The sequence below is a fragment of the Mesoplodon densirostris genome, chromosome 3 (genome assembly GCF_025265405.1).
Source record: "Mesoplodon densirostris isolate mMesDen1 chromosome 3, mMesDen1 primary haplotype, whole genome shotgun sequence".
Taxonomy (NCBI): Eukaryota; Metazoa; Chordata; class Mammalia; order Artiodactyla; family Ziphiidae; genus Mesoplodon; species Mesoplodon densirostris.
The window spans coordinates 64,802,219-64,946,397 of NC_082663.1; the positions used below are offsets into that span (position 1 = coordinate 64,802,219).

Below are 144,179 nucleotides of genomic sequence, written 5' to 3' on the forward strand. Positions count from 1 at the left end.
GAAGCAGTGGGGGCTGTGTGCCTTTCCTCCTCCCAACTCCCGGATGCAGCGGGAGCCTGCGCCCCTCGGAGTGGTGCTCTCCAGTTGCCCAAAGGGCCCGCCAGGGACCCGCCTAAATTGGGGCGGGGAGGCCTGGGGGGAAGTTAGACGCGCGGGGAAGAGGAGACGCCGAGCCCGGGCCCCAGAAGCTCGGTGGTGAAACTTTCTGACGCCTTCTATTTAAAGTCGCGGGTATCACCCGCCCCCGGGAGGGAACCCGAGCCGTCCCGCCGGGACAGGTCAGGGCCGGACCGGGCCGGAGGCGCCGTCAGAGGGAGAACACCAGGCGCTGCGCGGGCGGTTCCGGCTCCAGCTCCGGCCCGGGAGAGGCGCGATGGCTAGCAGCGAGAGCAGCCACGCCGCGGACAGCGCCCTGGGCTCCGACGCGGACGAGGAGGTGACCCTGGGGCCAGACACTGAGGAGGAGTCGGGGGGCGAGGAGGACGAGACGGCCGCGGAGTCGGAGTCGGAGCCGGAACCGGAGCCGGACGCCAGGTAGCGTGGGCCCCTCGCTCCGGGCCCTCAGCCAGACGCGCGCCGCCCGGGCCGGGAGGGCGGCAGCGGGGCTGGGCGGGTGCTGCGCGGGGGTGGGGACGCCGCACCCTTCCTTTCCCTCTTTTTAAGCGCTGGGTTCATTTCCCTCGAGCTAAGCACTTTCTCTCTGGGGGCGCTGCCTTGTGAAGAACTTGAAGGTGAAGGTGCTTTCTGTCAGCTGGAGTGACAGGCCCGGCTGGAGCAGCAAAGTTTATCCCTCCCCATCCCCGCTTCTGCCCTCATTACCACCCCCTCCCCCCAGCCGGCTCCTTGTGACTTGCTGCTGCTCTTGTTTATTCCTGGGGATTTACTTCGGGTCCTGCCGAACTGCAGATTTGCGCAGAAATGCTTATATTTGGCCCAAAGCCTAGGAAGAATCTTGAAAGCCCGAGATAGAGGAGAAGAGGGTATGGGGTGGGGTGGAGGCCGAGAAGCCGCTCTGGAAACTTCAGAGGACTGAAAGTCTCCTGGATGCCCAGCACTGGCCTAGGTTGCTAGAAGAGGGCTTCATTTTGATACAAACGCCCATACATTCTTTGGAGAAAAGAAGCATGAATTTCAGTCACCCCTGTTATTAAAATTCTGCTTTTTTTTTCCTTTGGTCTCAAACATCAACATTACATGTGGACAATTAGGTAATAACTATACACAAATGTGGGTCTCCCCGCCTGCCTTCTTTCTTGTAGGCCCTAAAATGAGAATAGCAGGAATCATCTCCTCTCGATTTGGATTTGTTTTTACCTTTCCTTGTTCTCTTTGAGTATGGGGATGGGGGTAGGGTGTTTGTTTTTAGTTTTAGGTTTTTTGTTTGTTTTTCGGTTTGTGAGTCAGTTGTGTCCCTTCCTACATCTATTAATATCAGTAGAAAGGCTTTGTAGTGACAGATGGTTGTGCAGCACTGCAGAGCGCCCATCTTACCCAAAGTTAAAAGTGCCGCCCAACCAAAGACAGCAGAGCTGAAGCTGAAACAGCCCACAGAGGGGCATTGATTAGGGTGAACTGTCAGTCAGATAAGAAGTCTGGAATATCAGTCACATATTTACCAAGTGGGGAGCAGCCACAGTCACTGCCCTCAAAGACTTTATGGAAGAAGTTAGGAAGCAATATGGGGACCATGAGACAATGTGCTGAATACACGAGAGGGGAGGGAAGGACAGACCATGGTACCATGGAAGGTCAGAAGAGTGTGTAGATCTGCGGCTGCCTTCGAAAGTAGTGGGCATGACTTAGGCCCTGGAGAATGCGCAAGAATTGCAGAAAGGAGACGCAGAAGAGAAGGCACCTGTGGGAGATGGAACAGGAGTAGGGACCTGTGATTCCTGGGCATTACTGAGAAGGGGAAGTCTGTCAATCCAGCCTTTTCCCTTAATGGCATCCAGGATCCTCATATCCTTTTGCCCAAGCAAAATTTGCACCCCTGCCACCCAAGAATCTGAAAACTCGTTTACTCTAAAATGTGAGCAGCTGACAGAGATTCAAAGTACCACTTTGGGGTTGTGTTGCCCTTTGCCAAAGGTCAAGATCTTCAGGTAAAGGCATGATTTATCTGCAGTAAATGTCAGCCTGCTCTGACCACAGATGATAAGGTGGACACCAGGCCAAGCGTCGGAATGTAGAGTGGAGGGAAACATGGGGGAAGAGGTAAACGGTGGTGGTGGAGGCCTTGAAAGCCATCCCATTTAAAAAATTTTGGATTTGATGACATGGGTACCAGGAAATCAGTAAACTTCTGGAGAGGATTTAGGAGAACAGATTGGTGCCATTGAGAAAGGAGACTGACAGGCAGATTGGAAATTGTGTTTGGGGAGGGCTCAGAGCAGAGAGAAGGAAGGGAGATATGTAGGGATTGCTCCATGGTGGGGCAAGGGGAAGGGAGGTGGCAGCTGTAGGCTCTTTCAGGAGAGAGGTTTCTGTTGGCAGGAGCTCCTCTGGGAACTGGGAGTTCTTGAATGTCTTCTAACCTCAAAGTGTGATCAGAAACCAAACCATTTTGGTGGGCGTGAGTTTACAAATATGGCCTAAAGTTCTTCTTTCTTCTGAGGCTAGAGGTGAGAGCTTCGACTGTTCTCTAATTTATGGGAAGGAAGAATGATGAGACATTCTTCCTCTTAGATCCTCTGTCCAAGTTTTACAGTTAAAGAGGGCTCACTCCGTGACAGGCTCAGTTCTCGTTTTAAACCCTCCCAGCAGCGCTGTGAGGTAACTGTCCTGTTATACCTGAGGAAACCGAGGCTTTACGTAATTTACTGAGGGTATAAGGCAAGTAAATGTAAGAACCGAGATGTGAGCCTCGGTCTGTTTACTCCCAGCCACTGCTAGACTTCCACACCTCCCTTCTTTTGGAGGAAAGACCCTTTCTTACTGTAGGGGAAACTTGAAGGGCTCCAACTAACTTATATATGGAAAGGTTATTGGAGGAAAGGGAAAGACCTTTTATTCACTATTCTGAATGGGAGTTTTCCCCTTCTTGAATGGAAAAGTTGTCTCTGTGTTTCCTCAAAGATCAGAACTATTTGCCGAAGTTGAATTACAGACTGATTTTTTTTAAATTGAGAGGCATGAAAGTAACATGAAAGTAACTGAATGGAAATAGCTTAAGTAATAATAACAGAATGATTGATTAGGGCATCTCTTTTGGTAGTATTAAACCATTATTAAAATGTTATTTATGAAGATTTCTAACATTATGGGAAGTGCATATATTGTATTTGAAAAAAGTTCATTTTATAATTTAGAATGATCTCACTATAAAATAAAGTATGTATTGGAAAAAGGCTTAAAAGGTTAATAAAGCTTAGCATAATAAAGGTTATAGTAACTTTTATTAACCTTAAGGTTAAAAAAAGGTTAATAGTCATTGTCTCTGAGTGATGGGATAATGGTCGACTAAACTTTTTTCTTTAACTATATTTTTTGGTTTTTCTATAATGAACAGACAGTGCACTTTATTATCAGAAAAAAACTTCACTTTTAAAAACTCAAAAGGTACAAAGCGTCATCTGCTTGTGCATCTTTTTTTTTGGTCTTCCAGCAATAATATGTAGAATTATCTATAGCTACCTTTCTGAATCAAGGAAAAAAATCACCTTTAATTGTAAAGTGCAGGGAAGCTCACTATTATACATGCCAGTATTAATATTAGATTAGAGAACTACCCTTCTGATGTATCATTCAGTGATATGAATATCATTGGCATGAAGAGTCCTGAGTGGCAACCCTGTCTGCCATTCCATCATGGGCAAATTCCCCATCCTCTCTGAGCTCCATATTTCTCATCTCTAAATCAGGATAATTTTACAGGTTTATAAAAAGGGATAATTAGTGATAATTCCTAATTCATAGGTTGTCATAGGATTAAATAAACTATGTGAATATGTGTAAGAGTGCTTGGCCTTTAGTAGGTTACCGGTAAGTTTTAATTTCTTAACATCCCTTCAGATGAATCATTACTAGCAGCCAAGCTACCTTCTGCCCACCATTCATCAATGAGGGGAGAGTGATGTCTCCATTTTCAGTATGAGAAATGGTCCTATTCCACTTTGGCTTTCCTGTATTCCTTCATTCACTAAACATTCATGGAATGCCTACTAATTGCCAAGGACCATGCTGGGGATACAAACATTACTAAGACTCCATTACTGCCCTCAAGATAGTCACATTCTAGGTGGAGAAACAGAAAAATGTAATTATGTCATTAACTGTTATAAGAGATAGAAGGAAGAAAAGTCTGTATGAAACACCTCAAAGTAGGCAGGAAGTCCTGGGGTCTATCCTGCCTGGAAGGATGGGGGAAGACTTCATCCAGGGCCTTTGGAGCAGGGTCTTCAATCATACCGAAGTGCCCAGAGGGCTCATTGTTTGTGGATGTAAGAAAAAGATTTTCATGTTGCTAAAACTTCATACAAGAGTTGTATGTAAAAAGCATCTCTATAAAACCTGCAGGATTTGAGAGCTGGGAGAGGCTATAGAAACATCTTTTCCCAACCAATCCTTTTACAGATTCAGCAACTGAGTTTCAGGGGACGTTTGTTCAAAGTCACACAACTTTTTAGCGGTAGAATTAGGACTAGATCCCGGTGTCTGGACTCCAATCTATGTTCATTTGTTTATTCATTCAACAACTACTTATTGAACTCCTACTCTGTGTCAGGCACTTTCTAGGCACAAAGGATACAGCAGTGAACAAAATGAACCAGGTCCCTGCCCTCCTGGGAGTGGGTTTCCAGGTTGGGGAGACAAATAAACAAACAAATATGTAGTATGTCAGGTGGCAATCAGTGATATGAGGACAAGTACAGCAGATAAGGGTTATACGTTTTGGATCAGGTGGTGAAGAAAGCCTCTGTGATGAGGTGACATTTGAGCAGAGACTGAAGGAATGAGTATTGTAGGCAAAGAGGAGAGCTGGTGCAAGGGCACTGAGGCAGGACTGTGTGTGGCTTATTTGAGGAACACAAGGAGGTCAGGTTTCGAGAGCAGAGTAAATAAGGGGAGAGTGATGGGAAACGAGTCTAAGAGGTGGTTGGGTTGCAAATCATGTAGGACTTTGCAGGCCGTGGTAAGGGCTTCCGAATGTATTCAGAGTAAAATAAGAAGTTGGGTGCTGCCTACCATACCACTCAGGGTTAAAAAAAGAAAAGAAAACCATGTGATTTCATTATCCCATTAAATAGTAAGCGCCTATACTCTCATATACTCATTGAACACCTGTTGTGTGCCCAACACTGTACTAAATGTTTCAAGCTTATGGTCTCCTGTATGGAGGAAGATACGTAAATAGACATCCATGATTTTTGTATTTTTCTGACTGTAGTCCAACGAAGCCTGATTCTTTTGGTCTTTCCCACAGATCACTTGGAAATTTTTCAGAATTTTTGCTTTGGATCTTTTCTGTTGGTCAATTTTAATTTCTCTGCTTAAGCACAGAGGTTTTTGCTGCAACAGTGCCCAGATCTTAAAAATCATGTTCATTTGCAGCTTTGCCAGTGCCTGTGTAAAAAAGGTCTGTCTAAGCTGATAGAATTAAACTTATTAGTGACATTTACATTTAATCATTGTAAGAAAGAAACCTATTGGAAGGTGAGGGGAGTTTGTAAATGGTTTTTGTTATCAGTATGTTGCACTCTGTTGCCATATGTCTATTTATATGATGTCTCCCACTTCTGTGCTTACCTAGGTGTTTTGACAAGGGTGTTATTTGAGACAGCCCTCTTTTGAGGTCAGTGGAAAAAGCTGAGATGGGAAGGGTGACTGCTTAGGATGCCAGAGACTGAGGGAGGAGAGAAGATAAAGCAGAGGCTCTTGGAGCCAGGAATTGAAGAGCTATTTAAGTGTTGGCTGCATGGGTATTACATGCCCTTGGTGAGACTTTGACTCCATATAGGGGACTACAGCAAGAGTTGGATTTTTTTTCTTTAAAACAGCAAACCTACCAAAATGTGGGACATATTAACTGATAGAATTTTGCCAAAAAAAAAAAAAGTGCCTTATATTCCCTGGATATTCTGAACCTAGGCTCAAGGACAGCCTTGACTCAATTCGGACAATGTAACCAAATTCCCCTTCCTTCCTACCAAAAGAGAGAATCAGGTATAAGAGACTGGGTTTGGTTTGTACCTGAAATAGTAATCTTTGATGTAGCCCAGTATTATCCAATGTTTCTATTGGATAATAAAATAATTACAATGTGAACCACATATATAATTTATAATTTTCTAACAGCTACATTAAAAAAGTAAAAAGAAACAGGTGAAATTAATTTTAATAATATGTTTATTTAACTCAATATCCAAAGTATTATCATTTCAACATATGATCAATATAAAAACTATTAGTGGGATATTTTACATTTTTGTGTGCAAAGTCTTTGAAATTTGATGTGTGTTTTACATTTACAGTACATCTCAATTCTTCTTCCCCACCTCCAGGCTACATTTCAAGTGCTCAGTAGCCACATGTGGCTAGTGGCTACCATATTGGACAATACAGGCCTGATAATACCTAGAAATCCATTAACTTCACTGGAATGCAGAGAAGTGTTCCACTGATAATGAGTTCTATATGCTTGGCCCTATGCAAGGCACCAGAGACATAGGGGTGGTTGGATGGCACAGTTCCTTCTTAAGGAGCTCACAGCCTGGTGAGGGGAAGCAGTTAACTCCAACATAATGTCATAGCACTACACTAAGGATATTAACAAGGGAACAGAGAAAAGAAGTATATTCTTCTTAAAATGAAATTTAGAAAGATTTTGCAGAGGTGATACTCCAGCTGGGCAGAAAGATATTCCAGACACAGTATGTGATTAGATATTCTTTAGTTCCTGGTTCCAGCTCTTGTGCTAATTACTGCTCTGTTTAAGCTTTCTTTTTCTCACTCAGAATCACTCAGGATTTCCAGGACTGGGAATATTTGTTGAATTAATAAGAGAATGGCATGAATAACTGAGTGAATGAATGAGCAGGTGAATGTCAAGTCATCCAGATTCCCTTGAGAAGCAAATTTAGTTGGGATGTTGAACCTGTTAGATTAGGTAGAATTTCATTAGTTGCTCACCATTCGTTTTCCAGGGATTGACAATAGCCAGGGACTCTGGAAACACAATAGCTTGGAGGGGACAGTGATAAGTACTGAGGGGTTGTTCAATTAGGATGTCTGTGGTTATCATTCCCACCTTCTGTGACTCATTGGGAAGCCTCCCCTAGACTGACCCTTGAGCCAGGATCATAGATGGACAGATAAGAATAGGCTTTGCATTTTGCCCAGAGAAAAGTCCTCTGTTAAGGCAACTGGAGTGTATTCAGTTCCAAAACTCTACACCCTAGTCTGATAAAGTCCAAGATATGTGGGAGGGTTAATTGATGCTACCAAACTCTAAATGCTCAAAGCCCTCTCATGGAGCCATTACTATGCTTTCTTAGTTTAGGTACACTTCTCTTAAAAAAAAATCCACAGCTAAACAGAAATTTTCATCACAAATTTCCTCTTATTGGCTGAGTTCACTGGGGCACTTAAAATTGTTGATTTGTAAATAAAATGAATTTCCTCCTGTTATGACTTCATTAAATTAACATTTATTAAGTGGAACATAGGGTGCCGGATGGTGAGCGTGAGCAGCAGTTCAACAAAAGACCACAAGAGAAATTGAACTAGAGAAGTTTACTACTCACAAGTCCTGGAGGAAATGCACGGTGTACCTCAAGGGGCCATACAGGGAGGTCAAGGCAGAGTGAGCACAGGCAAAGGGAGAGGCAAAACCTGGCACACATGCCTTTATTAGGGTCTATGTGTGGAATTCTTGGGGGTTCTTGGGCTAAGGCTGGATCAGTCAATTCAAACCAAAATGCATGGGATTTTGGTAAATTTCACAGGGGTCTTATTAAGGGGCGCACAGGGGAAGACGATGGAAGGTGAGGGAGACTATTGATCACAAAAACTGCTAGGGAAGTCATATCAGGAGCTTACTATGAGGACTGTCTCCGGGACATGTTCTTGCATGAGGAGGCTGGTGTCAGTTTAAGGTCCCTGCAGGCCACTTGGTCCAACAAAATGAATGCCAGAGCAGCAGTGCCACCATGTTGCTTAGCTAAATTCGAGACACCTCCAATTTCAGAAATGTACCTACTAAAAGAAAAGAGGCTCATTCATTCAACAAATATTTGTTGAGGGCCTACTGTGTGCGAAACAAAGTAAATTAAATCTAGAATGAGTGAAGAAAACAGAGTTCCTAATCTTCAGAGTTTAGTCTCTGGAGAGGGCAGGCATTAAACAAATAATCTCACAAGTAATTAGTTGAAGCAAATGCATTGGTAAAATGAATTGGGCCTGGGGAGCAGAGGCAGGGTTCTGCTAGGATCCCGGTCCTTCAAGTCCCAGTCTCTGAGGCCTCCTTGCTCCTTCCTCTGGGAGTTTTCTGTCAGTCTCCCTGTCATCTTGCTAGTAACTTCTCTATCTGCCTACAACAGGAGGTTTCACTGCCCTGTGGTCCAAATAATTGCTGGAAGGCCTGGCTGCTGATGACACTTATCCTAGACAGGACTTTAGCATCATCTCCCTGACCTGTTTATGCTTCTGATGAGTAAACAGAGACCCAGAGAAGGAAGGGAAACCGACATCAACTCAAGGAATAGCTAGTCTTTTCCAAGCATGGTCACTTGTTAGTTTGGTCTATTTTCACAATAGCTCTATGATATATGCATTGTTTTCATTCCCATTTTATGGAAGAGAAAATGGAGACTTAGCAATCTTGAGTAATTTACCTAATGTCAGATGGCTAGTAAGTTTGCTAGGATTCTAACCCTAGTCTAATGGCAGAACCAGTCCTGGAACACTCATGAGTTCAGTGCTCATCACCAGATCTAACACACATCTGGTGTTTATTAGCCAATTTCTTTCTTTTTTTGAGCATACATTTACTTTTAAAAAACAATTATTTTGATTTATTTCTGATTTTAAAAGCAAACCATAAAAGCCCCAGACAATCTACATAGTAGCTAATCCTGACCAGCACCTCAGCTATATTAAGTTTCCTAATGTGTAATAGGGAGAGTAGGTCTTATGTTTAAAAATAGATGTTAGAAAAAAAAAAAAAGATGTTAGGCAATCCTGTGTGCTTGAGTTTTAATAAGGTCAAACATAGCAACACCAAAATAACTTCTCTGCATGCTCTGTGGGATCATATGATAAATGTTCAATAGATATTTACTTATAATATCTATAAAATTCAGATCCTCTGTTTAAAAGACAGAATTTGTATGGTTTAGCATGGAACACTCTGAAGTCTTCACATCTAGTATTTTTTTTTTTTTTAAGAGAGAATGAAGAGAAGAGAGTGAGACAACAGTGTGTCTCTTCTTAGAGCTTTGGAAAGTCCAGTAAAGTCTCTCTTCATCTAGCACCATTTGGGGCATAAACCAGATTACAACGCAAAAACACTTGATAGGATTGGAAAGACCTGGGTTATCATCCTGGCTCTGCCATTTACCAACTGTGTGACTTGGGGCAAGATAGCCTCTCTGCATCTTTACCATGGCTTCCAAGGCCCTACCTGACCTGATTACTTCTCAGCTCATCTCTTACCCTTCCTCTACTACATTCCAGCCACACTGGCTTTTTTCTGAACCTCCTGTGTGCTGTGCTAAGCCTGTCCCTGCATCCAGGTCTTCGCTCTTGCTGTTTTCTCTCCCTGGAACACTTTTTCCCTAAATCCACCCTTCACGTTTCGGTGGAAATGCCACTTTCTTAAAGAGGCTTTCTGCAACCATCCTGCCTAATGGGCTTTCTTCACATCTTTCTCTATCACATTGTTCACTGTTTCACATTCCTCTTCATGACACCTATCACTGTCTGAAATGGTATCTTTTTGTGTATTTATTTATTGCCACCACTAGAGTGGAAGCTGCATGAGGGTGGGGGCCTTGCTTCTCTTCTCTGCTACATCTCCAGCAGCTAGAACACAGTGTCAGGCACACAGTAGGTGCTTAAGAAATGGTTAAGTGTGTAAGTGGTTGGATTGCAACACAAAATGTTTCATTCTAGGATCTCAGGTTTCCTTCTCTCAGATCAATACCACTCTTCAACACCTTGTTCTTAGGTGCCAAAGCAAGGACATGGAGAATGAGAACTGAGAGTGGTCTTTGAATTTGGAAAATGCAAGTCAACAGAGAGAGATTAATGACATTGAAATGTAAATGCCTTTGAGAAGGTTAATAGCTTAAACCTATCAGCATCTGTTTTAGGTCGAATTCCCTTTGGAACAAATCCCTTCAAATATAGGATCTAAGAGACTCTCCTGGGAGAAGAGGGGACCTGGAAGGGGAAATGAGTGCTTAGAAGAGGAGTGAGAGGGCACTAAGGCCAGACTCGCACTATAGCTGCACCCCTATATATGCTGCACAGAGAAGGGAGCTAAGGGTATTACCTAGGAAACTGCAGAAAACAACTTTCTCCAAACCCTTGGCCTCAGATCACTAACAGCCCTGGGAGGCAGTGATATTCTTATTTCCTTGACTTCTTAGAGAATCCAGGATACAAAAGAGGCATGGGGGTGGGGAGAAAGCATACACAAAGTTAACAGTGTTGATATCAGAACTAAAATTGCCTGAATGTGTAGTTCAGTTGGCCTGAAACTGCACAACTCACACTGGGACTTGAACCCACAGGCTGGGACTCAAACCCAGCCAAAACTCAGATTGGGACTTGAACCCACTGTCTTTTATTTATTTATTTATTTTGGCTGCATTGGGTCTTCACTGCTGCGCTCGGGCTTTCTCTAGTTGCAGTGAGCGGGGGCTACTCTTCGTTGTGGTGCATGGGCTTCTCATTGTGGTGGCTTCTCTTGTTGCGGAGCATGGGCTCTAGGCACGTGGGCTTCAGTAGTTGCGGCACGTGGGCTCAGTAGTTGCACCACGTGGGCTTCAGTAGTGGTGGCTCGTGGTCTCTAGAGCGCAGGCTCAGTAGTTGAGGCGCACGGGCTTAGTTGCTCTGCATGTGGGATCTTCCCAGACCCGGGATCGAACCTGTGTCCCCTGCATTGGCAGGCAGATTCTTAACCACTGCACCACCAGGGAAATCCCCCACAGTCTTTTAGTTGAGATTGCACACCTGGTCTCAGGACTCGCTGAAGTTCAGGTTCTTTATGTCTCAGTGCAGAAGGAATTCAGCCAGAGGCAAAGTTATAGGTAAGAAGTAGATTCATTGAGAGAGATACACACTCCATAGACAGAATGCAGTCCATCTCAAAAGGTGAGAGTGACCCCAAAATATGGGGTGGTTAGTTTTTATGGGCTGGGTAATTTCATAGGCTAAAGAATGGGAGGATTAGTCTGCCTATTTTGGAGAAAGGGCGGAGATTTCCAGGATTTGGCCACTGCCCACTTTTTGGCCTTTTTGTTTTGTTTTTTAAAAATTTTTATTAGAGTATAGTTGCTTTACAATGTTGTGTTAGTTTCTGCTGTACAGCAAAGTGAACCAGCTAGATGTATACATATATCCCCTCTTTTATGGATTTCCTTCCCATTTAGGTCACCACAGAGCACTGAATAGAGTTCCCTGTGCTAGTAGGTTCTTATTAGTTATCTATTTTATACATAGTATCAAGTATCAATAGTGTGCATATGTCAATCCCAATCTCCCAATTCATTCCACCCTCTCCTTCCCCCTTGGTATCCATACATTTGTTCTCTACGTCTGTGTCTCTATTTCTGCTTTGTAATAAGATTGTCTGTACCAGTTTTTTCAGATTCCACATATACCCGTTAATATACAATATTTGTTTTTCTCTTTCTGACTTACTTCACTCTGTATGACAGTCTCTAGGTCCATCCATGTCTCTACAAATGATGCAGTTTTGTTCCTTTTTATGCCTGAGTAATATTCCATTGTATATATGTATCACATCTTCTTTATCCATTCCTCTGTTGAGGGACAGATGGACATGATGGACATGTCCTGGCTATTGTAAATAGCGCTGCAGTGAACACTGGGGTGCATGTGTCTTTTTGAATTATGGTTTTCTCTGGGTATATGCCCAGTATGGTCAGCCTTGGAACTGTGAGGGCACTGGTGAGTGTGTCATTTAGCATGCTAATGTAGTACAGTGAACATATAGTGAGGCTCAAGGTCTACTGGGAGTCGAATCTTCTGCCATCTTGGACCTAGTTGGTTCTAACCAGTTTATGTCGCATCCTCAAGGGTTGTGTCATCCTTTTAAAGATTGTGCCCTGCCCGCTTCCCTCCTGTTTCAGGCGGATAGAATTAGGACTCTTACTTTATTTACATATTTGACCATTTGGAAGAAAATCCTAGTGGAGTCCCTGGATGGCAACCTAGGTTAGCAGGGAGATAGAGGACCACGGCAGAGAGAGGACTGCCAGCATCAGTCAGCACCTTATCATCTGAATAACAAGAATCAATGACCTACTTTATCTTGAAGGAAAATGGCAAGAAATGGCAACCACTTCCTAAGAGTTTTCTATTTCTCTCTGCTCCAGTTCCTACTTGCTGCTCAACCTGCCAAAGTTTCCACTTGTCAATTCCATAAGTTTCCATGGGCTGAGTTTGCATAGATTAAGAGTTTAGAATCATGAATTCAGAAACCCAAGCTTTAGTAACAATACTGACATTGAACAGGTTTCTAGTTGCCAGTAGAGCCATACGTAAGTGATTTTCTCTAGGTGAGGGGTGCTGCCTTGGGTTCCAGAGTCTGTGTCAGTCAGTGTTTTGAGTTGCAATAGAAAATGTGACCGATTTAAGCAGAAAATGACTTTATTCAAAAGATGTTGATAGCTCACAAAGTTGTGAGAATTGTTGAAAAGTAGGTTTATTGTAGCCAGGAACAACTCTTAAAACCATGCCTCAAAACTGGTCTGGTGGACTATACAACACAATTATAAAAAGACAGATAACCCAATTTAAAAATGAGTAAACAGGCTTCCCTGGTGGTGCAGTGGTTGAGAGTCCGCCTGCCGATGCAGGGGACACGGGTTTGTGCCCCGGTCCGGGAAGATCCCACATGCCGTGGAGCGGCTAGGCCCATGAGCCATGGCTGCTGGGCCTGCACGTCTGGAGCCTGTGCTCCGCAATGGGAGAGGCCACAACAGTGAGAGGCCCGTGTACCGCAAAAAAAAAAAAGAGAACAAAGGATCTGAATCAACAGTTCTCCAAGGAAGATATACAAATGTCCAATGAGCACATGAAAAGATGCTCACCACCATTAGCTATCAGGGAAATGCAAATCAGAGCCACAATAAGATACCACTTTACACCTGCTAGGGTGACTATAATCAAAAAGACAAATAATAACAAGTGTTGATGAGGATATGGAAAAATCAGAATCCCCATACACTGCTGGTGGGAATGTAAAATGGTGCAACTGCTTTGAAAAACAACCTGGCAGTTCCTCAGACAGTTAAACAAAGTTACCATATGACCCAGCAATTCCACTCCTAGGTATATCCTGGAGAGAAGTGAACATGTATGTCCACATAAAAACTTGTACACAAGTGTTCCTAGCAGCATTATTCGTAATAGCCAAAAAGTGGAAACAACGGAAATGTCCATCAACTATTGAATGGATAAAAAAATGTATATTCATACAATGGAATATTATTCAGCCATAAAAGGGAATGAAATACTGATTCTTGCTACAACATGGATGAGCCCTGAAAACAGTATGCTATGTCAAAGAAGGCAGACACAAAGGATCACATTGTATATTTCCATTTATATAAAATGTCCAGAAATAGGCAAATCTTTAGAGACAGAAAGTAGATTAGTGGTTACCTAGAGCTGGGAGGGAGATAGGGGGAGGAATTAGGGGATGTTGCTTAAGGTGTGTGGGGTTAATTTTGGGGTGATGAAAATGTTTTAAACTTGATTGTGGTGATGGTTGGCCAACTCTGTGAATATACTAAAAGCCAGTGAATTATACACTTTAAGTGGGTGAATTGTATGGTATGTGAATTATATCGCAATAAAGCTGTTTTTTTTTTTTTAAAGTTCTCTGGTAAGGAAACAGTTGTCATTACTGTTGGGTGCTAGATGTCATAGTTTATACTATTTCCACTTCCATACCAGCAGCTCAACATGGCATCAGCTGTAACCTCCGCTACCTTCAGAGAGTGAGGAACCCCACCTCCACTTCCTCCGTCACTAGCTCTCAAGTCAGTCTGTAATGGGTGTGAAGGTCATCACGAGTATCTGGCACTGTCAGATCTACCTCCTCCAGGACCCCCAAGGTGGGGAATGTACCAAATGTCAGATGCTGGACAGTCAAAAAGGATGTCAGATGTCCACTAGGACAGTATGGGGCACTGGGCTAGGCTTTCGCCAGGTGTTACCTGACCCTCAGGACTTTTAACATATGATGCGGTAGATTTTGCTTTTTCTATGGATATACAACACTTTATTTAAACAATGGAGCAAATCAACTAGTTAACATTTCCATAAGGAATTTAATTGAAAATACAACACAGAGCAATGACCAAATATACAACCGTATAAGGTTGAAGCACCTTTTCCCATTAAATATCTGCTGAATCTCATTATCCCTATTTATTCTAGCTTTGACTTTACTTTTTTTTTTTTTTTTTTTTTTTTGCGGTACACGGGCCTCTCACTGTTGTGGCCTCTCCCGTTGTGGAGCACAGGCTCCGGACGCACAGGCTCAGCGGCCATGGCTCACGGGCCCAGCCACTCCGCAGCATATGGGATCTTCCCGGACCGGGGCCCAAACCTGTGTCCCCTGCATCGGCAGGCGGACCCTCAACCACTGCACCACCAGGGAAGCCCTTGACTTTACATTTTATGATAAAAACAAACAAGTCTTTCATTTAGGCCTCAGCATGGCCTATCTTACATACCTTGGTATCTCTGCTTTGGGGTTTCAAAGCCCATTAAAATCTGTTAACTACCTGTTTGCTATTATCAGGAAATTAATTGCCTTCTAATCCTTTTAGTCTGTATAGCTAGGTCAATCATCCTGTGGAGAATTGTGCTGCAACTCACAAGGTGGGCTGCTCTGACCCTGGTCACGGGGAGAATTGAGACTCAAGTAGTGTCAGATTCTCTTTTCTGGTAACTTAGAAATGGAGACACGAATTCTGTTTAGCTAGTTTTAGAAGAGAAGGGTTTGAGGACAGGTCTCGACTTTTTGGAGATCTATTCAATGTTATTTTGATCTTTTTAATAATATTTTATCATAGAATATTGGTTGTCATGTTTTCGAAAATTATTAGTTTATTTTTCTGTTAGTCAAAAAAAGATTTTAAATTTACATCTGTCCAAGAAGAACATTAGCTAAAATCGCTGAGCATAATTTGGTATCTGGGATGGTATCCAGAAAAAATTGCTATTTAATGCTAAATAAAAGCTATCTGTCAGGGCAGGGAGCCCAGAGTACAGTAGTTCCCTCTTATACACAGTGGATATTTTCCAAGACCCCCAGTGGATGCATGAAACCACAGGTCGTACTGAACCCTTAGGAACAGTAAGAGATTAACAACAATAACTAATAACAAAATAGAACAGTTATAACTATATATTATAATAAGTTATGTGAATGTGGTCTCTCTCTCAAAATATCTTATTGTATTTCATTTATTCTTCTTGTGGTTCTTTGAGATGGTAACGTGCCTATGTGATGAGATAAAGGGATGTGAATAATGTAAGCATTATGATGTAGGGTTAGGCTGCTACTGACCTGACAGTATGTCAGTAGGAGGATCATCAGCTTTGGGTGATCTGGATCATGGAGCCCCTGTGATGTCAATGGTTGGATGTCAGGAGCAGACGATGTCCATGTGGGGTGGGATGGAGCGGGATGGTGCAAGATTTGATCACGCTGCTCTGAATGGCACACAATTGAAAACTTATGAATTGTTTATTTCTGGAATTTTCTATTTGATATTTTTGGACCATCATTGACTGTGGGTAACTGAAACCATAGAAAGTGAAACTGTGAAGAAGGGAGGACTTTTGTATAGAAGACGGGTTTTGAGGAGACCCTATACAGAGGGAAAGGCTAAGACTCTGAATGCAGGATCACCCATATGAGTTTCTAAAACCTTAAAACAATCCACCCAAAACAGAGCACCTACAAGGAATGACTGGCTCAGAATTCTGTGAGTACACCTTACTGTCTACCCATCTGTAAGAGAGAGAAAGCTGTTTGAACCTGTCCTGTCACCCACAAGGGCTCCATCCTTCATCAAGGCAGGTTAGGCCAACAGCCAGAGGTGAGGTTGTGTCGCTTTTCCCATCCCTTTCTCTTTGTTCTCTGGAATCTAGAGGTGGAAAGAGGGAGAAGCAATAAAACACCTTTTCAGAAAGCCAGGTGCCTCTGCTTTTGTTTTTGATGCGTCGTTTAATCTCCTTGGGAACAAATTGTTACAAAAAAAAACCCCTAAGAACGCCAAGACAATTTTGTAGACTCTGGGACTGAAGGTGTCATTTGGTGGCAGCTGTGTTGAGCCATGTGCAAGAGAAACAGAGGTAGCTGTGTTAGAGGAGAGAGAGACACATACACAGAGACAGAGAGACACATCCCTTGATTCCTGGTGGTTTTTCTTTTTTCTCTTCCCTGTGAGGCCTGGATACCCCTCCTGCCTGCCCTTGGATTTCATGAGACATCTCTATTTCCTTAAGATAAATCCCTTCTATTTAAGCTAGCTTGAGGGCATTTGCTTCTTAATACCAGGAGTCCCTCACCTCTTCTTAACATTTCTAACATTCTTGTTCCCCTACAGACCTTGGCTACACGTGTGCCCTTCCTCAGGGCTAGTCAAAAGAACCCCCTAAAGCTGGAGTCCTGCCCCACATTTCAAGAAATACTTTTTTCCCCACCATCAGGAATCTTTTGAACATCCATAGCCACACTATCAAAACCCAAAGCTGCCATTGGTATATCTTGACCACAACATGCCACCAGCATATTTTTTAAAACCTGTCTCAGATCTGAAGGAACTAATCCTTCCCATCCACATGCCTCCCCATTGCCAATATTTTAAGGTCTACTGAACATAGAGTTATAGACCTGAAGAGAAGTTTCTGATGAACCAACACCAACTTTAGCATATACCGTTCAGGTGATGGTAGCAAAAAGTTCTTGATCAATCTCAGTTTGACCTCAAGCATCAGAGTCCCAGAGTTTCTTTACATCTCTCCTGGAGTTGTTAAAGCCTGAGCACTCACAGTTCTCCAGAATATACCTCTGAGAACCATTTGACCTCTTTGAGCCTCAGACTCTGAAAGATGTAGGTGTCAGTGGGGTGGGGTAAATAAGAATATGAATGCTCAAGGAAATCACGTGTGCCTGGAACAGAGTAGAGCATGAATGAGTGTCAGGTCCCCCTCCCTTCCTTCAGTATAAATACCCTGGCTTGAGTATTTTTGTGGGTTCATACTGCCAGCTCTAGCAATGCTATTCCCCAGAGAACACTCCACACCCTACACCTTTGTTGGGGTGTACTCCCAGATGCACAGATAACTCTTCTTGATTTGTGCTTTGTTTAAATTTTGAGGTAAAACCAGGAGTGAACTTCAACCTGGACTGCACCTATCTCACTAGTGTCTTTTCTCTAATTTCCTTGGTTGGGTTATCAGAAAATGTCAAAGCCTTCTTGTTCATATCTGGATATATTTCAGGGTCACATTAAAATATTCTAGTCCTAAAGCCCCACTGCAATAAGTGTCAGCTTTGAACCAGAATAGGGCCCGCGGTGATGTTCCTGCAGCCACAGAGATGTACAATTAGAACAGCTCTCTCAGCATAACTTTCTGAATGGCTTCTCTTTGAATTCAGGTTTCAGTGTGATCAGAGAATTAGCATTCTGGCACTAAAAAGGATTTCATTTTACATTTCTGTTTTGTTTAGGGACTGGGTGTAATCTGTCTTTGGAACCCACGGTACACACTCATAGATATTGACTGACTGAGAGACTGAGTAACGATTGAGTGATGCAAGGAAGAACCATTAGAACGCTTGTCAACTTTGCTTAGTTACACTTCCCAGAGGTAATCATTGTTAAAGAGATGCCTTCTGCCTTCATTAATTATAGCCTTATTCGTAAATCAAAGTGAATTTGTAGAGCCTCAGAGTTTGGATTTCACAAGGTTAGTTCAACACTGGAGAGGAAAAGGGAGAGAACAAACACATGGAACATTTGTTATTTGCCTAGTATGGTATGATGCATTTTACACACAGCATTTCAACACAGCTGTCTTAAGAAGTAAGTATTAGTCTCCCTGTTACCATGATGACCTTCAAGCTCAGGGAAGGAAGGGGAAGTAATTCGCCCAAGCTTGCACAGCTAGTAAGTGGGAAGCGACGATTTAAACCCAGGTCTCTCACTGAGGTGAAAAGTTCTCTTTCCACTACTACCCAGTGCAGTCTCTGTCCCATGGGCTCAGCACTGTGGTATATTCTGTGATAATGAGGCACGGTTTCTGTCTCAAGAAACTTATTGTCAAGTGGAAAACACATGGTAATACTAATGTAATAATTCGAAGTAGCAGTAAATAAACACTCTGGTAGAATTATCAGAGAAGTACTCGGCAAGCAGAGAATTCCAGTAAATCTCAAGTATTGTGGTTCATCTAAGAGACAGAGTTCACTAACCTCCAGCTCAGTCACATTTCGATTTTCTAAAAACATCTCTCGGGACAGGGCTCACATGGTACCTGGTGTTGATAGGCATGTGGGTAAGGATGGAAGGCACTTGCACAGGCCACTGATAGGAATGCAAATTAATAAACCTTTCTGGAGGGAAAATTGGCAGTGTGTATAAAAAGCCTGACAAAATAACTTTGTCTTTGACTCTCAAATTCTACTTCCTAAGGTGTTAATTCTAAGGAAACAAATGTGCAGAAAGAGTTATCTCTAAGGATGTTTGTTGTAGCTTTTTCTATAATGGCAAAAACCTGGAAACAGTCTAAATGTTCGACAACGTGGTGTTGGATAACGTGTTATATCCTGTAGTAGAATGCTAGGCTAACCATTAAATAGGAGGTTGTAGGACAGTGGTTCTCAAATTGTGGTCCCATTTCAGGGCATCCTCCAGGGCAAAACTGTTTTCATTGTAATACTAAGATTTGCATTTTCCACTTTCATTCTCTTGTGTGAGTTTAGAATACGTATCAACAGGAATTTTATTTAATATCTTTGTTTCTTTTTCCCTCTGGAATTTGAGATACTTCCTTTTATGGTGTTGGTTTTGCTGTCTGCATTTTGTTGTAGGTCAAATATTCCTTGTTTCCTCCTATCGGTGGTGTTTGAGCCTGATGAAGAGACTATCAGATAGGTCTTCCGGAGTTTCTCACCTGCTGGCTCTAGCCAGGATGCTGCTGATGTGCTTTCAACTTTTTGGGAATCAGGTACCCCTGCGCCAACCTAACATGACAGAGTTTGATTAAAGTGTAATGACCACTAAAGGTAGAATGAGTATAAGAATGTAAGATACCCAGACAATTGCTTGGAAAGTTGAAAAGGAGAGATACAAAATTTAGTTATCAATGTAGATTTTATGACCAGACTTTGTAAACTGTGTTCTTGAGAGATGAATCTTTCAGGTTGCAATTCTCCCGTATTAAGGCTGCATTGGAGAGGGAAATAAAAAATGCATTTTTAGAAAAGATGAAGTGTCCCACACAACCTTTATAGATCATTGATTTGAGACTAAAGAAAAAAATGGAGATTGGAAAATTTTCTAAACATTTTACGTGTGCACAAAAGAACACACTTCCTAATACCGCACTTGCAGAAACCATACAGTTAATGATGTTAATGAGTTATTGTCCAGAGCTGATGTAGCAAAACGTGTCTGAGGATTTGTCAGTAACTGTAACGTTATGATTAATTTTCCTTGAGGGATTGTTGGCAGCATTAGTTTGGGGACTGGATCAAAAGTCCCTGGAGGAGCACTTGGGAATTAAAGAGAAGGTGTGTGGTTGTCACTCAGTCAGAATGTTCTGGTTTAACTCCTCTCCCCAGTACATCTTGTACTCCCCTATATGTAGCACACAAGAGTCTCAAGGATGTTCTCTCCATAGCTGGAGGGCGCCCTCATTGTGCATCCAGTGGTATAGCTCTGTGAGGTTGATCCAGAAAGCCCCGGGACAGCCAACCCACTGGCCCCAAAGCCTCTCTGCTGACACAGGCAGAAGTGTCCTCCCTCTGGAAGCTTCAGGGCTGGGAGGATTTTCACCCAGCCTTGCTCATTTCTCTAGTATCTGCTGGAGTGAGGCTGCGGGTGTGTGTGTGTGTGTGTGTGTGTGTGTGTGTGTGTGTGTGTGTGTTTTAATATTTATTTCTTTATTTATTTGGCTGCACTGGGTCTTAGTTGCTGCATGCAGGATATTTGTTGCGGTATGCGGGATCTTTAGTTGTGTTTTATTACTATTATTTCCTTTAAAAAAATAACAGAAAAAAGAACAACTGTTGCCATTATATACTAAGCATGTGGGCAAACCCCCGTTTCATCTAATCTAATAGAGGAGCTGAGCTTCATTTTTAAATGTATTATTTTTATTTTCAAGGTCACAGTTTAATGGTTCTTTCTCTGTTGCAAACTTAAGAAAAATTGCAGGAGGGTCACTAAGGAAATGAGGGAACTTGATCAAATTTCTCCTACTTTTTGGATCAATTGGTCCTAATCCTCTGTGCTTTTATGGAATTATAATTGTAGTAAAGAAAAAAAAAAAGTCTGTGGAACAGCAGGGGAGAAGTCTGCCCTGACTCACTGATTTATTTTAAAAGATCCCAGCCTGACACATTCTATTCAGATGAAGTACTCTGTCTCTTAGTAACCACCACTCAACTTTCACAGGAATTTGACAGCAGTGGCTGGTGGGGTACCGTTTCTGTTCTGTGCTAATACTCAGGAGCTGTTGAAGAATTCTAGTGCTAAAGAGCTAAGCCTGTATTTAACTCATCAGCTGGGAATCCCAGAACATGGAATGTTCTTATCCTCCGTAGTTTTTCCTTATATCCTCAGCCAAGGTTAATGTTGCCCGTGGTTGATTATTTATTTACTTACTTACTTACTTATTTGTCTGTTCATTTGCTCTTTCACTCTTGGGTATATCTATACCAGTGGTTCTCAGCTAGTATAATTCTGAGGACACATTTTTGGTTGTCAGAACTAGGGATAGGCTACTGTTGGCATCTGGTAGGTAGAGGTCAGGGTGCCACTGAGCACACAGGCTAGCTCCCACAGCAAGGAATTTATGTAGCCCAAAATGTCGATAGTGACACTGAGGAACTCCCACCATCGAGGAGCTCCCAAGACCACAAATAATTGACTTACCCATGTTTTGCTTTGTAGTAGGCACTAAGCTATGAACTAGCCCTGTCACACCGTACGTAGGTCATTTATTTTGGTTCCCTAGACCTGACATCTTTTTCCCTTAGTTTTCTACAATAGTGGAGAATTTAGTGGATGAGTTTTATACTTCTCTTTGGTGCATTCAGACGTCTGCCTGCAATTTATTCAATTGAGACATAGCCCCCAGCTCATGCAGGCCCTGAATGGATAGATACTCCCTAACTATTTTCTTTTTAAAATAAATTTATTTATTTATTTATTTATTTTTGGCTGTGCTGGGTCTTTGTTGCTGTGTGCGGGCTTTCTTTAGTTGCGGCGAGCGAGGGCTACTCTTCGTTGCAGTGCGCGGGCTTCTCATTGTCGTGGCTTCTCTTGTTGCAGAGCATGGGCTCTAGGCACGTGGGCTTCAGTAGTTGTGGCACGTGGGCTCAGTAGTTGTGGCTCGCGGGCTCTAGAGTGCAGGCTCAGTAGTTGTGGCGCACGGGCTTAGTTGCTCCACAGCATGTGGGATCTTCCCGGACCAGGGCTTGAACCCGTGTCCCCTGCATTGGCAGGTGGATTCTTAAACACTGTGTCACCAGAAAAATCCACTCCCTAAGGTATTTATAAATTGATTACTCAGTCCAAAATTCAAAGTACTCTTTTTAACTCTGGGCAGATAAGTAACTCCTATAATTTCACTGTTCTTATGGGTCATATAACACCTTTATCCACTAGCAGGTAGACATTTCTTACTTGAAGTAAATGGAAAAGCTTAGGCATGTGGTCCACATGCAATAATTTGGTTGGGGAGGGGTGGGAGTAAGAAAGAAGGAAGATAGTCACTATTCTGAAACCTTGTACTTTCAAATGGATCACTTCTTCATCTAGTCCTGGTTGTAAGGTCAAGCACATGTCTTAGGCACTCAATGACTCAAGTTATCTCAGCTGCTAATAGCAAATATATGTGCAGCCCATCATTAACTAATTATCAGGACTGTTCTAAAGCCCTGGGAAAGACAGGGTGATGGGTATTTCCCAATCTGCTTGGGGTTGGAGTAGCATTGGAAGCATCTACCTAATACTAACATATGTGCCACTGAGTCTTTTGATTTTTAAGGAGATTACAGACGTTTTTGAAGGTGCCCCAAAGTACCCCCAGACATACCGTATGGTGTCACACCTCCCTCCTTTCACCTACGTTGTTCCTTTTACCTGAATTACCCCCAACCTGTTCCTCCTGGGAAACTAATTTTCATCTTGCAAAACCTTACATCAGCCTTTTAAACTCTGTATTATATTCCAGACCCCTCCTTTCACACGTGTATTCACACAGCCTGCCTGAATTCACTCCAAAATTTAAAAAATTTCCGTCTCTGTACATCCATGTCTGATGCGTTTTGCACATTCTTTCTATTCTCACATGCGTCACACTGTATTATAATGATCTGTTTGCAAATATTCCTACATGCTGGCTCTAAGCTCCTGGAGGGCCGGCACTGTGTTTATTCTTCTTAGATTCCCGTTAGTTTGCACATGGTGAGTACTTGTTAGAATTTAAAAGTGGAATTTCCATTATTTATTTTACTAGGCTCAGTTTTTGTTTTGTTTTTTATTTTGCAAAATATCGATTAACTGCATTATCTCTGGTTATGGGGCTGAAATGGGGGTTGTGGTAGTTATGGGAGATTTTGCCTATCAATGTTAGATTAATTTTTTACAACAAGAATATTCTCATTTACTTGTGTAATCAGAGTTAACATTATATTTATATATATCTCAAAAAAATGTTTTCTGTGTCAAGGAGTACAGATGTTTAATGTTGGAGTGAGATGTTTAATGATGACTGAGAGGTGTAGTTAGGGTTTAAATGAAAGGTATTAGATAAGATAGCCCTAGGGACTTGCCTGGTGGCGCAGTGGTTAAGAATCTGCCTCCCAATGCAGGGGACGTGGGTTCGAGCCCTGGTCCGGGAAGATCCCACATGCCGCGGAGCAACTAAGCCCGTGCGCCACAACTACTGAGCCTGCACTCTAGAGCCCTCGAGCCACAACTACTGAGCCCATGTGCTGCAACTACTGAAGCCTGCACGCCTAGAGCCCATGCTCCGCAATGAGAGAAGCCACCGCAATGAGAAGCATGCCCACCGCAACGAAGAGTAGCCCCCGCTCACTGCAACCACAGAAAGCCCACGTGCAGCAACGAAGACCCAACACAGCCAAAAATAAATAAATAAATATATTAAAAAAAAAAAAAGATAGCCCTAGCTGCTGTAGCAAACCAAATATCAGTAACTTAGTATAATAAAAGTTTCTCTTGAGCTTGATTAAAAGTCCTATGCAGGTATTCCTCATTAGGCAGGCCTCCTCCAAGTAGTGACTGAGGCACCTTAGCTGTTGTGGCTCTACCCTCTTCAGTATGTGGCATTTAAGGTTGCCATGCTTCAAGCTATGCATGGGAAAAAGTACAGAGGATCGTGTCTGGGAGATCTTAGTGATCCATGCCTCGAAATGCCTAGAAACATTACTAGTGCTCACCTTCCATTGGCTGGAACTCCATCACTTGACTGCCACCTGGCCACACCTAACTCAAGGGAGGCTGGGAAATGGAGAGTATCCGGAAGCCCCCGAAGACGAGAAATAAGCAGTGGTAAGTTAGCCATCTCTAATAGAGAGCAAAGAAACAACTCTTTATATACCAAACAGAAAATGGAATCTATTAGAAGAACTTTTAAAAGCTCACAGGTAGACTGGAGAACCAGGCAGGAACCAGCGGAGTGCTGGGTGGGGTCCAGGGAACAAGAAGGACTGATTATCTGGCCTGAGTGCCATGGATTTTCAGCCTTCTTGTCACTCTGCTTAAGATTCAAATTCCTGATTGAGGTAGGGCAGGGGGGTAACCAGCTTAGACTGAGTAGCCACCAATCTCTGAGCTCCTCGAAGATGGCAGGGCTGACAGTCCAGTGGCTTACCATCTTATTTGGAGTGAAATCCAAACCCTTCCTGTGGCCTATAAGCCCAAGTGAACTGGCTCCTGGCTACTTTTCTGACCTCACCTTTCTCTCTCATTATACTCCAATACACTGCCATCTTTGCTGTTTGTGTTTGCCAAGCAGTCTCACGTCAGCGACTTTAATACTATTGTTTGCTATACTTTCTCCTAATATTTGCATGCTCATTCCCTTCAAATCTCTGCTCAAATATCTCTTTAATTGTGAGCTCTTCCTTGACTACCTTATGTAATATAGCGCCCCAAATCATAACCGTTGCCCTCTATCCCATTTATCCTGTTTCATTTTCTTCATAGCACTTATCACCACCCAACATTTATTCATTCTCTGTCTTCCCCTCTAATAAAATTTAAGCAACATGAGAGCATAGACTTTGTTTTGTTTACATGCTGAAAACCAGACAGTGGGTAAGCATCAGAGCAAGCACTAGAATCCAGGTTGCCTTCTTCCTGTTAGCTGGTGGCAGAAGAATCAGCCTTAGAGCTAGCATGGCCCTAAGCCAAAGTAACCTGAGGCATTTAAGAATACCAACTTTTGGGCTTCCCTGGTGGTGCAGTGGCTGGGAGTCCGCCTGCCGATGCAGGGGACACGGGTTCGTGCCCCGGTCCGGGAAGATCCCACATACCGCACACGGAGCGGCTACGCCCGTGAGCCATGGCCGCTGAGCCTGTGCATCCGGAGCCTGTGCTCCGCAACAGGAGAGGCCACAACAGTGAGAGGCCCGCGTACCTACCGCAAAAAAAAAAAAAAAAAAAAAAAAAGAATACCAACTTTTATCTTTTTTGCATATTTTGACTCAAATTGTCAACCCTTATTCTTGACAGCTCATGGACATTTTTGCCATGGATATACTATTATTTATCACTGACCATGGGTAGTACACTTTTAAAATTGGTCTATGTTGCTTATAAAGCATTATTTCAACCATTGTAGTTATGGGGTTCTTAAAGCTTGTGCATATAAAGAGACACATGCCTGTGTGTTTGTGAAGGAGACCCCTATGTCATCAGGGCATTACTGAGTCTGACTGGCGAATTTCTCTTGGTCTGATTGGTCCACATATCAGTTTATGGTGGATAATCACAAGCATGTAGGTTAGCTATCATATCTGTTCTTGCTGTCAAGGGATGTCGTTTGGGCTTTACCAACTGCTATACGTGTGTCCATTTACTTATATTGGGCTTTGGCAAGTATAATTACCTCTTTTCCCTGCCTAAGTTCTGAAACAATTGATAGATAATCAAAGGAATAGCAGATAGAGATCAAAACATCAATTATTACTGATAAACCTAATATCAAAGAATGTGGCTCAGGTATAGGACCACAATGTGCTTTCTCATACCAAATCTCAGAAACAGACAGATTTATATACCCAGTCATGATCTCTGAAGACCTACAGGCCTCTCCACATGAGAGCATACCTGTGTACTTAACAGTAGAAGGAACAGAGTAGAATGGGGAAGAGATAGAGGGAAGCTAGCCAGGAAGGAGTGTTACACTAATAGATGTCCTTCCACATGGAAAGAAACACCTGGAATGAGAAATTAATGTCCCAGCTAATAATTTTAAATTAATTGCTATCATGTATTTTAAAATATTTTACAGATTAAAAAAGTCCTTTAAAAAGGCTAAAAAGATGTGAATGGAGTTTCTTCATACACCCTTATATGGATGAAGCAGGAAAATGTTCACACACTGAGTGTTCTCAAGCTAGGCTGGGAGAATGCTGACTGTATCTAGTGATGCTCTTATATGGGTGAGGGCTGAGGCAAGCACCTAATTTGCTTTACTGTTGAGCTGCCTCTAGTGGCAGCATTAAAATCACCTTAGATTTCAAAAGAACAAAATAAGGAAAAGTTAATTTACAGTTCTACCATAAATCTATAGCTCAGACCAAATTGGTTAATCTAAAGTGACTGTAAAGATCTTCTAGAAAATTTGCAGCAAATGGCTGTCTTGCTGTAAAAAATCATGTCTAACATAGTACTTAGTACATAATTGGAACTCAATAAATACTTGTTGGATGAATGAATCTTGACCTTGGGCTTCAATGTGAAGTCAGTTGAAAGTCAATGATGGTTGAAGTTTCATAGTTTTGAAATTATCTGAAACAAATTTTATGGGTATAAATGCTAATGAATGGAAACTAGAAATGAAAGAGAAAGGAATATAAGCTTTTTAAAATTACTTTCCACTAAACCTAATTGACTGGTGTAACCAAAGCTCCCCATTTTCTCTGTAAAACAGACTGATGCCTAAGGCAAGTTAACCACTCCTCATAGCAGGCTCCTATCTAATAATACCCATCATTTTGAGTTGCATTTTTACTAAGGGTCAGTTGTGATTATTCTAAACCTTTTTATCCTGGTTGCACTTGTTATTACATGATATAATTAAATATTACCAAAGCTGATGAAATGAGTGCAAAAATAAAAGAGTTGTTCCTCTGAAAATGAAGGTGAATGTTTTGGAAAGACTTCGTAAGAGGAAAGCCCCTAAAAGAAGCGCTAAAAGGTATAGGGCTTCCCTGGTGGCGCAGTGGTTGAGAGTCCGCCTGCCGATGCAGGGGACACGGGTTCGTGCCCCGGTTTGGGAGGATCCCACATGCCGCGGAGCGGCTGGGTCCGTGCGCCATGGCCGCTGAGCCTGCGCGTCCGGAGCCTGTGCTCCGCAACGGGAGAGGCCGCAGCAGTGAGAAGGCCGCGTACCACCAAAAAATAAAAAAATAAAAATAAAAAAAAATAAAAGGTATGAACCCTGCTCACAGGTAGTTTACAGCCTTGTAGACTAGCTAAGATATATGACAAAGTAACTCTAATGTATGGTGCTAAATGCCATAGGAGAAGATTACATGAGGATTCTAGAATTTCAGAGGAAGAAAATTACTTTTGGCTTGAAGAGTCATTGACAGCTACATGGAGAAGTTGATATATGAGCTGGTCTCTGAAGGCTGTAAAGTTAGAATGTGCAGAGATGATTCATTCCTAGTGAAGAGAAGTATGTAAGCAAAGCATGAGGGGTAAGGCCAATGTTTGGCTGGAGCACAGGATTCATGAAAGGGAAGAGCAGAAGGTAAAGCTAGAAAGATAACTGGGTTTCAAATAGTATGGGGCCCTAACTTCCAGGCTTATGAAATGTCTGGTCACTGTGACAATAAGACGCTTATTCTTCTCATCCACAGTGAACTTGAGTGGTCTTTATTATACCCACAAAAGGAGCACTTTATATTAGGGCATGATAATCCATATAATAATTTTTTCATTCATAGTTTCATGTTTTTTTTCATGGCTTATAAGCTCCTTTTAACCCAAGCTATTTTATAATACTTTTGTTCAGCAATGCATATGATTAATTTTCTGTGAAGGACATGGTTATTCAATTAATTCTTGGTGAAATATTAATTGTAGAATCAGTGATTATGCTTTTAAGACCTCTTGGTTCTTTTTTTAGGGCCCACATAAAATACTAACAAATCATATTATAAAATCACAAGCTTGCTTAACATTTTATGCTTTAAAAACATGTTTTCAAAGTTTGCAACATAAGCAAGATTATATATGACTTCACTTCTGTGTTATAATAGATATTAAACGCATTTTGGCAGATTTAGTAGGAAAAAATTCTACCCATTACCTTCCTTTTTTTGATATACTTCCCGTTAGTGCACTGTGGTTGCTTGAGAGTAGAATAAGACAGCATAAAAAGCTAAGGTATTGTTCATAGTTATATTCCTATAAGAAACTTTAATGTCACTTTAACTGCTAGTCAGAGGACAGGACTACCAGTTCCTGAAATACAAATCTTTAGCCTAAGAAAAATAAAATGTAATAGTTATAAATCTTAGCTTTCAGATAAAAATAGTTTGAGGACCTGTTTCACTTCTTCAGAAGTGTAGTTTTTTTTTTCTTTAAGTAAAAAATCAAAGTGCCAATTTGAAACAAAGATGATGATAAAATAAGAGAAATTATTATTTTGGTAGCCATTTTCTTCTTTAAAAATTTCAATTTGGATATATATGTATTACCTTTCTTTGGTTCCCTTACTTATAAAATAAGAAATATTATAAAACCACAAGGCTCTTTCCATTCATGATCAATTACTTAATTTTCAACAAGTTACTAGTTTCAGTTTCAGCTAAAGTGAAAGTGCTTAAAAAGGAAACAGGGACTTTATCCTCCATTCTGGAACTTCAGAAGTTAGGTATTTCCAGCACATTTAACGAAATTCGTCTTTTGAGAAATGATTTATACTAGTACAACTCAAAATAAATTTAGAAAATATAATGTCAATTTAACAGTAGGATATAAGGATATTATCAGCAAGCATACCAAAACACCATTAAGGAGTTATCACATTCCAGCCTTACTATACAAAGGGGCATGGACATATACACACTACTATGTGTGTAGTGTAAATATAGGCTTATTAAGGGGAAGTTTAGAAATGAAGAAAGAGCATAGCACACAATTCCTTCAAGTTCTTATCTCACAAAGAGTCATACTTATTAGGGCATAGCTGGACTGTTATGGAAAGGGAAGGGCTCCTGGAGGGGGACTGTGCTTATGTAATGCTTAAGTTATTTGTAGGGACATGGATATCAAAGGCAAGATTGAGAACTGTCAGAGAACTGGAAACAATTAGTAGAATAGAAATCCTAGAAATGAAAAATACAATAACAAAAAGTAACATATTTGATGATTTTAGTAGCAGTTTAGACACAGTTGAAAAGAGAATTAGTGTACCGGATGGTAGATTGGAAGAAACATCAAAATGAAGCATGGATAAGACGCTGTGAGAAGTTCTAATTTATGAAAAATTAGAATCTCAGAACAAGAGAAGATAAAAATGGGACAGAAGTAATATTTGAACAGAGTATGACTGAGAATTTCTCAAAAATGATGAAAGACATCAATGTGTAGATTGAAGAAGCCATACAAACTCCAAGCAGGATAAGATTCCTAAGCACATGTTAGTAAAAGTTTTGAAAACTAAAGACAACAACAAGATCCTAAAAACAGCTGGGAGGTGGTGATGGGGAAACAACCCAGATTACCTTCAGGAAAGCAATAACACACAGCTGATTTAGGTGAAACAATGGAAGTAGAAAACAGTGGAATGACATTTTTTTTGAATTTTATTTTATTTTTTTATACAGCAGGTTCTTATCAGTCATAAATTTTATACACATCGTTGTATACATGTCAATCCCAATCGCCCAGTTCATCACACCACCACCCCCACCACCCTGCCACTTTCCCCACTTGGTGTCCATATGTTTGTTCTCTACATCTGTGTCTCAATTTCTACACTGCAAACTGGTTCATCTGTACCATTTTTCTAGGTTCCACATATATATGTGTTAATATGCAATATTTGTTTTTCTCTTTCTGACTTACTTCACTCTGTATGACAGCCTCTAGATCCATCCACGTCTCAAGAAGTGACCCAATTTTGTTCCTTTTTATGACTGAGTAATATTCCACTGTATATATGTACCACATCTTCCTTATCCATTCGTCTATCAATGGGCATGAAGTTGCTTCCATGACCTGGCTATTATAAATAGTGCTTCAGTGAACATTGGGGTGCACGTCTCTTTTTGAATTATGATTTGCTCTGGGTATATGGCCAGTAGTGGGATTGCAGGGTCATATGGTAATTCTATTTTTAGTTTATTAATGAACCTCCATACTATTCTCCATAGTGGCTGTATCCATTTTCATTCCCACCAACAGTGCAAGAGGGTACCCTTTTCTCCACACCCTCCCCAGCATTTGTTTTTTGTAGATTTTCTGATGATGCCCATTCTAACTGGTGTGAGGTGATACCTCACTGTAGTTTTGATTTGCATTTCTCTAATAATTATTGATGTTGAGCAGCTTTTCATGTGCTTCTTGGCCATCTGTATGTCTTCTTTGGAGAAATGTCTATTTAGGTCTTCTGCCCATTTTTGGATTGGGTTGTTTGTTTTTTTCATATTGAGCTGCATGAGCTGTTTGTATATTTTGGAGATTAATCCTTTGTCCGTTGATTCATTTGCAAATATTTTCTCCCATTCTGAGGGTTGTCTTCTCGTCTTGTTTATGGTTTCCTTTGCTGTGCAAAAGCTTTTAAGTTTCATTAGGTCCCATTTGTTTATTTTTGTTTTTAATTCCATTACTCTAGGAGGCGGATCAAAAAAGACCTTGCTGTGATTTATGTCAAAGAGTGTTCTTCTTATGTTTTCCTCTAAGAGTTTTATAGTGTCCAGTCTTACATTTAGGTCTCTAATCCATTTTGAGCTTATTTTTGTGTATGGTGTTAGGGAGTGTTCTAATTTCATTCTTTTACATGTAGTTGTCCAGTTTTCCCTGCACAACTTATTGAAGAGACTGTCTTTTCTCCGTTGTATGCCCTTGCCTCCTTTGTCATAGGTTAATTGACCATAGGTGCATGGGTTTATCTCTGGGCTTTCTATCTTGTTCCATTGATCTATGTTTCTGTTTTTGTGCCAGTACCATATTGTCTTGATTACTGTAGCTTTGTAGTATAGTCTGAAGTCAGGGAGTCTGATTCCTCCAGCTCCGTTTTTTCCCTCAGGATTTCTTTGGCTATTTGGGATCTTTTGTGTCTCCATACAATTTTAAGATGATTTGTTCTAGTTCTGTAAAAAATGCCATTTGTAATTTGATAGGGATTGCATTGAATCTGTAGATTGCTTTGGGTAGTATAGTCATTTTCACAATATTGATTCTTCCAATCCAAGAATATGGTATATCTCTCCATCTGTTGGTATCATCTTTAATTTCTTTCAACAGTGTCTTATAGTTTTCTGCATACAGGTCTTTTGTCTCCCTAGGTAGGTTTATTCCTAGGTATTTTATTCTTTTTGTTGCAATGGTAAATGGGAGTGTTTCCATAATTTCTCTTTCAGATTTTTCATCATTAGTGTATAGGAATGCCAGAGATTTCTGTGCATTAATTTTGTGTCCTGCAACTTTACCAAATTCATTGATTAGCTCTAGTAGTTTTCTGGTGGCATCTTTAGGATTCTCTATGTATAGTATCATGGCATCTGCAAACATTGACGGTTTTACTTCTTCTTTTCCAATTTGGATTCCTTTTATTTCTTTTTCTTCTCTGATTGCCATGGCTAGGACTTCCAAAACTATGTTGAATAATAGTGGTGAGAGAGGATATCCTTGTCTCATTCCTGATCTTAGAGGAAATGCTTTCAGTTTTTCACCATTGAGAATGATGTTTGCTGTGGGTTTGTCGTATATGGCCTTCATTATGTTGAGGTAGGTTCCCTCTATGCCCACTTTCTGGAGAGTTTTTGTCATAAATGGGTGTTGAATTTTGTCAAAAGCTTTTTCTACATCATTGAGATGATCATATGGTTTTTATTCTTCAATTTGTTAATATGGTGTATCACATTGATTGATTTGCATATATTGAAGAATCCTTGCATCCCTGGGATAAATCCCACTTGATCATGGTGTATGATCCTTTTAATGTGTTGTTGGATTCTCTTTGCTGGGAGTTTGTTGAGGATTTTTGCATCTATATTCATCAGTGATATTGGTCTGCAATTTTCTTTTTTTATAGTATCTTTTTCTGGTTTTGGTATCAGGGTGATGGTGGCCTCATAGAATGAGTTTGGGAGTGCTCCTCCCTCTGCAATTTTTTGGAAGAGTTTGAGAAGGATAGGTGTTAGCTCTTCTCTAAATGTTTGATAGAATTCACCTGTGAAGCCATCTGGTCCTGGACTTTTGTTTGTTGGAAGATTTTTAATCACAGTTTCAATGTCATTACTTGTGATTGGTCTATTCACATTTTCTGTTTCTTCCTGGTTCAGTCTTGGAAGGTTATACCTTTCTATGAATTTGTCCATTTCTTCCAGGTTGTCCATTTTATTGGCATAGAGTTGCTTGTAGTAGTCTCTTAGGATTCTTTGTATTTCTGTGGTGTCTGTTGTAACTTCTCCTTTTTCATTTCTAATTTTATTGATTTGAGTCCTCTCCCTCTTTTTCTTAATGAGTCTGGCTAATGGTTTATCGATTGTGTTTATCTTCTCAAAGAACCAGCTTTTAGTTTTATTGATCTTTGCTATTGTTTTCTTTGTTTCTATTTCATTTATTTCTGCTCTGATCCTTTTGATTTCTTTCCTTCTGCTAACTTTGGGTTTTGTTTGTTCTTCTTTCTCTAAGTCCTTTAGGTGTAAGGTTAGATTGTTTACTTGAGATTTTTCTTGTTTCTTGAGGTAGGATTGTATACCTATAAACTTCCCTCTTGGAACTGCTTTTGCTGCATCTCATAGGTTTTGGATCGTCGCGTTTTCATTGTCATTTGTCTCTAGGTAGTTTTTGATTTCCTCTTTGAGTTCTTCAGTGATCTCTTGGTTATTTAGTAACGTATTGTTTAGCCTCCATGTGTTTGTGGTTTTTACATTTTTTTCCCTGTAATTCATTTCTAGTCTCATAGCGTTATGGTCAGAAAAGATGGTTGATATGATTTCAGTTTTCTTAAATTTACTGAGGCTTGATTTGTGACCCAAGATGTGATCTATCCTGGGGAATGTTCTGTGCTCACTTGAGAAGAAAGTGTAGTCTGCTGTTTTTGGATGGAATGTCCTATAAATATCAATTAAATCAACTGGTCTGTTGTGTCATTTGAAGCTTCTGTTTCCTTATTAATTTTCTGTTTGGATGATCTGTCCATTGGTGTAACTGAGGTGTTAAAGTCCCCCACTATTGTGTTACTGTCGATTTCCTCTTTTATAGCTGTTAGCAGTTGCCTTATGTATTGAGGTGCTCCTATGTTGTGTGCATATATATTTATAATTGTTATATCTTCTTCTTGGATTGATCCCTTGATCATTATGTAGTGTCCTTGTTCTTGTAACATTCTTTATTTTAAAGTCTCTTTTATCTGATACGAGTATAGCTACTCCAGCTTTCTTTTGATTTCCATTTGCATGGAATATCTTTTTCCATTCCCTCACTTTCAGTCTGTATGTGTCCCTAGGTCTGAATTGGGTCTCTTGTGGACAGCATATATATGGGTCTTGTTTTTGTATCCATTCAACAAGCCTGTGTCTTTTGGTTGGAGCATTTAATCCATTCACGTTTAAGGTAATTATCGATATGTATGTTCCTATGACCATTTTCTTAATGGGTTTGGGTTTGTTTTTGTAGGTCCTTTTCTTCTCTTGTGTTTCCCACTTAGAGAAGTTTCTTTAGCATTTGTTGTGGAGCTTGTTTGGTGGTGCTGAATTCTCTTAGCTTTTGTTTGTCTGTAAAGCTTTTGATTTCTCCATCAAATCTGAATGAGATCCTTGCTGGGTAGGGTAATATTGGTTGTAGTTTCTTCCCTTTTATCACTTTCAGTATATCATGCCACTCCCTTCTGGCTTGTAGAGTTTCTGTTGAGAAATCAGCTGTTAACCTTATGGGAGTTCCCTTGTATGTTATTTGTCATTTTCCCCTTGCTGCTTTCAATAATTTTTCTTTGTCTTTAATTTTTGCCAATTTGATTACTATGTGTCTCAGCGTGTTTCTTCTTGGGTTTATCCAGTATGGGACTCGCTGCGCTTCCTGGACTTGGGTGGCTATTTCCTTTCCCATGTTAGGGAAGTGTTCACCTATAATCTATTCAAGTATTTTTTCTAGTCCTTTTTCTCTCTCTTCTCCTTCTGCTACCCCTATAATGCGAATGTTGTTGCATTTAATGTTGTCCCAGAGGTCTCTGAAACTGTCATCAGTTCTTTTCATTCTTTTTTCTTTATTCTGTTCCACAGCAGTGAATTTCACCATTCTGTCTTCCTGGTCACTTATCCGTTCTTCTGCCTCAGTTATTCTGCTATTGATTCCTTCTAGTGTAGTTTTCATTTCAGTTATTGTATTGTTCATCTCTTTTTGTTTGTTCTTTAGTTCTTGTAGGTCTTTGTTAAACATTTCTTGCATCTTCTCAATCTTTGCCTCCATTCTTTTTCTGAGGTCCTGGATCATCTTCACTATCATTATTCTGAATTCTTTTTCTGGAAGGTTGCCTATCTCCACTTCACTTAGTTGTTTTTTGGGGGTTTTATCTTGTTCCTTCATCTGGTACATAGCCCTCTGCCTTTTCTTCTTGTCTCTCTCTCTCTGTGAATGTGGCTTTTGTTCCAAGGCTGCAGGATTGTAGTTCTTCTTGCTTCTGCTGTCTGTCCTCTTGGAATGACATTTTTAATGGAACATTACTCAGCCATAAACAGGAACAAAATTGGGTCATTTGTAGAGTCGTGGATGGACCTAGAGACTGTCATAAAGAGTGAAGTAAGTCATAAAGAGAAAAACAAATATTGTATATTAATGCATATATATGGAATCTGAAAAAATTTGTATAGACGATCTTATTTCAAAGCAGAAATAGAGACACAGACAGAGAGAACAAGCGTATGGATATCTAGGGGGAAAGGGGGTATGTGATGAATTGGGAGATTGGGATTGACATATATACAGTATTAACACTTAGTACTATGTATAAAATAGATAACTAATGAGAACCTAGTGTGTAGCTCAGAGAACTCTACTCAATGCTCTCTGGTTATCTAAATGGGAAGGAAATCCAAAAGAAAGGGGATATATGTACACACACAGCTGATTCACTTTGCTGTACAGTAGCAACTAACACAATATTGTAAAGCAACTCTACTTGAATAAAAATTTAAAAAACAAAGTATTGAGAGAAAATACTGGTTAAACATGGTGGAATCAAGTCTTCAGAGAAAAATACCTGCCAATATAGAATTTTATACCCTGAAAAAAGACTCTTAGAATGGATGTGTAAAAATGCTTTTAAAGGAATAAGTAGGGTGAATTTACCAGCAGAAAATTCACAGTAAAGGAAATACTAAAGCGAGTTTTTTAGGGAGGAGGAAAATGATTCCAGATGGAATGTTGGAGGTGGAGGAAGGAATGAAACACAATTTTTAAAAATTCAGTATATAGGGAAATCTAAATGAATATTGGAAGTTTAAAAGAATAATAAAATTATGGCTATGAGATTTTAAAACATTTACAGAATTAAAATGTACAATTATAGCATAAGTTGAAATTATAATTTATGGTCTTTGTGTTGTCTTGGAAGAGATAAAAATACCAATTTCTGTTAGACATTAATGATTCAAGGGTGCATGTTGAAATCTCTAGGATAATCACTAAAAGAATAGTAAAATATAACTGCCAAGCTAATAAAGGGGGTAAAGAAAATAATAATAAATGCTCAATCTAAAACAAGGCAGGAAAGGAGAGAAAAAGGAACATAGATTAGGTAGTATAAATAGAAAGTGCATAATAAGATGGAAGATTTAACCCCAAATATATGGTAATTGTATTGGTCATTATATTAAGCTTAAATGGACTAACTGCTCCATTTAAATTGGCAGAGTTGATTTTAAAAATCTTTGTGGGAGTTCCCTGGTGGTCCAGTGGTTAGGACTCAGTACCTTCACTGCTGTGGGCCAAGGGAACTAAGATCCCATAATATCATTAAAGATAAAAAGACTTGATTTGCAAAAAATACTTAGTCCCCCAGGCCTGTTTCCTCATCTGGTAAATTAATATATCTACTATGGAATTGTTGTTTGAGAATTATATAACACATAGTAAAGCACATAGTAATATTAAAAAGAAAATAATAAAAAGATTTGAATAACACAACTAATAAATCTGACCTACCTGACATACATAGAACATTACTGAAAAACAGCAGGACACATATTCTTTTCCAGAACACATAAATATTTAAACAAACAAACAAACAAAATTTGGCCATATAGCCATAAAGCAAATCTCAATAAATTTCAAAGTATAACTTCTATAAAATAAATTCTTTTTTTTTTTTTTTTTTTTTTTTTTTTTTTTTTGCTGTACGCGGGCCTCTCACTGCTGTGGCCTCTCCCGTTGCGGAGCACAGGCTCCGGACACACAGGCTCCGCGGCCATGGCTCGCGGGCCCAGCCGCTCCGCGGCATGTGGGATCTTCCGGGATCGGGGCACGAACCCGTGTCCCCTGCATCGGCAGGCGGACTCTCAACCACTGCGCCACCATGGAAGCCCTACACAGGAGGTTTTAAAACTAAGCCTTGAAGAGTAGATAGAATTTAAATATGCAGGAAAGGTAGATTAAGGTGGGGGATAAGAATTGTAAGTGGAAGAATGGCATGAGCACAGGGGAGGAGAAAGTGTAAGAAAATTCCAGGGAAGAGTGCTGCAGAGTCTGAGACAAAGGCCCAATGGCAATTGAAAGGGACAGCCAAAGCCAGCCATCTCTTGAGGGCATATGAGAGCAGTCCAAGGAGACCATCTTTCCAAACCTCTTTAGCCATTGAAAATGACCATGCCCAGACTCCTTTGATCTCTAGTTCAAGGATTATACGGAGGACCTGATTACAGATCATGTTTATTGAGTGTTAATTACATGCCAGGCACATTTTCTAAGCATTTCATGTGTATTAGCTAATTTAACCCTCACAGCACTCCCATGAAGTAGGTTCTATTATGATCCCGGGTTTACAGATGAGTTAAGTACAGCACAGTAGGCTGCTGGGTTTTTTTTGTGATCTCTCTATAGTCACTACTTCCCCTTCATGGCCCTGACTCAGAGTTTCCATGATATATTTACTGAACACAGAATTATCTAGTTAAAACAGAAATGTACCATGTAGGGGTAGGGTGGAAGTGGGTACTTGGAAAGAAGGTCAGCTAGGGATCAGAGAATTAAGTATTTTGAATTTACTTTTCTATAGTATAAAATTTACTGACGTTTTTGAGCAGGACGTGGCATGATGAAAATTTTTAGTAAACTTGGTCTGGAAAGATAGGCAGGATGGATTGAGGGTCGGGGGAGGGCAGGAGGTAGACATGATACTAGCTGACCAGTTAGGAAGCTAATGAAATAATCAAGGGGTGATGTGATAAAAAGCTAGGTCAAGGTAGTGATAGCAGTAACAGGGAAGGCACAGATGCAAGGGCCATTATGAAGGTCCTGGTGACTAGATAGTGAGCCTGAGGGACTGGGTGAGCCACAGGAGGTCTGGGGGCAATCCTGATAGGGGAAGGTGGGGAATTTCACTTTAGCTTTTTTTTTTGACTTCGCAGGATATTGATTTATTCCAGCCTGGGATGTGTTATTGTATTTGGTATCCTGACTTCAATTTTTATACTTTATTTTGTATACATTCCTATTTTTGATCTGGATGGCACTATTTATCTGTATGTTTTAATTTTACATTAATCCTTTACCTAGTAAGAATAGGACATTGACTTATTATTAGAATATGTAATTACTGTTATTTTTATTATTAATATATATAGAATTATTAATAATATCATTATTTACTCTAGGTTATCAGACCAGAATGAAGAGGGCAAGACCAAGCAGAAGTGTATCATATCTGACCCCTCCTTTTCCATGGTAACAGTTCAACGGGAAGATAGTGGAATAACCTGGGAGACCAATTCAAGTAGGTCTTCCACTCCTTGGGCCTTGGAAGAAAGTCAGACCTCTGGTGTGTGTAGTCTGGAAGGGTCGACTCTGAAGTCTCCTCCAGGGAATATTTCCTTTATTGTGGATGAAGTTAAAAAAGTTCGGAAAAGAAAGCCTAAGTCAAAGCATGGCTCACCATCACTGCGTCGGAAAGGCAACAAAAAAAGAAATTCTTTTGAATCCCAAGATGTTCCAGCAAACAAAACAAGTCATCCTTTAATTTCAGAAAGTCAGGAACTAAAGACCCAGAAAGAGAAGTCGTCTACTGGCATTTACGATAAGATGAGAAAAAAGAAGACCACCTCAACTACACCTCCTGTTACTGGAGCGATATACAAAGAACACAAACCATTAGTGTTAAGGCCAGTCTACATAGGAACAGTACAATATAAAATTAAGATGTTTAATTCTGTTAAAGAAGAATTAATCCCTTTACAATTTTATGGAACATTGCCAAAGGGTTATGTAATTAAAGAAATACATTATAGGAAGGGGAAAGATGCGTCCATTAGTCTAGAGCCAGATTTGGGCAATCATGGTTCTAATGTAGTTTCTAAAACAGGCAAATCAGTACCCCAAGGCATAGACAATGATGAAGTAAAAGAGCTTGCTGCACCCTGGAGAGGTGCAGTTTCCAAAGGATCAAAGTCCCTGACCTCATTCAGTCATGAAGATCAAAAGAAAATTTACGTTGATTCTCCCTTAAGGGCTGCATCTACTACCAAGCACACACCTTCCTCTTATACAAGTAATGACACAGCAGAACAAGAAACACAGCTCAGCGCTCCACAGTCAGTGCCACAGCTGCCAGCTGGTGAAGCAAAACCCCGTGAGATAGAACCTTCCTCTCTTACACCCAACACATCTGCACCTGCGTTCCTGGAAACGGCAAAGGAAGAATCTGAGGCTGATTCACGAGAAACGGTAAATGCAGAGCATGACTCTTCAGTCTCACTGCCGTTAGTGGATGAGGTAAAGAGGGAAGATGAGGCAGAGAAGGGTTCTCTGGAAACACTTTCACCAGTTCTGACAGCCTCTATCCAGGAAGATTTTGGCCCAGAGAGAGAAGAACTGGATCTGACTTCACCAGAAAGGGCAAAACCAGTCTCTGAACGACTGAACCCTCCTCATCTCACTGTCAAAGGGGAGAAGGATGAAAACATGCCCGAGCCATCCATTTCTCTTTCTGAACCTCTAGTGTTACAGGAGCCAGAGAAAGAAGAAATAGAAACGCCTCTACCAATATATGCTACCCCTGAACCTGAAGATTCTAATTTAGTGGAAGAAGAGATCATAGAACTTGATTACCCAGAAAGTCCATCAGTTTCTGAGGAGCCCTTCCCACCACGCTTGGCCCCTGAAGTGGAGCAGAAAGAAGAGGAGACCATTCTGCCATTACTGACGACATCAACACCTGAACATGTCACCTTGTCTGAGGAAGAAAGAGAGGAAAATGAGTCTGTTTCTACTGATTCTGCTTTCATATCGGAGTATTCAGTCCCACAGGATTTGAACTATGAACAAGAGGAGCAAGAAGTTGAGCTAGTTTCTTCACCTAATGTAAAACCTGTATCTGAACATGCAGTTTTGTCAGAAGAGGAGAATGATGAATTTGAGCCTTATTCCCCAGCTTCAGCCTCTGCATCTGTCTCACCATCCACAACTGAGAAGACTCCTGAATGCCAGTCCCCACTGTTTTCAACAGCTACAGCAGAGCACATCGTCCTGTCCAGAGAAGAGGCTTTAGAAAATGGGCGTTACCCACCACATTCCACATCTGCTTCTGAATATTCAGTTCCCTCACAGGCAACAAAAGAGTCACCAAAGAAAACAACTGACCATAAGTCCCCATTAACACCAAAAGGTGTGTCTGAGCCCCTGATTCCGTCAGAAGAAGAGAAGGAAGACACTAGGCTGTATTCCCCAGAGGTGGCCTCTGTATCTGAACATTCTCTCTCACCATACACAACTGAGGAGACTTCTGAATGCCAGTCACCACTGCTTTCAACTGCTACATCTGAACACATGGTCCTATCAGAAGAAGAGAACCTAGGAAATGAGCATTTCACACCAGATTCAACACTGGCCTCCCAATATGTAGTCCCACCAAATGTAACACAGGAATCCCCAAAGAAAATAATTGGTGATGTCTCCCTGTTGAAATCACAAGGTATTTCTGAGCAAAAGACTCTGTTAGAAGAAGAGAAGGAGGACACCAGATTCTATCCCCCAGAGGTGGCCTCTGTATCTGAATGCTCTCTGCCACCATTCACAACTGAGGTGACTCCTGAATGCCAGGCCCCACCACTTTCAGCCAACCCATCTGAACATGTGGTCCTCTCAGAAGAAGAGACAGTAGATATGGAGTGGTACACACCCTCTTCCACCTCTGCGTCTGAATTTTCAGTACCACCATATGCAACACTGGAGTCACAGGAGGAAGAAATTGTCCACAGATCCCCTTTAAATCTAAAAGGTGCCTCCTCACCCATGAATTTCTCAGAAGAAGAGCAAGAAGACATTGGACCTTTTTCTCCAGACTCTGCATTTGTGTCAGAATTCTCATTTCCACCCTATGGAACTCAGGAGACAGAGAAAAGAGAATTTGAGTGTGATTCTCCAATATGTTTAACATCACCATCTGAACACACAATTTTGTCAGATGAAGAGAAGGAAGACACTAGGCTGTATTCCCCAGAGGTGGCCTCTGTATCTGAACATTCTCTCTCGCCATACACAACTGAGGGGACTTCTGAATGCCAGTCACCACTGCTTTCAACTGCTACATCTGAACACATGGTCCTATCAGAAGAAGAGAACCTAGGAAATGAGCATTTCACACCAGATTCAACACTGGCCTCCCAATATGCAGTCCCACCAAATGTAACACAGGAATCCCCAAAGAAAATAATTGGTGATGTCTCCCTGTTGAAATCACAAGGTATTTCTGAGCAAAAGACTCTGTTAGAAGAAGAGAAGGAGGACACCAGATTCTACCCCCCAGAGGTGGCCTCTGTATCTGAATGCTCTCTGCCACCATACACAACTGAGGGGACTCCTGAATGCCAGGCCCCACCACTTTCAGCCACCCCATCTGAACATGTGGTCCTCTCAGAAAAAGAGGCAGTAGAGATGGAGTGGTACACACCCCCTTCCACCTCTGCGTCTGAATTTTCAGTACCACCATATGCAACACTGGAGTCACAGGAGGAAGAAATTGTCCACAGATCCCCTTTAAATCTAAAAGGTGCCTCCTCACCCATGAATTTCTCAGAAGAAGAGCAAGAAGACATTGGATCTTTTTCTCCAGACTCTGCATTTGTGTCAGAATTCTCATTTCCACCCTATGGAACTCAGGAGACAGAGAACAGAGAATTTGAGTGTGATTCTCCAATATGTTTAACATCACCATCAGAACACACGATTTTGTCAGGTGAAGAGAAGGAAGACACTAGGCTGTATTCCCCAGAGGTGGCCTCTGTATCTGAACATTCTCTCTCGCCATACACAACTGAGGGGACTTCTGAATGCCAGTCACCACTGCTTTCAACTGCTACATCTGAACACATGGTTCTATCAGAAGAAGAGAACCTAGGAAATGAACATTTCACAACAGATTCAACACTGACCTCCCAATATGCAGTCCCACCAAATGTAACACAGGAATCCCCAAAGAAAATAATTGGTGATGTCTCCCTATTGAAATCACAAGATATTTCTGAGGAGAAGACTCTGTTAGAAGAAGAGAAGGAGGACACCAGATTCTACCCCCCAGAGGTGGCCTCTGTATCTGAATGCTCTCTGCCACCATACACAACTGAGGGGACTCCTGAATGCCAGGCCCCACCACTTTCAGCCACCCCATCTGAACATGTGGTCCTCTCAGAAAAAGAGGCAGTAGAGATGGAGTGGTACACACCCTCTTCCACCTCTGCGTCTGAATTTTCAGTACCACCATATGCAACACTGGAGTCACAGGAGGAAGAAATTGTCCACAGATCCCCTTTAAATCTAAAAGGTGCCTCCTCACCCATGAATTTCTCAGAAGAAGAGCAAGAAGACATTAGACCTTTTTCTCCAGACTCTGCATTTGTGTCAGAATTCTCATTTCCACCCTATGGAACTCAGGAGACAGAGAACAGAGAATTTGAGTGTGATTCTCCAATATGTTTAACATCACCATCAGAACACACGATTTTGTCAGGTGAAGAGAAGGAAGACACTAGGCTGTATTCCCCAGAGGTGGCCTCTGTATCTGAACATTCTCTCTCACCATACACAACTGAGGGGACTTCTGAATGCCAGTCACCACTGCTTTCAACTGCTACATCTGAACACATGGTCCTATCAGAAGAAGAGAACCTAGGAAATGAACATTTCACACCAGATTCAACACTGACCTCCCAATATGCAGTCCCACCAAATGTAACACAGGAATCTCCAAAGAAAATAATTGGTGATGTCTCCCTGTTGAAATCACAAGGTATTTCTGAGCAAAAGACTCTGTTAGAAGAAGAGAAGGAGGACACCAGATTCTATCCCCCAGAGGTGGCCTCTGTATCTGAATGCTCTCTGCCACCATACACAACTGAGGGGACTCCTGAATGCCAGGCCCCACCACTTTCAGCCACCCCATCTGAACATGTGGTCCTCTCAGAAAAAGAGGCAGTAGAGATGGAGTGGTACACACCCCCTTCCACCTCTGCGTCTGAATTTTCAGTACCACCATATGCAACACTGGAGTCACAGGAGGAAGAAATTGTCCACAGATCCCCTTTAAATCTAAAAGGTGCCTCCTCACCCATGAATTTCTCAGAAGAAGAGCAAGAAGACATTGGACCTTTTTCTCCAGACTCTGCATTTGTGTCAGAATTCTCATTTCCACCCTATGGAACTCAGGAGACAGAGAAAAGAGAATTTGAGTGTGATTCTCCAATATGTTTAACATCACCATCTGAACACACGATTTTGTCAGATGAAGACACCGAAGAAGCTGAACTTCTTTCTCCAGATTCAGCATCACAAACTTCCATCCCACCATATAGGATCCCAGAAACAAATGAGGAGGAAACTGAGCCTGATTCACTGTTAACTGCAATGGCTGCGTCAGGATATTCCTGCTTCTCAGAAGAAGATGATGAAGAAATTGCACCAACTGCTACACCTATACCTGAGCATCTAAGTTCATCACAGAAGCAAAGAACTGAATCTTCTCCTTTGGTGTCTGCACCTGCAGACTTGAGTTGGCTCCCTTCAACAAATGAAGGAGAGATTAAGCCAGATGCTCAAACAACATCATCAACTGTATCTGAATATCTCATTATGGCACAGAAGCAGAGAACTCGAGCATATTTAGAACATGAGTCTGAAGACTTGATTCCGCCATGTTTAACCAGTGATTCAGAGAAGGGAGAAATTAAGAGTAGATCATCACTAGCTGCAACACCTACACAATTGTCCATGGTAAAGGAAGAAACCAAACCTGTTTTGCCTGTATCTCAGTGTTTAGTTTCACCTGATTCAGTCCATGCAATTAAGCAAGAACAAGAACCCAAAACATCACTCACTCCAAAATCTGCAGATGAACAGATGGCTTTGTTAAAAGTTAAAAGTAAGGAAGAAATTGTGCCTGATTCTCAAGAAGCTATAGCAAATGTATTATGGGATCAAGAAATGGAACCTCAGCCTCCAAATGTTCCAGAGTCTGGGATGAAAGATTCAGTTCTGCCTGACTTGGTAGATGAGCCAAAGAAGGATGTCAAACCCAATTTAGCTCCAACTATGACATCTGAACTAGAACAGAGAAGGTTGTCAGAGAATGAGCCTGAAGTAATAAAGCCATATTTACCTCTAAAGGAAACATCTTTATCTGGACCTGAGATTTGTGTTGCAGAAGTGCAACATGATTCTAAAATAACTGGTACACCTACAGTGCTGCATTCAGCATCACCAGGAGTGGAAAAGGAAGTTGAGCATGCACCACCCATATCAGAATTTTCAGCTTTGTCAGAAGACATAAAGAAAGAAATTGAACCCAGTTCTTCAATAACCATGACATCTGTAACAAAGCATGATTCAAGCTTAACCAAATTAGCAAAAGAAGAAATCCCAACAGATTTATCTCTTACCACCCCTATAGAATATCCAGTCTTAACAAAAGTAGGAAAGAGTGAATTAGGAATTGGTTTGCTGCTTCAGATGGTAACATCTGTAGATAAGCATTCACTTCTTAAAGAAGAAGACAAGGTAGCAATTAAAGCTAGTTCTCCCACTGAAACTGCTGCATCCCAATCTCCAGCTTGGTCAGAAGTAGGGAAAGAAATTAAATTTGATTTACCGGCAAGCATATCCTCTATACCAGAGCGTTCTGTTTTGTCAAAGGTAGAAACTGAAGACATTAAACCTGGGTTGGCAGTAACCAAAACATTGTCTTCTCAGCATTCAGATGTATCAAAGGAAGCAAGGGTGGAAAACAAACAAGATCTTTCATTTTCTACAGTCCTCGACCCTGAATATTTGGATGTATCACAGCAGAAAAATTCTATGTCTGCCTCAGAGATGTCAGGACCTGACCATGTGCTTTCGCTCAACCTAGGTGGTGAGATAAAGAAAACAGAAACTGAACTTCCTTCCTCACAGAACGTGTCACCTGCACTCAAATCTATTGTTACAAAAGGCAAAAATGAGCAAACAGCAAGTTCTTTTCCTGAGTTAGAATATTTAGCATCAGAAGATTTAGCTTCAACATTACCAACCCTCTGTGGTGATAAGAGCAAACAGGCAATGGAGACACCTTCTATAGTTCAGGGAGATTTCCTGTCAGAAAAACAAGATCTTGCTCTGGCACAACTCTCTTTGGAACCTGAGAAGGAAGACAAGCCACATCAAGTATCAGAATTACCAAATTCTGGCTCTGAATTCACTGGTGGTTTAGGTAGGCAAAGTGAATCCATAGATACAAAACAAATAAAATCTCCCATAACTGAAACAGGGGATTCTGTCTTAGAAAAGGGCCTAGCTGAACTTAGGAGCAGGGGAGAAGGAAAAGAAGAAAACAGGGGACTTCATGTGTCAACTACAGTGCCTGAAATTTCAGAGGTTTCATCTTGCCTTAGGGAGGAACCTCAGATTCAAGAAATTAAATCTTTCTCTCCTAAGGTAGTTAGCTTAGGATCAAGGGAAGCATTTACCTCTCTAGTTGAAGGAGACAACCCAGAAGAACTTCAGCCACACACTTTTTCATTAAAAGGATTATCAGGAGAGTTGAACCATTCAGTTGACTTTAAAAAAGAAGGAAAACAAGAAATAAGCCTGTTACTGCCAACAGGAAATTTGAAGGCACAAGTGACAGATAGTACTGTAACTAAACTAAATGAAGGAACTGACCAACCAAATTCATTTCACGTACCCCAGAGTATTACAGAGCCATCAAAGATTGCTTCTTCTGACCTCCCTGTGGAAGAAGAGAAGCCTGAAAAAGAACTTCATTCAGACCAAGCTGTTAAATTACCTGACGTAAACAGATCTTTTGCAGATAAACAAGATATGGGTATTAAACAATTTTTGTCTATGAAAGAAAATTTGCCTTTGGAAGAATCAAAATCATTTATGACAACTGAGCCTACAGATGTTAAAGAAACACACATGAAAGAGGCCCTTATTTCTCCAAAGGATGAAAATTGGATGCTGAAAAAGCCAGAGAGAGACTTGGCAAGTCATCATGAAGAAAGAGTCCCTGGATCTGTGCAGCTGGGTTCCTCTGGTACCAGTGATCTGATGACAGGGCAGCTCAAGCCTGCTCTGTCAGAGAAAGACCATGCAACTGAAATCAGAAGGCAAATTCTGCCACATTCTGCAGAAGAATCTCACATATCGTTACAAGAACCAGTGTCTACTCTCGATACCTCTAGTGGTAACGTAGAGACCTTAGCAACTAAAACTTATTCTTTTGAAGAAGTAAAGCTGGCCCCCAAACCAAAATCTTTAGTTCCAGCTGGAAATGTGGAGAGAAAAGAAGCAGAAGGGAAGCAGACCCTTTCTTTAGTGGGGAGTGAAAGTTTGGTATCGGAGGAAGCAAACACAGAATTTTCCGGGCCTTGCAAAGAAGACAGCTGGGAAGAAATCAAAACACCATCTGAAAGAATCCTCCAGAAACCAGTGTCTGGCCCATCAACAGAAGAGGTCAAATCAGAAACTCTTTGCTCTCTTCCCAAAGCAGCCCATTTCCTGGCAGAAGAGGCAGAACTTGCACTGGGCAATGAAGAAGAAGCACACAGGCGTATATCTCCCTTACCTGGAGGAGAATCAAAAGTGGTTCAGTCAAAGGTTGTAGATGATGCTGAGAGAGGGAAACCAGCATCTGAAGTGAAAACACCCACACAAATAAAACCCCTCTCCTCAACCCAAGAAAATGAAGAACCTCAACCCCCAGAGTCACCTGAGGTCATACAAAAGCTGCCCAAGCAGCAGAAGGCAGTGGAGCCAGGCCTCTCTGAGGAAAAGGGAAAGAAAGGAATTTCATCTTTCACATCGTGCATGTCCAGTTTATTTTTACAATCAAGCACTCCAGATAACAAAGTTGCTGAAAAAGAAGATTTAGAAGCTCAGCCAAGCCCATCTGTAGAAAAAGCAGTGACTGTGATAGAGCCTAGAGGTCCTGCACCAGCTGACGTTCATGCAACTGAGCAGCCAGTGGATCACCTATTGCTAGAGGCCAAACCTGAAACTGCTGCAGAATCCACAGGTTCTTTAGTTAAATCTGGTGAAGGTCAAGACTTTAAAGAAAAACCCACATTGTTATCAAATGTAGAAGTTTTGCCACAGACAAAATCCAACTTTGAGGCATCTAGTGAAGATTATGGGAAGAAAGAAGTCCTAGACTATTCAGAGGAAATGGACCTAAACTCAGAAGTTACTTCTGCTGATGGTGAGGGACATCTTAGAATTCAATCTTATTCTCCCATGGGTGAGGAATCCGTTATGGAAGAAGCCAAAAATGCTGTTCATCTTCATATCACTGATGGTAAAAGACCCCAGAAGCCAGAAATCTCCCCTCCACCTAAATGGAGTATTTCTATCCTTAAAGAAGAGCCAGGAAGTGATCAAAAAGAAAAATCACTCTTTTTATTTGATGCAATAGATAAGGTGCCACAACAGCCAAAATCAGCTTCATCTAGCTTTGCAAGTAAAAATATCACAGAGGAATCAGAGAAGCTGCAGTCAATAATTTTGCCAGTAGAAGAATCTAAAGACAGTTTAATTGATCTTGGTGAAGACAGACTAGAGAAAGAGACGCCAAAACCTACTTCCTTGAAAATTTCTGAAGAGGAAATAAAACTCAGATCTGTTAGCCCAACTGAGGAGAAAGGTGACTTGGGAATGAGATCATATTCCTTGGAAGAAAAGAAGGTGCTGGCAGAAAAACAAGAAACGGTGGCCCCATTAGAGCTTAGAGGTAATAATGAAATAGAAAAGGCACAAATTACACATGGATCTAGCCCTATTAAATTGGAAGAACCAAAAGCTGCTACTGCACTGCAGCAAGTCTATCAAAATGATGACCACAAAGAAATTATTGAGGAGGGTAAAGGAGAAGAAAAAGAGGAGCAGTCACATGCATTTTTAGAAGGAAAAGAGCAGCAGGAAATTCAGCCTTATTCCATGAATATAGCCAGGCATATGCCTGAAGAGTCAGATATCTCTTTCAGTCATTCTTTGGGTGAAACTCAACCATTTTCATTAGTTAAAACTACAGAAATTACTGAAAAATCAGAAACCGTGATCTCAGAGGCTCACCCAGAAATCAGGCAAACAAAGGCAGTGGGAACCCAACCACATCCATTAGAAGAATGTAAAGTTTTGGTGGAGAAAACCAAGACTTTCCTTCCAGTAGATCTTCCTTATCGTGATGAAATAAGTGATCACTCTTTACCGAAGGAAGGAAATCTTGTATTGGACAAGTCAAGCATGGATGTGATAAGTCACAATGAAGAAAAGGGACAGGTCACAGCGTCAGAGCTGCCAAAAGGTGGCTCAGTAGATACCACAAAAGAAAGTAAACAAGGATCTCCATCTAAAGAATCTGAAAGGATTTTAGATCCATGGTCAGAATTGACTCCAGAGAGGCATATGGTCCATACTATTCAAACATCTCAAGATCAAGCATCTGAAATGTCTGAACAATCTGTTCTTGTTTCAAAGCACCACTTGGAAGCTGTGGAAGATGCCCATGTAAATGAACCATGCTCTTCAGTGAGCAGCAACTATGCTCAATTTATAACTAATGCATCAGCAATCAGTATTGATGAGATGATTTCCAAGGAGCCTGAAGACACATATGTAAGAGATGAAGAATTTACAGTGACTAGTAAGCCAGCTGGACTTTCAGAGGAGCAAAAGAGTGCCTTCAGTATCATTTCTGAAGGTTGTGAGATATTGAACATTCATGCTCCTGCATTTATTTCTTCAGTTGATGAGGAAGAAAGTGAACAAATCCAAGATAAGTTAGAATATTTGGAAGAGAAGGCCTTATTTAAGCCTATACCCTTCCATGATGAGAGTGAGGCAGTTGCTTGCTATAAAACATTACAGAGTGAGTTAGAAGATTCTGATAAAAAAGTTGCACCATCGAAAGAAGACCAAAAAAAGGAAACTCATACAACCAAAGAGGAGATATCCACAGATTCAGAAACTGGTGATTTAGCCTTTAATCAGCCTTCAATTCCCAGTGAAGAGGATTATTTTGAAAAATATACATTGATTGATTATAACATCTCCCCAGACCCAGAAAAACAAAGAACTCCATGGAAATTAAATGTTGAAGGAGAGCTGTCAAAGGAAGTTCCAGGAGAAACTGTCTCTCTTCCAGAACGTTCAGAGGAAAGTGCCCTAGAATATGAATATGAATTGGTGAAATTAGATGAAAGTTTTTATGGACTAGAAAAGGACTACAGCAAATTATCTGACCCAGAGACCCAACAGTCTTCGGTTATCCAAAAGTCAGCTGACAGAGATGCTCCAAAGAGCATAAATAGAGATGTGGACTCAAAGTCACCTGGGATGCCTTTATTTGATGAAGAGGAAGGAGTTTTGTCACGAACCCAGATATTTCCTACCACTGCTAAAGCCATTAATCCTGAACTTCTGGAGGAGCCACCTGCACTGGCATTTTTATATAAAGATCTGTATGAAGAAGCAGTTGGAGAGAAAAAGAAAGAAGAGGAGACAGCTTCTGAAGGTGACAGTGTGAATTCTGAAGCATCATTTCCAAGCAGAAATTCTGACACTGATGATGGAACAGGAATATATTTTGAGAAGTACATACTCAAAGATGACATTCTCCATGACACATCTGTAACTGATAAGGACCAAGACCGAGGTCTAGAAGAAAAGCCAGTTGGTAAGGATGATTCATACCAATCAATAATTGAAGAAGGGGAAATTTGGGGGAGGTTTGAAACTATTTGCGTGGAGGAGAGTCTGGAAGAGAAACAGAAAGCAGCTTACAGGGAAGGAGAATCAGTAGGCCATGTGGAGGCTCTTGACAGTGTAGCTATGCAGAGGAAAGCTTCCATCACCGAGGAAGTCAGAGTGGTTACCCAGAGGGTAAGCTATGCAGTTCCATTTGAAGACACTCATCATGTCCTGGAGAGAGTAGATGAAATGAGCAGCCAGACTAATGAAGCAGCAAATGCAAATCCAGAGGTCAGTCTGAATGTCCCAGTACAAGTGTCCTTCCCAGAGGAAGAATTTGCATCTGGTGCAACTTGTGTTCAAGAAACACTGCAAGAAGAACCTCAAATAATGGTTCCCCCTGAGCTGAGTGAAGACCGGCTCCGCAGTAGCCCTGTTCAGGATGAGTATGAATTTGCTGAATCCCTGAATTACGAAGTGGTTACTCAAGACACTTTATCAGAAGAACTGTATTCAGAATCCACCCCTGAAGATGTGTTATCTCAAGGAAAGGAATCCTTTGAACATGTCAGTGAAAATGAATTTGTGAGTGAGATGGAACAAAGTAAGTCTGCTGAACAGGAAGAGTGGGACAGAGAGATGACAGAACAAGACCAGTTATCCTCAGAGTTGGTAACTGAGAAGGAACAAAAGGAGTTGAAAAAGTCCCAGATTGACACATATTGCCTCACATGTAAAAGCCCAATTTCTGCTGTTGACAAGATGTTTGGTACCCACAAAGACCATGAGGTTTCAACGCTTGATACAGCTATAAGTGCTGTAAAGGTAAATAGATTTTAAAGCATACAAGTGTGTAATCATACATAGATGTCTAATTGGCTTTCTCATTTTCTCAATTTTAAAAAATGACCAATATTTGATACATTCATCTTTAGGCATAATAGTCTGAAAAAAACTAAGAATATTTCCCTAGTTATTTAGTTAAGATCACTTTGACAAACATTTATTGGGTACATAGTATGTGCCAGGTATTTTTCTAGATTCTGGAGATACCAGGATAAATAACATGGGGCATTGCCTTTGAGGGATCTTATGACAGTAGCCCTTAACATTATCCAAAAAAGGCAAATAATTTTAAATTAAAAAATATGCACTTGGGCTTCCCTGGTGACGCAGTGGTTGAGAGTCCGCCTGCCGATGCAGGGGACATGGGTTTGTGCCCCGGTCCGGGAAGATCCCACATGTTGCGGAGTGGCTAGGCCTGTGAGCCATGGCCGCTGAGCCTGCGTGTCCAGAGCCTGTGCTCCGCAACGGGAGAGGCCACAACAGTGAGAGGCCTGTGTACTGCAAAAAAAAAAAAAAAAAAAAAAAAAAAATGCACTTGAGCATAAAGCACAATTTATTTTCTGTTATCTACAATATCATCCTTTAAAAATACACATTTACATTATATTAAGCAATTTTATTGCAAGTTTTATAAAATACTCAAGACAGTAAGACATTTTAAATTTTGGTTTTCTCCACATTTCTTCTTTATTTATTAAATTGATGTTAGAAATGGAAAACTTTTGCATACCTTCTGGCTATGTCTATAGACTCCCAATGTTAGAAAGTTAGTTACAACATATATCCTTATGTATGTGATTATAAGTATTCTACTCCCTCAGAGATACTACTGGAAATCAAACATTTAGTCTTTAAGATTCTCATCTACCTTTCAGTAGCCTTCTAACTGGAATCTCCACTCTTACCTCATCGATCTATTCTCCATACAGTAGCCAGAATGATCTAAAATTGCAAGTAATAGCAAGAATTGAGCACTTACTGTGGGCCAGGCAATGTGTTAAGGTCTTTATATACAAGATATCTTTTAATCCTTATGACAACCCTGTCATTGTCATCGATTTGCAGATAATGACATGGGCTCAGATAGTTTAAGTCCAAGGTCATAGAAGACAGAACCAGGACTGGTACCCAGGTCTGTCTGATGCTAGAGCTCATGCTCTTGACTGTGTATCCATGTTGCTCTGCTTAGTGCCTTCCTAATGGTAGCAATTTTCAATTTGATTATTCAGTTAGGTCACTGATAAATGATTGTCAGGCTCATTTTGATTCAGTAGGAAAACATATTAGAATCTTGGCTTTTTTTTTTTTTTCTGGAATGACATGATATTGGTTTTGTATCTCCAGGGTGAAATTTTGTTGAAACTTTACCTGGTCAAGTTTGGGGTAGGGCATGGGTCAATTTCTTTTTGGAATCTCAGGCATTGTGATGCATCAACATCAGTGAAATATGCCCCACTCTTTGATGACACTTGGTTTTGTTAACTAACAACTACTGGGTACTGTCAGTAGAAAGACTAGATTTTTTTTAGCTTTCTTAATTATGTTTTGTTTATCTCCATGAGTTTTAGAAATAAAAAAATAATTCTAAGTACTGTTAATTTAAAACAAATTTCAAAAGCAGGGAGATATGATGTCTCCTGCTTTAAAACCATTTTAAAGTTTTTTTTCTGGATCTTCTCCATATAGTATGAAGAGAAAGTGGAAAACAAATTGACTAAGCCAGAGACTTGCTTCGTTCATTAAATCAACTGTGAAGATTGAGTTGGTTGGCACATTTTAAAAATTAAAAATAAATTTTAAAAATTGTCACTTGAGAATTCTCTAGCATCTTGCAATTAGGCCATTTGTGATTATTCAGGAACTGACGGCTGCATTTGTGGATTATCCAGGTCCTGGCTTCTCCCCGCCACTCCATCCCCTTTGTGGTGCCTTATCTTTTATCTGTCATTTGTTTTCTTCCTTCACTCTTTCCCTTCCTTCTTTCTCAATATTTATTGACCTTCCATTCCATGTCAAGAACTGTGCTAATCACAGAAAATGAAAACAAAACAAAAATAAAGGAAGATAGACTCATAGCTCCCCCAGATCATACAGCATTGTGGGAGCACAGTGTTCTGAGACAGGAACCCTCTGGGAGTGAATGAAATGGTGAAGGGAGACTGGGAAGGATGGGAAAGGTGTCCCAAAAGGGTGAAGCTTGGGTGACCCTTAAGTAAGATAGAGTTCTTCTAGTAAACAAGGGCAGGGAGGACATTCTAGAGAAAGGGAATGCCATATAAAAAGGCACATAGGTGGGAAAGAGTCCAAGGAAAGGTGGGGCTTGTGTGATTGGAGCCTGGGGGCTTGTGGAGAAGAGGCAGGGGCTAGAGAGGGAAGCAGAGACCAGATCCTGAAGGGACTTTTCTCAATGTAATTTCTCCATCATTCTGTGGATAGTGAATCAGGCAGATGGAAGCTCTTTTATTCTGTGTTGTTACTTGTTAAGTTTCACAGGATAGATTGCAGCTAGGTTTATAACTAATAGGTACCATCTTCCCCCATCACCCATACATTTTCTAGTTGGCTGTCACTCCTTGAGAGTATTTTAACCCTTTGAGGGTCACTAGAACCTTAAGGTCTCTTTAGTAGATAGTTTTCATCATTGGGTATACTAGACATTCGGCCTGGTGACACTGTTCACCTTCTCAGGATCAGGTGGGGCAGGAACACCTGAAACCATTGGTGCAAATGTGAGAAGGCTACTCAGATATGTTGGACCAGTTCAGAAAAAAGTCTGCCATCTTAGAGGAATGACAGTATATAAAAATCAAGGCCTAATTAAGGAGAAAGAATTCAATTCATAGTTTACTAAAACAAGTATGCTTTGAACTCACCAGCTTACCAAGAAGTCCTTCCTCTTGCATAAGAAAATAAACTGTCTATTGATGTCACTCACAAACCTCCTAATTGTTTATCATACATTACCTATAGTCAACTTAGATGAAGCAGCAAAGAAAAGTTAAAGATTGATTTGTTAGTGAACATGATATAGTGGCTCTCTACCAAACATACTGAATTTATAAGAAAATTGGAATTCACTGCTTGAAGTTCTTTTCTCAAATGTCATATACTAAGGATATCTTAATTCTTTTCTTCAGGTTCAATTAGCAGACTTTCTAGAAGATTTACAAGAAAAATCCTTGAGGATTGAAGCCTTCGTTAGTGAGATAGAATCCTTTTTTAATACCATTGAGGTAAGTTACCTTATCCTTTTTACTTTAACTTGGTCTGCTCATGGCATCACAAATAAATGATTCTAAGCTAAAAGGACCTGAATTGGGGTTTGTGTGTGCATATGTGGTTTGCCCTTCTTGGTTTTGTTCCATTAAAAGTAAAGTCCTTAAGTCTTCCCTCTGTTTCATTAGTGAGACTACTTTCTAAGGATAAATGACTTGCCCTTAAAAACACATGCACATTTATTTATTAGGCACTTACTATGATAGGGCAACTGCTTTACATGCTTTATCCAATTTCATCCCTACAGTAACCAGATGAAATAGGAGCTATTATTATTACTGCCCCCATTTTATAGATAAGAAACTGAGACTTAGAGTTAAATATTATCAACCAAGGTCATAGTAAGTTTATAGTAAGTTGAGAGCCAAGATTTGAATTCAGGTCTGAGTTCTGACTTGCCCTACCATCCTGCTTTTCACTGGGTTAGCTCGGCAGAGGTGCTCTAAAGCACTGCCCAGTATTTCCTGCCCAGGACAGATGAGTGCCTCTCATGGTACCACTGTCTTCGATGAGTTCATGCTGAGCCTGCTCCCTCTGCAGTGAAGGAAGGGGGTGGCAGTGCTCCATCCATATACAGTCACGGCCCAGGCATCCTTACTTGTCAGTCAGGATTGGTAGAGGGCCCCTGTGGAAGGCTGGTGCACAGTTTCCCCATCACTCGGGTGACTCCTCATCCCAGTTTGCTTGTGAGAGGTCTGCTTAATTCCTGTTGTAGATCAGTTAACACCTGTTGATTATTTTTAGTGTTATTGCCCCCTACCCCTCACTGCCACCAAAGTGTTCCTTTTAGACAGTAAGTAATATGATCACCTTATCACTAGCCCTCTAAGCATCTGAGTTTGTCCAGATGGGCAATAAAGTTTCTCCTGCTCTGGCGGAAGCTACCCCTTCCCTGGAGAGCATTTATGAATGTAGCACCCTGTCCAATACCCTGGCTGTTCCCTCCCTCACGCTATGATTTTAGTGGAGTGGTGAAAATGGCACTAAACTTTCTCTGCTACCTGAGCTTCATTCACCGTGATGCCACTTTCAAATTTTTTCATGTGGGAATGCAGGTAGGCAATACTTCCCTACAAACATTTTTATGTGTGTTTCATTAACTAAATCCTTCTTGATAGTTCTCTTACAGTGAATTCTGTTGCAAAGCTAACTATGGCAAAGGGGGTTGGTGGGCTGGAAATTTAGACTCTGCATGTAATCTGTGATTCTTTTACCAGGATGCCAGAGGTTAATTATTTAAAAGGCTAGTATTTCTCTTAAAACATACACACACACACACACACACACACGCACGCACACACTTCTTATTTCATTCAGAAGGGTTTTTTTGTTTGTTTTTAAAGGAAAACTGTAGTAAAAATGAGAAAAGCCTAGAAGAACAGAATGAGGAAATGATGAAAAAGGTTTTAGCGCAGTATGATGCGAAAGCCCAGAGCTTTGAGGAAGTGAAGAAAAAGAAGATGGAGTTCCTACATGACCAGATGGTCCACTTTCTGCAGAGCATGGACACTGCCAAGGACACCCTGGAGGCCATCGTGAGAGAAGTCGAGGAGCTTGATGAGACTGTTTTCTTAACTGTAAGCACCAATTCAAACAGGTCCAGACACCATGAACCCACTCTGACCCAAGTCTACTTTAAAAAAACTCATCTTTTACTATTCCCTAAGATGATTTATATCTCTATGTGGGGTTTATATAATTCCCATTTTAAAATTATTAGGGAATGCCTCATGGCTATTGAAAAGGCCCAGCCAATCCTTAAAGCCATAACACCCAGATCCAGTTGAAGGACACATGGAAGCCAGGCCGCAGCATCATCTGTCTGTCCTGTCACAATGGATTGGTCACCTTCTAAGAGGGAGGGAAAGCAGCCTAAAAACTTTATTCATGCCATGCTCCCTTTGGGTGCTGGCCTGATTTTCCAGTGCCTCTCCCCACTCCACACCCACTCCCTAATCTGAAATGACCTCTCATAGGGACCATTGCCTCTGAACCTCACCAAGTGGAGAGTAACATTTTGGTACACTTTCAGCATGCAAAAGGATGACATGATATGATACCTCTCTCAGGTAACATGTTGATCTTTTTACAAGGGTCTTCTTGGTGATCAGATTCCTTAATTCAAACAAGTACCTTGTGGACAGAGAGTCCCTTGGTGCTCCTCAAATTACTCACAGAGACAGCTCTTTGCTCTCCTAATTCCCTAGAACCTTCAGTAGAATACTGGTTCTCCACGGAGCCAGGATTCACCAGGAGTGATGGAGATGTTTTCCCTGAAGGCAATCCTAAACCTAATTGTCAAACGAGAAAAGCACCATTTGATGATGAGTGGGAACCTCCCTTTCAAAGCTCCTCAATCCTCCCAGCCTTCTACTAAAGACTGGAGATACAACAAGGCAAAATGGGGCAATGTTAGGCTTTTGATTTGCCTTTGGGGACGCCTCCATCCAGTGCAAATTTGGGTGAGGTGGATGTAGCATCCTCAAAGGAGGATGAAAATCATTCAGTTGCTTTATGCTTAATTAAGGCAAAGCTTTAGCATTTTAAAATTAAGCACCTCGTTGGAAGTCTAGCACTAATAAAGTGCTTTGTGTTTCCCAAGAACCTTACCTTGGTTTGATAAAAATATTTTCTTCTCTCTAGAAGAACAAGCTGTAAAAAAGGAAGCATGTTATTCCTGCTTATAAAAGTAATATATATCCATTTCAGAAAATTTGGAAAGTACAGAAAAGCACAGAGAAGGTATCACCCAGAGATAACTACGGGTTACATTTTGCTTTATCTCCACATTGAACAAATTTAAGTCATTTCCCTTGCTTCAGAGAATTCTATTCTGGAAGCTAAGCCATTTATTAATGAATAGAGGAAGCAGAGCAGAAGCAACTGTTGCTGGCCTTGCTGATGGTAGAGAGTAAAACTAAAGCCCCCTCCATCCCAGGCCCTGTCTGCCACCCCTTCTGAGCACTAATTCCTTTGCTGCCTGGAATGAAGCCCCCCAAAGGAAACAGCCTCCAAGGTAGCTGAGGAGTAATGATTTTTAGAACATACGTGATCTTAATGCTCGAGGTTGGTTTTCCTTTTTGTTGTTAATTAGTTTCTCTCTCTCTCTCCCCTCCCCCCTCCCTTCTTCCTTCCCTCCCTCCCTCCCTTCCCCTCTCTCAACCTCTCTCATTCCCCCATAAGTCGTTTGAGGAAATCAATGAAAGGTATAGAAAATGTGGCACAATGTAGTGGCGACTGAGACTAGCATGACTGTATGCTTTATTTTAATATTTTGACGCTTTATAGAAAATGAGCTGCCAGTTAAAAATGCATACATTTAGTGAGCTCCTGGATTTGCACTTTTATTATAGATACAGTGCTTTTGAAAGCTAAATGACAGCTTTTGAAAGGAAATTGCATGTGCTGTAGTTAAATAACAATTATCATAATGTAGATTTTTAACTGCTTCGTTGAGATGTATTCTGTATTTCCAGCCTAATCTAGACTAGGCTATCTTTCCTGTCACTGCATACAGAACATTTTATAGATACTTAGACTTTCTGGTTAAATATGAGTATTTGAAAGAATCATTCATATCTGCCTTGAGCACTTTGATGACTTATGTGATTTTAATGGAATGTTCTCTCATTTTCTCTTCAGGAGACAGGCATGAATTTATCTTCTTTTTCTGCTCAGCTCACCTAAATGAATCTTCCTCTTTTGATTTTGTTTTGTTTTTGTTGTTGTTTTTAAACACTCAATCTAAGAGAAGCTCTTCATTCATTTAAAAGGCAAAACACTCAACAAGAAATTAGAAAATGTTGTCTATAAAAGCACATAGCAGATCTATGTGTATCTTCTGGAGCATCTGATAGTGAAATGCTCATACTGATCTGACACGTTTTCCCTTCTGCCTCATAGCCAGGCCTGAGGTCTTTCCTCCTGTTAGAGCCTAATTTTTTTTTTTTAATCATTTTTACCCCTTTAATGTAAATTTCTAAAATTGTAAATATTATCTTCAGTTCATTTCATTCAATGCCAAATTGTGAAATAGCATAAAGTAAAATCAGAAATTTGTATTTGTGATATATTAAAATATAGAAAAATGGGTTTAGATTAGAAACCTGATTTTTTAGATAATGAAAACTGTACAGATGAATCTTATTTACCTTTAAAAAATATGTTCAACAGAATATTGTCAAGATGCTTTAAGAAAATAGTTTGTATATTAATATTAGCATTAATCAATAAGGGTTTTATTATAGTGGGTCTGTTATAAATAGGATTACTCAGGGAGCTTTAAAAAATGCTGATGCCTCTATCTTACCTCATGAGATTCTGGCTTAACTGATGTTGGGTGTGGCCAGGGTATTTTTAAAGCTTGCTAGGTGATTTCAGTGCACAGGCAGGGTTGAGAACCTCTGGTTTATGACAACCTGTCCTCTGGCCTGGTGGTGCCCCAGACTGGCTTCTCAGTTACCTGTGCAGTTTGTTAAACCAAAGCTTCTGGAGCTCCACCCCAGATCCATTACAGGAGAATCCAGGTGGGACCAGGCACCTGCACATGTACCAGTTCTCACGCAGGAGTCAGAGGCACACCAGGCAGGTCTGGAAACTGATACCCAGGCCTTGCTCCCAGTTTTCTTTATTTTTTAAAAATTACACATTTCTTCTAAGTATTATTGATATTTATTTTTACCCCCAAAGTATATGGATTTAGAGTGCCATTCCGTATGCACTGGACAATGTAGGGGCATATTTGCTTATTTATTATATTTCATTCACTCGTGGAAGATACTGATAGGCAAGAAAACTTGGTGAATGAAAATTTGCAAATGTGTTTATATTTAAAAATGCTATAGTTTCACGTTTTTACCTTTCTAAACATTAGAATATTAACTTGCTAATATGAATTGACATGCATTTAATTCTAAATACCATTTTTTTTGGTTTTGTGCTTGAACTTGTTCATCTGTGTGTCATTTTAATTAATTTTGATCTCATTGTCCAATTGACAATGAATTAATCTTTGCGGAAGCTGCATGTTGCCTAAAGGAGTGTACACTTGGGATAACCATTATTTTTCTGTAAAGAAAAAAGATAACAAAATTCAGGATTTGGTGAAGCAATATAAGCAATTAAAGAAAATCCTGTTAAATGTGCACACACATGATGAAGCTTGATTTTTTTTCACGAAAATGAAGCCTTTCATGTTCTCAAGACAACTTCTGCCTCAAAGTCTCAATGTCATTGGTGTTCCTTTCTATGAGAAATGCTAATTATCTAGCTTTTTCTCCTAGTTTTTTCCCCTTGCTGCTTTTTTTCCCCTGCCATCATATTATATATCTAAAGGCAGTGCTCATATATTAAATGATTTTTCTCGACACTGAAAATGCTTAAATTAAAGAATGCTGTCAAGGATATTTAGACTCAAAATATGCATATTTAAAAAAACACATTTGCTTAGAAAATGTTGTTCTGTTAAGAGGATAATTTTTTTCCCTCAGTTTTGCTTTTTTATGTTCTAATAATGAAAGAGAGTCACAACCATTGTAGGACCTGCTCATAAAACGATGTCTGCTTGCCCTTACACACACTGATGTTAAAATTGAACAGATAAGTGCATAAGGGAAAATTCAAACATTTTATGTGTTCTATCTAGAGCTATAGCTTCTGTGCTACAAAAAAGTCCTCCATTTCGTCAGTGACATGTACTGAGAGGGCTTAGTATGTCCACTAGTCACCCCTGTTTGTTCATTTTGAGCCTATCATTTCCACCCTCTACGTCTCCAAAGCCTTAATTAAGGCTCATGTTGTCTTCCCTCATCAAGAGCGTCGTGGGGTCCTCTCAACTGGCCTCACTACCTCTCTAGTCTACTTGCTCTGATCCTCCCTCAGACTCATGCCAGGGTACTCTTCTAAACTTCCCTTGTGTAAACACTTCTATGGCTCTCCCTGCCTTAAAAAACAAAATGGAAACTCTTGGTGGATATGAAAGACTTCCCAGTCAAGCCACAAATCACCTTTCTATTTCATCTCTAACTGTCTCCCTTTCCCAGTTCTCAAGGTAGCCCATGGTCCCCTCTGGGTCTTGAGTGTGTCATACTCTTTCACAACTCCATGCCTTTATTCATGCTGTTCTTCTCTGCAACACCCGTACTATCTTTTCTGCCTAGGAAACTCCTACTTATTCTTTAAGACTCAGCCAAATGTCACCTCCTCTTCGAAGCCCCTACTGGAACATCTCCCCCAAATCAGATGATAGTGAATTTTATTATTCCTAACACAAGTAAGCATAGTGGGCACTCTAAATATTTCAGTTATATTTTATCATCTTTTCCCCTCATATTGATAAATTTTCCAGACCTGAGATCCTGATATTCTCATCCAAATGAAACCTTGTCCTCTTATTCATTCAAAATATATTTATTAAAAGCCTACTATGTGCCAAGTAACACATTACAGTACAGTAGTGAACCCAGCAAAGTCCTTTTTTTGCATGTAGATTATAGTCAGGTGAAGTAGACAGACAAAAACAAATAGGTTGTAATGAGTTTGAGGAAAAAACATGACAGAGTAAGGAATAGAAGAAGGGAGAGGGCTGCCGTCTCTGAAGAGCTGACATTTGAACAGAGATCTAAATTAAGTGAGGAAGGAGACACACAAATATTTAGGAGAAGAAAGTTCCAACAGCAGGTGAAAGGCTTAGAGGTGGGTCTGTGCTGCCCAAACCCCAACGTCCATGATTATGAAGCTGATGGAGTTTCTAGTGGTTGACTTAATTTCTGGAAGGTAATTCCAGTCCTCTGTGAGTGAGGTGCACAGAGGAGAGCACCTAACCAAAGTTTAGGCCCCTCATGCTAAAGATAAGTGTTTTGCAATTCTACCTTCCCCTTTTCCCTGTTCAGAATCTACCTTTTTTTTTTTTTTTTTTGAGGTACGCAGGCCTCTCACTGCTGTGGCCTCTCCCGTTGCGGAGCACAGGCTCCGGACGCGCGGGCTCAGCGGCCATGGCTCACGGGCCCAGCCGCTCCACGGCATGTGCGATCTTCCCGGACTGGGGCACGAACCCGTGTCCCCTGCATCGGCAGGTGGACTCTCAACCACTGCGCCACCAGGGAAGCCCTCTACCTTTTTTTTTTTTAATTTTAAGCCCAGATTTCACCTGGATACCAATGCTGAGTATTTGTTGGCATCCCTCCTAAGACGGTCTTGAGTATAAAGAAAGCTATTAATTTATATACTGTGGCTTATTTAGTCTTTTAAGAATAGATAGACTCTCCTCCTTCATTGCTGTATCCCAGAACCCAGAACAGTGCCTGGCACATAGTAGGTGAACATATTTTCTTGAAAGACTAAATGGTGAGATGTATAATAGTGATGGTTGAAAACAGCAAAGATATCACACAGTATGTGAATTTCCAGATGGGCTCCAAACATTTTTGTCTTTAGGGAGTATAAACAACCATTAAAATGTAATCATTTTTAGGACTAACTTTATAGAGGCAAAATTAAGACTGTATAATTCAATGGAATCTATTCAGATTTAAGGATATAGGAATGGAGTTTCTAATATTACCAGTTGCACTGAAGAATCCTGTGAATAGATTTTATACATATATTTCCAGATTTTGAAACAGTTTAAATTCTTTTTGGATACAACGCCTCACAGAAACCACCACCATCACCACCACCAACGACAACAACTTCATTTTGAATAACTGTTCCTAGCTTTCATTTTGTATGCTAATAATTTCTTGACTTATATAGAAATATTTTTCCCTGATAGGTTGCTTTCTGCAATGGAGAGCACTGCTTCTTTAGAGAAAATGCCTGCTGCGTTTTCACTTTTTGAACATTATGACGACAGTTCGGCAAGAAGTGACCAGATGTTAAAACAAGTGGCTGGTAGGAACTTCAATATATTATTTACCTTGATGAAATTTGACAGTTTTTTCTTATTTGTTTTGTAAAGTTTTTGAATGTAAGGAAATATAACTGGAAAAAGAAAAATCTTAGTTGTAAAAATTTAAAGCTAGATTCTGAAATAAAGCGTGAGACTAGCAAACCATTTCAGTTATAAACTGCATTTCCATTTGAAGCTTTATGACTGTGCTGGGATATTGAGGAGGTGGAAGGAAGTAGCAATAGAATCGAAGGGTCTTCTCTCTCTCTCTTTTTTGTTTTCCTTTTAAAAGAGGATTTCTCTCTCTCTTCTAGAGATTATTTGCTTCATGCCAGCAGCCAGGTATAGAAGGAAAAATAAATCAAATATTTTCATATGTGTTGAACAGATTTTTCTTTCTGAGTGGTTTTCCCCTCTTCAATTGAGTTCTTTTTCCTTTTTTCAAACTAAACAGATTAACTTCGAGAACTAACAGCTCAGCGTCATGCTCTGTAGCCAGGAGCCTCCTACTCAGCTGTGAAAAGCATCCTGCCGGCTCTTCAGAATATTTTTTAATGTGCTATTTTAACAAACAAGACAATGACATTTCTTTAGATTTTTCAAAGCTGCTGTGTTTTAGTGAAGTAACCAAGTTCCACTTACTGTAAAATGTACTTAGATGCCCTCCTTAAAAGATGCTATAGTCTTCCAAAGCAAACCTTAAAGACAACTTCTGTTTTCAAATTGACAATTAACTTTCATTTGTGTGGCAAGAGTTTTAATTTAGTAACTAGTAAAAGGTTACTGTGTCTTTAAAAAAAACTGAAAAACAAAAAAGCACCCCGCCCCCGCAAAACCCATCAACCCTATATAAAATGAAAAATTCAGTCATTTATCCTAACGGGTTTTCTCTAGAAATATCTCAGAACAAAAGGGTATTTTCTTGTAATGTCTTTAAGAAGCATTTGAATAGAGCAACGATTGCAAACCAAGAAATTCTGGTCAACAGAGTAGCTCTTTTGCTTTTAAGGGATTTGTTATATGCTGTTGTTCATTTAGAAGGATATTCTTTTGAATATCTGATGGGCAATAAGAGGGCATTTTGTATATTTTAGAGGTCACAGAGTTAAATTTGTCACAAAGTGTTAATGATTCATTCAGAAACAGTGCATGTGGCAGTCCCAGTAGTTCCAAACTGTTATGGGGAGACAGGTCTCTGAGATATAAATGGCACTCGTTGTACATCTGCTTCCCAGAATTGGGGCCCAGGGTGTTGACTTGCTGCTAGATAGCTTTTGCTCATTTTGTGACCAACAACATCTCTCAGCTATGAAGTCCTCACCGGGTGCCTGAAAAGCTAATCTGATCACTGTAATAAACAGATACAATAAGGAAAGGATGTGAACTTTATGATGAGAAACAGAGCAGCCCCTAACATTTCTTCGGTGCTTACATGATGCCTGGCAGTGTGGAGACTGTTATCTAATTAGACCGTCATCTAATCTCACAGCAACTCTAGGAGGTAGGTTTTATTGTTATTCCCATTTGACAGGTGAGGAAATAAAGGGAACAGAGAAACGCCTCTCATATTGCCCTAGATACACAGCTATTTGGGGTGTGTGTGGCGGGTGGAGTTTGGCTTCAGAGTCTTTGCACTTGAACCACTGCTCTACACCAAAGAGGCTGAGTGCACTGCTGTGAAAGGAGGGGTAACTATAGATTAGTGACATCCAAGGCTTCCTGGACTCTGCTCCTAAGAACTTTTTTTTTAATTGTGGTAAAATATGCATAAAATAAAACTTACCATTTTAACCATGTTGAAGCCACCACCGTACAACCATCACCACTAATCCATCTACCGAATTCTTTTCATCTTGCAAGACTGAAACTGTATCTTTTTTTTTTTTTTTTTTTGCGGTACGCCGGCCTCTTATTATTGTGGCCTCTCCTGCTGCGGAGCACAGGCTCTGGACGCGCAGGCCCAGCGGCCATGGCTCACGGGCCCAGCCGCTCTGCGGCATGTGGGATCTTCCCGGACCGGGGCACGAACCCGCGTCCCCTGCATCGGCAGGCGGACCCTCAACCACTGTGCCACCAGGGAAGCCCTGAAACTGTATTTATTAAATAACAACTCCTCATTCCTCCTGCCCCCACCCCTCCCCCCAGCCTCTGGCAACCACCATTCTACCTCCTGTCTCTATGAATTTAAAGTACTCTAGGTACCTCATATAAGTAGAATTATGCAGTATTTGCCTTTTTGTGACTGGCTTATTTCACTTAGCATAATGTCCTCAAAGTTCATCCATGTTGTACCATGTGTCAGAATGCCCTTCCTTATTAAAGCTGAATAAATTCCATTGGATGTCTATACTGCATTTTGCTTATCCATTATTGATTCACTCATCGATGTACTTTTGGGTTCCTTTCACATTTTGGCTACTGCAAATAATGCTGTTCTCCAGGGGACTTTTTTGAAAGCTAGGTTGAGTGGGAATCTGTATCCACCACAGGTACTGAAGTGCAGGTTGATCTAATGCTTAGCTCGCCAAGCATGACAGCTCTTTACGGGCACACTGTCAGGCAGAGGGAATCCATGGGGTGATGCTCTGCCTAGCTCCTTAGCCTCTGGCAAAGAAGCCTTAAAATCATTTTGCATTTTTTTTTTTTTTTTTTTTGCGGTATGCGGGCCTCTCACTGTTGTGGCCTCCCCCGTTGCGGAGCACAGGCTCCGGACGCGCAGGCTCCGGACGCGCAGGCTCAGCGGCCATGGCTCACGGGCCCAGCCGCTCCGCGGCATATGGGATCCTCCCAGACCGGGGCACGAACCCGTATCCCCTGCATCGGCAGGCGGACTCTCAACCACTTGCGCCACCAGGGAGGCCCCATTTTGCATTTTTTGGCATTACTCCTACTCAAGTTTATTACTACAGAAGCGTAAATAGCATTGCTAACGTATAAAATCTGAGCTTCTGATGTCCTTTTGCCACACAGGAATTGTAAATCCAGCCAACTGTTATTAGATTACATCTATGGAATATTCATACTCCCTTCTGAATTTTAGAATACTTTGAAGAATAGAAGTGGTTCTTGTTTTGAAAAAAGATGTTTTAATTTTAATGTTTTTAAAGGAGTAGATTAAGTACAAAATTATTTCTAGCCTACATTCTTTGCTTAATTCCCTACAACTGCTTATTCCTTAAAATTTGTTGATTTTGGGGTCAATTATCAATTTTAAGTTCGTTAAGTTACCTGAGAGATTTTTGAAAAGATGTTGCCAGTTTTAAAAAGCATCTATAGGGCTTCCCTGGTGGTGCAGTGGTTGAGAGTCCGCCTGCCGATGCAGGGGACATGGGTTCGTGCCCCGGTCCGGGAGGACCCCAAGTGCTGCGGAGCGGCTGGGCCCGTGAGCCATGGCCGCTGAGCCTGCGCGTCCGGAGCCTGTGCTCCGCAATGGGAGAGGCCACAACAGTGAGAGGCCCGCATACCGCAAAAAAAAAAAAAATAAAAAAATAAAAATAAATAAATAAAAGCAGCTATAGCTCAACTTATAATTCATAGAGAAAAAAAGCAGCTTTTTCATTGTTCATGCCTCAAGAAGTTCTCCAGGACTGCTTCAAAGATGATTGATAATAGTCAATCTGCTTGGCTCTTCCATAAACCTGGGCAACATGAAAATTTACTGAACTACATTTATCTGGATGGACTCCTTTACAATGTGACACTGATTTCCTGCTGGGAAGACAGAAAAGTCAAAGATAGTATAAGAGTCTCTGAACCACTATCAGTCCTTGTGGAGGTGCTCTGACAGGCAAGCTTCCTGCCTTATCATGCAGGTTCCCAGCATGTCTTACCTCTGTGGTCCCTCTGTGATTTACCAGATGATGAGTCTCTACTTCAACTCCCATCTTCAGGGGCTTCCTGCCTTCTCCCCTCCATTTTCTGTGCTCCTGCAAAAGGCCATGTTGCTTTCTGAATGTTAACACTGGTTATGTGTCAGATACATTGCTAAGCACTTAATATACATTCTCTTGCTTTTTAAAACACCCCTGGGAGGAAATGGTATTATTTTCATTTTCCTATTTTAAAGATGGAGGAACTGAAGCTGAGATAACACAGCTCCTTAGTGGGGGATCTGGCATTTAACCTTAGGCCAGCCTCTCTGCTCTGAAACCCATGAACTTGCCCACTCTCTTATCCTGCTTCTCATTTTTCATAACTGTTTATTTCCTCAGGTCTTTATCTCTTTATTGAATCTTTTCAATGTGTCTCTTTTTGTTCCATTTACTAAATTTAGACCCATTTATTTCTTCTAATTTCCACTTTCCTGTTGAACTAACCTTTGTTTTCTTTCCCTTCAGTGTTGACTTTTAATAAAGTAATCTCATAAAATTTGGCCTGTATTATTCAGCAAGCTCATCTCTCAGGAAATTGTTGACAGGAAAATAACAATACAAATAAATTTAAAAACAGGACATCTTTTCAACTATGGGAATAACCTTTTCCTCTAATTTGTAAACTATGTTCATTGGTTTTATATCTCAAAAATTTTGGAGGAGAATTGTATAGGTGCTTGATTTATGGCATCGTATATGCTGTTAATGTTCAATATGCATAATTATAAACCTTTGAAATCTCTAGTAAAACACTTGAGAATATTGTTGTCTTTAAAATTCAGAGCAATGGATTTATACTAGATATCTAAACCTTATATGTGAATCAGTTAATAGGGTACTTTTTCCCCCATGTAATTTTTACATTTTATTTTAAAAAGTTGTAGGTATAGTCATGTTGGAGATGGAAAAATGGGATAGTAGTTTCAGAAAGTATATTTTGATATTTTATTCATGCAAGTCTTTTTCAGCCTTGATGATATAGCAACTATAGCTAAAAAGGGTTTCATTTGTCTCTATTTGAATATAGTTGCTATACTGATGTAGAAGGATACAACATTGGTTATCTAGCAATGCATTCTCAAAGTTTTGTTTTGAAGGAAAACCAAATCATTTGATGAATCCTCTAACTTGTATAAGTTTATTGCTCTAAATATAGGATTACAGAAGAATATTATCAAGTGATCCCATTGGGAGATCCATTTTTTGTTTATTTCTCTGTATATTATATGTATATATGTACACATGCAGACAAGACATTTTGGAGGGAGACACACTCAACTGTAACAGTGGTTGCCTCCAAGGAATATCCTTAGGGTTGGGGGCTGTTGGGAACAAAGTAGCCCTCCCAGCTTTACTCCATGTACTTCTGTATTGTTTCCATTTTTATCAGTAAGTACAAGTGACTTTTGCAAAAAGAAAAAGAAATCAATCAATAAAAGCAGCATTAGTGATAATAAATCTTGCTTATATTCCAGTTCCACAGCCTCCTAGATTAGAACCTCAGGAACCAAATTCTGCCACTAGCACAACAATTGCAGTTTACTGGAGCATGAACAAGGAAGATGTTGTTGACTCATTCCAGGTTTACTGCATGGAGGAGCCACAAGATGACCAGGAAGTAAATGGTAGGATTGCTAACACAAATTCAGATGCATATGTACATTTCTATATCTTAATGTATAGTATTTAAACATATACATATTATGACTCTTTCCACAAAGCACTTGTAGCCACTTACAAAAACAACAATGAACCAACAATCGTATAATGAAATAACATGTAAGCAAAATTTGGAAATCAGGATCAAGGAAAACAAAAATGCATAAATATCATCCTAATGATCAACATGAATACTGTAATTGAAATGCAAATTTGGCTTTGAGTATTCAGGTTAACAGGAGAAATTAAGTGATTCTCATTTTCAGGCAGGAGGTAATGTACCAAAGTGTTGAAAACAAAATTTTAATCAGAACTGAAGTCTAAAAGACAAGTATAAAGTGTGCCACTTTGTAGAGGAGAAATGAGCTGTATATAGGACACTGTCCTCCACAGTAATTTTAGTGCAAATGCAGCATTGGCTGTCATGGTTGGCATTTCTCAGATCCACCTTTGATAAAAGCTGAAAACAAACTATAAAGGTAAATTCAGAATTCACACTTCTCAAGGCATGAGAAGACTGTATGGTGTAGTCTTCTGGTGTCCCAAATTAATGCGAAGATAGAGGTGAAAGTGCTTAGGAGGGTGAATGGGTGGCACGTCATATAGTTGAGCCTCTGTAAATATCTCTAGGACCTCTAATAAGACCTAGAAGCCAGGCAGTTTGAGGTTGTGCTTCCTGATGAATCAGAGCTGGGACTGCTGGCATTCTGTGTTGCTTGTTGATAGACCCATGTATTTTGGAAATCAGATGAGCATGTGACAGGATGGACATGGCATAGGAACCCAATTTGTGATACGGAAAGAATTATAATGTATTTCACTGTTAACCAGTATTTAAGTCTTTTCAGATGTCATATGATACTTATTTAAATTAGAAAAAAAGTAAGAAAACAGCCATGGGCATATTGTAAAGTTGGCTAAGTTTGTCTATAAGAACTCCTATCTTATTGGGGACTTATTACCATATACCTGTCACAGCACAACAAGGAAAGTGCTCTTATCTGCATTTACAAATGAGAAAACTGATGTGAGATTAAATAATTTGCCCAAGACCACACAAGTTACTCGGGACCAGGGCAGGTTTTAAATACAGATCTTTCAGACTCCAAAGCTTATGTTTTTATTTGCTTGACTCTGTGTTTGTTCTGTTATACCACACTTCACCGTGTATATCCAGTTATATCATGGAACTTCATGGCTCTCCAAGACTCCTCTTAACAACTGTTTATTTCCTGCAGTACTTTTAAAAAGTGCTTCACTGCCACCGCCCCCCAACCCCCCACACCATGCCCCACTTACCTGTCCTGTGTCTCATTCATTCAATGCCTTGAACTCTGCTGATGCCAGTTCATTCATCTGATGGTCTAGACTGTGATACCATGCTGTGTGTAATAGGTCTCCAGTAACATATGTTATGTGCTCTGTTAAAAGGAGTACCAGGCTAACAGGACTTAGCCTAAAAGGATAATTCCATTGAAAACTGCAGTCACAGGTTCTAGGCTATGGGGAAATGTTTTTCAGTATATATGTCTTTATGACATTATTTAAGCCAAACTTTCTGCGCAGAAAGTATAGCTTGAGAGATGCAGTTGAAGAAACCTTCTGAGTTGAAGATCTCTTAAATTTACTTTAAAAGGGAACAATCTGGGTTTCTTAACTGGAGGGGTTTTGAAGATGTAACATCATAGAGTAATAAGAGAGGATAACTGGAATTACCATAGGCTAGTTTAGAAAAGAAAATTGTTCTTTTAAAAGGAGAGAAAATTTCAGTAAGAATAATCAGATTGGCCCAAGGGGCAGGTGTTCAGAATGTTATTGAGTAATATTTACTACTAACGTATTGAAAATAATATAAGTAATTTTAGGAAATGTCTTGACTAAACAAAGTTATTTCTTAGAATAGTTTATGCTCTATCAAAGGTGTTTAAGTATTTCTATAAATTGTGGAAATCTCTAGGTGAAAGGATTCTGGAATTCATGAGAAGGAAGCAGGATTTGAAACTTTGAAAAGCATACCAAATACTAAAATGATTTACTAATCTGTAAAGATGCTTTTTAACATCATAAATTTAGAAAATGTGGGATTGTCCTTATTTTATTACATACTCTCCTGAAATATTGGCATTGCTTCTTAAGAATTTTCTTGAGAATGTATTACTGAGATTTAAGTTAACATAAACTCTGCAATTTTAGTATTTGCTATTGAAATAAGTTACTTTAATTGCGGAATATGAAGCTCAGGATCTTACTAATATGCTATTATTTTCTGGTAAGTGTTCACAAGTAATACTGTGTCATTCTAAATATCTTTTAGAATGCTGTTGCTTTAAGTGTTCTAAAGTGCTATCTATCACACAGTAGTATCTGTAAGTTTATCAGTTTGTGTTTCCACTGAAAAATGTGTTATTCTTCCAATACCTGTAACTTTCAACTAACTTAGGAAGATACCCTAGAGTTTATGATTGTGTTTTATGCTAGATTTGGTAGAAGAATACAGAGTGACCGTGAAAGAAAGCTACTGCGTTTTTGAAGATTTAGAACCTGACCGATGCTATCAAGTATGGGTAATGGCTGTGAATTTCACCGGATGTAGCCTGCCCAGCGAAAGGGCAATTTTTAGAACAGGTAAAGAGATGTTAAGGGGGTGTTAGGAGGCAATACTCAATTCTTCACAGACTATTAAGATCAACCAATAAGCATTTGTTAAGCACCTATTGTGCGCTGGGTATTGTGCAGTGCTGGGTTTACAACAAGAAATAAGACTGGCCTCTTCTCACAAAGCTCATACTCAAGTGTGGGAGACACAAAACAAAAGATTATAAAAAATGTGTGGTAAGGGCCGTGATCCAGAACACTCCAGAGGAGTATCATAGACAGGCCAGGGCAGGGACGGGGTCAGGAATGGCTTCCTAGAACTGATGTCTGAATGGAATCCTTAAAGGATCAGTAGGAATAATGTGTTAAAGGAGTGTATTCCATTTGAGGAAGACAAATGAGCACAGGTGCCCAGGTAAGAAAGAGTATGGAGTGTGCAGGATACAACAAGAATTTTGGTATTATTTCTTTGACTTAAAAACAAGGAGAGGGGAGACATGAGATGAGAAAGGCTAGTGTATAGAGTCCACATTTGCTAAGGTAAGAAGCTTAGGCTTCCTCATATAGGTGCTGGGAGACCCCAAAAGGTTCCTCAGCAATGGTATTCAGCTGGGAATGCATTCCCATGATGGAACCTTTTCACAGGGGGCTGAAGCAGGTGTAGGATAAGCCAAGTTTGCATTGCCTTTAAGATAATTCTAATTGTCCCTGCCCTGGCCTGTCTTGGATACCCCTCTGAGGCAGTTAACTTACTTCCACTGGTTTATCCTTTCTTCTTGCCTTTTAAAACAAGTATTTATTGAGCACCTATTGATGGCAAAATCATGGCTAACTTTTGTGTAAAGGAAGGGGACAAGAATACTTTTATTTACTTGTATATGTATGAAGAAACTCTGGTAGGATTTATAGGAAGCTACTTTTAGAGGCTGTTTGGGGATGGGTGAAAACTGGGCAATTTGGAAGGCAGGGGTGAGAGGGAGACTTTTCACTGTATACATTTTTATACCTTTTGGATTTTCAACCCAGAATATATTTTTTAGTCAAAAATTAAAATAAAATCATGCCCAAGCATTCTTCCCAGAGTACCAGGGAAGCAGAACTGCCATAGACTGCTCCACAATTGACTTGGTTCTCTCTCTTCAGCGCCCTCCACCCCTGTGATCTGTGCTGAGGACTGTACTGTGTGTTGGAACACGGCCACCATCCGATGGCGGCCTGCCAACCCAGAGGCCACTGAGACCTACACTTTGGAGTACTGCAGACAGCACTCTCCCGAGGGCGAGGGCCTCAGGTAAAGATCCCTCTCCATGGGGAGAGCCTGGGGTGCCAGGAAGCCAGTGCAGGCCTCCAAGCTAACCTCTAAGCTTATGCTCACAGAGGGAGAAAAGCTTCCTAAAATCCTCCTGAGCTAATTAAGCCATTGACTTGATTTGCAATTCCATCACTATTCGTCAATGAACTCTAAGTTTGTAATAAACACATGCTGCAATGCAGAATAATCACTCCCTTGTAAGAAAAATACATGTGAATTTTAATAAGATAGAACGTTCTTTGAGGTATATTTAACTTGAGTCATTATACAGGATATATGCATACGTTATCTGCTTTTTAGTGGTTAGATCAGAATAGGTACCACCTAACTCAGGAAACTAATAGCGAGCTTGTATATAATGTAAATTTGAATGTCTCGGTGATATATTGGTAATATAAAGGACCTAATGACATATATATTACCACAGAGATATACTTGCCTCTTCAAGAGCATGAAGAATAGAGAGACTTTTTCTGGAAAAAAAGAAATGTAAAGGTCTCTCACTAAAATTATGAAGCTAAAATTTATCAATAAAGGGCTGTGCATCCAGAGGACCTTTGGTAAATGTTACTTCATTTACTGTTACTTCGTTTACTTCTTAACGTCCAATCCATGGCAATAGGGCAACTTTGTGTTCCATGATGAAGATTCAAATCATTATTATTAATATTCATATTTTGATAGAGATTTTTTTAAACCAAATTTACTGAGATAAACTATTTTGGCAGGATATGGAACTTGGAAATAATGGTATGAAATTAGATGGCTTTTTTTTAAAATTTTTTTTATTTTTGCTGCGTTGGGTCTTCGTTTCTGTGCGAGGGCTTCCTCTAGTTGTGGCAAGTGGGGGCCGCTCTTCATCGCTGTGCGCGGGCCTCTCACTATCGCGGCCTCTCTTGTTGTGGAGCACAGGCTCCAGACGCGCAGGCTCAGTAGTTGTGGCTCAGGGGCCTAGTTGCTCCGTGGCATGTGGGATCCTCCCAGACCAGGGCTCGAACCCGTTTCCCCTGCATTAGCAGGCAGATTCTCAACCACTGCGCCACCAGGGAAGCCCTAGACAGCTTTTTAATAAAGTATATTATTTAAGCTCTTGATTATTTTCATTATCAATCAACAGCTATTTAGTTAGTTATGATTTGAGGTTTCATATGACTGAGCAATAATTATAGTTTCTTTCAAGTATGTGAAGGCAGGCTTCACAAAATAACGATCAAAGGACAAACTAATGTTGAGTGGAGTGTGTATAGGTGGGATGTAGACATTTCAGCAGAAGTGAGAGCGTAGTAAATATACAAGAAACAACATCTCTGTTAATGTGCCAATTGCTAGAAGGCAGGCTTCAATGATCAGCAAATAGCCGAGAGGTTAACTCAGAGAGAGACAGACAGACTGACCAACAGAGACAGAAACAGAGAGACAGAAACAGAGGAAGAGAGAGAAAAGAGGGAGAGAGAGGGAGACAAAGACAGAGACAAAGAGAGAGAGATTATAACTGGCTTCTATTGAGCATTTACTATGTGCCAAGTCACTATTCTGAGTGCCTTATGTATGTTGCCTTATTTAATCCTCAAACGAACTCTTGAGAGAAAACATATGCTTTGAGACGCTAGCAGCTAGTGAGTGGCAATCAGGATTCAAACCTTGTTTTGTTAGATTTCACAGTCCAAGCTGCTAACCACTGTTGAATGTCACCCAGGAGAGTCCTGGACATTCTCTGCAAAAGACTCTTGATGCTAGGAGAGCATTTGGTCTGGAGTGCCTGAGTCCCAGGTCAGTCTCTCCCATCGTTCTTCACCATCAGTGAGGAAAGCCCAGTTCTTTCTGAGGCAAGATGAGACTGTGAAGGAATGCTCTGAAGTGACTCATCCTTGTTATGGCATCGGTCCCCAGCTGACATTTGCATAAATAATACCAGCACAGTTGGATTCTTAAATCAGCAGAAATCTGAGAGAAACCCTGAGACCTAGCAGCCATCTCACTGAGGGAACTGTGATGTCATCTCATGAATGCGGCTACAGGGAGAAGGGAGTGGGGGGATGGAAGGGGGAATGGCATCGCCGAGGGCCTTCAACATGCCAGGAGCTGTGCTAAATCTCATCTAACCCTCTCGACAACTCTAGGAGGGAGGTCATGACTTCCACTGAATGAGACTCAGGGAGGTTAAATAATTTGGCCAAGGTATTAAATGACGGAGTGAGAGTTTGGAGTCAGGATGCACACTCAGGTTTGTCTTATTCTTTCCACTAGTTCTAAAACTTGTGTCATTACACAGACTGAGTTAGCATACTTTAACAGCCTGACAACTGGAAGTTATTGTGTATCCTGGGTTTCCTTTGTCACATGAAAAACATAGAGGTAAAGAGAGAATACAGTACCGTTCAAAACCCCTTTAATTAAAGTTTTTCCTTTCTCTGATCATCCTGGGGCCCTCAAAAAAAAAAGTCCATTTGATATCAACAGTGAATAATGCATTCCAAACAAATCCTTCATCAAAGCCAGAGAAATCATTGACAGTTCCATTTCTAGGGAAAAAATGGCCATCTACCAATTTCATTAAGACAAAAGTTGAGCTTATTAAAACATGACTTGTCATTAGTTTATCCCTTTGAGACTTTGCCAGTGGGTTCATTTTTATTTTTCTTGCCAAAGGAGAGCATTTGAGAGGCTGGATAAGCAGAAGTTTGTAGAAGTTATGGAATACTACAAGAATCCTTGGTTATTGAATGGATGTGGTCCAGCAAGCTAGAAGTGAAGGGAAGTTCCACATGCAGAAGGCTTGTTGACAGTTCAGGGCTTTGTTGGAGATGGAGCTCTTTTCCAATTAGGTGCTAAAAGACCCCTCAGTGCCAGGAGGTAGAATGGTATGTTCAATCCACAGCCCAGGGATGACTCTCCAGCCTCTCTGGATCCCTGCTGAATCTTACAATAGGTAATTTTTTGAGGCAAGCACAATTGTGTTGGCCACAAATCACTACCCTGTGGTCCCTCATGAATACAAGAAACCTCAATGCCTTATACCTCTGGTTGGCATCAACAGACTTTGAAATAATTCATCCTTAATTTCAGAGTCCCAGTGCTGCAAAACTCATTTGTATCCCTTTTGTTCTCCAATTTAAGAGTTCAGGAGGGAAGGAAAATTCTACTCTTCTGGAGTAGCCATGTGTCTTAGGTCTTTGACCATCTGGTTCTTACAGCCAACTTTAAAACATTCCCTACAATGTCTGATGGTTCAAAACCCTACAAAACATTAACTATTTACTATCATCTATATTGCCCAATCTCTAGGATGTCAGTTGTAGACAGCTAGTCAGACAGTAGAATTGATAAACAAAGAACCTCAACACTTGATCACCCCTAGCCAACAAAGGCAAACAATCCCTACTGTTCCATTCTATTAGAACCACATTCGTCACTTTGTTTTTCTGCATAGCCGTGCATAATTAAAGTTATTTTGTGTCTTGGAAAGAACAGCAAGCCAAGGATTGTCTGATCCCGCTCACTTGTTGGCTCCATGAAGGGATTATTATTTAAAGTGGCAGTGTCAGTGCCTGAGACAGCTGTCTGGCATATTGTAGCTACTCAATACATATGTGTTACCTGGATGGGTAAATATCATCAACATTGAACACATAATACTGACACCAACAAAAAAAGTTAGGTCAGCTTTGAGGATAATCTATTCACAATGGGAAAAAAAAAATAAACTGTGCCAACAAAGTAAAAAAGAATGGTGAATGAGTTAATTTTAGTGCTTGGGTACTTAAGTAGGAGATAAGACTAGTCTAACCTGTGGACTGGAAGCCTTTTCATGGATCACGTATAGGGAAGGACACTGATAATCTTGTTGATCCATTGGTTACATAACCCTTACATACATTTTAGGTTCTATGCAAAACCCCTATTCTAAATCAGATGCAAAAAGAAAAGAAAACAAACCACAAAAGAAACCCCACAAAAACTGGGTAAGGACAGGAACCTTATCTATGCAGCTGTTTATTAAAGATCTATTTAATGAGTGAACGAGTAGATGAATGATGGCATTAGCCCGTCTCCTTCTGCCCTTGCCAACTCCAAGTCCTCTAACTGGCTGGAATCTCTAGCAAAGGAGAGATGGAGAACCCAACAGGACTAAGGACTAAATGAATTTACATCTCTTTCTCACCCTCAATCCCTGAAAAGACAGACAGCCTTAAAAGCTCTGGTCTGGGGTGGGAAGAGAAGTTGAAAGGAAATGAAAAGGGAGAAAAGGATGAGTAATATGAAATTGCACATACACACATGGAGGGCATTGATTACCCTTTAGATTAGGGAGGCTAATTTTGGTTGCCAGAACAGAAACACATCCAGCTTCGGACCTGCATTCACTCTCCTGTACGATGGGCTCTAGAAATTCCAATCTAAGACCAAAGTTGCTGGATAACCTCTCAGAGTAGGTGTTTGAATGCAATGTGCCTACTGTGCTCCCGAGTTCCGTGATGTGGTGTCTGAAATAGCCGAGCAGTTGCCTCCATTCCATCATCCTCACAGAAGACACATTTGCATATTTTGGTGTGTGGGCACCGCGGCTCTGTCCCAGCAGTCGGCCCCTACTGGGCTTGGGGGTGGGCGGGAGTGACAATCCCCGGCTTGTGTGTGGGGGCTGAGGGAGCTCCTACTCACCCTTTCCTGTTTTTGTTTGAATGCTCTCCTCAGGTTGGGTGGGCTCAAAACACTTGCAAAAATTTTCCACCACTCTGCTGTTTCCTCAGCTGTTCTGTCTCTCCTGTGTGGAAAGAAGTCAGCAGAACTGTGGGTGGAGGAGGGAAAACTGCGAGAAATATAGTACAGGGCTTAGCTGTGTAGGCTGTGCAGAAAGAAGCTGTGTACTGAATGACAAATCTGTGAGACTCAATACGCCACAGAAGTGGTTGGTAGTGAACTTCCTGCTCCCCAGCCCCAGCCAAGGCTGTGGGCAGGGAGACCCTCCCGGGCCACCCTCCCTGGGAGCCTCCCCAGGGTGGGTGGGGCTCTGGGTGCTGGACTCGTGAGCTCCTGCTTCTAGTTTTTGGGGTTACACGTGATGGGACAAGAACAGGATCGTCTGTCACAGCTGGGTATTCTAGCTGGGGATGACTGCCACTTTGTCCATATAATAAGGACAAATAAGGGTGAATTTCCTATTGAACTTAGTGCCTGAGCAGGAGATGAAGAATCCCGGATGTTTTTTCTTTTTAAAAAGTTTTTACGAAGCTTTCAGCTGGAGAGGTGATGACTGACCATAGGGTCAAGGGCAAATGATTTGACCTTCTCCACAACCTATGGGTAAAAGCGGCAGTCATTCCTGCCCTGTGCTTGCTTCACAGAGTGACAGGAAGGCCAACTGACATGACTGGGTGAAAATGCATTGAGTAATTAAGAGGTAATAGACAACCTTCATATGGTATTGTTTTCCTGACCCAAGTTGTAATATTCCTCTTCAGGGAGCCCTTGGGAGAGAGAGTTACCAGAAGATAATCCAACCCCCGCTCCCACTGAAATTCTTGGCATTCAGCTTTTTCTAAATGAATTTTTTTCCCAAATGAATCTGACTTAACGTTGATCATTGAAAATCCTATACACCTCCTGGTTGTGTAGTAAAACCTCAGCCAGTGGAAAACCAGCCTATTCCTTCACTTCTAACGTATGATCTGTCAATTTCCAAAAGTATTCTAGTTCGCAATAAAAGACCCAGGCACACTAGAGCCACTAAAAACAACCCTGTAAGAGCAAGAGCCAGATAATGCAGAAGGAGGTTGTATCAGAAAGCACAGGTTAAGAACAGTACCTTAACGGAACATACAATTTGAATATGAACTTCCTGGCAGCTAAAGTGAAAACAGGAGAGTGGGGAGAGAGAGCAAGAGGGAGAAAGAAAGAGATTATATAACTCATCTTTTTTTTTTTAAAAAAAAAAGGAAAAACAGGACTTCACTAAGAGAGACAATTATATTTCTTGACATTCAGTTCTAAGATGAAATTTTCACGTAGATCTTTATATAAGGGCTATTGAACAAGATAGTAGTGATTGTCTTCAAGAGCAGTTTTACAAAAGATGCAAAAACATTCCCTATGTAACCATTTTTTAAATGGGCTCTTGAAAGCACAACGTTAAATTGCCATTCTGTGCAGGCAGTTCTATGGGACCTCAAGTAATTGTCCACCTATGTGACCTTTGAGTGGTAAAGGAGAGCTTAGAGAATCCAGAAGAATGAATGAATGTTACTAGGCTCCTGGGATTCTCTGCCTGAAATATAAATGGTATCATTCAAACTTTGGAGGGTAACTAGCTACAGAGAAAACAAAGCTGCAGGATCCTTCTGCTGGAATCCTTTGGCTCTCTTTGATTTTGTGAGAGACGCTAATTACAGGAAAGCCTAAATTCCCTGGGTCAGCAGGATTCAGCCCTCATGTTATGTTTCTATACTATTATGAACTAATAGTGATGTTTAGTTAACACCAAGTCTCATAATATCCTCATTTATCAAATGAAAAATAGTCCTGTTCAAAAATTTTTATCTACCAAGTTTAAAAAAACCCCAAAAGTCAGTATATAAAGAATTTTCTTCTTAATCTTGATTTAACCAAAATTTTTCATCTTAAACAAAAAATTCCATGTTTATGGTTAGTTAAGGTTTTATAAATGCCTTCCAATAGCTAAAACTATTTAGTTAGCTGTTCTCGTATTTCATGTTGTTTATGTTCTCATGGATTTTTCTTCTTTTTTCCTGTTTCTCCTGCCCATCCCTTCTCCCCCCACACTATCTTATGATTATGTTTTTCAAACCTAACTGATCATAGAAAAACAACTGGGATGCTTGTTAGAGTTTATATTCACGGGCTCCTCTTAAGTGATTCCAATTCAGAAGGTCTACTGTGCCCAGGCAGGTATGGGGAACACTACTTTACTAGCCGGTCCCCATAGGGCCCAGCAGTGTGCTCTGTTCACAGTTCACATTAAATGGTGTTGATTGACTGGCTGAATGTTGGTGCTGCCAACAGTAAGAGCCCACTGTGTTTTTAAAAAACAATTCATACTTAGCCATCTGTTGTGCACTGCAGTGACAGCACCATCTGTAGGCTGCTTCCAGGAGTCATGGCACTGGGTTCCTCCATATTTTTTGTACACATGCTGCCCCCTTTTCCTGGGAGAAAACATGTTTAGATACAGATATTTGACATGGCAGTGCAGAGAATAGCGACTCCTTGTGGTGACCAGCCCCTCGGCTTACCTTGAGCACATGTACACCCCTTCCTTCCATCCAACACAAATTGTTGAATTATAAAATTCCTAGAGAAGTTATTTTACACAGTTCCAACTAATGTTTGCATTTTGAAAACACATTCAACCAACTCCTGAACTTGTAATATAGCTCTAAAAGTAAGTTGTTTGATTAATTTTGGATAGATAATACATACATATGGTACAAATTCAAAAGATACAAAAAGGAATACAGTGAAAATTGTCTCCTTTCTATCTATACTTCATTTACTTAGTTCTCCTCCCCAGAGACAATTACTGTTATCTGATTCATATTTATCTTTTAAGATAGTCTGTGAATACACAGCATCTATATTTTGTCAACAAATGGTAGCATACTGTATATATATTTCTACCACCTTACTTTTCTTGTTTAAAAATATTTCCTGGTATCTCATATCAATACAATTGGAACTGCATCAGTTTTTTAAAAAACAATTCCGTTGTAGGCTAAGACTATAATTAATTTATTTGACCAGTTGAGAGGCTTCTATTCTCACAAAGAGTGCTGCAGGAAAAACCTTGTGCATATATCGTTTCATACATGTGCAAGTATACCTGTAGGATAAATTCCTAGAAGTACCATGATTGGTTAGAAGGTATGAACATTATGAATTTTGATATATATTACCAAATTGTCTCCATAGAGGCTGTAGCTGTTTACACTCTGGCTAGCAGCATGTAAGTGTGCTTGTTTCTTCATACCTTGGCCTTCACAGGGTGTGATAAAACTTGACAGTTTGATAAGTAGAAAATGGAATCTTATTATAGTTTAATTGTACATTTCTGTTATTAGATTGAACATCTTTTTGTCTGTTTCAGACCCATGTACTTCCTTTTCTATGAACTGTTCATTTTCTTTACCCATTTTTTTCTTTTAGAGTGTAGTATTTTTTTGTATTGATTTGTAGAAGCTCTTTGTTTTTTAAAGAACATTAGCTTTCATCTATGATATGAGTTGCAATTTAAAAATTTTTTGCCATCCGTATTTTTTTTTTGGCTTAAACAATAGATATTTATTTTCAATTCTGGAAGCTCAACATCCAAGATCAAAGTGTCTGCAGAGTTGATTTCTTCTGAGGCCTCTCTCTTTGGTTTGTAGGTGACTGTTTTTTCTCTGTGTCTTCGTATGGTCCCTCTGTGTCTGTCTGTGTCCTAATCTCTTCTTCTTCTTTTTCTTATACATCTTTATTAGAGTATAACTGCTTTACAATGTTGTGTTAGTTTCTGTTGTACAACAAAGTGAATCAGCTATATGTATACATATATCCCCCATCTCCTCTCTCTTGAGCCTCCCTCCCACCCCTCTAGGTCATCACAAAACACCGAGCTTATCTCCCTGTGCTATGCAGCAGCTTCCCACTAGCTATCTATTTTACATTTGGTAGTGTCTATATGTCCATGACACTCTCTAACTTTGTCCCAGCTTACCCTTCCCCCTCCCTGTATCCTCAACTCCACTCTCTAGTAGGTCTGTGTCTTTATTCCCATCTTGCCCCTAGGGTCTTCATGACCTTTATTTTTTAGATTCCATATATATGTGTTAGCATATGGTATTGGTTTTTCTCTTTCTGACTTTCTTTACTCTGTATGAGAGACTCTAGGTCCATCCACCTCACTACAAATAACTCAATTTCATTTCTTTTCATGGCTGAGTAATATTCCATTGTATATATGTGCCACATCTTCTTTATCCATTCATCTGTTGATGGACACTTAGGTTGCTTCCATGTCCTGGCTATTGTAAATAGAGCTGCAATGAATGTTTTGGTACATGACTCTTTTTGAATTATGGTTTTCTCAGGGTATATGCCCAGTAGTGGGATTGCTGGGTCATATGGTAGTTCTATTTTTAGTTTTTTAAGGAACCTCCATACTGTTCTCCATAGTGGCTGTATCAATTTACATTCCCACCAACAGTACAAGAGGGTTCCCTTTTCTCCACACCCTCTCCAACATTTATTGTTTGTAGATATTTTGATGATGGCCATTCTGACTGATGTGAGATGATATCTCATTGTAGTTTTGATTTGCATATATCTAATGATCAATGATGTTGAGCATTCATTCATGTGTTTGTTGGCAGTCTGTATATCATCTTTGGAGAAATGTCTATTTAGGTCTTCTGCCCATTTTTGGATTGGGTTGTTTGTTCTTTTGATATTCAGCTGCATGAGCTGCTTGTAAATTTTGGAGATTAATCCTTTGTCAGTTGCTTCATGTGCAACTATTTTCTCCCATTCTGAGGGTTGTCTTTTTGTCTTGTTTATGGTTTCCTTTGCTGTGCAAAAGCATTTAAGTTTCATTAGGTCCCATTTGTTTATTTTTGTTTTTATTTCCATTTGTCTAGGAGGTGGGTCAAAATAGATCTTGCTGTGATTGATGTCATAGAGTGTTCTGCCTATGTTTTCCTCTAAGAGTTTTATCGTGTCTGACCTAAAAATAAAAAGTTTATTTTTGTGTATGGTGTTAGGGAGTATTCTAATCTCATTCTTCTACATGTAGCTTTTCAGTTTTCCCAGCACCACTTATTGAAGAGGCTATCTTTTCTCCACTGTATATTCTTGCCTCCTTTATCAAAGATAAGGTGACCGTATGTGCATGGGTTTATCTCTGGGCTTTCTGTCCTGTTCCATTGATCTATATTTCTGTTTTTGTGCCAGTACCATATGGTCTTGATTACTGTAGCTTTGTAGTATAGTCTGAAATCAGGGAGCCTGATTCCTCCAGCTCTTTTTCTTTCTCAAGATTGCTTTGGCTATTCGGGGTCTTTTGTGTTTCCATACAAATTGTGACATGTTTTGTTCTAGTTCTGTGAAAAATGCCAGTGGTAGTTTGAAAGGGATTGCATTGAATCTGTAGATTGCTTTGGGTAGTATAGTCATGTTCACAATGTTGATTCTTCCAATCCAAGAACATGGTATATCTCTCCTTCTGTTTTTATCATCTTTAATATCTTTCATCAGTGTCTTATAGTTTTCTGCATACAGGTCTTTTCTTTCCTTAGGTAGGTTTATTACTAGATATTTTATTCTTTTCGTTGCAGTGGTAAATGGGAGTGTTTTCTTAATTTCACTTTCAGATTTTTCATCATTAGTGTATAGGAATGCAAGAGATTTCTGTGCATTAATTTTGTATCCTGCTACTTTACCAAATTCATTGATTAGCTCTAGTAGTTTTCTGGTGGCATCTTTAGGATTCTCTGTGTATAGTATTTTGTCATCTGCAAACAGTGACAGCTTTACTTCTTCTTTTCCAATTTGGATTCCTTTTATTTCTTTTTCTTCTCTGAGTGCTGTGGCTAAAATTTCCAAAACTATGTTGAATAAGAGTGGTGAGAGTGGGAAACCTTGTCTTGTTCCTGATCTTAGTGGAAATGGTTTCAGTTTTTCACAATGGAGGATGATGTTGGCTGTGGGTTTGTCATATATTTCCTTTATTATGTTGAGGAAAGTTCCCTCTATGCCTACTTTCTGCGGGGTTTTTATCATAAATGGGTGTTGAATTTTGTCAAAAGCTTTCTCTGCATCTCTTGAGATGATCATATGGTTTTTCTCCTTCAGTTTGTTAATATGCTGTACCACATTGATTGATTTGCCTATATTGAAGAATCCTTGCATTCCTGGGATAAACCCCACTTGATCATGGTGTATGATCCTTTTAATGTGCTGTTGGGATTCTGTTTGCTAGTATTTTGTTGAGGATTTTTGCATCTGTGTTCATCAGTGATATTGGCCTGTAGTTTTCTTTCTTTGTGACATCTTTGTCTGGTTTTGGTATCAGGGTGATGGTGGCCTCGTAGAATGAGTTTGGGAGTGTTCCTCCCTCTTATATATTTTGGAGGAGTTTGAGAAGGATAGGTGTTAGCTCTTCTCTAAATGTTTGATAGAATTCGCCTGTGAAGCCATCTGGTCTTGTGCTTTTGCTTGTTGGAAGATTTTTAATCAGTTTCAATTTCAGTGCTTCTGATTGGTCTGTTCATATTTTCTGTTTCTTCCTGGTTCAGTCTCAGAAGGTTGTGCATTTCTAAGAATTTGTCCATTTCTTCCAGGTTGTCCGTTTTATTGGCATAGAGTTGCTTGTAGTAATCTCTCATGATCCTTTGTATTTCTGCAGTGTCAGTTGTTACTTCTCCTCTTTCATTTCTAACTCTATTGATTTGAGTCTTCTTCCGTTTTTTCTTGATGAGTCTGGCTAATGGTTTATCAATTTTGCTTATCTTCTCAAAGAACCAGCTTTTAGTTTTATTGATCTTTGCTATCGTTTCCTTCATTTCTTTTTCATTTATTTCTGATCTGATCTTTATGATTTCTTTCCTTCTACTAACTTTGGGATATTTTTGTTCTTCTTTCTCTAATTGCTTTAGGTGTAAGGTTAGGTTGTTTATTCGAGATGTTTCTTTTTTCTTAAGGTATGATTGTATTGCTATAAACTTCCCTCTTAGAACTGCTTTTGCTGCATCTCATAGGTTTTAGGTCATCGTGTTTTCATTGTCATTTGTTTCTAGGTATTTTTTGATTTCCTCTTTGATTTCTTCAGTGATCTCTTGATTATTAAGTAGTGTATTGTTTAGCCTCCATGTGTTTGTATTTTTTACAGATGTTTTCCTGTAATTGATATCTAGTCTTATAGCGTTGTGGTCGGAAAAGATACTTGATACGATTTCAATTTTCTTAAATTCACCAAGGCTTGATTTGTGACCCAAGATATGATCTATCCTGGAGAATGTTCCATGAGCACTTGAGAAAAATGTGTATTCGGTTGTTTTTGGATGGAATGTCCTATAAAGATCAATGAAGTCCATCTTGTTTAATGTATCATTTAAAGCTTGTGTTTCCTTATTTTCATTTTGGATGATCTGTCCATTGGTGTAAGTGGGGTGTTAAAGTCCCCTCCTATGATTGTGTTACTTTAGATTTCCCCTTTTATGACTGTTAGTATTTGCCTTATGTATTGAGGTGCTCCTATGTTGGGTGCATAAATATTTACAATTGTTATATCTTCTTGGATTGACCCCTTGATCATTATATAGTGTCCTTCTTTGTCTCTTGTAATAGTCTTTGTTTTAAAGTCTATTTTGTCTGATATGAGAATTGCTACTCCAGCTTTCTTTTGGTTTCCATTTGCATGGAATATCTTTTTCCATCCCCTCACTTTCAGTCTGTATGTGTCCCTAGGTCTGAAATGGGTCTCTTGTAGACAGCATATATATGGGTCTTCTTTTTGTATCCATTTAGCCAGTCTGTGTCTTTTGGTTTGAGCATTTAATCCATTTACATTTAAGGTAATTATCGATATGTGTGTTCCTATTCCCATTTTCTTAATTGTTTTGGGTTTGTTATTGTAGGTCTTTTCCTTCTCTTGTGTTTCCTGCGTAGAGAAGTTCCTTTAGCATTTGTTGTAAAGCTAGTTTGGTGGTGCTGAATTCTCTTAGCTTTTTCTTGTCTGCAAAGGTTTTAATTTCTCCATCAAATCTGAATGAGATCCTTGCTGGGTAATCTTGGTTGTAGGTTTTTCTCCTTCATCACTTTAAGTATGTCCTGCCACTCCCTTCTGGCTTGCAAAGTTTCTGCTGAAAGATCAGCTGTTAACCTTATGGGGATTCCCTTGTGTGTTATTTGTTGTTTTTCCCTTGCTGCTTTTAATGTTTTCATTGTATTTAATTTTTGATAGTTTGATTAATATGTGTCTTGGCGTGTTTCGCCTTTGATTTATCTTTTATGGGACTCTCTGTGCTTCCTGGACTTGATTAACTATTTCCTTTCCTATATTAGGGAAGTTTTCAACTATAATCTCTTCAAATATTTTCTCAGTCCCTTTCTTTTTCTCTTCTTCTAGGACCCCTCTAATTTGAATATTGGTGCATTTAATGTTGTCCAAGAGGTCTCTGAGACTGTCCTCAATTCTTTTCATTCTTTTTTCTTTATTCTGCTCTGCAGTAGTTATTTCCACTATTTTATCTTCCAGGTCACTTATCTGTTCTTCTGCCTCAGTTATTCTGCTATTGATCCCTTCTAGAGAATTTTTAATTTCATTTATTGTGCTGTTCATCATCGTTTGTTTGCTGTTTAGTTCTTCTAGTTCCTTGTTAAACATTTCATGTATTTTCTCCATTCTGTTTCCAAGATCTTGGATCATCTTTACTATCATTTTTCTGAATTCTTTTTCAGGTAGACTGCCTGTTTCCTCTTCATTTGTTAGGTCTGCTGGGTTTTTGCCATGCTCCTTCATCTGCTGTGAGTTTCTCTGTCTTCTCATTTTGCTAAACTTACTGTTTGTGGTCTCCTTTTCACAGGCTGCAGGTTCGTAGTTCCCGTTGTTTTTGGTGTGTGTCCCCAGTGGGTAAAGTTGGTTCATTGGGTAGCGTCGGCTTCCTGGTGGAGGGGACTAGTGCCTGTGTTCTGGTGGATGAGGCTGGATCTTGTCTTTCTGGTGGGCAGGTCCACTTGTGGTGGTGTGTTTTGGGGTGTCTGTGGCCTTATTATGATTTTAGGCAGCCCCTCTGCTAATGGATGGGGTTGTGTTTCCGTCTTGCTAGTTATTTGGCATAGTGTGTCCAGCACTGTAGCTTGCTGGTCGTTGAGTGGAGCTGGGTCTTGGTGTTGAGATGGAGATCTCTGGGAGATTTTCACCATTTGATATTATGTGGAGCTGGTAGGTCTCTTGTGGACCAGTGTCCTGAACTTGGCTCTCCCACCTCAGAGGCAAAACCCTGACTCCTGTCTGGAGCACCAAGTGCCTGTCATGCACACGGCTCAGAATAAAAGGGAGGAAAAAAAAAAGAAAGAAAGAAAGAAGAAGATAAAATAAAATACAGTTATTAAAGTAAAAAATAGTTATTTTTAAGTAATAAAAAAAGAAAAAAGTGAGGAAGAAGAGAGCAACCAAAGCAAAAAACAAATCCACCAATGATAAGAAGTGCTAAAAACTATACTAAAATAAAACAAACAAACAAACAACAACAAAAAAAATGGACAGACAGAACCCTAGGACAAATGGTAAAAGCAAAGCTATACAGACAAAATCACACACAGAAGCATACACATACACACTCACAAAAAGAGAAAAAGGGGAAAAAAATATATATCGTTGCTCCCAAAGTCCATCTCCTCAATTTGGGATGATTCGTTGTCTAGTCAGGTATTCCACAGATGCAGGGTACATCAAGTTGATCGTGGAGATATAATCCGCTGCTCCTGTGGCTGCTAGGAGAGATTTCCCTTTCTCTGTTTGCACAGCTCCCGGGGTTCAGCCTTGGATTTGGATCCGCCTCTGTGTGTAGGTCACTTGAGGGAGTCTGTTCTTTGCTCAGACAGGACGGGGTTAAAGTAACAGCTGATTCGGGGGGTCTGGCTCACTCAGGCCGGGGAGAGGGAGGGATACAGATGCGGGGCGAGCCTGCGGGGGCAGAGGCTGGAGGGACGTTGCACCAGCCTGAGGCGCGCCGTGCGCTCTCCCAGGGAAATTGTCCCTGGATCATGGGACCCTGGCAGTGGCGGGCTGCACAGGCTCCCGGGAGGTGAGGTGTGGATAATGACCTGTGCTTGCACACAGGCTTCTTGGTGGCGGCAGCAGCAGCCTTAGCGTCTCATGCCCATCTCTGGGGTCCGCGCTGATAGCCGCGGCTCGTGCTCGTCTCTGGAGCTCCTTTAAGCGGCACTCTTAATACCCTCTCCTTGCGCACCAGGAAACAAAGAGGGAAGAAAAAGTGTCTTGCCTCTTCAGCAGGTCCAGACTTTTTCCCGTACTCCCTCCCGGCTAGCCGTGGCGCACTAACCCCTTCAGGCTGTGTTCACGCCGCCAGTCCTCTCCCTGCGATTCGACCGAAGCCCGAGCCTCAGCTCCCAGCCCCCGCCGGCCCCGGCAGGTGAGCAGACAAACCTCTCGAGCTGGTGAGTGCCGGTCGGCACCGATCCTCTGTGTGGGGATCTCTCCGCTCTGCCCTCCCACCCCTGTTGCTGCGCTCTCCTCCATGGCTCCAAAGCTTACCCCCCTCCGCCACCTGCAGTCTCCGCCCGCAAAGGGGCTTGCTAGTGTGTGGAAACCTTTCCTCCTTCACAGCTCCCTCCCACTGGTGCAGGACCCGTCCCTATTCTTTTGTCTCTGTTTTTTCTTTTTTCTTTTGCCCTACCGAGGTACGTGGGGGGTTTCTTGCCTTTTGGGAGGTCTGAGGTCTTCTGCCAGTGTTCAGTTGGTGTTCTGTAGGAGTTGCTCCACATGTACATATATTTCTGATGTATTTGTGGGGAGAAAGGTGATCTCCGCGTCTTACTCTTCCGCCATCTTAAAACTCCTCTCCATACTTTTTTTTTTTTTTTTTTTTTTTTTTTTTGCCGTATGCGGGCCTCTCACTGTTGTGGCCTCTCGCATTGTGGAGCACAGGCTCCAGTCACACAGGGTCAGCAGCCATGGCTCATGGGCCTAGCCACTCCGCAGCATGTGGGATCTTCCCGGAACGGGGCACGAACCCATGTCCCATGCATCGGCAGGCAGACTCTTAACCACTGCGCCACCAGGGAAGCCCCTCCATACGTATTTTTTCATATTAATGTTAGTTTAGATCTACTTTCAGGAGGAAGTATGCAGTAGGGAATCCAACTTTATTTTTTCTACTGTGGCTATCCCGCTGTGCCAGCAAGAAAACCCATCATTTTCCTTTCTGATTTGAAATACTTCCATTATTATATACTAAAGAACCTATGTATTTGAGTCTATTCCTCACCTTTATAATCTATTCCATTGATCCATCTATTTATGCCCTAGTACCATGCTGTTTTTATTATTATAGCTTTATAATTTTAGAACTCATGTAGGTTAGGTTGCCCCTTCATGACTTTTTTTTTCTTTTGCTATTTGCTAGTTTATTTTTCATATGATATTTAGAATCAGACTGTGTAGTCACCTCTACGCCCCTGCCCCTGACAATTTGGTATTTTTAGAGACCATGTTAAACTGACAGATTAATTTAGGGAGTATTGAAATTTTTGTGATGTTGCATTTTTGTACCCAAGAACTGATATGCCTTTCCTTTTAGTCAAGTCTTTTGTGTGCTTTCCTTCAGTACCATTTTCAAAAATATTTTTCATATAAATCTTATATACTTTTGTTATGTTTGCCACTATTCTAAATAAAAGCTTTCTTTTGCTTTATCTTCAATCTAGTTGTTATTTGTATATGAACGATTTTGATTTCTTATATTAGTTTCACATCTAGCTATTCCACTAAATTCTGAGTTTTTTGTCTGATTTTCTTAGGTTTTCTAGATAGCAGTCATATCATCTGCAAATGGTAATAATTTTACCTCCTACCTCCCAATTTTTTTTAACCTCATGTCTGTCTCTCTGACTTAACGGGAATGCTTTTAGTATTTTCCCGTTAAGCATTAAGTCCCTAATGGTTTTTTCTTCGTAAAGATCCTTTTCAATTCCCATGTGAAATATCAATAATTCTTGCCCCATTGTCTGTGGTTAGTTGTGGCAAACTTTTCAATCATTCCTTGCAAAAATTAAAGAAGGAAAGGGCTCAGGCTAGAGACGTCTTTGTTGTATTGGACAAACATCAGCCTCCTGGAGGCTTCCACTCGTTTCCTTCTGAAACAGCAGAAGAGGAGACCACTCTCATTTACATGGCAGCCCTTCAGACTTCTGAGGAGACAGTGGGTCTCCTTTGAATCATTTCTCTCTGCCTTACAGCATTGGAGTTTAACAACTTTGTCCTACCAATGAGCAAGCCAAAAGTCCTTTGAAGACCTGCTGGGTGCAGAGCTCTGTGATCAAACCCCACAGCATGCTTATGCCCTACCAGCAATCAGCTAATTTGCTGTGTCAGGGTTCCTAGATGCTTCCTTGTCCTCACATTCCTGGAACCTACACGTATAAAGCCTTCCCTTTCCATTGCACTATGGTACTTGTAGGGAGGATCCCACACTTATGACCCAAAGTGAGACTCTTTGAGTCAAATTTCTTATTGCCTTTGTAATTTTATTACTGGCTCTAGACTTCTAACATCGTCAGGTTAGTCACATTATTGATAAGGCTGAAATCTCTTCTTACCTAAGCATCAACAACTTGCTGTGGTTCCATTTGCTGTCTAATCACTTACTTCAGTTTGGATATTCTGTGAATTTGAATTCTACTCCAAACTATGCAAAACTTATTATAACTCATGTGGTTTCAGTTGCAATTATGACAAGTTTTTGGTTTTGAAATAAAAAATATCATAATCTATGGAAGAGTGCCACTCTTCAGATTTCAAATTCCAAAATTTTTGAAGTTTTCATTTGGCTATACAGCAGGGACAGCTCACATGAAGGCTTTTATGACGTTCAAGTGAGGTCAGACAATAAATAGACATGGAAGTGAACCATTCGTAGCTGAGCTTTTTTGCTTTGTTCTTGGTGCTTGAGCATAAGACAGCAACTTATAAACAAAAAAACCCTACCATATTTCATATTACTTTAATTTTCATGCCTGGTGCTTTTATAGAGTCAGCGAGGGCATTAGGCATATTTGTCACGTCTGCATGACATGTTCGTGCACTGAAAGCAGATCTTATCCCATATATTGGCTTCTGTACCATGTAAACTTTTATTCTTTAAATGACTAATAAGACATAGCATACAATTGACTATATATATGGAATTTCCTCCTTGACAGACTTCATAAAATTTAAGAGCAAAACTTACCCAAAATAGAGCATCCTTGGCATTTAACAACTGTATTATCACAAAATGAAACCCATAGGTTCTATCCAGTTTCTAGAGATGAAATTTCCTCACCTCTCCTTGTCACTTACCCCTCATGCAGGGACAGGGCCTGGGCACATGATAAGTGATCAATAAATATTTATTTGATGAGTGGATGAAGTCTGAAATTCAGTTCAGATCTGAGTGTGATTGAGACAATCAGCTTGTTATAATTAATGTACATTGAAAACATCTCTTCAGTCATCAATGCAAATAAGATCAGCAATACATCTACCCCAGAATAATAATCTAGGTATTAGTTGGGAGTTGCATTCTCAGTCATAGGACCTGGTTTTTTTGTTAATAAATTGAAGCATTATTAGTTGTCAGTGGACATGTGGCTCAATCCATGTATTCTCCATGCATCTAAAGATAGTACTCTCTGAGGACCTGCTTAGGTGGTAGTTTCTGAAATACCAATAAGGTTTGGGGAGTTTGTACTGACCTTTTCCAGATGCAGGCACTAAATAACAAATATAGAAATAGACCCAGGCTTCTTCCCTCCCTGTCCCCTCCTGCTGAGGAACACACTGTGAGTTTTCTGTGCTTTTAGACATGAGGCTTTGATGGGGGAGGGATTGTTACTCTGTACAGATTTTCTGCTTCTAAAAAGTCTAAGTTCATCTGTTTTCTGGGTCAATGATACTTTTTCCTTCTCCTGGTTCTCCAGGGTATTCTCTAAGGTAGGTACTGAGAATGAAGTAAGTCAACAGAAGTAGAAATAACCTGAAAACAAAAATCAATCTGAGAATGAACAGTGGCCACTCTGATTCTAATGATTTTGTGGTACCTTCATTAATAATAAAACAAACACAAAGAAAATAAAAAACAAACAAAGCAAACAAACAGATTAAAAAAAACCACATCTCCCTCTGAGAATGAACTTGAAGGCTATTGTACTATTGTTTTCAATGACTAGTATCCAATGCACATCTAACAGGAACAGGATTCTGATTCTTTAGTACTCAGATGAGGACTTCTTTTATTAGCAAGGAGCCTAACTTGTAACTCTCTCCAAAGCCTCTCCAAATGGAGGCTAAAAGAAAGAGCACTTGTATACTTTGTATAAATGCTCTAGGACGTGATATCAAGCAGATAAAAGAGAATGGAAAAGAGGCACAAAAATTATTCCAGCTCATTGGCAAGTTCAGAGCTCCATCTTCAAATCCAACAAGTCCATTTGTGCTTAAATGGTTGGGCTGTTACAGTGTTCTTGCCAAGCCTGCTGCCATTTAGATACCACGACCAGCACTTTTCTTTTAATGTAAATGGGAGGTTTAGGAACAGCAGCTTTGGGGATTTTATTTGGCAATTAGAATTCTCTTTTCTCTCCAGGATTAAGTTTGCTCTAAAGGATATTGTCTTCTTTAGAGATCTTCAGTTTCTATAAGTTGGCTGGCTTTGGCATGATGACCATGTACAAAATCAACACTCACCTTAAGTTTTCCACTATTCAGGATCTGTTAATGAGATGGTGTCTTTTGCATTACAGATTGGTTTAATATCATCTTAATCCACAAACGCCCTCTCAGCCAAAATTTGATAAACCAATATATGCTTGGGGACTCATTAACCACAAAATTAGTCTATTTTCTGAATTAAAAATAAAAAAGTTTGGTTGGCTCTATTCCAAAGAGCATTCTGGAAGGCACAATATTGGACAAAAGTTGACCAAGGTAGAAATGATTTGATAAAGTAAATTTAGTGGACAATGGCCATTTTATAAAATCTAGCTTGCTAACTCGGTGGTCAAAAAAAGGGAAAAATAAGTGATTTGTTGTTAATAAAAGATGTTCATTCACTACAGGATTGAAATATGATGAGTTGTTTAGCATATAGGGTTATATTTAAAATTATTATTTTCCCTTCACATTTAGATCTTTCTCTGGAATTAAAGGACTCCAACTGAAAGTTAACCTCCAACCCAATGACAATTACTTTTTCTACGTGAAAGCCATCAGTGCATTTGGGACAAGTGAACAGAGTGAAGCTGCCCTCATTTCCACCAGAGGTACCTTCTCCTTTGCACACAGAGAACTATTTCCAAGCATTCCCATTCCTTCCCTTCCACCACCCAGAGAAGACATCCTAGAGGGCCACTTCTTCACGCCCCCAACCTGCTGGCAGTGCTAGGTTTTTGTCATGAGGACCCAAGATTGGCCAAAGGTCAAGGTGTTTGTTTTGTTTTTCTGGTTTAAGACATTCTCAACGTTGGCCACCCATTAGCAATCAGTCCAGGTGCTTAAGAAAATACTGATGTGGGGAGCCCACTCCTGGAGATCCTGGTCTAACTTACCTGGATATGGACTCTGACAAGTGTTTTAAATCTCCTCAGATGATTCTTGTTTGGTTCACAATGTGCTATAGTTTGTGGGTATGTTTTGAGTGTGTGTGTGTGTTGGGGGAAGAGTGGGATGAGGATATTCTTATTTTATTACACTGTGAACTCTATGAACAAGCTTCTAGTCTTATTCTTCTGTTTATTTTCCATGCCTAGCACATGGTTTGTGCCCATTAATGTTTGTTGAATGAATGAATGAGTGAGCAACTCAAAAAAGTGATGAAACTGTTCAAGGGCATTTTGGGGAAAATACCCTTGATGGTGCCAACAAAATATGCTTGGCTGTTCTCAATTATTGTGAAAAGAAATGAGGAGTGGAAAAGTGATCATTTTATTATCTTATGCTAGACCCAAAGATGGCAAGATTGAGGGTGGCACATTATGTGATTTGCTTAACCAGCAAAAACTTGTGCACGCACCTTGGCTGTGATGTGGTTAGGGCCAGCCTGATGTTTATAAAGAGAGGGCATGAGCGGCTGTCTATCCAGAAGTGTGTTCCTTGCAGTCCCAAATGGTGCCTGTACTGTCCACTGTTAGAACCACTCCTGGAGGTTAGACCACTGCATCTTCAAACTTTAATGTGCATATGAATCTCCCAAGGAGCTTGTTAAAATACCAATTGTGGTTCAGGAGATCTGGGGCAGGCCCGAGATTCTGCATTTCTAACTAGTTTCCAGGTGAGGTAGGTAGGTGCTGCTGGTGCAGGGAGCATACTTTGCATAATAGAGTGAGCGCTAGTACAGGAGAAGCACACCGGGTGAGGTGACCAGCCACTGGTGTTCACTAGTCCTTATCACGGATGAAATTTTGCTGTGGATCTGAAAACACTGAGCAGAGGATTTTGATGTTAGAAGCAAGGGAGACTACGATCTGAAATGTGGGGCTTGGCCCAGGGATAGCACTGGACATTGCAGTAATGTTATAATCCTATTTTCTAACTACAATAGGAACGAGATTTCTCCTGCTGAGGGAAACGGCTCATCCAGCTCTGCAGATTTCCTCAGATGGGACAGTGATCAGCTTCGCTGAGAGGAGACGGCTGACAGAGTAAGTAGAAGAAGAAAGCATGAGATGCCTCAGCAGGAGAGTCTTCTGAGGGTGTCACCTCGGTGTGGCCTCACCTGAGCACATTCTTGGTTTAGTGCACATGCCTGGTATGTGTGATATGGAGCATAAATTGGTACACACACATACAGTTCAGTTATGGTTCGTTACTAGGGGGAAAGTGACAGAGATCATTCAAACTTGGAGCAATATTTTTATTGGAAATATAAGCACAGATGGTTTTGTTTAACACATAGGCTGTTTTAAGGCATTATCTCTGGTTCAATGAAAAAAGAGCCTGTGTTAATTCTTCTATTATTTCAACAGCAAACCAGATTTTGAATCTATCCACTTGAAAAGGAATAGAGGAGAATGACATTTTGTTGAGTTTCTGGTTCTGGACACATGCAGGACTTTCAGGATCTTGCCCTCCACCCCCATCCCCCAGAAGCTCCCACAAAAGGGAGCAGCAAAGTAAAGAAATCTGAAAGCTGAGGGCACGGTGGGGAGATTGCTCTGCAACTTGCCTGCACTCTCTCGTGGTTATTTTGAGGGTCAAAATGGTCAAATGGGAGAAAGTACGTGAAAAGCTTTTGAAGACTGTAACCCATGTGAAACACACTGCTGTTGGCACTGATGCGCCCAGGGTGCTCTCACAGTATAGCCCTGAGCCCACCAATGGCGACTTGTGCTGTTTTCCTCTCAGACTGCTATTCATCTGTCTGTGGCTCAGCTCAGGTGTTACCTGCTCCTGGAAATGACCAAGCCTTTTCTGGGCCCTGGCACCCTTGATCTTATCCGCAAAAAGGTCTGAGCACTTGTGGAGTCGTTTGTCAGATGCTCCATTTTGACTAGTCCTCAAGCAACAGCCTCGTCTTGCGCATCTTTAATCTCCAGAATCTAGCCTGGGGCCCAGAACACTGGAGATGCTAAGCATGTACAAATGAGTGAATTCAGGGGGAAAAAAAGATTTAAGAAATAAATTGAGCTTTTCTGTCTCTTTTGGATTTCTCAAAAAAATCAAAGAGAAAAGAAATAGATTGGAGGTTGGTAAGAGTTCATAGATAATAACTGTAATGTATTTGATAGAATTTTATTTTTTTATTATTAACCTGAAAATTAACTCATAAATATCAGGCAGCTGGGCTTTGCTCCAGAGAGCAAGGGCCCATCAGTAGCCCCCTCTCTGAAATGAGGTTGTTGGGTAAAGACACGAGAAAATGAAGTACATTCCTTTGCATTAATCACTTTCTCATCTGTTAAAGGGGAGAGGGAGAGGGTGCTGACTGAATATTAACGCTGCTTAAATTAAAAATGCTTCCTTGCTGTCTCAGCCATTTCAAAGCAAAATTGAGCAATTCATGCAAACAAGGTCACCCGTCCGCAGTGGAAAGTGCTTTGGTTCACTTCACCGCGTCTGTTACAAAAATAGCTGAGGTGAGACAAAAAGAGACCTTTCGACAACCTCTCAGGTGTACCTGCTACCATCTAAAGAGGCCAGAGTCCCAAAGACTGTTGACCACAAACCTCTGCGGAGCACAAGCATTACATCTGGTTCATCCAGGTGTAACCCCGCTCTGCTCTGGCCTCCCCAGACGGCTTGCTCTTCAGGAGCAGCACCTTTTTCGGTCTCTGTGCCCAGGAAAGTCAGCAGACACTGGAACTCATTGTGAGAGAAGGTTTTAGAGACTCCTTTTTGTGTATGTGCAAGTTTTGGAAGAAAACTTTGCAAGTCATGCTCTCTTGGAATTCTCCACCTGCCTCCCGTATATCTCTTCACTCTCTTTGAAAGCAGAGATTGTTCCATTTCTTTTTATCCTGCCATTATTCTAATTATTTCCTGGTTCCCAGTCCCTCCAAGAGACGCTATGTGTAATGCGTGTGTGTTGAGTGTGGCAGTAGAAATGTGTTAAATGCATGTCGAGGGTTTGGGGAATTCTGTGGCCATCAGGTCAAGGTCGGGGGCACAATGAACAATGAATGTCTTTAGTCAAATTCCAGCAGTTTCCGAGGATAGAATCCTGCTTAAACTGTGTATACATTTATGGATGTTGCTGTTTATGAGATAAAGGCTGGCAATTCCTGATCAACTTTGCCTGCAGAATCCCATCAGTGCTGGGTGAGGAGCTGCCTGCCTGTGGCCAGCACTACTGGGAAACCACTGTCACAGACTGCCCAGCGTACCGACTGGGCATCTGCTCCAGCTCGACGGTGCAGGCCGGTGCCCTGGGACAAGGAGAGACCGCGTGGTACATGCACTGCTCTGAGCCGCAGAGGTAAGCCGGAGCCTGCCCCTCCCCACTTAATCAAAGTGTCATGCGTTGATGTCTAGGCAGAGGGCTCTGAGGGACCTAATAAATAACCTCTCACTTCCCTGCCCGAGTTCTGAGTCAGCTGAGAAAGAAAACAAAAGACTCAAGTATTTGGAGATTCAACGACTACTCTGATTACTGAGGAAGCCGGTTTTAGAGAATGTGGTTCATATGTGAAAGCAAGAATGTTTCTTATATCGAACCCTATTAATAGACAGACTTGTACCCACACAGAGCCTTGGCCAGGGCAGCTTCCCATCCTGCGGGGCAGAGTAGGTTCCTGGAGAAGCATGTGCATCTCCTCAGGAAACTCGTCAGGAAGAGGTAGGGAAACACATGCATGGCCAGGTTTTCCTTCAAAGCTCACCCCAGGGTGGGGAGAGACCACAAGGATAAGGCCAAAAGGGCTCCCTCCACAGAGGAATCAACAGGACTGAGGAAGAAGTAGGTCCCCAGTACCACCCCCCTACCCCACCGCCGTTGGTCTATATGAAGGGTTGGCAAACTATAGCCCAACAGGCCAAATATGACCCGCTGCCTTTTTTGTAAATGCAGTTTTGTTGGAACACAGTCAAGCTCATTTGTGTACGTATTGCCTATGGCTGCCTTTGTGCTACAATGGCAGAATTGACTAGTTGTAATAGAGATTGAATGGCCCCAAAGCCTAAGATATTTCCTATCTGGCCCTTTACAGACAAAGCTGACTAACCTCTGGTCTATATTATTAGTGTTACCGACCTGGGTTCTTGGACTCTTTAATCAATAGAAATTGATAAGAGGCCAGACGAGGAATGCAAGCAAGGCTTTACTGGGACTCGTGCTGCGGCAGGAGAGAGCGAGAACAAGGGCTTCCCTGGTGGCGCAGTGGTTGAGAGTCCGCCTGCCGATGCAGGGGACATGGGTTCGTGCCCCGGTCTGGGAAGATCCCACATGCCGCAGAGCGGCTGGGACCGTGAGCCATGGCCGCTGAGCCTGCGCGTCCGGAGCCTGTGCTCTGCATCAGGAGAGGCCACAACAGTGAGAGGCCCACGTACCACAAAAAAAAAAAAAGAGAGAGAACAAGTAATAGGTACCCACGCTCACTCCGTGCGGGGGAGTGAGCTGGTCCGTTATATGGGCTGAGGGTAGGGGAGGATTGCTGGGTCAGGCGGGAGGCGTGGCTTAGGTGGTCCACCCACCCCCTTGGCGGTGTGCTGTGGGCACGGATCATGCGCAGTACCCTGCTTTTGCTCCCAGCACCTCAGAAGTGGCAGTTGAGTTTTGGCCTTTTTGTATCTGTTGTTCATAATTTGCCCCAACTGGACATGCATGCAGTTGTTTTTAGTCCTTTATAGTTTCTTTGTATTTTGTTGCTCAAGAAGACATTTGTCCAGGTGCAAGTGCTGCAGTAAAGGGTCCTAGGTCCCAGCCTGTCTCATTAGTATTGTTTAATTGCTTGATGTGAAAAAGCTGTTAACCTGTGTTAGCTAAGGCGAGCATGTTCTGAACTGAACATGCGCACAAGATAGTCTAATAAAAGAGCGTGAGTCTGGAGCCAGGAACCTGATTTTAGTCCTGGCTCCATTCTCTACTAGCCTCCTATTGACTACTCACCAGAAGTTGGTTAATCTAATGAGCATATCTGAGGTGCCTCATCTGTCTTGTCAGGGGACAGTGATGCCTGGTCTGCTACATTTTGGGGTTGTGAGGATCACATGAAGTCAGGTACAAGGAAGAGCTTTGAAATTGTAAAGAATCAAATGTGAGGAATTATTCAAATGTAATGCTTAAAAAGGAAGCAGTGCTCGCAAGTTCCCAGAAAAAGGCCCACAGATTGGGATTTTGCATATTTCTGGCTGCACATCTCTCCCTGCATCCTACTTGACAGAGTTTGATTCTCTGACATGGTTCATAAGGACACCATCTCCAAGAGCTATTTAAAGTCACATTCCATCAAGGCAGAGCCATGATAATTAATTGATATTCAGCCTCCTCCTAGAGCTGAAAAATCATTCAAACCCAGAGTTTATAATCGGTAGACTTAGATCTGGAACTAGGTATTGATTTCATGAAAATTTCCTTAGACACTTGAACCCTTAAGAACCCAAACCAAAGATGAGAGTCCAATACAGAGTTCTAGACTCTAGAAAACAGAACTGTTCATTTCATTCAGCAGGTTCAACAACTTTGGTCTTTGGCTCTTGTGGGCCCAGGGTAGGTTCTGTAGATTATGGGAGGAGGAGTGTGCTGTGTGTGGTCACAGCACAGAAAGGTCAGGTCTTAAATACCTCATTTCATGTTCCAAATTAGAGCACCCTGGCCTTCAGGTTACTGAGAGTACGGCTATAGCAGACCCTCCTGTGTTTTTCCATTTTCCTTGCTTCATGATTTAAACCAAGCGGTATTACTCTTGATTCTACTTGCATCAGGCTTTAAGATGTTACAACTGGATAGGAGAAATGAAGAGAGTCTAAGGAGAAGGAATCAACGGTATTTCATCCTGTCTGTTCCTAACTTACTTCTCTAGTTCAAGGCTTTGTTTCCTTTACTAGTTTCATCCACAGCCAACATGCCTGTGCTCTTCTTCCAGTCTCCACCCACTCCAAGCCATTCTATGTGTCACAACTGGCAAATATTTCTCAAACATCATTTGCATCATGTCCCTTCCTTTTCTGCTCAAAAATCTACAAACATCTACAGTGGTGTTGACACTCAGGTGGGACCACAGTGAAGGGGGAAGCCAGGAAGAATGTGACCAGGCTGGAGTATGAGGAGGCCTGAGGGGAGTGGCCACCAGGGTGGAGAGGAGTCTGGGCTCATTCTGGGCCATCAGTGAGATTCACAGGGGTGGTCCACCCAGGTGGAAAACCTCGCCAAGGTAGTTCCAGGGTCATGCAGATGTCAAGAATCAGGCTTCTGGATGACCTTTGTTTGAACAGGGACCAGCAGTCCAAAGGATAGGGAGGGAGTCAGGCCGCGGCAGATAGGCTTGGTTTCAGGCCAGAGTGCAGGTTGGAGAAGGAAGTGATGTGCTCAGTAGGAAATGGAGGCAGAAACAAGACAGGGCAAATTCCAGGCCCTGTAGAACTGGTGGGTCCAAGGCTTCAAGGAATGTCTTTCCCTCCTTGACCTCCATGGTAGTGATTAGCTCAGGGACTGACCAGGGCTGGGCCTGTGGGCACCGGGCACCTTCTAAGCAGGGTAGGGAAATGGCTTATGCGGGCATTCAGAACCCTCTAGACCAGTGCTACGCAATCACACATTCTGCAAAAATAGAAAAATGGTGTCATATGTGGCTCTTGAGCACTTGAAATGTGGTTAATAGGACTGATGAACTGAATTTTGAATTTTACTTAATTTTACTTAATTTTAATTTAAGTGTCCACATGTGCCTGGTGGCCACTATATTGGACAGGGCAGGTCTAGAGCCTGGCCTCTGACTTACCTATCCAGGTAATATCCTCAAAGTCATTCACATGTCCCCTCCTAACCCATCAGTCAGATGGTGATGTTCTCCATGACATACAGGTTTATTCTGCCACCTCATCACTGCTTCTGCTGCCCCGATGGCTTGGATCGCCTTCTCCGTTTTTTCCCCATCCAGTCCTGACCATTCTTCTTTGGCTGAATGTGAGCCCATCTGCTCCCCAAGCCCCTTCTGTAAGAGCCCCAGCCTGTTCTCCATCTGTTCTCCAAGGATGAATTTGGGCAGCCCAACAGCCCACTGCTGTTCTCCATCATTGCCACCTGCAGCCTCCGTGTGCTTTACAGGTTCTAAAACTTCATAATGTTCTGCCATATTTCACATTAGCAAGGCACTGAAGAGGTCCTTTATCATTGTGGAAGTCTCGCTTACCTTCCATCCCCGTGAACCTCTGCCCTTTCACATGAGCTTCTTTCAGTGAGGAAATTGCTAACTTGCCATTTCCTAAATATTCCTGCACTCAAGCTTCTGGGCCTTTAAGAGAGATGTCACAGGTCTTCAAGGTCCTTGTCCTTCTCAGCCACACCAGAGTCACCCAGTTTCTCCGGCCCCAGTCTTCCCAGTGTCACTCCCACCCTCAGACCTATCATATCCACAGATCTGTCCCTCATCTATTTTCTTCTCTTCCATCTCTCATTTCTTCTCTTCTCCTGCTTTCAGGGCTCCACCCTCTGTTTCTAAGATTGCCAGGAGAAAACTCCAACCTTGTGTTACTTTTTTGCATAAAGCAATTTAACTTCTTCTGTTCAGCAATTTCTCCTTGCCAACCTGGCCTTGAACCTTTCCTTTCACAACTAAACCAGGTCCATTAAATGTGTAAGGAAACACTTTGCCAATCTGTGCTCTAAGCTGGAGTCTCAGCCCCAGCCCATGTTTAAGTCATCAACAATTTTCATTCCTGCTCAGTAGAGTATGGTTTCCCTGGGGGCAAGGACAGTATGCTATGGTCTGCATATCCCCCAGAGGTGCAGAGGTCTAGCAAAGTACAGGACACACAGATATGCCCAATGACTACATGTTGAACTGAATTTGTTTGAATTGAAGAAAGAAATCAAAGGCAACCCCCCTTGGCTGTAAGGGTGCAGAAAACACTGAGAAGGTGAAAAGGAAAGTTGATTTGGGTCAGTGGGAGTGTACAAAAGATGAAATTGGGCAAAAATAATGAAATATTTCTTAAACTTCATAAAGGTCCTTATGTAAGTTACTTACAAAATTTTTAAATGGTAAAATTAATACGCTTTATGGAAGGCAAGCCCGCGGTACTTTTTCAAGTACATGGCAACCTCAAAGGAGTTTTATTCAAAAGAATGACACACCATGAATGCAGTAGTTAAAACACGTGGGCAGCTGGGAAAGAATTAAAATGTTGAGAAAAATCACAAGGGAGGCATATGTTGGTTATTCTGGGACTGCCTCCTAATGTAGAAGGAGCAAAATTATTAAAAGTACTCGTCTGTTGAGAAAAGCTATGCATTTTAGCATCTAGGAGGGATCTGGTTAAAGTATTTGGGACAATGTTATTGCAACTCATTGTGAATTGAGGTGAACAACTGCAAAATCGGTTATCTCCAAGTGATTTTCTTTATCATGGTCCTTCAAGATTTCCAAAGTTTTCAATTCCCATTCCATTCCATTTCAGATACACATTTTTCTACAGTGGCATTGTGAGCGATGTCCACGTGACGGAGCGTCCCGCCAGAGTGGGCATCCTACTGGACTACACCACCCAAAGGCTCCTGTTTATAAACTCTGAGACTGGACAGTTGCTCTTCATCATCAGGCACAGGTTTAATGAGGGCGTCCACCCTGCCTTTGCTCTGGAGAAACCCGGAAAATGCACTTTGCACCTGGGAATAGAGCCCCCAGATTCTGCAAGGCACAAGTGATCGTTGACTTTTAGAGTTTGCAAGAACAAAATTCAAATTTGGGGGGTCCGTTGTTCTTTCCTGTGGGTGCTAGACATTATTCAAAACGTCTTCTGGGGCTTCCCTGGTGGCGCAGTGGTTGAGAGTCCACCTGCCAATGCAGGGGACAGGGATTCGTGCCCTGGTCCGGGAAGATCCCACATGCCGCGGAGCGGCTGGGCCCGTGAGCCATGGCCGCTGAGCCTGCGCGTCCGGAGCCTGTGCTTCGCAACGGGAGAGGCCACAACAGTGAGAGGCCCATGTACTGCAAAAAACAAAACAAAACAAAACAAAAAACAAACAAACAAAAGTCTTCTTCACATTAGCACTAGTAATAGCTCCATGCACAGTGATCAGCATGCAAGCAAAACCACCAAGAAAACTGTGACTTTCCAGAGCGTCACGTGAGTAAAGAGGATGGAAAAAGCGATCTCCGCCTTTTGGTTTATATACGTTTGAGTTCTTCCCTAAGTTGAAAGGATTTATATCTGACTTGGGAATCAGAATAGTGAAATGGACTCCCACCTGTTTCACTGGTAAAAGAAATCCTCAGATAGACAGGTCTGAGTGAAGGGAAGGTTGTGCTGGTGATACATCTCCTCCGACAAGAAACACTGGCCTTTTCCACAAGAAAAATGTCACCTCACTTCACCAAAGGATGCGGAGTGCTAATCAGCAGAGAAAGTGTTTTAACCATTCAAAGCTGATAACGAACTGTTTTGTAATCATTATATACTGTAGAAGACGAGTCTCTTTTCCCTGAAATTTTAAATGTAGAAAAGTGCTAGATATTAGAAATTTCCATTTTGTTAAATAAATGGTTAGAGTCTATAAAACAAAACATGTTATGTGAACTTACTGCATGTGACTTGTGAGTCTGGCATCTCTGGACGGGACAAACTGCGAATAAAGAGCCATCACACTGCAGTGGGTTGTGCTACCGCTCATTTTCATGTGAGAATTTTACACATATATGTTTTAAAATCGAAACATTTTCAGCCTATAGTTACAGACAACTACCAGAAACTGAGAATTTCTTTTTGCTAAAAATAAAATGGTGGGTCATTTTTAGATATTGTATTGAAATCTCTCAAAATCTTCCTAAGATATGTGTGCAGAGTTGATAAATCTAGAATGCATGTTGAGATGATTGCTCTTGTTCTCCATAATATAAATACTTTGATCATACTTACAGATTTTTTCTAACATTACCAATTCAGTTGTTTTCTTATGTCGAGAGACAATGTCCTACTTTTGAAATATATCCTAAAGTCCATTGTTTAATAGCTAGCATACCCAAACTGGATCTGTAACTGCATTAACAGAGCGCCTTCAAAGCCTTCATCATCCTGCTTTGAAATTGGAGCAGCTGCTGGGAAGAAGGGTACTTAGTGAAACAGGAGGAATAACTTGTTGCTTTATGGGAAACACTATCTTCAGTTTTTTCAAGCCTTAAAAGTGTTAATGAGGTTCTGACTGATCAGCAACCCACGGTCATTATTCCTTTTTCTGGTGGGAATGTAGTGTAATTCAAAACAATAACAACAGTAGCAGCAACCACATGGAATTTAGAATTTGACTCAGTGGGTTTCCTCCAAAAGTAGATCTCGAGGTAAAGATTTAGCATGGGTTCTTTACATAGGAGGTGTCCGAGGAAGCATGTGTGAGGAAGTGGGGCAAGTGAGACAGGAAGGGGCAAGAGTGGATGAAGGACATGTTTTATGGGTGGGTTATTACACTGTGAACACCTGGGGCTCTCATGCTGGGGGCACCCCCAGAAACCACTCAGAACATGCCAGAGGCTGAAATGTAAGTGCTCCTCTTCAACCCCAGTTGGCTGAGCATTGCCCCAGGGGACCCTAGGGGACATTAAATTCCCTTTCCCTACCTTTCCAGGTTGTGTTCCTTGCAAGCTCCTGTGGTCACAAGAAAACCCTCAAAGGGCACAAGAAACATAGGTGCCTGACACAGTTGACAATGGGCTGACAACCCTCTAATACAGCTGCTGGTGCGCTCAGGTAAGCTGGGGCGAATGGGACAGGACACCAGCAACGCCCACCGTCACGCTGGAAGCAGCTTTGGTATGGAGGGGGAAGCCGTGTAGCAATGGGAGGAGCTAGGTTCAAATCGTGATTCAGCCCTTATAGGTCAGCATGTTACGCAACTCAGATGCTTTAGTGATGCCTTTTTCTCAGGATAATTGTAAACATGAGATTAAAGAAGCATGTGAAATGGAACAGCATTTTTAGCTTATAAAACATCCTGACAGGGGATGCTGGAGACCCTCTGTGGCCAACCCTCCACTGCATCCCCAGTAAGTGGCCTCCTGTCTCTGACTCCATAGCAAGTGGATGGTGGCGGGACGACAGTGGGGTCAGGAGATCATGTTTTAGCCGCCTTTGTTGACTGATAGGCGAGTTCCTGGTTGGTTCCTAGGGGATTATTCCAGTGCAGACAAGTAGAGTGAAGTTAATGCTATTTCCTCATGTCCTCCTCCTCCTTGGTCCTTCTGCTCTGAGTTCCATTCCCTTCTTGTCCTTCCTCTTCTCACAACACAGATCCTCAGAGAAAAGATAGGAAGTTAGCAAACTGTGGTCAAAATTTCTCTTCTGGAAATCTGTTGATGGTTCATAACATGGATAGCCCATGCATTATCTCTTTTAATCCCCATCAGAACCTTGCACAATAAAAATTGCCATTTTATAGATGAGGAAACCAGTCTCAAAGCAGTTAACTGACGTGTACATAGTCACAGCCGGCAGGTGGCAGAGCCTGGATTTAGATACGGCTCAAATCCTGAGCTAAGAGAATCAAATGATTAGATTTTGTTTCATTATTAATTGAAGATCATTTTTTTCTACATATACATGGTGTGTGAAAAGTATGTGTGTATACATACTCTCACACACATACCACACATACACATTTGAATATGCATGTATGCACACATACATTCATTCATATATACACATTCTCTTCCCTCCTGAATTGACTTCCTTCCCAAGCCTCTGTTTCGTCGTCAATGCTGTCATAGTCCGGGCAGACATGGGATACCTTGATCCTTTCTGCAATACCAGTGACCTTATTTAGGATTCAGAAGCATGTATAATATTCTATTTGTGGAAAAGAGACATGAAACCACATACATGAAACCACACTGTTGCCCCTAACAGGTACAGGGCCAAAATAAAGGAGCGTGTGGGGAAAAAGAAAAAAAATGAGGACGGACACCGTGGTCCTTCTCTATCTGTTTGCACACACACCTGGCAACTCTGGCTGGATACATTCTTTGTCAGAGTTAGAAATATTTTTCTGTTGGAGCAAACCAGACCCTGTGCCTGTTGTTTTTCTGGACGTGCTTCCCTAACATCCAACAGAACTAAGTATTGTACTTCATCACACCCACTTACAAAACTGTGTGCTTTCAGCACCAAACACTAACACTCTCTCATCAGAAGCACCCTTCAGGCCGCAGAATGGCTTGTATCTGAAGTCCCTTCTCACCCTTGCTGTGTTAATTACCCATTAATCATCTCTGAAAGAACTCACAGGACTGAAGCAGTTTATACTCATGGAAGAGCTTTATCACAGGCAAAGGATATGGTCCAGCCACACAGAGGCAAGATCGGCACTGAAAGGACCCTCCTGTGTCAAGTGCAGTTTTCCTTGTCTGCCCACTGCTGGTATGCACAGCATGCATGTGTCTGCAAGCCTCAAGCCACCAGTGGGGTGTGTGTGAAGCACCTCAATAGCAGGAAGCCAAAGTTTTGTTTCAGGGAGGTTAGTGGGGTGCCCTCATACTGAGCTGGTCGCATACTTTCCAGCTGTACAACTAGCCCTACGTGTTGCCGCTCACCTCCCTGACCCCTACAGCCTCCACCAAAGCCAGTGCCTAAGATAAATCCAATAATAACCACTAAACGATGCTGACATTCTGATACATCCTGCTCCGAAACAACTGATGGATCCATGGTTACGGAATGTCAGTTGTTTTTAGTTAATAGAGTCCATGGCATTAGGCAAGGATCCATAACCATATGGATACACATGTGGTCAATTAAGACTAGTGGGAATGAACCCATGCTAGGCACTTACTGTCCTGAATTCCGGAGCCCAGCTGCTGGGGATGTTTTCAAAATAATAATAGTAAGAGCTGAGTGCCTCCACTGTCGATAGCCATCCCCTCGTATCTCCGATTTGGTGACTATTAGGGAGTGATCCAGGGCACAGCCTGAGCTGAATGAAGTTCGACCTGATTTCCAGCCCACTTCACAGTGCCAGGGGCGGGCAGGGTTGGGTAGTGGGGAGGACATATTTCTGTACAGTTTTCAGAGTAGCAGATCAACATCTCTCATTTTCCTTTACTACCCTCATAGTGTGTGTGGTTGTATCCCTCTTCTATGTGCCCCTGTTTTGGTCTTAACTCTATGCTGTTTGTTTTCTCTAATCAATATCAGTAATTTCAGGTGCCCAAATAGCATATGAACTGTAAGAATAGTTTGCGAATAGTTGGAGGGTTGAGAATGTTTAACTTGGAACAAAGACAAGTTAAGGAAGGAAATAAGAGGTCTTCAAAGACTTGAAGGGCTGTTGTATGGAAAGAATAGGCTTATTTTGATTTTTACACCAAGACCAGTGGGTAGAAGTCCCAGGGTTGAGGAATTTGGTTCAAGAGAAGGGAGAACACCCCATCAGTGACAGCTGGCTCAGACACATGCTGCTTAGCAGGTAATGAGCCCTCAGAGTCAGGCTGAAAGATCAACCATCTGGAATATTAAAGAGTATATTCTTGCTTTGAGTTCCAGATCCATGGTTTTTAAACTATGTTCCTGGGGTACTGGGATTCCCCAGAGGGACCTGAAGGCCAGTGTGAGATCCAGTGGGAAAGCTAATTGGGCATAAATTCAAACCTCTATCCCTTTCCATCACAGTGGCTCAGTTTTATTCTGTTTTACCTGCTGGGTTCTATATAATAGTTTATTTGATGAACAGGTTTCTATGGTTAAATAAAGTTTTAAAAGTAGATAACCACTGAGATTCAAGTCTGAATTCTGTGATGCAGAATTCACTTTGGGACCCCAAAGTCCCTAAATCTCTCATTCTCTCTGAGTCCCTTTTCTTTTACTATCCAAATACTGATATTATATTGATTGCAAGAAATTCTGATTCCTATGTCAAATTTCCAAGAATTTCTCTAAGTGATTACATTCTCCTTATTGACATCTCTGTCCTCCAAATTCTCCTCCACCACCTCTAGCCACCTCACCACTACTTCTTCATGCTTCCCTGGTCCCATTTTACCTTCACCATCCAAAACATTGACATAGTCTCGATTGATTCCTTAAGGCAGTGCTAACACAAGGCTGACGTTGGCAGCCGTTAACATAGCTTCTGTTGAAGACTTGGGGTTAATAAGGGAAATTTCTTCATAGATTATGAGACAAAATAAAACTGAATATGAAGCATCTCATGTTGCCAGGAGCCCCCTCTGATACCTCCTTCAGCCCAGTCTTCCAGACATATTGAACAGACAAACCTCTCCATTCTACTTTATTCTTTAAGTTTCTAGCTCTGTTTAAACTTTGTTTTTTTCAGATCAGCCAGTGCAACTAGAAAACATAAAAATAAAAACACCTCTCTTACCAATATAGACACCTTTGTAATAGACTGAGAGCAAAATTGTGCCCTCCTATCTCAGCCTCTTCTATCCTGCCCAGACTTTAGGCCTTTCTTTGCAGAACTAAAAGGTCCATTAAAAGCAATTCCCTGAACCAAAGAGCACTTCTTTTCCAAAGATGAATTTGACCATTACTCCTTAGAATGGTTTTAGAATCCCTTAGTATCTTCCCTTTCGTGGATTTCTGTACAACTAGCTAATGATTGAAAATCTTTTCTCAACCTAACCCAAGCTCCCAGACTTCATGTTGGGCTGCCCGACACCACAGAGGACCTTACTACATGTTAGGCACTTCAGGGAGAATGACACACTTCCAGAGTCAACATGTTATTTGAGAACTTTGTAACTTCGGAGGCCTCAGGAAAAATAAATAGGAAAAAGGAAAATGGGGAAGGAGAAGCACATTTCATTCGTTCAACACAGATTTATTGAGTACTTACTATGGGTTGGGTGCTATTCTAGACCCTGGCAAAATGGCAGTCATCAAATCAGACAAAATCCCTGCTTGCAAGGAGCTTATATTTTAGTGGAGGAAGACAGACAGTAAACACATACATAGTATGTCAGTGGGGAATAAGAATTAGGAAGAAAAATCAGGGTGAGAGAAGGAAGAGTAGAAGGAGGCGGGTACTGCTGTATATTGTAGGTATGACGGGACAGCGTCTCTAGTAAGGTGATATTTGAATAAAGTCCTAAATAAAGTGAGGGAACAGGTCACGTGGATATCTGCAGAGGAATAGTGTTCCCTACAGAAAGAACAGCAAATGTAGAGGTCCTGAGGCAGCAGCATGGGGGTGTGTTAAAAGACCAGTGAGGAGGCCATGGGACTGGAGTGGAATAATCAAGGAGGAGAGAATGCTGTGGATGCAGACAGTAGCTGGGGACCAGTTCATAATACACTTAAAGGCCAAGTAAGGACTTTAGGTTATATTCTGGGTGAGTTAACAAGAAGTAACAAGTATGAGGAGTAATGCAATGGCAGTCTCAAAGAACTGGCTTTTCACTTGTTTGGGTACTGCGTTTTTCAGCATTAAACAGGATGTTTCATAAAGGTCCCCTGGGCTGGCCTTTGCTCTCAGCTCCTGCAGAGAAAGGGCCTGGTATGGGTGGGAGAGAAGAAAAGGTGTTCTCTGTCCCCTCCTCAGCTCTGTCCAGGAACCCTGTGGCCCTGTTCACTCCCTGCTTCTAGAGGAGCAGCCCTGCTGACTAGTTGCCTTTATTTATTTATTTTTTTTAACATCTTTATTGGAGTATAATTGCTTTACAATGGTGCGTTAGTTTCTGCTTTATAACAAAGTGAATCAGTTATACATATACATATGTTCCCATATCTCTTCCCTCTTGTGTCTCCCTCCCTCCCACCCTCCCTATCCCACCCCTCTAGGTGGTCACAAAGTACCAAGCTGATCTCCCTGTGCTATGCGGCTGCTTCCCACTAGCTATCTATTTTACGTTTGGTGGTGTATATATGTCCATGCCACTCTCTCACTTCATCCCAGTTTACCCTTCCCCCTCCTCGTGTCCTCAAGTCCATTCTCTAGTAGGTCTGTGTCTTTATTCCCATCTTACCCCTAGGTTCTTCATGACCTTTTTTTTTTTTTTTCTTAGATTCCATATGTATGTGTTAGCATATGGTATTTGTTTTTCTCTTTCTGACTTACTTCACTCTGTATGACAGACTCTAGGTCCATCCATCTCACTGCAAATAACTCAATTTCATTCTTTTTATGGCTGAGTAGTATTCCATTGTATATATGTGCCACATCTTCTTTATCCATTCATCTGTTGATGGACACTTAGGTTGCTTCCATGTCCTGGCTATTGTAAATAGAGCTGCAGTGAACATTTTGGTACATGACTCTTTTTGAATTATCGTTTTCTCAGGGTATATGCCTAGTAGTGGGATTGCTGGCTCATATGGTAATTCTATTTGTAGTTTTTTAAGGAACCTCCATACTGTTCTGCATAGTGGCTGTATCAATTTACATTCCCATCAACAGTGCAAGAGGGTTCCCTTTTCTCCACACCCTCTCCAGCATTTATTGTTTGTAGATATTTTGATGATGGCCATTTTGACCTATGTGAGATGATATCTCATTGTAGTTTTGATTTGCATTTCTCTAGTGATTAATGATGTTGAGCATTCTTTCATGTGTTTGTTGGCAATCTGTGTATCTTCTTTGGAGAAATGTCTATTTAGGTCTTCTGCCCATTTTTGGATTGGGTTGTTTGTTTTTTTGTTATTGATGCTTGTATATTTTGGAGATTAATCCTTTGTCCGTTGATTCATTTGCAAATATTTTCTCCCATTCTGAGGGTTGTCCTTTGGTCTTGTTTATGGTTTCCTTTGCTGTGCAAAAGCTTTTAAGTTTCATTAGGTCCCATTTGTTTATTTTTGTTTTTATTTCCATTTCTCTAGGAGGTGGGTCAAAAAGGATCTTGCTGTGATTGATGTCATAGAGTGTTCTGCCTATGTTTTCCTCGAAGAGTTTGATAGTGTCTGGCCTTACATTTATGTCTTTAATCCATTTTGAGTTTATTTTTGTATATGGTGTTAGGGAGTGTTCTAATTTCATACTTTTACATCTACCACTGGTTGCCTTTTGAACCAGCCTCGTGCAGAACTGTGGGGAAAAACTGCTATTGTACCTGGGCTGACTTTGTGTTGAACTGAGTCTGTTTACCCTCAATGAAAAGTTGGCAACCACCAAAGATGGAGAAATACAAGGAAATTTGAAGGAAATGTTTTATATCTTTTCAACTGCATGAATTTACAGTTACAGGGAAAATGAGATACTGATGGCATCCAAGGAGTTGCCTGGCCAAATGGGGCCTCAAACAGAGCCTCACAGGTGTGTATATAAGTGTGTATGTGAGTGTGTTTGTGTATGCATCTGTATGTTGTGCATATTTCATATGTGTGTGGACATGTGTGTGTATGGAGGAAGGGTCTGGTTTTCCCGGGTTAGAATTGTCATTACAATTCAGGGCTGGTTTTCCCACTGAAGATCTAGGAACTGGATTGGTCTGAGCTCCCAAAGGTTGTCAGCTCCACAGGGATTCACCCACATTAATCAAGCCCACAGAAGACTGATTGATAATTTAGGATGCCAATCGCTTAATCTATAGTGAGAAATCAAATTGCCAAAGGGGCTGGAGAACATACATCTCTGGTCAGAGGATTCTCTCTCTAGGGCCCTGAGCTCCAAGACCTGTGGGTACCCACCATGGTCAGTGTTGGGCTGCACATACTACCTGTGGCTCTTTACCTCTCAAATCCCACATGCTCAGGAGAACTGACAGATTTTTACATGGGAAGCTCTGTGTAAGTCAAAAGATTGTTTGGTTATGTGGAAAGCAAGGCAAGTTATGTGCAAGATCTTAATGGTCAGCATTATTAAACTGCCATGACCAGCCATGGGCCCACATATTTGGGTTTGCTGCTCCAAGTACTTTCTCCTTCGTCCCTGAGGATTTTTCCCTGAGAAAATCCTCGTCCTTTGGGGGTTTTATCTATTCAGTCCAAATTCTTATACTCACAATTAAAAAAAAAAAAAAAAAGAAGAAGAAGAAGATGCCTTTAGGGCATTTTCCAGGCTCTAGTTTTTTTTTTTTTTCATTTAGTGAATACTTGATTAGATTTCTAGGCCCTGTTCCTCCTGCTTTTGATCTGAAAAAATATCATGCCTGTTAGATGACCATTGCAAATGATAGAACATCTTCTATTATGTCAAGATCTTAGCAATTTAATAGTCAGAAGGAAACCACACTTGAAAGTTGTTATGTGACTTCTCACTGTCTCTCCCATGGACTGACTGCATGTGGGGGGAGGAGGAGGGCGCTCTCATTCAAGGATTTGTTGTAACGGATGAGAGTGGGTTAGAATACAGCTCGTCATGTAGATCTGTGTTGAGAGAGACATGGCTCTGCTCCTTCACAATGTGTGACTTTGGGCGAATTGTTCAGCCTCCTTTAGAGTCCTCATTGTAAGGAAGGAATAGTACTAGTTATTATGTCATGAGGTTGTTCGTTTATTCATTCATTTATTTGAGTACTAACTAAGTTGCCAGGCACTGCCATAGGTACTAGGGATCCAGCAGTGACCAAAACAAATAGCCCTGCCCACAGGAAGTTTACATTCTAGTGAGAGGAACAACACACAATAAAGGAGATAAATAAGTAAACTGTTTAGTATCAGAAAGTGATATAAAAAAAAATAAAGCAGGGAAGGGTTGTTGTGTCATGTAAAAGAAAGAATTAACGTATGTAAAATTCTTAGCAGAGTGCCGGCATATGACAATAGCAAAGATTTTAGCTGTTATTAATTCAGCTATAACGCAGGGACTTATTACAATGAAAGAGCCTAGTGTACCCCTCAGAAAAGCAGAGTGTCCTCACACACACCTTGGCATGCTCTCCATAGCATACTATCCATGGCCATTGTATCTCCAATGAAAGTTTAATATTTTCCTGTTTTTACTCATTGCAAACATTCAGGGAAAGTATTTAGAGCAAAAGATAAATTATCCTTAATTTCACCACTCAGAGGGAAGCAATGTTAACATTTGGTGTGTGTCCTCCTAGGCTCTTCTCTTTTCTCCCTCGTACGTGTGTGCACACACGCGCACACACACACACACACGTGCGCGCTTTAAAAAATGTAAATAAAATCACTGTTACATAGTCTGCTCTTATTACTTAAAGCTATGTCATGAACATCTTCTCACATCAACAAACAGATTCACGTCACTATTTTAATGCCCAAATGTAGTCCACTGGAAAGATGGATCATAGACTACTCAACCAGTTCATTATTGATAGGTATTCAATAGACCTCCAAGTTTTCATTTCTATAAAAGTCTGGTTTTAAAGGCACCAACTTCACTATTTGGCCTAGAGTTTTTCTTGAATTTGTCATGGGAAATTGTGTATTGTTTCCATATTTACTGTGAACTTGAGCCAGTTTGTATAAACCCAGTTGGGAAGACTAAATAGAGACTCCTTGATGGTGCAAGCTTAGTGCCCAGTTTTATTTAGAGTCAATTCAATATATTATATTTAACTATGTTCAATCTGAATATGTATTTTTTAACATCTACCATATCAAGATACCATACTGATCCCTGCTGGGAACAAAGATGAGTAAGACGCAATCCCCACCTTCAAGGAGGCCAGGGCAGGAGCACAGGGATCTAATGAGCATATAGGCTGAAGAATCATGGGGTAAAAAGCAGGGAGAGAACATATCTTGTGACCAAGTAATATTAGTTTTACATCACTAGCATGTTGAATAAGCAAGACTCCAGAGGTATAGTCATAAAAGACATTTTATTTTTGTCTCTTTGTGCCTTTTTAAGTTTATTCAGTGGAAAGAAGTTCTAAGTGAAAGTGTAGGCAGAGGAACTTGGGAGGACTTAGGTGGGCTTTCTTACAAGAAATGTCTGCACTAAGACCTGATGACTGAATAGGAGTTGGCCAGATTGAGGGGAGTGGGTTATGGAGGCAAGAGGAGGGGAGAGGAGAGTGTTTCTGACATAGAGTAAAGGTGAGGAGGTGAGAAATAGCCTGATGGCTGAGAGGGACTCAAAGGTCAGTGTAGCTCTTGGGGATGGGGGAAGGAGGGACGGGGAAGGAGTGGCTTTTGGGATGACTCTAGGGCATGGCAGTGGAAGGCTCCTGGTGGGGAGAGATTGTCTCTGAAGACCCTAGGTTTTAGCTTAGGGCCTCATACAAATCGGGTGGTAAATAAATGTTGTTGAAAGTGAAGTCTGAAAATCATATAGATTTTTGGTTCTTCTTTAGCACAGTTTCCCTTCTCACCATTCAGAATCACTGTGTGTCAACTTTCTACTTCTCTCCACTTGAATATTTGAGGGCTGTCTCCAAACAGTCCTTGGTTTGTAGGTCAGAAGGAGAAAAATGTTTGGGTCCTTCAAGCAGAAGCTCCAAACAGAGTCTGTTTACCGGTCACCTAGTTTTCTCAATGACTGGAGGTGAGGATTGAAACCTGAAGGTCAAGTATTATCACTCAGATAGGGAGAATAAACCTGACTCATTCAAACCACAAGCTATTTCAAAGGTCGTTTTCTAAGGAAAAATTATTGATCAATGGCATTTTTCAGGAAATCACCTCTTTTGAAATATTTATAATGCTTTTTACTTGTCTTCCTTCAGTGAATTAAACTATAACTAAGCTTATTTCTTGATTTGAATTTCTCCTTAATTATTCTGAGCTAAGTTCTACCCTGCAGAGCTCCAGAAAATGGATAAAATATGCATTTGAGCGTTGAACAGCAGCAGCAGACACCTACACACCAGCCCTGGCTGTGTGGGACGCTGCCATTTTCCCCAAGTCATTTCAGGTCAGAAACACCTCTGCTCCCGAAGAGTAGCATTTAGGGGCCCCCCACACAAAGTCTTTGCATGCACCTTATAATGTGAGAAGTGGGGAGCCGTGCATTGTTCTGCACTCTCCCAAGAATAAGTTCGGGGCTACTTTTTTGCCCCTATAGGCATAGAAATGAGTCTCCAGTTATTCAGCCCAATGGGAAACCCTGTGAATTACCTCTACGGGGCTTGAAGTTCAAAATCAGAAAATTATTTTTGCTTTGTTCCCATTCAATTAGAGCTTTCTTTTTATTTTATTTTTAAAATTTTAAAATTTTATTTTATTTATTTTTTTATACAGCAGGTCCCAATTAGTCATCCATTTTATACACATCAGTGTATACATGTCAATCCCAATTGCCCAATTCATCCCACCCCCCTACCCCCACCACCGCTGCTTTCCCCCCTTGGTGTCCATAGGTGTGTTCTCTACATCTGTGTCTCTGTTTCTGCCCTGCAAACCGGTTCATCTCTACAATTTTTCTAGGTTCCACATATATGTGTTAATATACGATATTTGTTTTTCTCTTTCTGACTTACTTCACTCTGTATGACAGTCTCTAGATTCATCCACGTCTCAACAAATGACCCAATTTCGTTCCTTTTTATGGCTGAGTAATATTCCATTGTATATATGTACCACATCTTCTTTACCCATTCATCTGTCGATGGGCATTTAGGTTGCTTCCGTGACCTGACTATTGTAAATAGTGCTGCAATGAACATTGGGGTGGATGTGTCTTTTTGAATTATGGCTTTCTCTGGGTATATGCCCAGTAGTAGGATTGCTGTATCATATGGTAATTCTATTTTTGGTTTTTTAAGGAACCTCCATACTGTTCTCCATAGTGGCTGTATCAATTTACATTCCCAACAACAGTGCAAGAGGGTTCCCTTTTCTCCACACCCTCTCCAGCATTTGTTGTTTGTAGATTTTCTGATGATGCCCACTCTAACTGGTGTGAGGTGATACCTCATTGTAGTTTTGATTTGCATTTCTCTAATGATTAGTGATGGTGAGCAGCTTTTCATGTGCTTCTTGGCCATCTGTATGTCTTCTTTGGAGAAATGTCTATTTAGGTCTTCTGCCCATTTTTGGATTGGGTTGTTTGTTTTTTTAATATTGATCTGCATGAGCTGTTTATATATTTTGGAGATTAATCCTTTGTCCATTGATTCATTTGCAAATATTTTCTCCCATTCTGAGGGTTGTCTTTTCATCTTGTTTATGGTTTCCTTTGCTGCGCAAAAGCTTTTAAGTTTCATTAGGTCCCATTTGTTTATTTTTGTTTTTATTTCCATTCCTCTAGGGGGTGGGTCAAAAAAGATCTTGCTGTGATTTATGTCAAAGAATGTTCTTCCTCTGTTTTCCTCTAAGAGTTTTATAGTGTCCAGTCTTACATTTAGGTCTCTAATCTATTTTGAGTTTATTTTTGTGTATGGTGTTAGGGAGTGTTTTAATTTTATTCTTTTACATGTATAGAGCTTTCTTTGTAAAAATAACCTTAATACGTATCACTGTGGAACTTTTGGAAACTATGGAAAATGATGACTAAAATAAACAGTATGCACAATTCCACAGATCTAGACTCAGTTGGTAGGTTCTTTGATTTTGGGCCTTTTGCCTTCTGCCTTCCTCAAATGCAGATGCAATGCCTAGAGGTATCAAAGGCATCTTGCAAACTTGAGGATGAAATTCACCTGCTGAGTATGAAGGAGCATAAAGATGGGAGCCGGGATCCTCAATGACATTGTTGAGACAACATTCCTGTTCTTTAGTGCCTACTTCTAAACTTTGAGTGGCTTGAGTTAAATAAACCTCTACCCTTTTAAGCCATTAAAATAGCTTTCATTTTGAAATACATTCAGAAAATGAATCACAAGTTTACAGCATGATGAATTTTTTTCAAAGCTGATATGCGTATAGTCATGTATGCTATTAATCCATGTGTAGACATGTAATATATGTATATCGAGAAAAAGACCATTACAATAATTGATTCCCAGTCACTCCCACTTCCTTAGGTAACCAGTGTCTGCAAGTAACCATAAATTAGTTTTTTCAACTTCATGTGAATGGAATCACAATATTTTTTTCCTTTGTTTTTGGCTTCTTCTGCTCAACATTATATTTGTGAGATTTATCCATGCTGTTGTTTGTAGCATTATTTGTTCATTCTCTTTGCTATACAGTAGTACAATTTATAAATGCACCAATTTATTTATTCATCTGCTGTTGGTGGACATTTGAGTTGTTTCCAGTTTGGGGCTATTACAAATGGTACTGCTATGAACATTCTTGTACCTATCTTTTAGTGAGTATGTGTACCCTTTCTTCTGGGTAAATACCTAGGAACAGAATTGCTGGGTTGTGGCATGCCTATGTTCAGCTTCAGTAGACACTGCCAAAATATTTCCAAAGTTGAATTCCAACCAGCACTCTGTGAGATTTTCAGTTGTTTCATATCTTTGTTACCACTTGGTATTATTTGTCTATTTCTCTTTAACCATTCTGTTGGTTATATAGTAGTATCACATTATGGTTTAAATTTGCATTTCCCTGATGGTTATAGAAGATGAACATCTTTGTATATATTTATTGATTTATTGGCCATTTGGATATCTTTTTAAGTTTCCATTCAAATCTTTTGCCCACTTTTCTATTATGTTGTCTGTCTGTTTGTTTGTTTGGTAGGATTCCTGTATATATTCTGAATATGAGTTCTTTGTTGGACATATATTTTGCAAGCCCCCCAACGTTTTGTAGCTTAATTTTTCACTCTCTTAGTGATTTTTGATAAACCAAAGTTTATTTTAGTAAAATTCAATTTATCTTTTTTTCTTTACCATTAGTTTTTGTGTTCAGTATAAGAAAGCTTTGCCTACCTTACCCCTGTAGTAATCGAGAGATTTTCATATGTTTCTTTTTAAAAGCTTTCCCGTTTTATTCTAGCTTTCACATTTAGGTTACATGTATAGATACTGATTTTTCATGTATGATATAAGGTAGAAATCAAAATGCAGCTTTTCCCTCATGGACAAAGAATTGATCCAGTCCCATTCATGAAGTATTATCCCTTCCCCAATGCACTGCAAAGTCACCTTTGTCAGCTTAAGCCATTTCAAATTGTTTTTTGTTGTTACCAGCAGCCAGAGAATCCCATCTGATGTATGTGTATGTGTATGAGTGTGTATGCAATATTTTCCTTCATATCCTTAAATATTCATTGAGTATAATTTTTAATATGTGGTAAATATTCCATTATAATGATGTAGCATCATCTATTTAACCAATAATCTGATGCTGGACATTTGTTTCCAACTTGTGGTTATTATAAATGCTTCTAAAATGAGTATCCTTGTCTATAAATATTTGCACATACATCTCATTATTTTCTTTCAGCAAGTTCTAGAAATGGAATTATGAGTTAAAATGTACAAATTTTTAAAGCCTTTTGATAGATACTACCAAATCAACATAGAGTTAAACACAACCTGAAAAAAGAAGCATGTGAAGAATGTGCTTTTAAAGTACTGTAATCCTGCAGTAGAGAAGCTGGTAATACCCCCTTTAAAATACAAATGTATTTATTTAACTTTTTTTCTAATAAATTTCACTGATTTTTTTCTACTATTTACCTTCCTAATGACAATAGAATTCAGCAGATTGGAAATTACTTGCCCTAAATGTGAGATTGGCTGTCTGGGGATACAAAAAAATTTCAACATAAAAGCCTGCCTACTTATTTCTAGTACTTGAAGCTTAGAATGCAAGCAAGGGGAGCAGGTAATCCTTATATTCATCACAGGATCCCTGCTGTCTCTTTCAGTTCATAGAGTCCTTTTTTCTTTTATTTTGCTGTTGCCGTTTTATTTTCTTTCGTAGGCTATAGAGGATGCAGGAATGGCATGGAGATAATACGGTGTTTTGGAGGCATGGGGACTTGATTGGTGGGGGGAAGGGAGAGGTGGTGGTAGGAAACTGCTCCTGAATACCCTAGCCCACAATTCTTCGAGGAAAGGAGAGATGGAGGAAAGGAGAAGCAGCATCAGGGGAGGTGGAGTTCCCACTCTAAAGGGATTATGAAAGACTTAGAAAGACTGCACACTAATTGTAGTCACCTCTTCTCAGACCGAGCAGACTGAGCCAAAGGTGCCACCATGGCTATTTCTGCAGAGTTTCACAAGAGACCCTTCTGAATTAGAGAAGGGGACTCTCGGTTGCCATGGTGATGCAGGGTTTAGTGGGAGGGCTCTGACTTACCTTCACAAAGGTGGGGATTTATTCTTCCAAGCAAAGTCAAAACTGTATCCCTTAAGGTTCAGGAACAGGGTCTTTTTTTTTTTTTTTTTTTTTTTTTTACATCTTTATTGGAGTATAATTGCTTTACAATAGTGTGTTAGTTTCTGCCTTATAACAAAGTGAATCAGTTATACATAAACATATGTTCCCATACCTCTTCCCTCTTGCGTCTCCCTCCCTCCCACCCTCCCTATCCCACCCCTCTAGGTGGTCACAAAGCACCGAGCTGATCTCCCTGTGCTATGCGGCTGCTTCCCACTAGCTATCTATTTTACGTTTGGTAGTGTATATATGTCCATATATACACGACCACTCTCTCACTTTGTCCCAGCTTACCCTTCCCCCTCCCCATATCCTCAAGTCCATTCTCTAGTAGGTCTGTGTCTTTATTCCTGTCTTACCCCTAGGTTCTTCATGACATTTTTTTCCCCTTAGATTCCATATACATGTGTTAGCATACGGTATTTGTCTTTCTCTTTCTGACTGACTTCTCTCTGTATGACAGACTCTAGGTCTATCCACCTCATTACAAACAGCTCAATTTCATTTCTTTTTATGGGAACAGGGTCTTTGTGAGTAGATTTGGACGGCTGGAATGTAAGCCACAGAGACAGCGCCTGACTCTCTAACACTTGCAGGTCTGCCGCTGCCTCCTGGGCTGGCCCAGAGAAATCTGTCCGGCCCCAAAGGAAGGACCCTTGTGTGGTTTGTGCCAGATCTAAAACAATGGTGGTTGGGTAATAATTATAAGCACTGGGGAGGAAACTGTTCTTTTACATTTCTGACTGAGGAAGGTGATAGGGCAGCCTGAGAGCTCCTGGAGGAACTGGAGGTGTGTATACCTTTCAGGAGGGGCTCATCCACCTCCACTGACCATCTGGGAAGGCACCTGGGCCTGTAGGAGTTGGAACCCTAAAAGGAAGAGAAGGAAATGGATGCTTTGGGGAGGGTTTCCCCAGAGGGCTTCATGCGTTCTGGCAGACAAGTCAAACCATGGCCAGACTTCAACAATCTTTGAATAAATATCTCCATTTTCATGCCTTTGTACTTTCTGTTGTATTGTTGCTATTATTTGTTTGTGTTTACTTTCTTCATAATGTCCCTTTAGAAAGTCTCTGATTTTTGTCTTAGCCAAAGAAATTTGAAGAAAAAAATAGTTTCAGACTGTTGTAGGTTGACTTGTGTCTCAAAAATGTACGTTGACATCCTAAGCCTAGTGCCTATGAACATGACCTAATTTGGGAATAGTCTTTGCAGATGTTGTCAACTGGAGTCGGGTGGGCCCTAAATCCTTGTGAGTGGAGAGATTCACCCACAGGGAAGAGGCCCATGTGAAGACGCAGGCAGGGGTTGGAGTGGTGCATCTAAAAGTCAAGATGTGCCAAGGATTGCTGGCAACCAGCAACCACCAGGCACTCAGAAATTCTCTAGAGCTTAGGAGGGAGCATGGCCCGGCTGACACCCTGGTTTCAGACTTCTGGGCTCCAGCCTGTGAGAGAACACAGTTCTGTTGTTTTAAGTCTCCCAGCATGTGGGAATTTGCTATGGCAGCCCCAGGACATTCATGAGCAGGCCATGGGGCTTACAGCATCCCTGCTGTGGTGAGTGACACAGGAGATCTGAGCAAATATGTGGGTGGAGCAAAGACAGAACTGCACTTAGCTACAGAATGGTTCTTGCCTATAGCATTCCCTTACAGGTTGACTTACCCTCGTCACATTCGGGGATTCAGAGGCTCTGAGACCTTCCAAGGCACGTTATGTAGATCTAGTTGGACTTCAACGTTTTAAAAATTTTGGTGAAAAGCATATAACATACATTTAAAGTCGTAACAATCTTAAATGTGTGATTTAGGGATAAGTATATAGCAATCTCCCCCTTACCCGTGGTTTTGCTTTCTGTGGTTTCAGTTACCCACAGTCAACTGCGGTCTGAAAATGTTAAATGGAGAATTCCAAAAATAAACAATTCATAAATTTTAAATTGCCTGCCATTATGCATAGTATGATGAAATCTCATGTCATCCTGTTCTATCCCTCCCGTGACAACGATCAGATCAACTGTCAAGGTAACACTTCATTTAATAACGGCCCAAAGTGCAATAATAGTGATGCTGGCAATTCAGATATTCTTTTACATGCCTAATTTATAAATTAAACATTATCATAGGTATGTCTGTATAGGAAAAAGCATAGTATATACAGGGTTCAGTACTGTCTGCGGTTTCAGGCATCACTGGGGATCTTGGACTGTATCCCCCTTGGATGGGTGGAACTAACTGTATTCACTTTGTTGTGGTACCTGAACTTTTTTTAGTGTTAGCAGATAAATACTTTAAAAAAGTGATTGAAGTACAATTATTCTCACTCTTCACTCCCTAAACACTGATTATAAGCCTGAGTCTTAGTGATGATTGTCTCTCTCTTAAGGGTACAAAGTTTACATTGAATCAAGCAGGTTAATATGAGATTCTGGATTTTGAAGTTACAATGAGGTCAGCTCTTACCAACTAATCTTAAAGCCAATGTCATGCTTCATTTGAAATTGTTATATTGGCTTTGGTCAATCAATGCTAGGTTTAAAAAATAAGAGAGAATGTGTGGGATGTTCTTGCTCCATTATGATAAATATTGTGACTACTCAAGGATGCTGCTGTGGACGATGGGATGTAGAATTCAATCAGTCTGGCCCAGTGCCCACCACTTTCCAGAATGAGGAGAAAGTTGACAGTCGGAGGAAGAAAAGCTTTGTGGAGGAAGTGTCATCAGAGCTTACCTTCAGGAACAAGTCCAGTGTTGTCACGGGCAACCCTGGGTTAGTTATTACAGAAAGGGCAGAGGAGATCACTGGATCAGAGGTGAAAAGTACAGTGGTCACTCCTGAGGAAGGCAGCATATAAGCTGCCCCAAAGCCAGGAGGAGTCTTCCAGTCTGTCCTGAGCTTAATCCCAGTCTGTGTATAGGGCCTCATCAACCAAGACAGGTGTGTGGGGTGACCGGGAGGTTCTTCTTGGTCCCCTGGCTTTAACCTGGTTCAGCACTGAGTCTGACCTTTCTGGGATGAACTGGCTCAGGTTGAGGAAGGGATGCATCCCAATTCTTTCCAACTGCTGAGCCACCTGAGCCAATCGCTTTGAGTTTTTGACACTGAGGCTCCTCAAGCAGGAGCCTGTTGGAAGTGGGGAGCATAGACACAACTCTCCTCTTCTACCCTCCCCGATGTTAGGACATTTTCACAGTTGATGCTCATCTCCTATATGTGGCACTAAGGGGTGGGATAGTAATTACCCATCTAGATTGTGGTGCAGCTGGACTGAAGTTCTATCTATTCACTTGCCCCAGGGAAAGGCCAAGACAGTCAGGTCAAGCATCTTCTTATCACACAGAACACACCCACCCTATTGGCCAAGTTCTACTTCTTTTGATGTCAGGGATGCAGACTAGGGCTAATTGGTTCCATTGAAAGAAGATTGAAAAAAAAAAAATCTCTGTTTCTTCAGTCAGGACGGTGCCTCAACAACAACACCCTGGAAAGCTCCATAGCTTATAAACCAAAGTTTGATATCTTGCTTTTGCTGTATGTCTATTGTGAGTTGGCTGTGGCTCTGTTCCATCTTATCTCTACTCTGGGACTGAGGCTGATGCAGTAGGCCCTAACTAGAACATTGCTATTTCCTGCTGGGGAGTTCAGTGAACCACCTGTTAGCTTTTAAAACTTCTGCTTGGAAGTCATCTAAGGCTCTTCCACTACAATTCCACTGGCCAAAGTCAGTCATATGGCCAAGTCTGCTGTCAGTGGTACAGGGAAAAGGTAATCCTCCCCCAGGGAATAGTATGAAATAATTGTGGAAAATAATACAATCTGCCACATTTGGTCACTGATGGAGTTATTTCTCAGTTTTATTGTAAAATTACCACCTTAACTTACACATACTGGTGGGATGTTTATATGCCATCTTTGAAACAGTGGGAGAATCTGAGTGATAAGTACCACTGCCTGGATGGTTAAAGGTCTTTCAGGTTGCCTGAGTTGAGCAGCAATAGATGCAAAGTTCAGGATGTGATCTAGATTGGAGAAATGGGGTGGGAGGCAAGCTTGGGGAAGAAGGTGGAGCCTGGGTGTGGAGGGCCTTAGGCACTAGGGGTTTAGAATTATTCTTTAGGCAGTGAAGTTCCATGGAAGATTTGAGTGATGGGGTGGCCCCTCTTCCTAGAAAGATCCCTGAAGGCATTATTAAGAATTAATTGAAGACCAGGTAGCAGTTAGAAACCATCACTAGGAAAGTAATGATGATTTTAGAGCTCTTTTGGGAAAAAGGAGATAAGGGTGGTTAAAATCCAGAATTTGATTTCAGTTTCAGACATATTTGCCTTTCTTATTTATTACTTATTATTTATTTTTTTATTTACTTATTTTAATTAAAGTACAGTTGATTTACAATGTTGTGTTAATTTCTGCTGTACGGCAAAGTGTACGTATATATACAGTTATACATATCTATATACATACATTCTTTTTAAAATATTCTTTTCCATTATGGTTCATCATAAGATATTGAATATAGTTCTCTGGGCTATACTGTAGGACCTTTTATTTTATCCATTCCATATATAATAGCTTACATCTGCTAACCCCAACCTCCCGCTCCATCCCTCCCCCAACCCCCTACCTCTTGGCAACCACAAGTCTAGATGTTCTCTATGTCTGTGTCTGCTTCTGTTTCACAGATAGGTTCATTTGTGTCATATTTTAGATTCCACATATAAGGGATACCATATGGTATTTGTCTTTCTCTTTCTGACTTACTTCACTTAGTGTGATAATCTCTAGTTGCATCCATGTTGCTGCAAATGGCATTATTTTGTTCTTTTTTATGGCTGAGTAGTATTCCATTGTATACATGTACCACATCTTCTTTATCCATCCATCTGTTGATGGACATTTAGGTTATTTCCATGTTTTGGCTATTGTGAATAGTGCTACTATGAACATAGGAGTACATGTATCTTTTTGAAGTTTAGTTTTGTCTGGGTATATGCCCAGGAGTGGAATTGCTGGATCATATGATAATTCTATTTTTAGTTTTCTGAGGAACCTCCATACTGTTTTCCCTAGTGACTGTACCAATGTACCTTCCCACCAACAGTGTAGGAGAGTTCCCTTTTCTCCACACCCTTTCCATCATTTGTTATTTGTAGACTTTTTAATGATGGCCATTCCAACTGGTATGAGGTGGTACCTCACTGTAGTTTTGATTTGCATCTTTCTAATAATTAGCCATGTTGAACATCTTTTCATGTGCCTATTGGCCATTCGTATTTCTGCTTTGGAGAAATGTCTCTTTAGGTTTTCTGCCCATTTTTCAATTAGGTTGTCTGTTTTTTTGTTGTTGAGTTGTATGACAGACATATCTGCCTTTCAGATATCTGCCTTTGAAATATTATGGCTGGATGATTCTGGAGAAGTTCCTCTTCCTCTCTAAACCTCAGTTTCCTCCATGTAAGATGGGGATGATAATCGTAGTATTATCTTCCATGGTTTGTTGTGGGGACTAAATAAAGTAACACGTAAAATGCTTAGCAAAAAGCAGTACACCTAGAAAGCCCTTATACATGGAAAAGCAGAGACTTTAGAATCTATAGGATTTGGTAATTGCATGTGAACAGCAAGGATGAGGGAGGATTTGAAGAAAGTATCAAGGTTTCTAGGCTAGGGAATAGTAGTGCCATTTATCTACACAGGAGCTGGCAATGGTTAAGGGAGAAGAAACACTGAGCCTGACATCCCAGGAGGACAGCTGTGGGGAAGGTTCCCAGCAGGTGCTTAGAAACCTGAGCTTGGCTCAGGAGACAAGACTTGTGCAATGAGTCATTTGCTGATTGTGTGGACAGATGATTTCTTGGGGCTCTGCTGCAGAAAGTAATTTTATACATTTGAGCATACCTGCGTACCCCCAAGAGCTGGGGGAAGAGACTTTTGTCCAGGCTGAAGATTCATTAGGCCAGTGGTTTCAAACTTGAGTGCCTCAGAATTACTGGAGGGCTTCCTAAAGCCCAGTGTTTCTGGTTCAGTTAGGTCAAGGGTGGGTCCTGAGAAGAGGCATTTTTAACAAGTTCCTAGGCGGTGGTAGTGCTGATGATCAGGAGACCACACTTTGAGAGCTGCTGCCTGAGGCTGTTGTAGGGCTCCAAAAGGAAAAGCCTCGTTTGTGAGCTGGGGCCCAACAGCTCCCATGTGGAAAAGGCCTTCATAACCTGTTTTCCTTGCTCGCATGCTTTCCTCATCAGTGAGCACTATTTTAACTGAGGGTTGCTTCTTTCCAAAGCACCGTTGCTTTCCAAAGATGCTAAGAAAAGAAATCTCTGGTGTTTCATTTCCAAGCATAGAATGTCCAGTGTTGGGGGAGGAGGGTGGTGTCCAGAACCAAGCAATGGAGGCATCACAATCAAAAAAGCTACAGGCAGGAGCCAAGGCATGGGGTGAAGCCAAGGGCTTGGGGCTGCTCCTCCAGAAATGACGTCCAGGTTCACAGGCTTGGTGTGTGTGCGAGAAACAGAAAGCCAGCAGCCTCTTAGTGGCTGGCATGTGAGATATAAGGTGGGGGGGAGGGGCCGGGGGAAGCAATTCAGACTGGTGGCCCCGTCATAGTACAAATTGATTGTAAGTGGATTTTAATTTTTTTATACCAAATGTTCTTCAGGAAAAAGGAACATGATTCTATGGCTCAGGGACAGACAGAAAGGCCAATGGAATGGACTTGAGTGCCCAGATACTGACCCAATATGTATGGAAACTTGAAATGCCATAGAACCAGCACTGATGTTAGTGTGGAAAGGATGCCTATTCAATAAATGGTACTGGAACATTTAGCTCTTGGGAAAAAAATTAGATACTACAAATTTCTTATTTATACTTTCTACAAGCAAGAATTATAGCCTATATAACCATGATAGAACTATCAAAGTCAGAAAATTAGTACTGATACATTACTATCATCTAATTCTCAGACCCCCATTCAAGTTTCAGTAATTGTCCCCAAAATGTCCTTTATAGCAAAAGTATACGGTTCTGAATCACACGTTGCATTTAGTTGTGTCTCTTTAGTTTTCATCAATCTGGAACAATTCCTCAGTCTTTTCTTGACTTTCATAATCTTGACTCTTTTGAAAATTATAGACAAGTCATTTGTAGAATAATCAATTTGGATTCCTTGATGTCTCCTTATGATTTGATTCAGGCTGAGGTTTTTTGGTAGGAATACTGCAGAAGTGATGCTGTGTTCTTCCTGAGTTATAAGATGTTAGGAAAAAAAAATCCTATAAAAATACCTACCAAATGATTATTCCATTTACATAATGTTAAAAAAACGCCCTACAAACTAAATATTTTTAGAGATACATATGTATCTAGTAATGCTATAAAGAAAATCAAGGGAATGATAACACAAATTCAAGATTCAGGATAAACAAATTCAGAATAATGATAAAATCTAGGGAAGAGGGAGAGGAATGTGATTGAGACTTCATCTGTTATTTTATTCTTTATGCCTTACACATAAATTGCAAATCTTCTTTGTTTGCATGAAATATTTTGTAATGTTTAAGAAAAATTTATTTCAGACCCTCATTTCTCTGATTTTGCAGTGGGATAATGGAAATTTCTCCTGGTCATTGAGCTAGCATTTGGAAACCATGTCCTTGCTCACAATGATGGTGCAGAATGATAGTCTTTATGTATACCTGTTGCCCAGCCTAATTATTAATAGCACTTTCAAAAGTATTCCAGTTTGGAGGATAAATTATATTAAGTTCTACCTACATGTATATAGCACCTTCATTTGCAAGAGTTCAGAGTGTTTAAAGAACTATTTCCTCCTTTCAGACCTCATTCATTTTATAGATGATGGGAAAGCATCCCTGAAAGAATCAATGATTGAACTTGGTCCTGCAGTTGGCCAGTCCCAAAGCTGGAACAGGGCAAGGGTCTGGAGAGGCCGGGTCACAGGAGCAGCACTTATATTTCTATAGGCAAATCCACGTGGAAAGCCAAATTGTTATTGGAAGATTGATTGGAAACTATGCAATTAGATCAATTGGAGTTAGTTGGGATTAGCGCTATCAGTGTTTGGCAAACTAATAAAATCCCATTAGTCTTTGTCTCTCTAAACTGAGAAGTCTTGATTTTTCTCTGTTTCTTCCCTATCCAGAAACTTCAAATAATTATTTAGTGTTTTTTCCCCATTGTTTCAATTCCTAATATGCCTTCTTTGGCACATATCTATGCACAATAAAGAGTAGCTTCTTCTACCCTTTATTGTTACTGTCATCATCCCTACTATTGTCATTGTCATTATCGCACACATACGCTGGTTTCCAACATCCTCATTAAATATACAAAAGCATTCCTTCTAGTTTCAGCCCCAGCAATTCAACCAGGTTAATTTCTTTAATAAACCTACAATGACTCCTAGGTTCCATATTGACTAGCATAGTTCATGTACTGAGTTATTGCACTGTGGCTTTAATTTGTATTTCTTTATGATGTTATACACTTTCTAGGACATAATAGAAAATTCAGATATTATTTTACAGGTATAATTTAAATTCTTTCTCCCTAAATATATAACTGAACACTTTTTCTCCCTGATCTTTTATCAAGGTTCTCGTCTATTCATCTGTCATTGAGGGACCACTCTGTGGTTTGCCCTGATCAGATTATCATTTAATAACCTGAAAAGACTTCTGAAAACTGGAGGTTTCATGATTGTTTCTTACTCTACATTTAATTTTTAAAATTTAAATGAGTGTTCCCTGAAACTTTATTGTGGTTCCTTCTCCATTGAAAGATCAATTTACTTATCCCTAGCCTTTGTTTTCTGTCTTAAACCAGTGTTCTCTTCATGACAGTATTTTCCAATCTCCAACCAAATCCCTAAAAATACAGTTTTTAGGAGTGAGGGGTGTGTGTGTGTGTATGTGTCTGTGTGTGTCTGTGTGTGATTACATCAAAAGTTTGAGAAAATGCAGATGATGAACTTAGCGACGTCAAGTTTACATCCTTAACTCCTTGCTTGATGAAACCAATCACATTTTGGTTCAAGTTTCAGCCAAATTCCACTCTAAGTGATGTGATGACTGTAAGTGAGGGAAAGTCCTTTCTGCTCTTTTACTGCATCTCAGCATTTTGGAGGAAAAAGAAGGGAGGTTGACAGGCAAAGTTGTTAAATGTTAAACCAAAACCTGAAAAAGTCATTGAATGCAAAATAATTCAAACTCCAAATGAGAGAGTTCAGGAGGGACTTCTTAGAATGAAAGGGGAAAAATGTCAAACCAGCAGTAATTGAGGGAAAGGTCAAAAGGAGGATGGAAGTCTCCCTGTCCAGAAGAAAGGGCTACTCTGTCTTTATTGCCTCCCCCACTCTTCCTTTTTTAAATTAGAGATGAGGAAGGTGACAAACTCTAGAGAAGATAGATGGAGGGAGATCAAGAAACTCTGGCTGAGCAAGCGTTGCAGGGGCGGAGGGTGAGAGGCCCCACCTCATGCTTAAAAGGATCTGAGAACTGGGAGAAGAGCTGCCAACAGCAGGAGTACGAATTAAAGAGGGTGACCTTACAGAAATTTTAAAAAAATGACCTGTCTCTGAGATCTAGAGGGTAAGGATGACAATGTTAACTAGTTAGGAAAAAAATAATTACATATCTGAGTGTGAAAAGACTTTAGAGGTCATGGAAACCAAACCCTGCATTTTACAGATGTGCCAATAGCTGAGAAGAATGAGCCATCAGAGTCCAAACTGGTGCGTCACAGTATAGTATGTTTATATTTGAACTAATAAAAAATAATGCCCCCCAATCTTCAAAGGAGTTGTATGCTCCTAGATGATACACTCTTCTGACCTTGGGGCTTCTGGTAACCCTTTGTACCATCATACCCTGGTTTGAGAAGCACCGGATTAATCAACTTGCCTAAGAATTACAGCTTGTTTCATGAGATGATTTAAAATTGTATTTTTAAGTATTTGGGAAGCAGTATCATCATCATATTTGGTGCTTAAGCAATACTTCCGTATGTTTTGATTATTCCAATACATAGGTAGGGTATTTGAGCAGTGTTGTGGTTTAAGTTTGGTGCTGTACACTTGGTGGCTGAGTGGATCAGGGCCAAGGAAGAAAAGTGGCTTCATTCCTGCCACCCTCATACCCAGCCTGGGCCTGGCTCGGGCTGCTAGGGCAGCCTCTAGTGGTCTTCCTGCCTTCTGTTTTGCCCCTCCCAACCCATCTTCTGTGCCAGGCTTCAGAGTGACTTTTCTAAGATGCAAATCTGAACATACCATTCTTGGGGGCAACTCACAGGCCACAGGTTAAATTCCAAACTCCTTAACCTCCAGACCCTCCCCTCTGTCATCCCCTCACTGTGGTTCCCCTCCTAACACTGTGCATTCAAGCCTTTATTACTCTTAGCTCATCAGGCCAGCCTCAGGCAGCTGTTTCTTTGCTAGCGTTTCTCCTCTGCCTAAGATGTCCTTTTCCCCTTCCTCCTCTACCTGGACAACGTGTACTCATTGCTCAAGACTCAAAACAACACTTTCCTTGCACTCGGTTAAAATGGACCCTCCCTCCGATAGTGTCTCACTCCCTCCGGGACATACATTTATCATAATGCCTCTTAATGCACTTGTTTGTATACATATCCATGTTAGAGAAAGCGGTGGTTTTCAAACTTTAAAGTGCGCAGTGCACATAAGGATCATCTAAGGAATTTCTTTAAAATGCAGAAATTTCTTGTCCTCCTCTTCAGAGATTCTGACTCTAATTCAGGTCATCAGAGGGGTTCATGAGCATCTCTGGGCCTAAGGAGAGCATCCTCTAAATCAGAATAGTCTTCACCTGCCTGAAGCACCATTTTTCCAAGGGCAGAGGACACTGCTGATTTGTTCCACCTGCTTCTCTGCAATCATTAACTCACAAGAGTATCAACCTGAGAGATCCCAACACCCCCTTCCTCCCCTCCCACTCTCTTGGGGGTGAAATATGCAAAACTCATTTATATTCCCACAAGTAGGTGAGAATAACATTCTGGGCCATCACCATTCAATAATGGAAGCTTTGTGCAAACTAGTGACAGGTGAGAGGAATGATTTCATTTTTTCACTTTGACAATTGGGTGAAGCAGATTCCTGGCAGTTCTGCAAAGGTTTTGTGCCCACATAGTTACCCAAGGGATCTGCTTAGCAACCAAGAGATGCTGCAAGAGGAAAAGCAGATTCTTCTCTCAGTGGGCATCTTGTAACTGAGATGCGGAAGCACAAAGAGAAGAGGCACCTTTGACCTAGGGTTTCCGCTTGTTCGCTGGTCTCCAGAGAGTCCTGCCCTGAATGCCCTGGTCCCTGTCCCCTCCCTAGAGCCCACGCAGAACTCACTGTGCGGGAAGCATCATTCCCCAAGGGGCTTGGCTATGCTTAACGGGATTTCTTCTTTGCTCAGTGATCTTATCTGACTATAAAATTCAGCCTGTTTGTTGGAGGTTTTGAGAGAGTTCAGTATAACACCCATCTTCCATGCTTGGGTTTTGAACTGAGCAATGAGACAAAAAAGTAGGCAAAAGACAAAAAAATATGACCAGTTCACTGATAAAGTTGATATTAGAGAATGGGGCTTATATCTGCAGGCAAGTGGGCTCCCTAATATTGACTCCCAGAGCTGAACTGAATCCCCAAATGACAGCCCCTCCAACCTTCCTCCCAAGAGCTGGGGCGATCTAGAGGATGTGCTCTGGGCTGGTAGGTGGGCTCCATGAAGGAAGGGGATTGGCAGGAGCTGGGAAGTTCAGTGTCTTTTCTAAACCCCCCCATCTGGTGACTCCTTTGGTCTCCCTGAATGGAGGGAGTCAGGGCAGGGAGAAACGGCAGTGGTACTTGCCTTCACATGGCAGAAAACATCAGACATGGGTCCAGGCATTCCTACAGCCCAATTATGTTTACTGTTAAAGATTTGGAAATTACAAAAAAGTGTAAAGAATAAAATAAAAATCAGCAGTAATCCCAGAGATGTATTTCTTCTATTCTAAGGCACATGTTTCTCACTTTCTAACGTTCCTTAAATTGGGATGTATTTTACAGTTGATATATGTTTAGTGTCCTATTATTGTTTCTCCCTAAAAGACTTTTGTTAAGCCTCTGGTGCCTCATTCAGTGGTTAGTATCTTAAAAATGAGGAAATATGGCCAATTTTTGTTGTTTTTAAAGATAGGGATTATACTAGAGCATCTTCCTGTGTCAATAGGTAGTGAGAATCTGATGGATAATGACTGCAAAATAGTCCATCATCTGAATGTACTAGAATGTATTTAACTAAGCTCTACCCCTTGGCATTTAAGTTGTGAGGTTTTTTGGTTTGCTTTGTTTTTTTAGGATTGTAGATAATGTTGTGATAAACTTCCTTGTACCTAAGTCTTTGCTCCAAATATGATTTTTCACCCCTTAAGGGATGGTCCCAAAATTGAGGATATTAACTTTTTAAAAGCATTGGTTTCCTGTGATCATACTGTCCTTCAAAAAGATTATCCAACTTAGCCTTCATCAGTATCGTCAGAGCGCTCATCCTTCAGCATAGCCAGTAGCGTTGAATATTATAGGTCACTGTCATCAGGTGGATGGCCTTTTCCTGAACTTGAAGGTTGTCAGTCCTCAATGCTTCTCCTGTCACTCTTTCTCCTCCCTCCCTTCCAGTCCAGCCCAGAGTCTCCTGGGAGAAGCTGAACGAGTACAGAGGATGAGGATGAGCACATGCAGGCTCCCTGTTGCCACAAACCTTTGCTGCCACACCCCACCTAGTACCTGGGGGAGAGAGGCACCCCTGAATGGCCTCGGGCATCCACAGCTCCTTTCCCCTCTGTCCACACTCACAGCTCCGGTGGCAAGGTGGCACCATGGCCAAGCACCGCCCAGGGAGCTGGTGGGCCAAGCGCTGTCCTAATGCCTAGAGCACGCTGCTTGAGGCTCCTCCCTGCACCTCCTTCTCTCCTCTCTCTACCCCAGGGCTCAGGATCGGAGGGACCTTGAGCTTCCTCTGGAGGCCAGGAAGCACCACTGATGTGGAGGTCTCCATCTAGCCATCCCAGAGGCAGCAAGGGAAGCCTGTGGCCTGGGTTTGATGCCATGCAACACATTTTAATAAGCATCCGCCGTAGGAAAGGCAGTATTAAGTGCAGTAGGAAACACAAGGTTTTATTTCTGTCGAGAGCTTTTTATGGCACCAGTTCCACGGATCCCCACCCCACCCCGACCCATCTGCTCGCTCCTTGGGTACAGGCAGGAGACTTTTCTGGGTACAGAACTAGAGAAAGAAGCAGATTGGACCATGGCGAATGCAAACCTGGCATGTTTCCTGGGGAAAAAAACCCTTTTTTTTTCGGCTCTTGGTTCCCCAGAGAATAATGTACCCAAACAAAGTGGATCCTGTGAATATTCCTCAACAGGACAGCTTTTACCCAGGTTAAGTAGAGAATTCCACAGCCTAAATTTGGGCCTAAATATACCCAAATCACACTGAATTCTTTACCTGCTTCTCCACCTGATTCTCTTATTTGATACTCAGAGACTTTAGGTCCAGCTTTTTAGAGTGGAATTTGGTTGGACTTTTCCTGGTAAGACGGCTCATCAGATCTGGTGGGCCAAACTCCTCCAAGCTACGACAGTTTATGTTTAGACACTTTCTGGAATTAAGGGGCTCACAGGCTCTCTGTCTTCTACACTGGGGTAGCTCACCAGTAACAGAGCCAGCGGAGAATTCTCAAGGGGCACCACCAGGGACAGCACCATCAGGGACAGGATCAAAGGGCAGTTGGGACGGCCAATCTCTGTCAGGGAAGGTGTAAGGAAGATACCCTTCACCAAATAGGTGGGAGCGCAGTTTGCAGAGTATGCAGTAATGGGGCAGACCCCATCTTGGGAAGACAGCCCCCCTTGGGGACTCCTCCAAAGGGACTCAAAGGGGATTTGGAGGCAAATTACATAGTGTCAGCATCTCATCAATCCAGTGGGGCTCTGAGAGTTGAGCCAGGCATCCTGGGCATGCTGATGTCTGCTAATCTCCTCAGAATGGCATCCTATTCCCCATGGCAGAGCAGAGAAGAGTGGGGAAGCTTAGAGTCAGACACACAGATCTTAGGCAGGCCCCGAAGATCCTCAGAGCACAGGAGAGGCAGAAATGGATGGAGGTCCACAGGATTATTTTTCCTAGGGTTCTATGTGTACAATGAGGTTTACTGCCTGGGGGCTGGTGGGCTTTAACATTTAGAGCTCTCCAGCTGGTTGAGGAGAGGGTCTTTGTCAAACAGCACTGAACTGGGGCGGTTCCTCTGTTAAGAGAAGAGAGGGGAGCCTTCAGGGGCAGCAGGAGCGAAGGTGACCTCCAACCTCTCTATGGGGAGCTCCCCGCTATTAACACTCCTGGGGCTACAACTTCGCTGACCATTTGGAAAACAAATCATGTAAAAAGAAAAAAAAAATATATATATATATATACGTACACACATATATGTGCATATACACATACATATATGTACACATATACACATTATATATATGAAGAAGAGAAAGGTTATGACCTTTCTGAAGATTTAATTTCAAAAAACAAAGGAAGACTAAAATATTAAGATGGGCTTAAAATCAAACATATTAAACACAAAGTTATGTCAAAATAAGTTTAAAAATAAGCACTTTTAAATTTCAAAATACATAAAGAAGAAATAATTAAAATAAACTGGGTTTAAAAATGAGAGAAATAAAAGTCTTCAAGTTCAAAAAATAAGATGTAAGAAAGTTTGTGTCTAGGAAATTGGAAGAAAAGTTATAATTCTGATAAAAGAATATTAAGTTTTTTTCCAAAAGAGACACTCCAACTAGGCGAGATTTAAAATAAGACAAATGGCTGAACTCCAATAGGGGATTAAAAACATAAAAAATGAAGTGATACATGATTAAAATCAAACCCAAAAGCCATGAGGTAAGAAGTTTAAAACATGTTAGTAAGTGAAGCTAATGATAACATGGGATTTGTAAACACTATATAAAATTAAAATATACATATGTAGGATAGAGTGAAAATTGAAGAGTTTTAAAATTTAGAGTCTTGAAAGACAAAGGGGGTGAGGAAGACACAGATCAGGCAATTTCCTGTGGACACAGCTTCTCCCTGGAAGTGGCCAGCACTTCAAGGGGTGCCATTTATTTTGGGGGGTGAAGAGCCAGGTGACAGGAAGTCAAGAGCCCCTCTTTCCCTCCTTGTCCTGGACATTGCCCCACAGGCCTGGATTGTGCTGAGCCTGCTTCTTGGTTCACCCTCCCTATACAAGAGGCCCTGAAGGAAAGGAATGTTCTAGAGCCCTTGATCTTGCTGGGCTGTGCTCCCAACCCTCAGCCCCACTCTCCCAGGAAAAGAAGACATGGAAATGGGTGCAAAGAGAATACAGATTGAGGGTAAAATGTCTAGAACTGTGAACTGTTCACTAACACCTCCTTTTGATGTCTTCTGTACCAGAACATAAATACCAGTGGCAGGAAGTTCATCTTCTGTGAAGTTGCTAAAGCTACCCCATATGTAATTATATATTCTTACTGTATTGGCTCAAAATTGTGCAGAATAAAGTGTAACCTAAAGCGAAACCAAAAATAGTTACTTGGTTTCCTTTGCCAAATTTCCTTGAAAAATATAAATGCCTGAGAGTTTAAAGTTAGGTAGTCAGCTAACGAGTATTTGTTGAGCATCCTGTGTTTGGAGGCCTGCAAGCCTCCCTAGACACAGTGAGGCCAGACCCCCTGGCCTCGCTGTGCCCCAGAAGGGCAGGAGGCCTGATCTGGGCTAGTTGCTGTTGCTGGTAGCCTTACCTGCTCCTCCAGGGTCTCTTCTTGGCCCACTACTAAGACACCCAGGTGTTTTCTTTCTTTTTTTTTTCCCCTTCTCTTTGAAAACATATTTTTCTGCAAACAGGTGAGCATTTTGTAAAAGTGCCGTGCTTTATTTTACTTCCTTCGCTGGCTTTCTTCTGCCTCAGATCATACTGCAGGTCTGACCACACTGCCTGAGTAGGGAAGGATCCTTTGTAAGAGCTGAGATCACATTTTAAAATTAATTTCAGACTTTTGTGTTTCTGTTTATGACTGTGTAACCCAGTTTCCGCAAGCCTACTGGTAACAGAGAAGTCCTATGAACCATAATAATTCAATAACAACCTAATAAATGCACCTCCAAGTCATCCATATTTTGGGGGGCAATTGTTGGTGGTGCATGGGAGGGCCATGGACCAAGAAAAGACCAAGAGAGGACAGAGGGGGTGAAAGCCTGCCGCTGTAGCATCCTAGCATGGCCTACCTCCCCTAAAGACTCCCCTAATAAACACACACACACATACACAAAACGAATCCCCTAAACGGTGTCACATATCTAAATATTTAACTTCAGATTTAAATTAATTTAAATGAAATAAATTTAAAATTTCAGTTCCTCTATTGCTCTAGGCACATTTCAAGAGCTCATAAGCCAGATGTGGCTAGTGGCCACTCTACAGACCAATGCAGATATAGAATGTTTCCATCATCAGGCAAAGCCAAGCCAACCCTACTGTGTGTCTACTCGGAACACTGCTCACGAGCCTGGCTTTACAGGGCTCATCGTTTCTGGTGGGAGTTAGTCACAAACAGTATTAATAGAAACTCAATTCTGATGCTGTCCTTTACCTTCACCTATGCCGAAAGAGGGAACCAGCCTGGGGGAAAGAATGTCAGAAGATACACAATTTCAAGAATTGAAATTATTTTTCTTCAATGTGAAAGTGACAGAAAGAACAGATGGCACTTTTTAAAAAAATGAAAATCTGAGATCAAAGAGAAGGAAAGAGCCAAGCGTGAGTCTTAGGGCTGCTGTGGATTCTTCCCTGACCCCCGCAGCCAACCCAGTAGGATCACTGTTGTTTCTGTGAAGCTCTTAGTTTCAAGATTTGGGTTGCAGAGAGAACTCTTACTTTTATATTCAATTGAAAAGAAGATACTTGCTTTTACCCAGACTTCTTACGATACTATGATTTCCCATCCTGCCTGCCTGCTGGCTGTTTTGTGTATGAGGCAGAACAGATAAGCTTTGACCTTGGAGCTGCTCTGTGGGATTTTCTGCAGATGGTTCTCAATAATAAGGTGTTTGCTCATTTGTTTCTAGGTTCTTTTATTTCAAAATAAAAGTGCAACCGAATTGACCCATGGAGAGAAAACAGATTAGGCAGAAAATAGCATCTCTTGTAATTTCTTATGTAACTCAGTCTGATTCCACCTGTGAAATTGTCCCACCAGGATGCTGGCAATAACAGAACAGGGCAGGCCAAGGGGAGGTCAAGCAGAGACCTTGGTTCTGGGAAGGCATATGTGAGGGCCAGGAAAGTCAGCTGAGGCTGAGAGGACGGGCAAGGGCCATGAGTTTAGAGTGAGAGGCCAGAGTCCTGGAGGTCAGTGAGAGGGTGAGCCCCATCTCTTCTAGCAGGCGCCCCAGAGCTGGGTTCAGGCCATTCCCAACCAGCCTGGTAGAGGTAAAGAATGAAGTGGAATCCGGGCATACTAGAGCTGAAGGGACTCTTGGGATCCTCTTCTGGTGTTCCCCCAGAGAACTTCAACATAAGAAGCACCTTGTATGCAGGTTAAGCACACAGCCCTGGGACTTGCACATACCTCCTGAAGTCTGGTCCCCTAGGTATCTGGTAAGCACCTCTGGAGACACTGATCTCAGAAAGTCAGGGAAACACTCATCTCTCCATCCAGTGGTTTTTGGGCAGAGCCCCACAGAGCCCCGAGGTCTCTCAACACTTCTTTGGAGCTACAGAAGGATGCAGTCAAATGAAGGAGAAGGATTGAATGGATGAAACTCAAGACCTCGCCACCCACTACAATCTGATAATGGTGAATAGTAGTCACAAATGCTTAGCCAACCCTTCTATGGGAAGTGCTGTACATGCATTATCTCAACAATCCTTACAATCACTCTATGAAGTAGGTATTATTATAATTCCTATGTTATGGATGAGAAGACTAAGGCTTGGCAGATAAGCAACTTGCTCAAGGTCACACAACTAGTAAGTGACAGAGCTGAAACGTGAATGATAAAACTCCTCACCATCACGTGACACCAATCTTGAAGAAGCTCTGTTTGCATTTGTTTTATGTGTTATTGGGTGTCTTATAGTATTTAGTCTATAAAATGGGTTCCACTGCTCATACAGGTGTGAAAATACATCTCTAGTCTGATCCCTACCTTTTATACAAGAAGAATCAAAGGCCCAGAGAGGTGACTTTGCTGTCACAAGGTCACAAAATGAGGACACCAATTTTGGTGATCTGTCCTGAACAAGGCTGGTGGTTTCCCTGAGGGAAGAGCTCTGAGCTCAGCTCTGCCCCAAGCCAGCAGTGTGCCCTTGGCCAGTAGGGTTTGCTACCTTTCCACATGCAGACTGGAGGGCTGTTGCCGACAGCCCCCCGCGGGGGGCTGGATCCGATACTAGGGACATTTAGCCAAAGGGGAAAACAAAGGTCACGGTTTATAGTGATTACACTTCTCATCTTCTTACGAGGACCATGGCTCCTCTGTTTGCCTGCCCATCACCCTGACAACTGCAGCAGAATCTGACCCTCTTTCATTTCTGTTCTAATTAAGGTCCATGTGGATTGGGGGCTTCCTGAAAGGATGAAATATTTTCTTCTAGCGGCGGCTGTATTTCAGGTGCTGGTGACTTATTTCTTCTTCTCTGGGGCTGGTTCATCAATCACTCGGAGATGTTTTGCAACTGAAGAGCAAATGCATTTCTCAGAGCAGCAGCCTCCACCCTTGTCCCTAAGCCAAAGTCAGGCAATCAGGAAAGGGCTTGGGAAACAGCCAGCCCCTGTCAAAACACACCATCTGGGAAATAGATGAGCTGCCTTCTGCTGCCCCTAGGGACTGGACACACCACAAGATGCCTGCGAGGCCTGCTCCTGGAACGTTTGGGTGTCTGTTTGCTTACCGTCCCTCTGAGGGGGAGAAGAAGGGTTTTCAAAGCTGCACACTCTTTGCTTGGGGAACCCAGCTGAGCCTCCAAGTTAATTTATTTGATTGAGTGTCCAGGACCCAGTGTTTTTTCCAGGGCTGCTGTCAAAACTATCTTTCCACGTTGAGAAATCAGTCTTCCTCACTTGGCTGAAATGGCTTTACAACATGTACATTTGAGAGAGGCCTTCATTCTATAGGATATTCTTGAATCATGTGCCTCTGGACAATGCTCTCTCTTGGAAGGGCTTAGATTAGATGGGGTCTTGACTCCACTTATGGCCTCCTTGTCCTCTCAGGATTCTAAAGAGGGAAGTTCGACCAGGTAGCCTTTCAGCATTTCTTTTCATCACCTAACACATGGATCGCACACAACTTCTGCTTGCATTATCCAAAGTGGTAATATCCCTGATATATCTTGGCAGAAAGTCCCACACTAAGCAAACCTGCCCAAGGAAACCTGACATTTACAGAGTCCCCACTGCAATGCCACCTGTCCATAGGGAAGTCTGGGAAGACAGATGAGTAAATAAAATGAGGGTGGGAGAAAAGGGTGAATTTGGAAGGGAACATCTGTGGGGCAGGCAAATTTTGACCTTTACCCTCTTAGGGTTCTTTTTGGCTGGGCCTATGTATTAAACGGACAGAAGGCAGATCAATGGGAGAACAACATACACATTTATTTAATACGAGTTTTATGTGACATGGGAGCCCTCATAAGGAAATGAAGACCCAAGAAATGGTGCAGCCTACTTGCTTTTATATTAGGTTGAGCAAAGAGAGGCAATTGTAAAGTGACTAAACTACGTGGAGAGTCAAATGGAAGATAGGAATTCTTTGAACGAGGTCTGTTTGCATAGAGTTCTCTCGATCTGAACTTATCCTTAGTGATATGTATGTTACTTTCCTGCTGGTACAGGGAAGACATCTTTCTTTTTTATGATTTATTATTTTATTTTATTAAAGTGTAGTTGAGTTACAATGTCAATGTTAGTTTCAGGTGTACAGCAAAGCGATTCAGTTATGCATATCTCTTCATTTTCACATTCTTTTCCCTTATAGGTTATCACAAACTATTGAGCAGAGTTCCTGTGCTATACCAGTAGGTCCTTGTTGGTTATCTATTTTGCATGTAGTAGTGTGTATCTGTTAATCCCAAGCTCCTAATTTATCCTTTACCTCCTTTCCCCTTTGGTAGCCATAAATTTGTTTTCTATGGTGAAGACATCTTTCATGCGGGAATTTCATCTCCAGCTTCTAAGAAAAAGAAGGACGGTCAGAGTGTTTTTCTTGTACTTGTTGTTTTTCAAGTGCCTTTACCTCAAAATAGTCAATGTGCCAGAGTGGCCTGTTTGGGGGTGGCATATTCTGAGCTCCTTCCCAATGCAGTGTGAAGAAAGGCAGTGTAGGGGGGTAGTTAAGAGTGTTAGGCTTCTGACCAACCTGGGTGTGCATCCTGGCTCTGCCACCAACCAGCTGTGTCTCTGTGGGCAGGTTCTCTCCTCTCTTCTTGGCAGCTTCATCTGAACATAGAACTTCTTCATGGAGTTGTTAGAATGAAATGAGTTCATGGGTATAAAACATCTAGCACTGTGCCTGGCACATAGTATGTGCTCAATAAATGTCAACTGTTATTATTCACTCCTTCTTGGGAAATACCAGCGGACCCCCTGGCTTAGCATGGGGACTTGGTGGTGAGGTCTGGACTCATCCCTGACTGTGGTTTCTTGACTACTTGGGCCGCCATGTTTTTCCCGGGAGTTGGCAAGTGGAGTGGGCTTCTCCAACCTGCCATGAGACATTGGGGTCAGCTTCTTCAAAGCAAGGAGGCTAGAAGGCAGGTGATTTACTCAGAGGTGATTTACTCAGAGGTAATTTACTCAGTACTCCTCAGTCTCTTGCCAACTCTGCCATTTCAGAAGGGCTTTTTCGGTTAACTAAAGAGAGGAGAGACCAATTACATTCAGCTCTGCCTTGTGGAGAGAAGACTTAGTGGTGTCTTTACAAGCTTTGCTCTCCCCAGCACCCTCCTCCCTGCCCTCCCCCAGGCCCCAAGACAGAACATGTGGGTCTCTTTTTCAATCTCCTCAAAAGAAGGATGAATGACTCTCAGATAAATACACAAATGGCAAGGATAATTACATCTGGCAGGCACTTGAAGCAAAGCCCTGAACTATTACTGCCCTTATACCCTCACGGGTCCCTCATTCCTGGCCTGTGCAGAGTCCTTGAGCAGAAAGAAATAACAAACACTCCTGGCACCATGGTGAGCTGCAGTCAACCATGTTTATGAACTGCAGGGAAGTTTCCCCAGCCAGCATCTCTAGGGCTGTCCTTTGGGTTGAGGCAGCTATCTAATAAAAGACCATTTTCGTAATCAGTGTTCAGTGAAAACGTACTGTTTTCACTTATAGAAACAGTGAAGCCACCTGCTATTTAAAGACCCCCCCACCTCTTCTGCCTCACCCCAGGGCGGAGTCTTCCAGCTGACTCCCTCAGCTAGCTGTGTCTTGTCAGGGTTCCAGTCTCCTCCCTCGGAAGCATAAATCTCTCTGACCATCCATCCCATGAGCTTTGCTTTTTTATACTTGGTCTGGGGTCTGGGATTATGGCCTCGCCCACAGAGACAGCTTCACCGAGAGTGGTCAGCTGGGGAGGCACTAGTTGTACCTTAGCAAGTGAAGAGTAAATGCACAGTGAATCTCCTTCCGCATCTCAACTCACTGATTCACTCCCCACCCGATCCCACACATCTCCGCTGAGTCAGGCACTGACAAGTGAGAGGGTGGAGAGGAGAGAGGAAGGGAAGAAGATGCTGCTGCAGAGACAGGAGCACAGGAACCCAGAGTGAAAGGAAGGGCCTCGGAGCCAACAGAAGGAAGAAAGCAAAACAGAGAGAAATGCTGCAACCTCCATTAGCCAGCTGGCCTGGGGAATGGCACATTTTGGTTAATGGAAGTTTCTAGTTAAATACAAATGGAGCCAAAATCTTTCTGTCTTAACCCTTAATTTAGAAAAGCTTTCTACAGAGTGTTAGTTCACTTTCTTATCTCCATTACAGATGGGGAACATGGGATCTTACAGCACCTGAAAGGGCAGCAGCCTGGACATGAACACCAATTGCACGCTGGAGAGTCTGGAAGGAGGCGTCCCGGCCTGGGTGAAATATACGTAGAACCCCCATGTTTATCCTGAAAGCAAAATCTCTGCTTATAAACTTCCTTTTTCATGTTTTTGACTTATCCTAGTCATGGATTGCTGAGAATTTGTGTTTGAGTTTAACTGCATAATACCCTCCTATTCATCCTCCAAATCTCAACTTGAATGTCAGCTCCTCTGTGAAGCCTTTCTGATTACTCCTTCCTCTCTCCCCTCCGGCCCTCCCAGTTAATCCCTCTTTGCTGAGCATACTGTGTTTAAATACTTTATTAACATGAATGCAATGGGCAGGAGATTGAGGAAGGGCTTCATCTATGACCCTGCTTGTTAAGGAGCTGAACTCCAAGTCTTTGCCTTGTGATAGAAATAAACTCCAATTACATGTGAATTTCCAGAAGGCATAAAACATGTCCAGTTTTCCTGTTATACACCCAGCTCACGGCCAGAAACAAGGGAGGGAAGGAAGAAAGAGAAATTCTATAAACAGATAAGAGGAGAGGGAAAGAAATCATTTATAGGCTTAGTGATTTTATCTTAATTCCGAGACTTATTCCATGTCTGTTTCCCTCTGATTTGTGCCTTGCACAATGTTTCTGAGTTCTGAAACAACTCAGAGAGGTGATATTTCTTTTTCCATAAACCAGTCCATTCTCAGAATGTACTGTAGGGGATCAGGGTGGGGCGGGAGTTTGGGGACAAAGATCATTCATCTGTTATTAAGAGCCAAATAGACACAATGCCAGACCTGTGGAGGTTGATGCTCAGGGTAGGTTGGAGACCAACCAAGAGATAGATGGTTAGCTGCTCTCTACATTTGCCGTGTCTCTCTTCCGTGGGCCATGATAGAAAATCACTGCAATAGTCCTCTTGGTCCACAACCTGTGGCTGAGAACGGAAAATCAGGAGTAAAGAAAAAGAGGGCAGGACATTGTGTCCAGTTCCACAGGCCTGGTTGTGCCACATCTCTGGGCTCGGAGGCAGCTGCCTGGCCACTGGCCCTGGGGCTGCTCACTGGAGGGCGGTGGACGAGCAGGTGGAGCTGATACCTGGGGATTAGCTCCATCAGCCCTGAGCTCAGCAGAAACCCGCATCCTTCTCTTCCCTGGGCCTCCTCACGGTGCCTGGCCCCCAGCTGGTCCTGGCAACCTCATGTCCGTTGGACGTGACATCAAGTCTAATTTAAGTGAGGGGCCTGGTGATCCTCTTAACAACCCTCTGAGAAGGCCTGCATGTTGGTTAAAAACCAAGCAGCCAATAGCCCTCTTACACTGTGGGTTTTACAGACAAGGGAATGCGTGGTGAAGTTCTGTTCTCGTGGTGGTAACAGTGTCCGCTAGGATTCCCAAGGTAGACAATGTGTCTGCCAGCCTGGCAGACACACTCCCCACTGTGACTGTGTGCATCAGCTGTGTGTGCAGAGCTCTACCCACGGGATGTAACAGGACGCGCACAGCACGTTCCCTCAGCGTGTCCGGCCTCCTCTGGCTTCTGGTGGGCGGGGCCTGTCCTTACTTCTTCCATATTCTCAGCGTCTGGAACCTGACAAAGGCTTGGTGCTCAACAGATGCTCCCTGAGGGAATATAATAGGTCTATCTTCAGAATTCAGTTATGACTGGATCACGGCTGCCCCATTGTCTCTTTGCTCCTTTATAGGGATGAGCTCATAGAATGTCCCGCAATCCCCAGCAGCTCACCTGTTACTCAGCTGCCACCACCTGGACAGGAAGGCAGGCCACTCCCATGCCAGCAAATCAGAGCACCCAGGGTCCTGCCCCAGGCCCATTCCTTCCTCCCTCTTTCTTGGCTTCCTTACTCCCTCCCTCCCTCCCTCTTTCCCGTCTGGCAGGGTGACCAATTGTTTGGTTTGCCCAAGTCTGAGGGCTTTCCCAGGACACAGTACTTATAATACTAAAATCAGGAGAGTCCCAGAAAACCTGGGCAAGTTGGTCAGTTGATCCCCCTTTTCTCTTCCAGAAACGTTTAATGGACCGTAATATGACCCTGTGGACATATCAGGAATATGATAAAGCTTCAGCCCTCTGTAATCTCACATTCTAATGGGATGGAGACACAGTGGGCAAGATATTGTGGAGGACCAATGAGAGGCGTATCGGCTAGAGGGTGAGAGGGAGGATGCAGTGAAATCAGGGAAGGCTTCCTTCAAGACAGGACATCAAATGATGCACCCAGTCCTGGTCAGGGAGACTGAGACAAGTATTTCCTTAAGCGGTGAGAGTATCTACCTACTTGGTGCCATAGCGTTGTTGAGGAATTAACAGAGGATGACAGTGTCATATACGGTGTCACACTATCCTGGGATATTATAGGCCCAGGCTGAGTTGGGATGTGATGACCGGTTTCACTTGGGGTAAAAAAGCTATTGACAGAGCCAAACTCCCTTTGCTCCAGAATGAGGAAATGTTAATGGCATTTCTACTCCCTTCTCATCAGCTTCACCCCTCCCCTCTGTATCCTACATTCCTCTTTCCCACCTCTAAAAACATAAATATAAGTAAGGATCTTGACCCATCACAAGATAGTTGATCATTTCAATTCCTTTCTTATCGCACCTTGAGCCTTGATTTCCGTCACATCTAGAACATAGAGCCTGGTGAAGCTGGAAATGGGGACCCTAGTGCCTTTTGGCCTAGGATTTCGGAGTCTGATGTCCATAGCTACCTTCACTGGGCAGCTCTTGAGCAAGTTCAGGGCTTCCAACCCCTCCTTCACATCCATCTTTCAGATTCTAGGGGAAGGACCTTGGATATTCAGTGGGAGTCTACTCACAGCCTGCTCCTTGGCCAGTCTTGAAATTGGGTAACTTCTGTTCTCTTTGATTTTTCTGGCCTTCGTGACTCACTGCCCTGGGAATCTTTGTTTCCCACAGTGATTGCTGAGACCAGGTGATGACAGGTGTGTCTGAATAAGAGCCTTGTACTCTTCGCTCAGGTTTGTGTTCAACCAAGCTGCCCCCCATGTGAACACACACCCACAGCCCATGTGGTTGGTGCTCCTGATGCTTCAGCTTCACTTTAGCCTGGCTCTCCAGTGGGAGTGGCTGTAGGGCTCAGTGGTGAGTTCATTCATTTCCATACAGGCGTCTGTGTTTCCTGATGAATCAAGGCCTCTTGGGTTTCTCTAATTTGACTGGGTCTTTATATCTCTCCAGCACTGAATTCAAGGGTAATTCTAAGTGATGACTTACAGACAATTTAGGGCATTTATTCTATTTCTTTAAAAGTAATTTTTTTAAAGTTTCATCTTGTCCTACATTCACCCTCCACCTATACCTTAACACCATATTCTCTTCCAGCTCATATACTGGAGAAGCCTTGGTATGAGCCTAGGGTAGAAGTCTTCATCTGGCTGCAGTGGAAAGAGATGCCCATGAATCTTCTTCAGGAGGGCAGGTGGTCATGTCTCTGGCCCACCAGCTTTGACAGCTGCATTATCAGAGCCTGCTAAGCTGCCTTAGGAGAGCCTGCACTAGAGGAGGTGGGGGCTGGGTCCCCTGTTTGTTTGCAGGCCAGAAACCCTGCAGGCCCCTCAGGGGGCTATTCTTCTCATCTGCTTTATGGTGATAGGTACAGTGATGTCATTGATGATGAAGATGAGAAGGAGGAAGCTGGGATCTGAGTGTCTGACCTAGTGACATGCATGAATTGATTTGGTAATTGAAACCTTTTCACTGGGAACGTCTAACAGTTTCATAGCAATTGACATCATGGATTGACTGGTAGCAGCTGTTGAAACTGAGTCGAGAAGGATTCTGGAGTTGCATCGAGCGTCACCTGCAGACAATGTGATGACCAATTAGTGATGTCAGATGTAGCCAAAAAAGGGAGTGGGGAGTGGGAATTTTATGTACTCATCACCGGTGCAGCTTCAACTGTGGTTTGTTTGCGTCTCTCATTCGCGGGAGTTGAGTCACCTTAGCTGTTTCAGTTTGTACTGGGTTATTTATGAGAGGGCCGGAACTGGCTGGGCACGCTTTACTGCTCTCCTACTGTATGCAGGGCGCTCTGTTGTGTTTGTTGACTGCCTTATCTCTAATACTTCAGAGGGCTGGGAAAGCGACTTTTCTTAGAGTAACCTTGCTTCCCAGCCTCCACCTTTTTCTCTGCTTCCTGTTGTGGGCACAGTCGGTTTTTCAGTGATGAGGCTGATGTCATGATGGTTTCAAGTGATTTGGCCCAAAGACAACACCTACTCCCTGAACAATACCCATGAAAACTTAACACAGTCACTCAAGTGAGTCACATTTTCCCTGTGGATGTGATTTGCAGATGTCTAGATGGAGCCTCCCCAGGGCTGCCTTCTGAAATGGAACTTCCAGAAAACAGCAGACAGACTGCAGATCAGCCTTCCCAGAAAAAGAAGAGCCTCCTATAGACCCGCAAGGGCTCTGATCACACGATTGAATGCAAGGTTTCCTAAGAAATCGAAATGAGCATGGAAAATTTCTCTTGCGGAAAGATTCGAGCTCACAGTATACCTGATGAAAAGGAATCATTTCCTCCCCTCAGACTATTCACAGATACTGGCTCATTTGATTCTGATAATGACCCGTGGTTGTGGGCTGTGGATATGGACCGGGAAGCTGTTATCCTACATTTTCTGGCTGAGAGGAGAGAGAAATGTTTTGGTGGCTTGCATCTCAGGATACGTAGCTAGTGAATGATGGAGGCAAGCTTGGGCCTTCTAGTCACCCCTGGACAGTGCTCCGTCCAACCCATCCGGCCTTTACAAACTGGAGGGAGGCCACCTAAGTAGAAAAGCATTTATTTTTCTTTCAGAGAGAAATGTACCTTAAAAAAAATAAGAATGAAGGTCAAAAATTTGTCTCAAATAAACATGAAAAAATTAAGGATTTTAGTTATATTTTATAATAATTCAAAGATTTTTTTAAAGGTGAAAAAACTGAGGGGCAGAGGAAAGTAGAGACAAAAAGAAATGGAAAAAGACACACTCAGAGTGCCACACATGGCCACGACTTATATGGAGTCACAGCCCCCTTGTGTGGCTTTTTTAGGTTATAAAGATGTGGTTAGGTTTGCACAAATACAAGCAGAAATATGGGGAGTACTTCTCCTGGGAACTGGTGACATTGAGGATAACATTTCAAAAGACCCCGGAACCAGAGGCCTCTTAGCCCTGGCCAAAGACAAGGGAGGTAAATTCCTTCAGTGGTGTAATGTTGAACTTCCAGAACTGAGCTATTGCCCTGGCTTCAGCCCTCTCTTTATAACGATGAGCACATAGAATACAAAGTGTAAGAGAAAGCCTGGCAAGAGAAAACCAAAGGCGCAGCCCTTTAACAACACATGAGAATCACCTGGGGAGCTCGAAACCCACGATGCCTGGCCCCACCCCAAGCCAACCCAGTCAGAACCCTGGGGCTGTGCTCAGGCAGCAGTACTTAAAGCCCCCTGCCAAGGTTAAGAGGCCCGGTTTAAGAGATGAGTCCCCGAAAAGGCTGACTTAGGAAAGGAAAATGTACCGAAATAGCTGCAGTGAGATGGGGGATGGCCACGCAAAACCTTCTCCTGGCAGAGTGATTGAGAACAAAAGCTGGGGGTGATTCAAGAGGTCAGAATGCAGGGCAGGGCCTGTCTCGTGGTCGAAGACACCGCACTCTCTCTGATTGAACTGCCGTGGGACTTTGCTGGAGAGCTGAATGTAAGAACACTTTCCCCACTTTTGCCTTAATCTTTATTCCAAATGAACTATTTTGAGCGCTGGGAGAAGGGTGCTAAAT

The 144,179-nt window shown here is 41.4% G+C and overlaps 1 protein-coding gene across 4 annotated transcripts; it reads left to right on the plus strand.

Moving 5' to 3' along the window:
- Positions 1-295: 295 nt before the first annotated feature.
- CMYA5 (cardiomyopathy associated 5) lies at positions 296-100,722 on the plus strand. 4 transcript variants are annotated; one of them, XM_060093095.1, is made up of 13 exons: positions 296-534; positions 37,748-50,126; positions 53,285-53,380; positions 54,767-55,000; positions 56,616-56,629; positions 61,195-61,313; positions 66,659-66,808; positions 69,321-69,467; positions 70,581-70,728; positions 90,647-90,780; positions 92,058-92,157; positions 94,257-94,430; positions 99,569-100,722. In XM_060093095.1, exons 1-13 carry the CDS (start codon positions 374-376, stop codon positions 99,813-99,815), a joined length of 14,103 nt encoding a protein of 4,700 aa, XP_059949078.1. In that variant the 5' UTR covers positions 296-373; the 3' UTR covers positions 99,816-100,722. The 4 variants fall into 4 exon arrangements, 1 of the variants encoding a protein (XP_059949078.1); XR_009531453.1 differs by lacking the exons at positions 56,616-56,629; positions 69,321-69,467; positions 70,581-70,728; ... (2 more) ...; positions 94,257-94,430; positions 99,569-100,722 and adding an exon at positions 62,673-62,812 and having other exon boundaries at positions 66,659-66,743; XR_009531454.1 differs by lacking the exons at positions 56,616-56,629; positions 69,321-69,467; positions 70,581-70,728; ... (2 more) ...; positions 94,257-94,430; positions 99,569-100,722 and having other exon boundaries at positions 66,659-66,746.
- The last annotated feature ends 43,457 nt before the right edge of the window (positions 100,723-144,179 follow it).

What these genes read in the sequence shown, in the direction of transcription:
- CMYA5 (XM_060093095.1), top strand. Translation starts at nt 374, where the DNA reads ATGGCTAGCAGCGAGAGCAGCCACGCCGCGGACAGCGCCCTGGGCTCC. An exon ending in GAACCGGAGCCGGACGCCAG is followed by an intron (nt 535 to 37,747) that starts GTAGCGTGGGCC and finishes TATTTACTCTAG; the next exon opens with GTTATCAGACCAGAATGAAG. An exon ending in GAGAGGAGACGGCTGACAGA is followed by an intron (nt 92,158 to 94,256) that starts GTAAGTAGAAGA and finishes CTTTGCCTGCAG; the next exon opens with AATCCCATCAGTGCTGGGTG.